Source organism: Alexandromys fortis, unplaced genomic scaffold, assembly GCF_014885135.2.
Source record: "Alexandromys fortis isolate MF-2015 unplaced genomic scaffold, M_Fortis_MF-2015_v1.1 scaffold_82, whole genome shotgun sequence".
Taxonomy (NCBI): Eukaryota; Metazoa; Chordata; class Mammalia; order Rodentia; family Cricetidae; genus Alexandromys; species Alexandromys fortis.
Window position 1 is genome coordinate 3,741,253 of NW_026067963.1, and position 142,907 is coordinate 3,884,159.

General features: G+C 43.8%; 6 protein-coding genes, 1 long non-coding RNA gene and 1 pseudogene across 9 annotated transcripts in view; 2 read left to right on the forward strand and 6 right to left on the reverse strand.

Annotated features, from left to right (window-relative positions):
* Positions 1 to 2,762: 2,762 nt before the first annotated feature.
* LOC126508366 (serine/threonine-protein kinase RIO1-like) lies at positions 2,763 to 6,717 on the reverse strand (annotated as a pseudogene).
* A 1,497-nt stretch (positions 6,718 to 8,214) lies between these two features.
* LOC126508379 (uncharacterized) lies at positions 8,215 to 15,636 on the forward strand. Its single transcript, XR_007593796.1, has 4 exons — positions 8,215 to 8,781; positions 13,716 to 13,840; positions 14,494 to 14,559; positions 14,972 to 15,636. It is a non-coding gene; the product is annotated as an uncharacterized lncRNA (long non-coding RNA).
* Positions 15,637 to 32,010: 16,374 nt separating this feature from the next.
* On the reverse strand, positions 32,011 to 36,072 carry Gpr135 (G protein-coupled receptor 135). Its single transcript, XM_050153579.1, has one exon. It carries the CDS (start codon positions 34,951 to 34,953, stop codon positions 33,580 to 33,582), a length of 1,374 nt encoding a protein of 457 aa, XP_050009536.1. The 5' UTR covers positions 34,954 to 36,072; the 3' UTR covers positions 32,011 to 33,579.
* Positions 36,073 to 36,144: 72 nt separating this feature from the next.
* Positions 36,145 to 37,140, reverse strand: LOC126508372 (ribosome biogenesis protein NSA2 homolog). Its single transcript, XM_050153590.1, has one exon. The coding sequence runs from the start codon at positions 37,061 to 37,063 to the stop codon at positions 36,281 to 36,283; it is 783 nt and encodes a 260-aa protein (XP_050009547.1). The 5' UTR covers positions 37,064 to 37,140; the 3' UTR covers positions 36,145 to 36,280.
* Positions 37,141 to 39,147: 2,007 nt separating this feature from the next.
* Positions 39,148 to 47,154, reverse strand: L3hypdh (trans-L-3-hydroxyproline dehydratase). The gene is made up of 5 exons (XM_050153584.1): positions 46,436 to 47,154; positions 42,875 to 43,044; positions 41,732 to 41,854; positions 41,504 to 41,641; positions 39,148 to 40,422 (listed from the first exon to the last, which is right to left on the reverse strand). Exons 1-5 carry the CDS (start codon positions 46,941 to 46,943, stop codon positions 40,297 to 40,299), a joined length of 1,065 nt encoding a protein of 354 aa, XP_050009541.1. The 5' UTR covers positions 46,944 to 47,154; the 3' UTR covers positions 39,148 to 40,296.
* Positions 47,155 to 47,353: 199 nt separating this feature from the next.
* Positions 47,354 to 64,181, forward strand: Jkamp (JNK1/MAPK8 associated membrane protein). 2 transcript variants are annotated; one of them, XM_050153587.1, is made up of 7 exons: positions 47,354 to 47,715; positions 50,084 to 50,175; positions 50,682 to 50,836; positions 53,363 to 53,569; positions 54,898 to 55,079; positions 60,580 to 60,656; positions 63,352 to 64,181. In XM_050153587.1, exons 1-7 carry the CDS (start codon positions 47,712 to 47,714, stop codon positions 63,568 to 63,570), a joined length of 936 nt encoding a protein of 311 aa, XP_050009544.1. In that variant the 5' UTR covers positions 47,354 to 47,711; the 3' UTR covers positions 63,571 to 64,181. The 2 variants fall into 2 exon arrangements, with proteins under 2 accessions (XP_050009544.1, XP_050009545.1); XM_050153588.1 differs by having other exon boundaries at positions 50,102 to 50,175.
* Positions 64,182 to 71,117: 6,936 nt separating this feature from the next.
* Positions 71,118 to 114,689, reverse strand: Ccdc175 (coiled-coil domain containing 175). The gene is made up of 19 exons (XM_050153577.1): positions 114,530 to 114,689; positions 111,750 to 111,835; positions 110,185 to 110,296; positions 105,614 to 105,749; positions 103,204 to 103,432; positions 101,416 to 101,538; positions 99,794 to 99,903; positions 94,957 to 95,038; positions 90,928 to 91,064; positions 88,554 to 88,664; positions 85,356 to 85,427; positions 84,337 to 84,472; positions 83,575 to 83,706; positions 82,104 to 82,242; positions 78,977 to 79,056; positions 77,110 to 77,262; positions 73,421 to 73,523; positions 72,185 to 72,228; positions 71,118 to 71,545 (listed from the first exon to the last, which is right to left on the reverse strand). The coding sequence occupies exons 1-19, from the start codon at positions 114,687 to 114,689 to the stop codon at positions 71,330 to 71,332; spliced, it is 2,361 nt and encodes a 786-aa protein (XP_050009534.1). The 3' UTR covers positions 71,118 to 71,329.
* A 16,037-nt stretch (positions 114,690 to 130,726) lies between these two features.
* Positions 130,727 to 142,907, reverse strand: part of Rtn1 (reticulon 1) — a 195,956-nt gene continuing 183,775 nt past the window's right edge. For both annotated transcript variants that reach the window (XM_050153575.1, XM_050153576.1), the window contains 5 exons: positions 139,871 to 140,009; positions 138,212 to 138,281; positions 137,526 to 137,572; positions 137,382 to 137,440; positions 130,727 to 131,525 (listed from right to left, as the gene is read on the reverse strand). In XM_050153575.1, coding sequence (XP_050009532.1) covers positions 131,483 to 131,525; positions 137,382 to 137,440; positions 137,526 to 137,572; positions 138,212 to 138,281; positions 139,871 to 140,009 — 358 coding nt within the window. In that variant the 3' untranslated portion in view covers positions 130,727 to 131,482. The remainder of the gene's footprint in view (positions 131,526 to 137,381; positions 137,441 to 137,525; positions 137,573 to 138,211; positions 138,282 to 139,870; positions 140,010 to 142,907) is intronic.

Consider the following 142,907-nt stretch of genomic DNA (forward strand, 5'->3'; position numbering starts at 1 on the left):
TCAAAATAACAAGTGTAAAACGAGCCTATGTGAGAAGGCTCCACTACACAGAGAACACAGCCAAAGCCAAAGGCGTAGTTATCAACGCCTTTGATTCTTACAAAGAAAACTGAGTAAAAGGGAACTAACAGTTTAACTCAAAAATTAGAACACAGGGGTTGGGGAGATGGCTCAGTGATTAAGAACACTTGCTGCTTCCTCACAGGTCTAAGGTTTGGTTCCCAGCTACCCTTAACTCCGGGGCATCCGATGCCATCTTCCAAACTCAGGGGCATCGGGTACACGTGTGGTGTGTATACATACACACCAGCAAAGCATATATATGGAACAGAAGAATACAGCTAAGCAAAAACAATTTAATTAGAAAACAACAAAATAGAAGGAAGAGAAACAAATGCAAGTAATCTAAAGGAATTTCTTACAACTCCATTAATCTGAGGGCAGAGCCTTGCCCTCTCCATATGGCCTTCTGGTAGGATTATTGTCAAAAGTCCTTTGACCCTCGGTCAGAGCTGAGTGTATTCTAACAAAGCTGCATGTTGCTCTACACTAGATGCTCAGCCAGTGCCTTCTGCTGCTTGATGTCTTTTCCCTTTAGATGTGTTATTGAGCATCTTTACCGTCATGTGTGAGGTCAGTTCAGTTTTGTCTAGAGCCCTTTATTTCTCTCTGTGTGTACTGTGCACACACACACTCACTCACTCACTCACTCATCCAAGTAGGTGCACGTGGCCACCAAAGATCAATCATGGTCAATCATGTCAGGTGTCTTCCACAGTCACTTCTTGATCTTGATTTCCTTCAGCCTCACTGAACCCAAGGATTGCCATTTCAGCTAGACAAACAAGGTCTCAGGATCTCCCTAGCTCTTGTAATCCCAGGCACTGAGATTACACCCCTGAGTTTTGTTTTTGTAAGTTTTGTTTCTGTAAGTACTGGGCATTTGAATTTAGGTCTTCATATATACATAGCAAATACTATATCCATTGAGCCATCTCCGTGGTCTAGCCCATCATCTTTTAACTAGAGGAGACTTCAGTCATTATGATAGACATTCTCACTTAAATTCTTGATTTGAGGAAGAGCCTAGTTCATGCCCACTGACTTGCTAATTAGGGTAACTAAGAATCAGAGTCTTAATTTCCCTGTTATACATGACGCTGCAGTAGTCCAAGCTGGACCCGAGAGATCTAGGGCATTCCTTCCATCATTTTGTTTGGTTTGGTTGAAGTATCTTTCATTGTAGCCCAGATTGTCGACAACTCCAGGAGCTCCTGGTAGTTCTCCTTCCTCAGCCTTCCTAGTCTGGGATTACAGACAGGAGCCTCCACTCCTGCCAGACCCTCTGTGTCTTTAGGATGCTCCCAAGGAGGTTTTTGTGCTTCCCTGGAGGTACTGGCATCCTAGTGTGCATGAAGGACTGGGCTGCGAGGGTCTGGCCTGCCTAGAAGTAGCAGCTCCATCCACAGACTTGGAGAAGCAGAGTGGAAGCAGGCGGGGCCTGCTCTTTGTGCCCCAGCTACTGCACCACTTCCTAAACAAACTTCTTATCAGCCTAACACCATTGCCAAATCTCAATTTGGAAGAGGAAAATACTCCAAAATTTTATATAGTATTTCCTAGAGTGATAAACACAGGATTTCCTGCATCCGAATTGATGCCAACAAATGGTATGTTTCTCCAAATCTGGTCCAGCAACAGGTTTTGGGGCCCTGTGCCTTAGGCAAAGAGAAGCTCGCCAATGGAAATCTGCAGCCAATCAAGGGTTTACTCCCAGCTCCCCTGGAGCTGGTCATAGCTCTGTGTTTACATCTTCTTATCCCACTCTGAGAACACAGCCTCAAAGTTTGGGAGTTGCTCCTCTCTTCTGAGAACTCAAGCAGGCACACAACCAAGTGAGGGATAAAAACAAAAAATTGGGATGGGCTGCCTTTGGCTCCTTGATTTCAGGACGACTAGGAAGGGAGGCGTCTGGAAAGTTGACTCTGAGCTTCTCGAGGCTTCTGGTAGGAAAGAGTAAACTTTCAACTCGACAGGAAGGAACTGTGCCCTGCCAAAGGCGGGCCAGGAATCCCCCCTTCGCAGACATAACTCTGCTCACACCAGGATGATCTAGAAGTCAAAACAGAAACAGTTCCGGCCCCACTTCCCATTCCTAATAACGTGCTGGTGATGTACTAGGTGAGTGAAGCCGTCCCCGCCCCCAGACTTCAGTCACCCTTTGTTCTAAAATCTTCTGAGGTGACTTGCTTCCGGGAGCATGTGGCTTCTTAATTCCCAGTCGACATCCTTGGCCCGAAACCAATTTACACCTTAGTCATCACAGTCATTGACCAGGGTCATAGTGACCACCCCAGTTTGGCACAGAACCAAAGCCAGACAGGGTGTAATCAAAATTGGACGGAAATGAGTCTTTTGTGTCGTGTTATGGACAAGAAAATGGCAAAGTAAAAACCTGTCTCCGTCTTCAGAGTGAGCACCAGGAGGCTCTTCCTCCAGCATAGTCTCAGGTGCAGCCAAAGGCAAAAGAAAGCTGAGCACCTTGCATTATAACTGTATCTTTGTAGTCAGGAAATACAGACCCACAGGGCAGGTAAACGTTGGTCATTTACTTCGTTGGTCACTTGGATTCTATTTAGAGTCCAGGGAAATGTGTCTGTTTGACACATTGCCAAGCTTTACTGAATTTATGAAAAAGAATTCATTAAAACATAACCCTATAAATTCCTACAATTGGCACTTGAGAGGAAATTCCCTTTAGAATAATAACATTAGCTCCCATTTATGAAGACCAGGCATCGTTATAAGCATTTCTCATATAAAAATCTATTAAGAACCCAAGGAGATGTTTTTGCTTAAATACGCGAGCAAATGAAGGCTTGAAAAAAGGAAGACATTTAATAATTGTCACACAGAATCCAACCAAGAACTGATGAAAAACTCCATGCTTTTAACAAACACTTAATGAGAAAACAAAACACACACACACACCTACACACAGCACACATGCACACTCTGCCATTTTTCCAGCATTTTTGTTTTCTGTGTTGACGCTGCTATTCCCTTCGAGTGTAACAAAGCTAAAGAGGAGAGGCTACAGCGAGTTCTCTGGGACAAAAGCCACCCTGTGCTTTGTACATGACAATGCTCTAGCAAGGGACAGGACAGCCATGGGACAGTCACAGACTCTGGGTCAGAGGGTCTGCAAAGGTCCTCGTGTCCGCAGATGGCTTTAGCTTCTGGGTGTCCATCTCTGCTTCTCCTGAGAGCTATCTAGATGTCCTGCAGATCGAGGGTAGACACGTGATGCCTCTGGCTGGTAGTGGTAGGGAACACCAGGGCCAGCCCGGAAGGCATTATTATCTGACGACTTCTTTCGTTGTTGCCACATAGACGCCAAGAGCTTCCCAGTTCTGGTTTTCTTTCTGAAACACAGTCTTCAGTTCTCCCAGCAGCTCTGAAAACCAAAATGAAACCGAGTTCTTTCCTGGAAAGAGCCTAGCTGATGGAGACCCCTAACCTGAGGCTCTGTGGGAAGAAACCAGACACGTGAAGCGCCCAGCCTTCACCTCTCATTAAGCACAAAGGGCTTGGTTTGAGCCAAGGATTTTTCTAATTAAGGGAAAATTTGAAATGTCACTAACCCAGTTAAAATCCTTGTGTCTCAAGCTGGGATTGGCCAACCCAGTTCCTAAACCTTTAATTCTTGTCTTCTTCATTTTGCAAAGGAGAAGGCAATTCTTAAGTCCCTTTCATGGTGAGACAATTTGTGCTCCATCAAGAGAAAGTACTGGAAATCAGTGTCACTTCAGTTCACTCCTGTTAACATGCTCTTCTTTCTTCTTTTTTTTTTTTAAAGAAGTAATTTTGTTCTATTCACTGCTACCTCCCAGTACCTAAAATACTTAAATGTTTGATGATCAAATGAACATGACAAATGGCTGAACAAGAAATGGCTGATGAACTGAGGTCTAGCAAGAAAAGGCATGTAAAAGACGAAGTGGGATCATATGACAAGAACAGAGCCGCTGTAAACAGCAACATCACGGCCACATGACTTCTCTTATGAGTAGAACTCGAGGCTAGAGGCCACAGTTTGGTAATCAGTTGATTTCAGACATGTCTTTGGCATGTACAAAGAAAACAAATAACCCCAAGTCTGTTCAAATGCCTTTATGCTCACTTTTATAAGGCCGTGGATGGTCATCACATTTAAATATTTACGATGCTTCTGAAAAACTTTGCAGGAGAAAATATATGAAAAATAAAATGTACAAAGTTCTTTATTAAAATAGTACTTTAATCTATTAGAAGCAGAGCCAGTGGCTAGATCCCGATATTATGGGCTTTTGAGGCAATCACACGGCCACACTGCAGTCGTCCCCAGAGGAAGAGATGGGAGAGACTCGGGTGCAGTCAAGAAGCCATCCTCCAGCTACAGCTTCTACCTGGGGCTTAGAAAGTAGGAATGCCCACAACACGGCTCTTTGTTCTTTTTGCTTTTCTTGGCCTTGGCTGGTTTTTTTCTTTACTTTTTTTTTTCACATGTTGAGGGATTTTCCTTTTCTTCTTCTCTCTCTGGGCTTCCTTGACCATCTTTTTTCTTTCCCTTTTATCAACATCGGGTCAGCATTGTGTTTTTTTTGCACTGGGCATTATCTTCCCTGCTCAGAGCACTGGGAACTTCTAACATCTTCTGAATCCAAACAAGTCTTTTCCTTAACTTCACTTTCTAGGAGTGCAGGGACCTTCTGGACTCCTGACAAATCTTTTTTCAATCCCGTGTCAGTCTGCTAGAGAATATTATCTTGTTGAGTATTCAAAGCCGTGTCTTCTTCCTTCATCCTCATCATTATTCCCACATCTCTCTCATACTTTTTCACTTCATTCAAGGTTCTGGGGATATATGCTTGCTTGAATACCTCTTCATCCACATGACCTTGGCTAGTCTTTTCTTCCTGGTCCTTTGGGATGCTGTTTCCATGGCCATTTCAAGATAAGCATCCATGTTCCCAAGGATGATGGAAGGATCTGTGACAAACTCGAAGAGCTCCGGAGCAGTCGCCACAGCAACAGCATATATATTTGAAAAAGAAACCATTGACATTCGCACAGTCTTTTCTCCAATGCGTGTGGGTGATGATGCTCCACAGACTGGGGGAACATCAGTGATGCACACATCTCCACCACGGTACAGCATGTTGAGTTCACTGAGATCCGCACGGACAAGTCTAGCGTCCTGATACATTTTCCTCATGTACTGAATGACCTGCAGGTACAACTCCTGTGCCTCCCATCCTGACAAATGGACGTTTTTCAAAAGTGGTACAGGCGTGTCATCTTTGCCAATGAAGCCCATGAGAAGAACATGACTTCTTAGCTTGATTGGTTTTGGACACGGTATGTGTGCTGTTGTTAGCCTGGATAAATTCCTCATTTCCTTCTCTGCCCACATCTTCACCCATTTTTCTAGGGTTTCCTTCACAATAGCCATGAGGAAATCTAAATTCTTCAGTTACGTGGCTATTCACTTCAATGGTCTTTTCTAAATAAAGCATGTGTACGTTTACACACACACACACACACACACACACACACACACTCCAATCATGTATTTTTCTTATCTCTTCTGGGCCAAGATTCAACTTTACATTCTCGGGGCACATATTAGGACCTGGAACTCGTGGAATCTGAAAAACATTCATTAAGTACTTAATGATACACCAGTCATGCTAAGTGATGGGAGTTTAAAAATGTATCTGCTATAATCCTCGTTTTTGAAGCCCTCAGTCTTTGGAGGGAGAATCAAGCAGTTTTAAGGGCTGCGCTGGAGACAGCTTTAGGAGTGCGGAGGTGGGAAATGAGTAATTTTGCCTGAGGGAACTGGGGAAGCCTTGAAGACAAGGTGAGCTTGAGACAATGTGTGGGAGGTTACTAGACTAAGAGGGAAATTCTGGCTCAAAGGAATGATACACTCTAAAATCCAGGGGCGGCAACCAAAGCATGGAATCATGGGCTTTGCTGGGGAGAAACTCAGTGGGTCTTATGTGTCTTCTTGGATAACAAGCAAGGTGGGGCAAACTCCTCTGCTGGGCACACCGAGGCCGGGGTTGTGGGTTCTAGTTTCCTAAGACTCTCTGAGCATCTCTGAAACAAGAGGACGATCCCTACAAACCAGAACCTCCCACCCCATTCCTGTGTGTTCACAGAACAAGTGGGGAGCCTAGGTGAGAGCTAGTTCCCCCACATCTTTTTCCAGGCCCAGCTTTCCTCTCTGGAGAGCTGAGTTGAAACCAGAGAGGGAAAGGGAAAAAGGAGTTTAAGCTAATTCCTCACACCAGCTTGGAGAAGGTTTATTGTCATCTTTACACAGAGGTCATTCCGCCCAAGCCGTACCCTGATGGTGCCCTTACACCTTTCTGTGTGGCCTCTCCAGTATCTGTGTGTTTTGGCTGACAATTGCTGGCCTTCCTATTTATAGACTGTTCCTTGTGTTATTCACTTACAGGGTTTCTGTGGCCCAGTGTTCTGTCAGGTCCCAGCTGCTCTGTAGTATGTAGCAGCCATTAACACCACAGATGCTTTTTTTACAGTCTTCATCCTACAGCCTAGCTCAGCGCTCTTTGGTGAGTTTAAAACTGTTAGCTTCAGACACATATATCTGGGAGAGGGGAGGTGAGAATGCTTGCTGTGTCAAAGATCTTTCAAAATTAATACAAATAAATAAAAGTCCCCTATTAGCCAAATGATAAAATACTCATTTTTGCCTTTTCAAGATTCAGAAGAGTGAAGAACTATTGGGAAGAAAGTATTTTCTGATTGATCTAAACCATGCCAATGTTTACTCTTTCATAAAAGCAAACTTGTGGGGGCAGAGGGAAGAGTGGAGGCCCCCCCCCATTGCTTTCTTATAGCCCATTTTAAGATGACCAAAGACTGTTATCCAAATACTGAACTTCCGCTTCCAGACAGAATTTTTAGCATCCTCTGTAACCACTGGCTAGGGCATCTCCCTATTCCGTAATAATCTGCTCTGCCCCTTTGACAGTTTTAGCAAATAATAGCTTCCTGGAGCTCTATTCACATCCCATAGAACTCATTCCTTTCACAGCCTGCAGTTCAGTGGCTTTGAGCATGCTCACCAACCGTGGCTCTCCAGCGGCACAGTCACCCAGCGCTTGGTTCTCGGGAAGCTCATTTACTAGACGGAGCATCTATCACCACAAGATGAGGCGGCAATGGCGTTAGCTCATAACCTAAGGAAGAATCTGTGTTAGTCAGAGGAACATGGCCCATGAAGTATTTCACATTAAAAGCTAAGCTTTAGTAAGAGGCTTTCTAGTTTGTGTCGTCTTAAATCCTTGAATATTACGAAAGAACACTGTGGTTTTCAGGGACACACAGGGACTGTGACACAGCGCATTCCTGCCACTGTTTGCCAGTACTAATATTGTATCTTCCGTCTCTGTAGGACAGTTCGTTTCTTATTCTAGTGATAACTAGAATAAGAGGGACACACTCTGGGTTCAGCAAAGGGGTCGGAGAGAACTGAGACACAGCTACTTTTCTTACAAAGCCCATGACCAGGTGAAGACAAGCCTGGACACCTTTGGCCAATCACTCATGCCAGGAATGTATCTGAAAGTAGCCCTTCAGGGGAAGGGCACAGGACCACCAGGTAGGGACAACAGGAGCTATCCGAAGAAGTGGTATTTGACATGTCTTGACCAATGAGTAAGATTTTGATGTAAGTTACACAGAATGTATACTGTAGAATTTCACAGGAAGGAAAGTATTTGAACCTATAAACCAAGAAGGAAAAAGCCCTAAGTAGTTCAGATTTAAATTTCTTCAATGCTTCTTATAACCATATTTTTTTTTTGGCAACTTAACTGAGTGTTTAAAGATAGTTTTCTTCTTTCTAAAATGGACAAAATACATGCCATCAAATGTTATAAAGACTAACTGGTAATATGTTAATAGATGGTCTTGAGAGTGTCTAACACGGTGCTCAGCAGAAAGCTGGACTCAAAGGATTTGTCTGCCGTGTGGGGATCTAAGGGAAGAAGGTGGAGGTTGGATCCATGGGGCAGAGGCTCTTGATGTGGTCAGGAGGCTGGGATTTTGTTCACAATGTAAGTGGAAGCACAATGTCACCAGAGCTGTGCACGGATGGGAGCACACAAGCTGGCTCCGTGCTCGCAGTCATGGGGGCATCTTGTGAATCTGAGATGAGACAGAACATAAAAAATTAAATAAGGAGTCTCTGCAAAAGGCTTTATGCCAGCCGGCTAGCCAGAGTGTCTACCAACTCCTTACATTTGGAAGACAAAAGGCAAGACGGTAAGTCTATGTCCTTGCAGCTGAGAGAACAGTAATGCCACTAGCCAGGAAGACAGAGTTAGAAGGACAAGAGCGCACCCCGGGATCTTGCCGTATCTTGGAGACACCTGCATGAAGTTGTCAAGCAGACAGAAATGAAGATTGTAGTGTACAAGAGAGGTCCAGGCTGGAGACTCTGCCAAGTCAACTGCCAAGAATGAAGGGTGACAAGATTTCCACAGGAGAGTTGATTGGCCGTGAAGAAGAGAAACAAAAATGTGACCAGTGCGGCGTGTCTAACAAGGCTTGAAACACGGAGATCCATCCGAGTGTGTCAAGGACTGCTGAGACTTCAATTGCTGCGAGCGGGGGGGAAGGAGGGCTGCTGAGGAAAAGGCCACAGGGAGCCTTTTACTAAACCAACAACACAGCTGTGAGTCTCTGATAGTTCCGATACAGGTACTTGAAACGCGCCCGCTGCCAGGTCTTTCGTGGGACTTGACAGTGAAGGACTGAAAGCCAAGCGTTGTTAACAAGAAAAGGGGCTCTCAGATGCTTCTCGTGACTGGGCTGGTTATTCCAACTTCCAACTGCTTTCTGAGCCGGTTTTTATTTTACATTATTTATTCATTCATTCACTCATTCATTTATCATGTGTTCTTTGTACGTGTGTACGTGTGTGTGGGGGGGGTGAGCCCTGCGCACATGTGAAAGTCAGGGGATGACCTGCAGGGAGTCAGTTTTCTTCTACCACGTGGGTCCCAGGAATTGAACTTGGGTCTTCAGGATTGCTGGCAAGTGCCTTTACCCACTGAGCTTCCTCTGCCTCCTCCTGTGTCATTTTAAAACAAATCTTTCATGCGAGAAGGATTAATATCCTTTTCACGTCCAGGATAAGGTAAGTCTAGAGGAGAGATTTGAAATAGTGTTATGATCCATCATAGAAACGCCTTTTCACAGCCAGGAACACAAAAGCAACAATCGATCTCCACCCTAGATATATAGAAATTAATAAGAAAAAAGAGAAAAGAAACATATTTTAGTTGCTCATGAATAATGCAAACATGAGCACCATTTTTATAAACTATATGACAAATTAGAGTAAACAGAATCTATATATAAATTGATTTACAAATGTAATAGCTTTCTTGCTTCCCTTAAGCAATATGCTTTTTAAAAGAATCTCATGTGCCCTGGGGAGTTACATAGGCGTATATATAACAAAGCATGCCTGGTGAGATCTGCAGTTTCGCTCAAATTAATCACTACTTGCCAACATTAAGGGAAAACGGTAATTTGTAGGGCTACAGTGAATACAAAATTTTTAAATTATGTTGTGTCCTAAGGGGAAATTAGCCACATAAAAATGTATTTTCAATAAAATAGATGGGAAAGTACAGGATCCTGGTCCTTAGTAATTTTAACAAGGGAACGATATTTTTTTTGTTATCACTTTCATTATTAGCTTGCACGAGGATGCTTATCAGAGCCAGTCGTGGTCCTAAGAAATTGAAAGGAGGAAAATAATGTTCAAATCAGACCTCCATGATTACATGCCCAGTTCTTTAGAGTTCTCTCGGTTCTGTATCACGCCGCCCGCAAATGAAGTTCCTTGCGTAGAATGAATAAGAACTTAAAGCAGACAGATTCCGAAGCCTTTGCATGATAGGGATCTGTAGAGTAGGTTGGATGGGGAGATGAGCTACAGTGGTTTTGTTGAGAAGGTTCAAGTGAGGGCCCGCTCTCTGTAAGGGGTTTCTTCTCTCTGGCTACAGCATCTTTAAAAACATTTCTCTGAGCAGCTGTAGATCATGGAGAGCGGCAAGCCCAGCCAGCAGTCCCATGATCACAGCAAGCTCCGTGGTTTCTGTGGGAACCCCTTCCCGACAAGCCTCACTTCGTTCTATGAACAGCAGCTCACAAGCTCTTGGGTTAAGCCTGCGTCTACTCACACATGTCCACGCCTTACGGTCGCTAACAGTCTCCTTCCCTAAATGAATCCCACTGTCTGACTTTTTAGTGCCCCATTAAGGGCGGCTGTGTCTTAATGGTAAAACAAACAAAAATCCACACCTCATCACGTGGACAGGGGTAGCCTCAAATGTCTATTCACTGACAGCTCCTCCATGTTCTCTTTTTCGGTCTTTACTTTTGTATTCGCAAATATTAATTGCATTGTGGACCACCAAGGCATTTCCATACATGGATATAATAATGTATTATGACCACCTTTCTTGTTCTCAGTTCTCATGATCTCCTTTCTCTTCCCAACTGATCCCTCTTTGTCTTCTTTATTTTAAGTGACTCAGTGAGTTTTATCAGGGTGGCTTTCCAGGACTATGAACACCTTCCCAGTCTCTTCACTTCTGAATTGAATTCCTCTTCCTTACCAGGGAGGGGTGGGGCCTCAGCCCCCACCCCCACCCTTGCCTTGGTCTGAATGGTCCACCTCTCATTGTGGCTTCATCCGTTTCCTTAGTAACACGGAATGTTTTGAATCTCCCACCAGCTCTCTAGCCCTCTTCCCTGTCAGTATTTGACTGAAGGTCCTCACCCTGCAACAGTCTAACTGGGAGATGGAGCCCCACCGGTTACTTCAACCGAGAGCTTTTATCACTGAGGAATTGTTAACTTGTAAAACATTCATCTGGCAGCGAGAAGGCAAAAGAACCCTCAGGTCAGATCCGTCACAGTGGTTCCTATAGGAAACCGCGCCACCTTTTCTGCCAAGGGAACACAAGAGGAGGGAGGCTTGCGCTGTTAAAGTCAGAACTTGGAAAGAACCCAAACTCCAGTTTCAGAAGGAAAGGACAGGTGACAGAATTAGAGTGGCCAAACGGGGAACCTGGCTCTGTGGATACTTTTGTAATGCTGGTCCCCACAGCTGCACCTCGTGTGCTGGTGAACGGTGAGCTCATGGCTGCGAAGACGGTTCTGTAGTTCGGGGCACTTGCAGGTCTTGCAGAGGACCTGGGTTCAGTTTCCAGCACCTACATTAGGTGCCTCGCAACGACCTGAAACGCCAGTTCTGGGGGGGGGGGGGGGGGGGGGGAGGGAAGGGTGAGCGGAATCTGATACCCTCTTCTGGCCTCTAGAGGCACCTGCACAAATATGGCTTGTACACACACACACACACACACACACACCTAACATACTATGCTGTGGCAGGCTCTTACTATTTTCTTTCTTTAGCTTCCATTGCAAGAGCCTAAGGAGCAACCAACTGACACACGAGAAACCCGGTCTACGAGCCCAGCTCCAGCATCAGAAAACAATCATGGAAAGTGAATTTGGAGCAATAGATAAAAATTGGCCCCAACCCCATAGCCTCAAAGAATACTCAGAAACCTATTTCCTGAGCCCAGGAGTCTCTCTGGAGCCCCAGACTCATTTAACTAGGCCTCTGCTGGAATAGTTATTTGGATGCCCCGCTTTGACATCAAATGCAAGACACTCTAAGTTGCGCTCATCTTTCTCCTCCCCATCCCTAGCCCTACCCCCTTCTTCACTCTTTTCTCCAGATGAGAGAAGGGCACCTCTGCATGTGGATGAAGCCCTCCAGTGTCACCCTGTCTGAACACCCTTGCCCCTTTACATGAAGTCAGCCATCAGCCTTTCTGTACCCATCTCTCCTTACTGGAGTAAGGCATGGTTTTCTACTTACTCTCCCCATCTCTTGTCTTTACTCTTTGCTGTATCCCAGGCTCTAATTTTCTGCAGTGATTCCATGTGCAGACAACATCTTTCTAAAAGATGTTGCTTGCCTCCCAACTTCTGAAAGTCCATTGCTGGCATTCCCTAAGCTTTGAAATCACATTTTCTTTGGCATACGTAGATCTTCAGTCTTAATTCTTACCTCCAATTCTGCCCCATCCCCTTTCCCCATGCAGCCTGAACTCGGTGCCCAGAGCGTGCTAACACCGCTTAGCTTCACCACTTCACGTAATCTCCCTCTCCTCTAGATAGCCACATCTCATTTCCGTTCTGGATTAATCTTCCTACTTCCTGTCTCTAGCCCTTTATCTCCCAACCCCTTTCTGTCCTTCAAGACCGAGCAAGTTTTGACTCCCAGGAACATTCTGTCTCCATCCTTCGCCACCCTCCTCCCACTCCAGACTGTTAATTCCTCACTTACAAGACTCCAGATCCATTTGTGGTGGACATTGGGGTGATGTTGCTGAGGGGGAAAGGGTAGGGGACCTAGAGCCAAACTGTCCATGAGTCCTAGACATTTTACTGTCTGTGAGACCAGCCCACCCCTCACTTCCACATATGCGAAACTAGCCTTACAACACTGTGATGGCTTCCTGACATGGTACCATGGTGACTAAATAATACATGCGAATAAATCTCACGACTGGATTTCACTCGCTGCTTTCAGAGCACCTTCCTCGCTTCTCTCCCTGGCTCTTGGTGAATGTTGACTATGCCACCCCAGAGCACAGACGGACAGTTTTTTAGAACAACACTGCCTTTCTGTTCCTCCACTCTCAGATCTGTTCATTGGGGAAGAGCCAGGACCCGACGAACACTGAAGTTGCCCTTATTCCATAATTCTTTAGAGATAGATTTGAGCCTTGTGTTTTCTTAGGCATGAGGGATGCCTCCCCCCGCCCACCCCCAACCCATTTCCTCCAGGAGAAAGAATGAATGCTTTGCCAGCCCTGGGATGGGGATGTTTTGTCTTGGAGTGGTGTTCAAGTCAGTTTAGTGGGAACTCCATTAACGTTTTCATGGGAAGGATGGAATTGGCCAGCACCCTACTTCTGCCTTCCAGCTTTGCTAGACTTCTGGCTGGGCCCATGGAGAAGAATTCAGTGATGCATGAATTGAAGCAGCCCAGCTTCTTCCCTGTGGGCCAGTCAGCAGTAGCCCGGGCTACACCTTAAGATGAGTGTTCTTCCTACACATGTATTTCTATTTTTGAACCCAAGTTCCAATGGGAGCATAAAACGTGCTACTCCAAAGGAGATGACCCCCTGCTAACTCTTTCTACCACACACAGAGAGAAAAGGAGCCAGCGCAAGTGAATAGAACATCTCCAGAGAGACTTCTGACCACCATGCATGAAGCCCTCCAACCATCACTCTTGAGATAGCCATATCTAGGGACGGTGTGTGTGCAGAAGGAAGACACCGTGCGGATTTCGCTTTTCTTTTCTTTCCACCAGACCTACTGTTGACTTTTCACAGATTTCCCAGCAGAAAAACGAGGGTGGATGATAGCATAGGAGAAGAATGTTCCACTGTGGCCAGTTCATGCTCCTCCAGAGAGTGACTTGCATGCACGTGCAAGGGCGGCTGGGAGTCCCAGTTGGCTCGTGAAGCCAGTGGGAAGGCTTTGTTATTCCCTGGGAGCTAGGGTGCAATGACCTCCATCTTTCTTTCCTCTAGGAGGATATAGCTCACACTGGCTCATGTCCTGTTACACGCTGTCACCTCAGATGGCCTCGCAGCTGAACCACTAAGCAAGTTAGCAACAGCCCTGGCTACACAGTGTCTTACTGGCTCCACCGCCCGTAAGTATATCAAGTCTCTGGCTGTTCTCCACAGTGAGGGAAGCTAGGGAAAGGGTAGTAGAGGTAATGTTTTTTTTTTTTTAACATGATATTTAGCACCATTTTGTAAAGGAAAAAGCAAGTGGGCCTAAATTTGGGGCAAGGGAGCTGAAATATTGATGACCTACAGGGGAACTTTCTTCCCAAGCAATTACAGGATTGACCTATGACTCATGGTCCCTGAGAGGGCTTGTGTATTCAACTTGCAAACTCACAAAACCCAACAGTGTGTAAGAACTCAGCACGTATTTATTGTCACGCTTGTTTCTTGTCTCACGAGTATCTGCTGTTTATACCTAAGATACTGCAACCAGTTCGTGAGCTTGCTTTTTAATGCCTCCAGATTGCTGTGCCCCATGCCTGGCTTATGGCAGGTATGGTGGTTTGAATGAGAATGATTCCCAGAGGCACAATTTAATAACTGGTCCCCAGTTGGTGAAACTGTTTGGGCAGGATAAGGAAGTATTGTTGGTATTGGCTCTATCGACACAGCGTAGTTCTATAGAATCCTGTAAGAGTTGCCTTGTGGGAGGAGGTGTGCCAATGGGGGTGGGCTTTGAGCTTTCAAAGGACTGGCACCATCCCCAGTGTCTCTCTTTGCCTCTTACTTTCAGATCAAAATGTGAGCTCCCACAGCCACGTCTTTGGTCTGTCATCATGGACTCCAACCCCTTGAAACTGTAAGCCAGTTACACACCTTCTTTTATAAGTTGTCTTGGTCATGGTGTTTTATCACAACTATAAATAAGTAATAAAGACAGAGGGGAAAGCAGAAAGATAGTAAGCTATTATTATAGAAGCCTGCTCTGGACTATCAGTGAGAGATATCTGATCTACTTCTAAGTTAGAGAGAGACACAATTTCAGAAATGAAGGGGAATTTATGTTATTTAATTAATATAAAGAAGTAAAGATACATGTACTTAGTTGGCCTTTGAATATAGTTTTGTTGAAATGTATTTGGTGTATTTATTCCTAATTCTAAATATTTTTTGACTAGAGTTGTGAGAAGCCATTTCTTAAAAAATAGTGAATTAGATAAGGCTATTTCACACTTTTCATTTTTAACAAGTGAAAATTTGTTGAATTGAAGTTGTTCAGAAGCCCGTTCTGTAAAATGGAGCCAACGGGACAGCTTCAGTGAAGGTCACAGGACTCTCCCGGCTGTTGTGCCCATAACATCACATCCCTAGAGGTGCCCTGGTGATAACGGTTGAAATAAGCAAAAACCAAGAAGCCATCATCATCAGTTACCACGGAGTTTTAAATCGCAACTACGGTGAAATATTGCTGTACATCAATCAGCATAGCTAAAGTCAAGAACGAGAAACCCAAAACTGCTGGTCCTGGTAAGGACCGGCAGACACCTGAATGCCCAGGTGCTCATGAGGGAACAGGAAACAGTGTGGCCATTCTGAAAAATAGGGTGGCGGTGGTCAGAAACGCCAAACATGAGACTACTGTGTGTGACTCGCTGTGTGTGACTCACAACTGCAGTTTCGAGCATTCTCTCAGGGGATCGACAATTTATGTTCACACAGAGACTTAGGCCTAAATGTGCATATGAACCCCATATAACAGCTCCTAGGTGTCTTTCAACAGAAGAGTGGTTAGGCAAACTTTGGTACGTCCGTGTGACAGAATGTTATTCAGCCATATAAAGAGCCAGTCACTGGCGCATGGAAACAGTCTGGAGGACTCTATAGAATCATGCTGTGTCAATAAAACCAATGCCAAGAGGTCTTATCTGTGTTATGTTATTTGTTTAGCATTCTTTAAAGGACAAAAATTGTAGAAAAAGAAAAAAAAGATTTGCATTCCTGGGGACTGGGAGTGGGGGAGGGAAGTGGCTGTGGCTTTAAGAGAGAAAGCTGGGGGATTATTTTTGGTACCAAAAATATTTTTTATCTTCTGCATATTATTGGCACCATTGTCCTGGTTGTCATATTATACTGTCCTTTCACAAGGTCCTGCAGTTGGGGAAACATCTGTGTGAAGGGCACATGAAAATGCTAGCTAGTTCTTGCAGCTGCATGGAAATCCATGATTTTGAAATAATCTTTAATCATAAGATATTGCTGTCTCTAAATCCCTAAATTCTGGCCTCTCCATGCAACTTTGCTGTGGATGCCACTTGTCCATCATCTACCTTGGCACACTGGAAGGACTTACCATTCTAGAGATAGCCAGGCTGTCCCGTCACGTAGGGAGCAGAGATCAGCACTAGGGGAACCTGGAATGTAAGTCCTTCAAGGGAAAGAAAGCAAGACTTGTTATCTGTCCAAAAGACTGGGCACAGAAACGCTTTCTAGCCTGGTGACCTTTGCTGTGTGTGACCTGAGACCACACTGGGTCATCTTCCACCCCCCACACCTTTATCTTAAGTTCATTTTTCTCAATCTATAGAACCTATCATTATGGAAGGTGTCATGCGTACTTTACAAAGAGAGTCAATATAGTCAGTCATGTCTGATTTTTACTTAGCTCACTTTGTTCCTCCAAGACATTTATATGTGCTTAATTGTACACATGGGAATGAGTTAATTATCACCAGAAACATTTTTCACTGAATTGTGCTGTGCTTACATATGCATAAGATAAACCACTCAGGGTCAGGTTGAACCAACACCTTTTGAACCAAACTGATTCCTTGCCTCCCTCAGATCATCTCTCTGCAGGCTTGTGAAGGTTGCAGAGACACCCCCCATCTCCCCCACCTACCGCACAGCATCAGGAAAATACCAGAGCCAAGCTCACCGTTCTCCAAACTCAACTTCCTTCCAATACAGTCAAAATACTCACTTGATTTGATATCCCAGTCAGCACAGGTTCAGCGCCGGAACAGGCCTGCCGTTCCAGTCCAGGTCATGACTTATCTGAGCTGGATAGACCTTTAGGTGATAGGCAGCAAAACTAAGCAACCGACACAACGCATAGCAACATGGGATTATTGGTTAGTTGGTGGCGTATACCTTCCTTGGTCTGAAAAAGAACTTAGGGCGTTATTTCTAATCATGTCTTGTTCACTGGGGTAAGTTTATTTGAGGCCCCCCATTCTAATTCTGAAGAAACTGGGTAGTAAATGGGATTTTGCATGCTTGACTGAGTTAAATATCTTGAGGCAGGAAGCGGATTCTGGATTTTCCAGATGGACAAGATGAAATCGTGAGAGTGCGTACTCCAGGAAAGAAGGCGGTCATGAGAGAAGGCAAACTAGGAAGAAAAACAGAGGCCGGAATGATTTGACTGTGAGCAAAGGAATGCTGGCTACCAGGAAGCCGGAGGAGGGGTCGAGTAGATTTACGCCAGACACCTTCATGGGTCAGTCCTACTTGTCACCTAGATCTCACTCTTACAGGATCCATTTCAGATTCCTGACTGCATCAACCACATGAGAAGAATCAGTGTGTGTTGCTGTAGTATCTTAAATTATGGTTTGTGGCAACCTGTTACATTAGCAACAGGAAATTAGACTTAGAGCCTAAGATAAACATAAGAAGGAGCTTGAGCATCCTCCCTCTCTGTCTAATTGTATTAGGGGTATTGATCTAAGGGCTGGGGCCATAGCTCAGTTAAAGCACTTGTGTAGCACACACAAAGCCCTGGATTGGATCCCCAGCAGCACAGAAACTAAGCATGATTGCTCAAGCTTGTAACCCCAGCACTAAGTGTGTAGGGGCAGAAGGATTAGAAATTCAAAGTCATTCTTGACTATGTAATAAGTTTGAGGACTCAATAGAGCACACACACACACACACACACACACAGAGAGAGAGAGAGAGAGAGAGAGAGAGAGAGAGAGAGAGAGAGAGAGAGAGAGAGGGAGACGCATGCATACACACAGCGCATGGAGACTTGCCGAGGTAGCACAGTGCCTTGTAGGTATCACTTTTCCATATATAATACATCCAAAATGAGGATAATTTGGCTAACCCTAATTTTCTAAATGTTCAACTGAAAGCTATTTAAAAATAAACCCATTTTTTTTATGACAGGGTATCATCTTCAGAATGTTTTTGTCTTGCCATTCTGAACAGGCAGGTCTCCCCTCTGTAATACCCACTGTCCTCCAGTATGTTTCAAGACTACATCCAGCAATGCTGACAGACTCTCTGCATCTGTTCATCATCCTGGGATAAAGTTCATTTGGATGTAGAAGCTAAAAATGACGCGAATTCAGAAATAGGTCTCTATGTGACAATGACCCAGTTATCCTGTAACCAGTGGCCAGAGGGGGATCCCCAGAGTCCTTCAGATTCAGGGATCGGGGCATTTCTGTTGCCCCGTTTGTCTCTTCCCAGTTCATAAAGTTGACTCTGTGTTGGGTCACATGCAGTGCTTGGGGACACAAAGGGATTTTCAGAACGGCAGAAGAGAAATTGCAGTGTGTGCCATGATTGTAAAAACAATCCTTCTGTTGCTTTGGCCAACTTTGATGTAATGGCTTTTTTTTATGTTATTATACTTTATTTTGTTATGTTTTGTTATCTCTTAGAAGCCTGTTCTTTTTAATGAGAGACAGAAAGGGAGTGGGTCAGGATGGGAGGGGAGGTGGGGAGGAACTGGGAGGAGTAGAGGGAGGGGAAAGAGGATTGCTGGATCTATGGTGTGGGTGTGAGGAAAGAATCTATTCTCAATAAAGGGGGGAAATGACTAGTCATCTGTTGGGGTGATAAGCTGGGCATCGTTTTATTTTGGCACAAGGTGGTATCTGTTTACTTTTTTCTCACAATAGAAAAAGAGAAGCCCCAAAGCAAGGCCTGGGATTTGTCACAAGTAGGAAACCAGTTCCTAGTCTCCGGGATATTTGACCTTTCATCTAAAGAAGAATGTAGGAAGCGCTGCGGTGCCTCCCTGACACCCTTTCCCTCCTCCCTCCTCTCCTTGTAACTTAGGGCTGGGAAGGGGATGAATTCACTCCCAGGTTTGGTGGTGCACTCAGATTCCCCAGGGGCATTGATTAAGGAGGACACATGAACAGCAAGGTGGAATTCCAGACATTTGCTAAATGGTGGGCAGGGAAGACTGTGGCCTGCCTTTCACGGCTACCAGCTAAGACACAAGGCAGTCTGAAGACAAGCCCCTCTATCAGGAAGGAGGAGGAGGGGAGGGAAGGAGAAGGAGGGAGAGGAAGAGGAGAAGGAAGGGGAAACTGCTATAGAACACAGTCCTTAATCAAATAGAATCTGGCATTCATACAACCTTAGCACCAGCCTTTCTTAATCAAAGTTCTACCGGAGGAAGACCCAGGGCCCTAAGTTATACCCTAACTGCAGTGAGTGACTCTCTCATGCATGGTTGGTTCCCTGCACTGCTCTTGGGAGAACCAAAGTCTCTGAAATCGCCTCTGTGCTCCAGGCTTCAGATAAGCCTTGGGTCAACCAGGGCAGCTCAACTTTCCGTTAGATAAACTAACAACTCACCTTTATTGTCTAAACCGTTTTACATTGAGATATCTTCTTCGTGCAGCTGAAAGCGCCCTGACTGATGCACAGACCAGCATTCTTTTGGAGACTGTTTTTTTTCCCCCCTGTACTCCATCAGTTGGAGTATGCAATTTCCTCGACGGGGTGGGAAAATCTGGTGCCGTTGATGCAGACTCCCGCAGGTTATCTGAGGAATCTGTGCTCTGTTGCATTCAAACTATGCTGAGCAATGCTCAAGAGGGTTAGTCCAGCAGAAAGAGTTAGCAGTTATAAACTGACAATAGAGACTGAAAATACATGGAGAAATCCAAGGGAAAAACAGAGACCGCAAAAACGCAGCATGACTCATCATTACCTTATATACCACTAATCACAGGAATGTACAGTGGATTAACATGAAAAATATGCCAAATGTGTTATTAGACTGTGTAACAAAATGTGTAATCACCCAAGGATATGAATTAAAAAATTATACTATTCAAACCCTCTCATGTTAAAAACAGTAGGAAAAAAAAAAAGAAAAATAAAGGAAAAAAAAAGCAGTAGGAAACAAGAGCATTTATACACTGTGGAAAAAGACGCGTGCTGAACACGCAGTGGCTGCCATCAGTGGAGGAACACTGTGGTCATAACCCTGAGGCCATGAACGAGACAGGAACGTCTGCTTTTATTGCTGCTACTTAAAGCCCTGGCAGCAGCAAAGTGCATTTAACTAAAAGAAACTAAATAAGAGGCACCCAGGTCAGAGAGGACAAGCTCAAACTATTTTTGTTTGCAGATGATGTTATACAAGAAATCCAAAAATCCCCCAAAACACCTTTCACACCTTTGGTTCCAGCACTGGGGAGGCGGAGACAGGTGACTCTCTATGAGTTCAAGACTAACCTGGGCTAGATAGAGAGTACCAGGCTAGCAAGGGCTGCATAGTAAGAATCTGTCTTCAAAACAGGCAACAAAACCACCTAAGAAACTCATTGAAGAGCCACTGTTGGGGGATGATGACCTGGAGGATGGCTCAGTGGTCAGGAGGACTTGCTGTTCTTACAGAGGAGAGAAAACTGGCTTTGGTGCTGGCATTCACATGGACCTGATGCCCTGTTCTGTCTTCCCCAGGTACCAGGCGAGAATGAGGCACACAGGCACACATGCCATGCAGACACTCACATAGACAGGTAAAATAAAAACCAGTAAATCATCTTTTTTTTTAAAGAAAAAAAAAAACTATTTAACTAATTAACAGCTTCAGCAAGTTCGCAGGATAAAAGATGAACATAGAAGTTAGTTGTATTGTCACACACTGGCAACAAAAAAAATCAAAAATTAAGGGATAATTCCGTTTACGATAGCATCAAAAAAGAGCAAACTAATAAGGACCAAATATAATGGAAAAAAAAAATCTAAACTTCTCCCTGAACATTGTGAAACATTGTTGAAACCAATGAAGAGACACTTGAAAAAAGGGAAATAAGGTTCACTAAGATAGACTGAAATTGATTGATAGGATCTATTAAAATCTACCCAAATCCCACCGGGATATCTTACAAAAGCTGAAAAGCTAATTTCAGAATCTACTAGGAAATACAAAAGGCCCGGAAAACAATCTTGGGACAGCAGCACCAGAAGTCTTCCATTGCTCTGTTTTAAAACTTACTTTGACATTAGAGTGACCCAGTTTGGTAATGAAAAAAGAATGGACATTTTTCCCTTCTGTAGAATGGAGCTAAGAGATAAACTTACAATCCGTGATCTATTGGTTTCCAGCAATGGCCTCAAAATAATTATATGAGAAAACAACCTCACAACCAGCTGTAACTCCAGTTTTAGGGAGCCCAACTGTCTCCTCTGGACTCTAGGGTCGCCTGAATGCATGTGGTGCATACACAGACAAACAGGAACATACAGTAAAACGCATCTTTAACGAAGAACGCTAAGTCAAACTATCGAAAGGATGAAGTTGAAAAAATAGCCAACCTCAGGATGAAAAAATGTATCTCATGACTACACAATTAATGTAAAAGTTTATAGGAGATAAATTTAGAACATGACAAAGTAAAAGTTTATCATCTTTGATATTTATTTTTATAAAATTCAAATGTTCTGAACAAAAAGTAGATTTTTTTAATTTGGCAAAGCAGATGTTAATCACTTAAAATAAACACAGTCATAAAATTAATTACCAAATATTATTGTTTCCACATATAGCATTTGTTTTCATGAGGTTTGATATTTAACTTAATTACAACATATTTTTGGTAAATTTAGTTACAATATACTTTTACACAGATTTTATAAATATTCATTAGGAAACTCCCTTACGTTATGTTTCCTAGGAAAAAAACATACAGAATCAGATTTCTCTGTACATAGGCGGCTTGTTTTGGAATCAAAGAATAAAAATGAAGAGCGTAAGAAGCTAGTTTTGCTAGCATGACCTGAACTGTGATGATGTTGCTTACAAAGGACCTCAGCTATTCCCACTGGGAGCTGGGATGGCCTTTGTGAGCTGCCCCAGACTACCAGCATGACCTTACACCGACCACTTATTAGGTATGAGTTTCACATGGGAAGTAGACATAAAGAAAGAAATCTATTTCAATGGGTGGTGATTCTTGGAGAGGAATTTGCTTGGCATCATCAATAAGTAATAATTGTGGCAGCCGAGGAAATCAATGTGCTGGTCTTGAAGGGCATGTGTGGACAGTACCCACCAGAGTGTCCCTCTTGTAGTGCTTGATCGGTTTGCTTTGTGTCCACGTCACTCTGTAAGGTCTGGTCGCACTGACCTGTAGTCTCTGTTGTTTAGGGCGCCCAGGCAGGAAGAACAAAGGACAGTATGAGCAACTTAGCAAGGCCTGTCTCGAAAGTTAGAAGTAAAAACTGCCCAGGGGCTATAGAGCAGTGGTAGGGCACTTGCCTAGCATGGCCTTAGGCTCAGTCTCCATTACTGTGAAGCCAGGGACTCACAACCACTTGGATGAAGGCTTCCTCTTGTTGGTGGTCTCTTTACCCAGAGAAACTTGCAAAAGGGATGAAACATGATCCCCATGGTTACAGATGATCTTAAAAGGCTCTAACAGATATTTACCATCTCCTATTGTTAGTGCTCATTCTGGATGTCCCTTGTCCTTGTTGGGACTTCCTCTAGGCTAGGTGGTTTCTCTAGGGGAATGATCTGTTCTTCACTGCTGTGCTCTCCTCAAGGCCAAGAGCTGCACTGCTCCTTCATTGTTGATATTATGTAGGTCAGTGCCAAGAGCTCCCTCAACCACAACGTGGAGCCAACCTCTCCTTCCTTTCCCCCATTGCAGCACCAATCCTGCATCCCGAGATATCTGTTCTTGGTAGAAGAGCAATGCAAAGCACAGGTATGTTCTGACATCGGAGAAGCCAGCACCCAAGAGCCCACATTCTGCCCCCTCCCCTGGCACTGGGGAAGAGGTCTTTAATTATGACTATTGTTGTACTGTTGTATAGTAAACAAACACATTTCTTTCGAACTATACCCTCTACATCTCTTCAGTGCAAGGATAATCAGAACATCAAAACAGAATTATAGCAGTGTGGAGAAGTTGGACAGACGTGGAAGCCATGGCCGGCAAGCACATCCTCGTTCACGTCAGCTATATTATCTCTAGACTCTTTCTCCCAAATCTTAATTTTTGATGGACCAGGAAGGAGGCTGCATCCAGCTCATCTACATAGCAATCTCCCCAGAATTAGGGCGACTATTTCTTCAGCCAGAATGCATCAGGAAAACCTATTTGAGGATCTAAAGCCAGTGTCTATGTCCCAGCTATCCTGGTTGTCACAAATTTTGACTGTCACACCTGCAGTTTGATAATTTAAAAGTAAACAAAGATGATTAGCATTCTTGGCACCAAAGGCGAAGAATTAATCTGGAAACCATTTAGAAATTATTTGACAGCACTGACCTCAAGTTCACCTCTGTTACTGATTTAAATGCTTTGGTACGTATGAGCATTTGATTAAAAAACATAGATTGTCAGCTCATCCACTTCATGTGATATCCAGCATTCAAGGTTTAATTTCAAAGTCTTTTGTCTTACCTCTATCCCAGTCATCAACTTAAAACAAAAACCAGTCTTGACTCCGGCTTTTCCACCTCTACATTTTTAAGGAATTAAAAAAAAAAATAATAAGCTGGTTGAGTAGACTATAGCGAAACAGACAAATAGCTTTTTATCAGCGCGTTAAAACTATGTAGACATGCAGTAATGCAAAAAATATTAGCCCAATTATACAAGCCAAAGAACAAATAAAATTAAATTGGTTTTTGAGATAATGGTGCATTTTAATAGTCTAGCATAGTCTGTGTCTACTTAGTTGGGTTTCTGGAGGGAATTTATGGAGAAGTGGTAACAATAGAGGGACCAAGAAGGCATCTGCAGCCAGGTCGCCTGTGGTCAATGGATGTGGCTTCACTCAACTCTTCTGCTCCTCAAGGCAACGCACTTGTCCATCTATCTCACTGCTTTCCGTAAGCGCCTCGCGCATGGGTTCTGGGCATGCGCATAGGTGCAACTCCAACACGCCGGGCACGGAGGTCAGAGGATCCTGAGTGAGACTTAGGCCAGGGCACTCCACAGTGAGACTGCCTCAAAACTGAGAAGAAACTGGCTGGAGGGCTGTACGTCAAATGTAACTGTTCAGTTTCTAATCGATCATCTGATTCTCCGTGTTCCAGCCAGCGTCTTTCTCCTTACCGCTTATCCTCGGTCTCCCCTCACCCCTTTAATCTCCTCTGGTCTTCCCTCCCATCCTGCTTAGCCCTTCCGTGTTGACCACAGGACACGATCAGAGGCCCGCTTCAGGGACTTTAGCAGCTAAAGAGTTAGCATGTTTCCACACGGTCACGTTTATATTCTTCTTCTATGCCTTTCCACCAAACCCAGGACGCCCTTCACTTGCAGGACTCTGTCCTGGTACACGGGAGTCCTGTGTTACTGAAATGAGGATCTCTAACTGAAAACACCCTCCTCCTGCCCTAGGCCTTACCTGGGTGAGCCCCAAGAACCTGACCTTTCCCAGTTCCCAACACTCTATGTGGCACCTGTGTGCTCAGTGTTAATATAACTGTGAAAGGCTAACTCCCCATTTCCAGAGACGTAGGAGGGCTCTTCTCTTCTAAGAGGCGGGTCTGTATGTGGGCTTCCATAAAGGGGCGGGTCTGTATGTAGGCTTTCATAAAGGGGGGGGGTCTGGATGTAGGCTTTCATAAAGGGGGGGTCTGTATGTAGGCTTTCATAAAGGGGGGTCTGTATGTAGGCTTTCATAAAGGGGGGGTCTGTATGTAGGCTTTCATAAAAGCTCCAGGCAGAAGGGATGGACAAGGTTGTAGGTTCACTACTGTCAATGGACTCAGGTGACCTGAACACTCCTAAAGACCTCATTCTTAGGTGCAAAAGGCAAGATCCACGAGTCTTGGTGAACTCATATCTGCTACTTTCCTCAGTGTCTTTATTAGGGTTTCTATGGAACGTGATGGAACACCATGACCAAAAGCAAGTTGGGGAGGAAAGGGTTAATTCAGTTTATGCCTCTACCTCACGGTGGTTCATCGGTTCATCATCGTCAAATGCAGTCAGATAGGAACTCAGCAGCAGGCCAGAGCCTGGAGACAGGAGCTGATGCAGAGGCCATGGAGTCCAGAAGAGGGCGTTGGACCCTCAAGAGCTGGCGGTATAGGCATGGAGGAGATAGGACAAGCTGTTTGAGTCATTTTCTTACACGATGGGGGACCAGATGACCAAGCTCAGGCCATCAGACTCTGTGGCAGACACCTTGCCGAGCCATCCCACCAGCTCTGAATTATTATTATTATAAATAGTATTAATGATGTCACTTAAAAATAGCCTGCATGTGTTTAATAAAACATTTTAACAAGAAATAAAATTAAATGTTACGATTAAATTTTTTTTCTAATGGCCTGGCGGTGGTGGCGCACGCCTTTAATCCCAGCACTCGGGAGGCAGAGGCAGGCGGATCTCTGCGAATTTATTTTGGCCAGCCTACGGAGTGAGTTCCAGAACAAACCCTGTCTCAGAAAACAAAACAAAATTCTTCTAATAATGCACATTGCTTAAAGCGGTGGTGGCGGGAGGGGGGAGGGTGGCATTCCCCTCTTAATTCTTTGAAGGATTAAGCTTGGCTTCAGTACTATCGGTGTTCCGTTAACATTGTGCGTTAGTGGTGACGTCATGTCCCGTGTGACGTACGGAACTCGTCGGCAACTGAAACGCAGGCCCAAGGTCTCAGATTTAGAAAACGGCATCAGAGTTGTAGCAGGGGAGCTTTCGTCTTGTGAAGCTGTGAAGGTTTGTTGTTGTTGTTGTTGTTGCTTTGTTTTTTGTTTTGTTTTTGTTTTCCAGAGCCTGGAACGGAACATTGGGTGTGGCCTACATTTAATGAGCGCTTCCATTTGGACCTCTGTTTAGGTTATTTCATTTATTTTACTATCTGTGGGTTACATATGACTAAGTTTATCCCACAAAGGAAGTAAATGATACTCAAAAAAAAATTAGTTTGTTCAAGATCACTTAGCCAACCAGCAGATACACACATAGTTAAAAATAAAACAAATCTTTAAAAAATATACCTTGCTATACACGATACGAGAGAAGCTGTTGTCGATAAGGATGTTAAAACATTTAAGGACTATGAAAGCTTAATGCACCCCAAGGTACCAACTTTTACAGACGGTTTTTCAGGTTCCAGCTTTGAAAATTGTTGCGCTTGATAATGGAGCCACCTTGTGGGCAGTTGGCAGTATTTCAGGCATTCAAATTGTAACCATCCTGGCAGGAATAACAAGTTCTAGAAACAAGGGTGCCCTCCCTTTAGCAATAAAACTATTAAAACAACGAACCCCAAGCAGTTGGAATTTTCCCAGGAGCCTCTTGATGGAAGAAGGCAAAGGCTGGGATCCTGGTGCCAGCCGGAAGAGAAGCTCATCTTCCGGAAAAAGGTTTTGCACGGCTCTGCAAACTCGCGAGGCCACCTTGCAGGAAAGACTAGATTTGAGACAGTGATGGGTATGGGCAGGACTAGAGCTTGACCAGGACTGCTTAGCTCTGCAAACTCTTATCTTCTATTTAAACCTAAACCCAGAAATAGACCTAGCGGGTCACTGGTCTGCGCGACTCTTCGTTCTAATTTACCCACGTTAAATAAATCTTTTTTCTGCGTTCACTAGGAACTGTCTGTTTAATTGGCCTATTGAGAACAGGTTGCTGAGCCTAGCTCGTCAGGGTTGCCTGGGTATCTGCTCCGACCGCAGCCGCTCCAGAAATTTTCCCTCCAGGACAGTGTCAAATGCGAGAAGATTTGAAAGGATGGAGACCGGGTTCCCTGTAGAGATCCCAATTCTGTTAGCTTCACGAGTCCCAGGGCATTTGGCTGTTATCCCCTCGCTGAAACACTGGCCACTACAGAGCAGTTAAAACAGCGAGTCTCGGGGCCATGGGTGAACCCGTCTGGTCCACGGATGGTAAGGTCAGTGTGGCAGCAGAGGGTCCTGGTCCGCAAGGAATGGAGAGTGGTACTAAAATGAAGGGAACTCTGCTGCTCTCTGCCCTTTCTCCAGTTTAGGTCCAGCCCAAGTATAAACTAGGAAAGAGAAGCGTCCCTAAGTTCAACTGACAACTCCTAGGTCCACCTGACAAACTCTAACGTAGGAGAGCCAAGAACGCCAACGGCAACACTTCTGCTTTCTCTCCGTGTAGTTCCCCTACCTTTAAAATGATGCTTTTAGCAGGGTTTATGTTTTTATTTCACTCCATGTATTACACGTAACTAATCTGATTACACTGATTACATTTCTTTTCGCTATCGGGGAACCATGCTTGTTTTCACTCCGTTGTTTCCCCCACCTTATAACAATCTTGGTTTTTCCTCTCTCTAGTGTTGCGCTTCTTTCATTTGCTCCTTTCTTGTCTCCTTCCTTTATTCCATTGATTGGCCACTTCATATTTACCGTGTACGACTTTAACCTTCATAGCACACATGACATTATTTTAAGCATTTCTGGCCTAAGGTCATCCGGTGTATAAGAGTTTGATTCAGTAAGCTTTATTTGTGCTTTTTACCTAATTCAGTTTGATGTTGCTGTCACAGCAGTTTGGTTTTTCCTCTAGAAATGTTACCAAGAGTTGAGTCCCGAAGAGCAGACTCTTCACTAAGATCTTCAAATGAGGTGTCCAAACCAATAGATGTGCAAATTGGGGCATGAACGTGTAAGGCCACACGACTCCCCCAATTTCTTGGTGACAGAATCCAGAGATACTAACGTGGGTAAAATGATGGATAAAGAGTTCAGGTTTACTGGCAAAAATGATCTATGATTTTAAAGAAAATACACAAAAGTAGATGAATGAGGTAAGAAAATCAACTCAAGACTTGTAAAAAAAAAAAGGCAGATAACCTAGATGAGAAAGTCAGCCTTTTGGGTGGGAATTAAGCAACAATTACCTGAGATATGTGTGTGTTTGTGTGTGTGTTTGTGTATGTTTGTGTGTGCGTGTGTTTGTGTGTGTTTGTGTATGTTTGTGTGTGTGTTTGTGAAAACAAATGGATATACTGGAAATGAAATCTCCATGTATACTCAATGAATCAAGAAAAAGGTAGAAAGTAGAACCAATGGACTGAACCATAAGAAAGAAAGAACACCAACGATAAGAGGACAACACTGAGAGAAACTATTGCATTAAGGCATTCAAAGGCGAGGATGGAGCATACAACCTCAGCTTTGAAGAATTCTAGGATTTTACCAAGACACAAAACCCAAGAAACCATGAAGTGAGGTAACTAATAAAACAAAGAACAACAAACTAAAGACATAGGAAGTCTATTTGATGGAATTATGAGCAAACTTTAGCCTGTTAAGCTGCACTTGGATCCTCTTCAAGCTCTATAGACTGGCACTGTCTGCTCTCGGATCAGGTCATAAAAGCCAAGCCTAAAAGGCTTGTGGCCTGGTTGGAGGTTTGTCTGAGGGAGAACTGTATTCAACCTTTCTAGAGGTCTAGAATGCTGATATTTGCACTATGGCAGGCAGTTTTTTGGGTTTTTTGTTTGTTTGTTTGTTTGTTTTGGTTCCTTTTGGTTGCTTAGGAGCTTGCCGGCAGGCAGAAACTCTTAAAGGAGCCATATACTTTTTTTTCCTTTCCCATGTTCTCAGGCTCTACATGGAAATACAGCCTCACGTTGGTACACCAAAATGTTGCTGTTTGTTTTTTACTCTTAGTACTATTTGTTCTTTGGGGGAACCTGCCACCCAGCTCCCAAATAAATCATGCACTTGGAGGCTTATTATTACTTATAAATGCCTGGCCTTAGCTTGGCTTGTTTCTTAAAAACTGTTCTTAAATTATCCATGCTACCTTTTGCCTCTGGGCTTTTTCCTTTTATTACTTCTGTATATCTTACTTTCACTCTTACTCTGTGACTGTCTGGGTGGCTGGGTGGCTCAGTGGTTGGGTGACTGGGTGGTTGGATGGCTGGGTGACTGGGTGGTTGGGTGGCTTGGTGGTTGGGTCGTTGGTGGCTGGGTGGCTGGATGACTGGGAGACTGGATGGCTAGGTGACTGCGTGGCTGGGAGGCTGGGTGGCTGGGTGGCTGGGTGGCTGGGTGTCTGGGTGGCTGGGTGGCTGGGTGTCTGGCCCCTGATGTCCTCCTCTCCTTGTTCTCTTGCTCCTTATTCTCCTTCTCCCAGATTTCTTCTTCTATTTATCCTGTCTGCCAGCCCCACCTATCCTTTCTCCTGCCTCACTATTGGCCAATCAGCTCTGTATTAGACCATCAGGTGTTTTAAACAGGCAAAGTAACACAGCTTCACAGAGTTAAACAAATGCAGCATAAACAAAAGCAACACATCTTTACATCGCTAAACAAAGGTTCCAGAGCATAAGCAAATGTGACACGCCTTAAGATAATATCCCACAACAAAATGAATCAGTCAATCAACAAACCCGCAAATTCACTGAATATATAATTCTCAAAAGAAGATATAGACAAATGACCAATAAGTAGATAAAAAATGTTCATAGCCACTGGGAAGGAAAAATTAAAGCTACAATGAGATTTCATCTAACCAGTCAGAACGTCTAGCACAAAGAAGACAAGTGACATTCACTGGGGACTCACGGAACATTGTGTGGACAAGGCTTTCCTCCTCCCCTTAGACCCTCTACACAGTCTCCCCATTCTTTTGTCTTAGGCACTGATATCTAGAAGCACTTTTTACATGGGACCTCAAGTGGACACACCAGGCTGGGACTCAAGCAGGCAACTGTCACTCTTTCCTGTCCTCTGTTACAGCCCCCCCTTTCCTTCTTTCTGTGGGCTCCCTCAGCCCCCCTTTCCCCCCCATATCCATTTCCCTGTCAGCCCCCAATCCTGGAAACATTTTCTAACCGGGACCTCCTGGATCCTGGAAGGGATTCAAGTTGGTGATTCACACTGTCTTTCTTGTTCTCCGTGAATACTCTATTCTCACCCTCAGCCCAACAACAGACTGTTTACAGGAACCCCTCCTCTCTGCCACCCACCAACCTGCAGAAGCATCCCTAGGACAACAGCCCACCACTTTTCTAAGATCACAAGAGAGCAATAGAAAACACGGAACAAAATACCCACTAACCAAAGGCAGGACCAGATGTCAACACCCAGAATCATCTCAGTCACCTCCATCCCAGATGCCTAGGCACCAGCATAAAAACACAAACATTAACACCCAAGACAACACGCCTCTACCATAAGTCAATAGCACAAGATGCCATATTTCTGAAGCACAGAACAGAGACTTTAAAATAGCAGTTATAAATGTTCAAGGATCTTAAAGAGGATATGAATAAATTTCTTAATAACATCTATAAGAACACAAACGAGTGGTAGAGTGATGAAACGTAGGAAACAATCCGAGACATGAAAGTAGAAATAGAATCACTGAAGAAAACCCAAACGGTGATAAAATTGCAAACGAAAAATTTAGGAAGTCGCAAGAAAACCTCAGAGGTGAAGCCGCATCTACAGAGCAAGAGTCACGGAAGAGAGAATCACGGGGGTTTAAGACAAGATTAAATAAATGTCAGATTAAAACAAACAAGCAAAAAACTCGGCACAAAACATCCAGGGAGCTGGGGATACCATGGAAAGAACAAATCTACGATTAATGGGAAAAGAGAAAGGAAAAGAAACCCAGGTTAAAGGCACAAAAAGTATTTTCAAGAAAATCGTAGAAGAAAGCTTCCATGACCTAAAGAAGAAGGTGCCTATAAAGGTCCGAAAAGCATACAGAACACAGAACAGACAGGGACAGAAAATAGGTCCCCCACAATACATAGTAGTCAAAACACTAAATGTAAGAGCAAAGAAAGAATTTTAAAAGATACAAGTGGAAAAGCCTAAGCAACATATAAAAGCAGACATGGGGCTAGAGAAGCAGCTGAGAGTTCTCCATCTAGCTCTGCAGGCTGCAGAAAGACAGACAGGCTAGGCTTAGAATGTCACCCCTAGGGACACACTTCCTTGAACAAGGCCACACTTCCTAATCCTTTCAAATAGTGCCACTCCCTGTGGCCATGTATTCAAACCCCCAAACCCTTTGATTTACAGTGGCGACCCGCAAGCAAGACATGCTGACGTAATGATGGCTTAAAGCTTATGGGAGTAACCAGTCACCATCTAATTGGATTTAAGGCCCTCTCCATGAGGTGGGGCCCATCCCTGACACGGCTTGGATTTCCAACAACCTGAGGCTAGATAAGCCATGGGCCTAGGGGAAAACAAACATTGCTGTTCTGCTAAAGGAACATAGCAATAAGCTGACTCCTAATGACATTCTGCTACGCCCATAGCTCTATGTTGCACTCAACCATCAACAGAGAAGCTTCCTCCTACAGAATATGGGAATTAAAACAAGACCCAGAGCTGGACAGCGTGCAAAGAGTGAGAGACCTTGGAACACTCAGTTCTAAATGGGATGTGTTCATCAACCCCCTCCCCTCAGGGCTCAGGGAACTCTGCAGAAGAGGAGGTGGGGAGATGGAGGACACTGAAGAAACAGAATCTTCCAGACACCACAGAACTGAAGCCCATATAAACTCTCAGAGACTGTGAGAGCAAGCACAGGCCTTGCACAGCTTAAAGTCAGACCTCCGTGTGAAAGTGTGGCGGTGGCCCTGCTGTCTCTGGGAATGCATGGGAGTGTGACACTGACAGCTCTTCCATTAACAAGGCTGCTTGGCAAGGCCCTGTGATGTGGGATTCCTCTCTGTATGCTGTGAATACCATTGGTTAATTAAGAAGCTGTTTTGGCTTGTGATAGGGTGGAGCAGAGCTAGGTGGGGAAAACTGAACTGCATTCTGGGAGAAAGAAGGCAGAGTCAAGAAGAAGTCATGTAGCCTCACCAGAGTCAGATGCCGGAACTTTACCTGGTAAGCCACAGCCTCGTGGTGATACACAGATTAATAGAAATGGGTTAAATTAAGATGTAAGAGTTAGCCAATAAGAAGCTAGAGCTAATGGGCCAAACAGTGATTTTGATTAATACAGTTTCTGTGTGGTTATTTTGGGGCTGAGCCTATAACCTTTGACAGCAGGCTTTAGAAGGGAGGATCTTCCTCATCGTGGCAATAACACACCCAGATAATTTACAAAGTTTTTGGAGAATAAGAAAAATTAAAACAGTCTTTGATCATCAAGACAGAGACCATATATTTCTATCTTTGATTACAAAGTAATGTTGTACATTTGTCTGGCATACAGGCTTACATACTAACAAACATCTTAAAACACTGTACAAGAAAAATAATGCTGGCTAGTTCACAATAAAATCTTCACATAGTGTGCATTTTCATACTTTTAAAAATGATTATTCAGCTAAAGTTGTGGAATACTGAATTAAAGAGAAGCAGGAGAAGGGAAGAAAAAATCAAAGTGACAGTGTGAAAAATTTTGCATCTACAAAGCATAGATTGTGCTTCTGAATTATTGTAAAAGATTGTTTTTGTAAGTTTCTGAAAGTATTTTCAGTTTGCTTGAGGTATCTCTCCAACCTGTGCCTACAGATTTATGTCTCATCTTGCAATTATATCAATTATTGCAATACTATACCAATTATCTTTCTAAAGATGGCTATAATAGTTGCTACTAAAAAAATATCCAAACTTCTAAATAGAAAGTATATCCTTGTAGGACATCCTATGACTATTCCAAGGATGTGGCCATACTTTCCATATTACTTTTAGAATTCCTCTTTGGAATCACAATTGGCAATCAAAGGTGAGTAGGACAGCCAGTGTGTAGAGGACATATGTATGATACATATGTGTGCATGTCCACATCGAGCAGCACTCACCCGATTCAAGCAATCTGACTTCAAATTACATTTTGGGCTCTATCAAAAAAAAACCCACAAACACAGTTATCCCAGTAGACAAAGATTTTTCCAGTATGAAAGTTATTATTATTATTGTTGTTGTTGTTGTTGTTAATGAAAGCATTTGAAGTGGCATCCACACAAGCTATCAAACAGGAACAACAGCTTAGAGTAAGGGCAGAGTCTGGGTTCCCAAGACAGCCGATTTAGGGGCTAAAATGGACTTCATAGGAACATTGGTTTTTATGTGTAATATTGGACTTCTGTTTAAACAACCACATCATATTCATGTGCCCTTTGGACCACTGAATTATATCTAGTAATAAACGACTTTTGCAAAAATCCGGAAGTGGTTCAAAATAGACTCTAAATTTAGAATTTCGCACAAAAATTCCGGGGGAGGGCACCAATCGGTGTAACGTTGTTTTAGCTCTCAGCTCTAAGCACCCAAAGCAGACTCTAGAATCTGGTTTCGTTGAATGCTGGTGAAGTACAGGGGCCTTCAAACAGACCGAGGGTCTTTGCTCATTCCCAAAAAAATCAGTATTTGAATAAATCCTTTCAGTTCAATGGCATCTGTTTCACAGTGTGATTCCTGTAACACGAGCTTTTCAGTAACTGTAAATGTTATTTTTGTTGCTTTTTTTGCACTTACACCTCACAACACCTGGTTGCGAGGTTTAAGATTGTTTGAAATTTTGCATTTCACATTCCTTTTGGCACTTTTGAAGAAAGGGGATTTTTTTTTTGCCCATTCCTGTCTTTTTAGTTTTAAATGTTTGGCTTTATGACATTCACAATTCTCCCTGATCCCCACATCACTAAATGAGAGGGGTGGAAATCTGCTGTTATTACAAGCTGTCCACCTCAACCCTTCTTAGTGGCTACTGTCCCTGGCTTCAGATTTATGCTGTTTGCCGACTGCCATAACTGGATCTGGTGGTCCCTCTCGAAAGAAGAGAACAACTGGGTTTTTGCGAGCCCACATGACCACTTCCCCTCCTGCCCCGCTAGCCGGGTTTGAAGAAGGCATCCTGCTACAAGCCCCCAGCCTGCTGGTACAGCCATTTGGAAGGTGATTGAGGCTTCTGACCTGCAAACCTAGACCTTGGCTGGGCAAAAAAGCATCCATGTTCCTAGTCCTGTAACCCTCCTCACGATTGCGCCCTAGGAGCATGGAAATGTTGGGGTTGCGGATGGCATAGATGACAGGGTTGATAGCCCCATTGGCCCACGTCAGCCAGACAGCCGCCACATTGAGCAAGGAGGGGGCCTGAGTGGCCTGACCCTGCCGAGTCGCTGCCAGAAGCACCAGGAAGCAGTAGGGGCCCCAGCAGCAGATGACGAAGATAATCATGATGAGCACGGTGGTGGCCGTGCGCACCTCGCTGAAGAAGCGCAGCACGCGCGCGTAGGTGGTCATCGGCCGCACGCGCACGTCCGACAAGCGCACGGTCTTGCAGATGTGGTAGCGGCAGAAGCACATCAGCAGGAAGGGCAGCAGGTAGCAGGCCACCACCAACCCCACGCTGTAGATGGCGCCCAGCTGCGCGGGGTCTGGGGAGGTCCGGTAAAGGCAGCGGTGGAAGCTCTGCGGAGCAGGGGGCTCCCGGGGCGCCCGAAGCAGCTCCCAAGGCAGCGAGAAGCCGAGCGCCGCCAGCCAGGCTCCGGCCAGCAACTGCAGAGCGCGTCGCCGGCCCAGCTTATCCCGCGGCGGACGCACGATGGCGCAGTAACGGTCCAGAGAGATGAGCGCCACGCTGAACGTGGACACGATGCCAAAGCACGAACTGAAGAAGCGGCTGGCGGCGCAGAAGCTGCGCCAGGGCCCCGAATCTCCGGGAGGCGCGAACAGGTCTAGGAAGGCGGCGGGTAGACAGAGCAGCGCGGTGAGCAGGTCGGACAGGGACAACGACAGGATGAAAGCGTTGGTGACCGTGCGCAGCTGCCGGTGCTTCACGATCACCCCCATCACCGCGCAGTTGCCCAGGCTAGACAGCAGGAAGATGAGCAGGAGCACGAGCGCCTGGGCGGCCACCGCCGCCCCGTGCCACAGCAGCGGCGCAGGTCCCCGAGACCCCGCCGGCTCCGGCCGGCCCGCATCACTCTGGTTTCCCAGCGTTACCGTGGCGACGGCGCTGAACGACAGCGCGGCCGCGGTGGCCGTGGAAGCCGCCCCGCCCGGATGAGCGCTGCCTGGTAAGGCCACGCTCGCGGGCGGGCGGCCGGGGGGCCGCTCCTGCTCCTCCATGGGGCACCGCGCAGGTCGCCGCTCTGCTCATCCCGCAGCAGGGTGAAGGGCTGAGCGGACCCAAGCGGCCGCCGCGAGGAGTGGGTGGGGCTCGGCCGAAACGGGGCGGTCACCACCCCGCGCTGGTAGAACCTTGACGTGGGTTCCAGGCGTTGCTGAGGGAACCGCCTGTTTACGCAGGAACGCAGGGCGGGACGCCAGCCGGGTACCCCAGAAAACCGGTCCACATCATCTCCTTCCCCAGCCCGAGGCGATCCTGCCAGGGTCTGTGCGTCTGAGGGCTGGTATGGTCTACCTCCAGCACCCTGCCATGCCAGAGACAGTCAGAAAATCCCGCATACGAATGGCAGATTCTACCGAGGTGGTCTAGCTGTTTCCTGTCGGGCGCTGAGGCCCTACAGGGAAGCCTTTGTGAGGGTACTGATGCTGTGGGCATCTCTGGCGTCCACAGGTAAGAAAGGAAAACAGTCCACATCAGGAGTTCTTGAACTTGTGGGGTGGGAGGGGGTATTTCCTGTATGTCTATATTTTAAGCCAGCAACAGAAACACTCAGAGGGCGTGTTACACATGACTAGGTTCCAATCTCAGTTTCCGATAATGGAGTGAGGATCAAGAATTTGTATGGTTGGTGATGATGATGATCCAAGGGTCACACTTTGAAAACTACTGACGTGACAAACTTGTTTCGATAGATTTCTTGCTGACACTCAATATTCTTGCGTCTGGGCTCCTCCCTTAAGCCTGATTCGGAGCAGATACTCTCAAGGACTGGCATCTGGATGTAGGAGGGAAGATGCCATCTACTGTTCAAGGTCCTGGACCTCTGGATGGTAACTGGTTAATGCATGGGGAGAGGGCAGAGAGGCGTAGGTTCCCCCGCTATTACCATTTGGTCTCTAGAATGTGGTGTGTGGTATATTAAGACATGGCCAGCCACAGACACTCTGGCAGATACTGAGTGGGGAGAGACAGAACCAGGAAAGGTCTGGCTGCCCAGCAAGGTTGCCTCTCTAGACCGCGGCTATGACCTTGAGGAGGAAAGGCTTAAATCAATCCTCCAGTTACCTGTGCTCTTTAAAGCAGCTGTTCACAAAATGCGGGTCTGGAGCCAACAACATCAGCACCGCTCAAGAACTTCCAGCAATGCAGAATCTACTGTTCCGATACTTGGGAGGAGATCCAGACTCTAGTGCTTTTTTATTTTTTATTTACAATTTAATAAATACTCCTCGATGACTGCTCATGGGTAGGCACCTTGGTAGTATTCAGCCAGATCACAGTGATGGTGTTTTCCTAATGGTGCGTAGTTTTCAGTAGAAGTCACTATCAAACCAGCAAGACTGCATTTATGCACCCATCGTTCTCAGGATTGTTGGTAACTTGGGCATACTTTCCCCAAATAACCTTGCCTCCTTGTGTTACAAGGCCCAGCTCACTCACGTTCACTTCAATGACTGTCCCTTTGGTGATTACACCCAGAGTTGTATATAATGGGGATGATGGATTCTTTTTCACACCAAGTATTGGCAAGCAAAAGGTAGCTTTCAGTTCAGGATGTGTGACGTGAGCTTTTTTGAAACGCAGACCCATCGGCCTGATAAACCTTTCATATTTAGGTGGTTTTCTTGTAAAACCATCACCAACAAAGCAGACTTTAGTAACCATCCTCTTCCATGCCTTCTTTTTTCTTTTTCCTGTTCGAATTACTTTCAATACTTCTGTTTCTCCTTGGGCACAAACTTTGGGTAGAGGGACTTCCCATTTTCCCGCCTTCTCTTTTCGTTTCTGCTTAATCATGTTGGAAAGCACTTTTGCTCTAGATTGCCCCTCTCTGTCCAGCAGGTAGGCAGGTACTGCTCCTTGTGGGGTCTTTTCATCATTCTTTTGCTTGGTGTTTCTCTTTTCGTGCATCTTAATAGTCTTTTTCATTTGTATTTTCTCAGCATGGCGCTGCTTATGGTAGAGCTTAGCCTTCAGGCCAATCATTTTCTTTGCCTTCTTTGAACGTTCATGGGCCTCCCGACTTTCTTTCTTTCTCTTTTTCTCATGGTAATCCACACGATATCCATAGCGTTTACGGTGTAATTCAATATGCTCATTTTGTGGCATGATGGCAGCTGCGGAACAGCCGTCCGCGACCTCCCGACTGCGAAAACCCTCTTCTCCAGACTCTAGTGCTTTGACAAGCTCTCCGGGAGATGCTAATGCACCCGCAATCTTGAGAAACTCTTAAATAACTAGGTCACTTGCAGGTCTTGGAGTCTGCATTATGGCTGAAGGGTTTCCTTCAGTGTATGCTACAGGAAACTTAGTGCATTGAAAGATTTCTCGCTCTCAGTCTGGGCCAGATCATTCTTTGCTGGTGGGAAGAGAGCCCGCCACAGGGCCCTCAGCAGTATTTCTAGTCTCTGCCCGTTAGGCGCCAGCAGCACGTCTCTCAGCTGCAGCAACTAAAACTATCTGCAGAAATTGCCGCATACCCCTTCAGGGTAAAAGCAACTCCAGCTGACAGTCATTCAATATGAAAATATAGCACCTATAGATGAACTTATTTAGTAAATTCAATCTGCAACCATTAATGCTAGTTCTAGCACAAACGTATAACAAGGAAATAAGTGTTTTTAAAAATGAAGGAATGAAATGCAACGGAGATTAAGTTGCCGGAGTGGCTGATAAAGACTTTGTATACAAAGCTGGACCACTGCGAAGGGGAGAGGAGAGATGGAGAATGCAAACACGAGATTGAGAGGAGAGTGTTGAAGTTGTCGGTGTCTGAATTCTAGGCTACATGCAGTTGGGGTTAGAACGTTGGATGTTAGGTATTACCAGTTTGTTGGAGTCACACTCTCTGGACTGGCTATACCAGAGTGAGCCAACGTGCTTGTCTGGCATCTCCTTACCATACATAAGTGGAATGAAGCAATAGCGTCCTACAGGCGAGGCAGAGAGCTCTACCCTGAGGCAGTGAATGGGGAGTGCACTATCTGCAGACAATTCTAAACCAAGAAGAGAAATAACTAAGCCTCATTGGCTCTGGTACTGCCAGAACTGACGGTTCCTAACTCTGCCACAGCTAAAGTTCTGCACCCTTGATAGCCATGGGACACTAACTGCAGTGTGCTCTTTCGGATAGAGGGTGCATATGTGGTCCATCAAGAAATGTGACTCTAAAAACAATGTATTTGTTCTAGTTAATGAGACATGAGATTAAGAGAGAAAATAGTGATTCTATTTTCATTTCATTAAATGGGGCGAATCACCTGCTCTATGGAAATTTAGTCACCCGAGTTGATGGCAGCACCTCTTTCCCTTCCCTTTGGGGTGACTGATGGTGTTGACTCCAACCTGAACTGCTTGGGGGTGATGGGGAAATAACAGATATTCACTTCCCATTTTTTTCTTTGGGTTAGGTAATCAAGTTACAGACCTCCAAAAATAAGTCAATGAAGGACTGCTGAGTGACGGAGCCACTTACCATGGATTAATCAGTATCTGGTGTGCTCAGACCTGAAGTACTACTACATACCTCATACCTCACAGGTCTACTGTGTCTTCCAAGGGCATCACAGGTAATGTTTCAATAGATGACAGACAATGATCCATTTTATTTTATTCCTGATTATTAAAAGTCAGGGCCTGAATGAACTGGCTGACCTCAAACTTTATAATCTTCTTGGCTCTAGCCCCTAAGGGCTGGGACTACAGGCATGTGTCCCCACACCTGGCTTTCAATCAATATTTTTAAGAGGCTCAAAGGTAAGTATTAACGGGCAATAATGCTAGTAATGAGATTTTTTTTTCACGTTCTAAGTCTAGCAAGCAGCTGATTCTTGAGAGTTGAGCTGATCCAAGGCTTTCTCAGAGGCCTTCAGGAAAGGACAAAGGGAAGATGAGTCCATGTCCTTGTCCAGGGAGTCTTGGTCAAGTCCAGTCTGGGGCTGGAGCCAGGGCCTAGGAGAAGTTGTGTTTCCATTCCTCGGAGCTTGGCTTTTCTCACTGAAGAGACTGGAGTTAACAGTCCCAAGGACTCTTGTGTGCGTGGCCTGTGATACCTCTGAGGTATCCTGTGCTCCCCTTGGGCAACACTGCTTGACTTAGCTTCCTGCTGACTTTGTCCCAGTATAATAGCTTTGTGCTAGCTCTGTGTCCCCCCTCCCCTCCCGCCACCACAAACAGTATACAAGATGGTGTACTTCTTTTTTTTTTTTTTTTTTTGGTTTTTCGAGACAGGGTTTCTCTGTAGCTTTGGAGCCTGTCCTGGAACTCCCTTTGTAGACCAGGCTGGCCTCGAACTCAGAGATCCGCCTGCCTCTGCCTCCCGAGTGCTGGGATTAAAGGCGTGCGCCACCACCGCCCGGCCGATGGTGTACTTCTTAAAGAACTTGTTTGGCAAAAGACATGGCCTGTGCAAGACCCCCCCCCCCCAAGCCTACCTTTTCTATCTTCTTTATCTCTGATCTGGACTTTCCTCGTTAGTACCCCGTCAGTGAAGAACTTACAAGTCAAGTTTCAGCTGATAGGACATGAGATTCATTTCATTGTAAAGGTTCAGAGATTAATTTTCACTTCCCATCTGTATTTCAACAATGTAGCATGAGCTTCTAGAGTCAATACTTAAAACCAATGAATAAACCAAACAAAGGAAAAACAACCATCCAAACACACAACAAACAAAACACCACTCCCTAACCCAAAAGCATCATCCTAGGGATGGCAAAAAAATCTGGTTACCTGTTGGTCTTTGCAGCACAGTCAGTGTCTTTGTGGCACTTGGGTACCACTAGGTGTAGATGATGGGGGCTCGGCAGCAAAGGCAACACCCCAGTAGCCCCTATAACGATGCCTGTCAAAGAAGCTGACTCCAGGTCATCTTTCCAGGATTATTTATGCCAAGTGTTGAGAACCTTGTAATAACCTGCTTCCTCAACATGCTGCTTATGGAGGCCTTAATTTTGCTCAAACTGGAGCATTAAAATAACAGACTCACAAAGTTTATTGCTGTGTGGTCTATGACTGAAGCTATCATCCAAAGAAACTTTAACACAAAGAACTGCCATTTCCACAGCGTAGATCAAGAAACTAGGTTTTAATTTGGCCCTGTATACTAACGGTTGAAACGTTTCTGATTTTTTTGCACTTTGTATGCCCCATCAGTGATATTTAGGCTCAAAAGGTTTGCAAGCAGGGAGAATAATGCCTTGCACTTAGCCTCAGTATACTGTTCTAGAAATTATAAAATTAGCCTGTATGGGTAACTGGATGCTGATTTTCATATAATACAGAGGAAACACCACTCACAGGTAATTGCTTTAGAAGGAAAACCTTAAAGCTCATGGGCAAGGTCACTTGAGAAGAAAGCCATCCCTCAAGGGGTCGTTGTCTTCCACTGTCAGGCTTGCTGTCCCCGTGTAATGGGCTTGTCCTGCAACCTCCACGATGACAGCTTTGAAGTCCCCGCACTTTCCTTCCTGAGAAAGAAGACCAGAGGAGCAAGCTGGGGAAATCCTGCGGCTGTTTGGTGTCCTGAAGGCTGGGCTCTTGGCTCTTACAGCCAGAGAAACCCACGTGTTGTTCCCTCAGCACAGAAAGGTTTTTAAGGGGGTGACAAGGTCAGATTGTGTTTTAGTTAACTGGAAAGAGGGGGCACATGGGAGAGGGACTAGAAACCCAGAAGCCTGCTAAGCGGGACCTTTTGTATTCAGAAACAAATCCTGAAAAACAGCTGCGTTAGGGTAGATGGCTTCCTACGTTAAAGGACTCTCCATGAGTACGTTCATCCACTGACATAGATTCATCATTCTGTAACAGGTTTCATTTGCTACCGAGCAGATTCACTGTTAGCACATATGCATTTGAGTTCATTACAAAAATTCTATTTCCACAACTCGCATCTTTTATGTGCTACTCTTTGAATTACAATACTTCCATAGAATAAGTCAAAAACCAAAAAGGCTCAACTCTAATGCAGTACTTCTTAAATCTTCTGGTCTCAAGAGCCCTTTACAACCTTAATATTTGAGGACCTCCACAAGCTCTTCTTTAAGCATGGCATACTCTCAGTACTTACTGGGAATTAAAGGTATTTGTTCACTGCTTCAATTGAAGACAAACTGATTACCAAGCAATGAATGCACAGAAATGAATACGCACTTTTTGTAAATAACTGTTGCCAAAAAGTTTTAAACGAGAAAAGTGGCGCCATTTTTCAATCTTGCAAGGCCCACTCCTGTCTGTCTCAATAGGAACAGCTGGGTTCTCACCTGCTTCTGTATTCAGTCATTCACATGTTTGGGCTATCACTCAGAGTGTAGCCTGCCTGCTTCTGAGAGAGCGAGGGCAAAGCTAACCATGTCTTAGTATATCATGATGAACAAACATAGTCTTGACTCATAGAAAGCACAGTGGGTCAAACCCGAGGTGCCAACACTACACTTTGAGAATTGAAGGTTGGACAGAAGTTTTTACAGGCTGGCTTTCAAGTCTAGGAATTCATCCGGCACCCAGCTCCACCCCTTCTGTCTCCCAACAAGAAGCCAGAGTTACACTGACCCTCACAGCACACCCCGTGAACACGGAGCCAGTTGCGCTGCTTTGGAAGGTTCTGGTCTGGTCCAGCTGCAGAAGGCCCTTATGATACTGCAGAGCAATTCGAGCTGTCACTCCCGAGCCCGTGGGGCTTCTGTCGACCTGTTTCAGAACCATAAGGACAGGAATTGAGTGTTCTCTACCCAGTGGTTCTAGGGTTCAAGTCTAACAGTTGAAGCCCCTGGTCCCCACCTGTTCATCTGCAAACACGCAGATGTTGGTGGTGGGCTCCTCGCTGTATGCATCTTTTCCATCTGTTAAAATAGTTCCATACAGAAAACCAAGGTCTTCACTCTCAGGATGCTTGATTTTAAACTGCAATAAAATGACCATATGTGAAATGTTTGATTCAAATTTTGCCTTTGAAATAATGTCAATGACAGACTTAATTTTCTCAATATGTATCATTTTTGAGAATCACCTAAATAAATGCTTGATATTACGTTACTCTCCAGACACAGTTTTATTTGCAGTTACGATTCTCATGTTGAGTTCCTGCTGAGGAAACTCTTCTGTATCTAACCTCAACTAGGCACCTATTTTATATGCATGCCCAGCACAGACCCTCTGTGGAGAGCTTAATTCATGATGGGTTGATCCACAGGCTGGCTATGCCTGAGTTAAAACCATGCCAAGGAAGGGGAGAATGTGGGAAAATCTAACAGAGTAAATCTTTTTTAAAGGATAGTTAAAAGAATTCAGAGGCTACTTGTAAGTAAGAAACAATTGGAGTTAGAGGGAAAAACAGAACAGAACACAATTAGTTCTAGGGGATCTGATGCCCTTTTCTGGCTTCTTGGGTGTATGGGTTCATTGTAAAACCAGCTAGTGTTCTTAACGCCTCAGCCATCTCTCCAGCCCAGTGCTACATATTTTCATTTTTCTACCTTTCATATTTTTTTCAAACTAAAGCCTTGTTAAGTGGGCCCATAACATGATCAATGCAAGCATATTAAATACCATCATGCTACTTATTCTGACCACTAATTAGATTGTCATGTAATTTTCAAATATTGTAATGTTCTTTCATCTATGAGTCCTGACTCTAGGTCGATTGGCAGAATTATGCTAGAAATGAAAGAATATACTCTTGAGTTGCTTACCGCCTAAACTGATGTGATTTTAGAGTAGAAAACCCAAACCCCCAGCAGTCAGGTCATGAGTGCTCCCAGTGTCAACGCTAGGATTCACAAGGGTCACGCGAGGGGCCTCTAGCCAGTACGCTCGTCTTAGTATGACTACAGAGGCAGGTGCATACTTTCCTTATGGATGTGATCATTGTATTTATCTAAGCACTGAGGGAGCCTTTGTCATCAAGGTAGCACGGGGACTCACCTGAGCTTTCACTGCTTCTGTCACCATGCTTGCTGCCTCCACAAGGTCCCTCGTCTTTGCAGAACACACATCAAGTCCTAATTTTTCTGCACTAACAAATGCATAAAATGCCCCACCGTACGCGATGTCCAGCACCACCTTTCCATGCCCAGGAACGTCCACTGTGAGATCTGAAAGAGGGGTTTACAGGTATGTTTGTTAGGGAAAAATGAATCACAGGAGAAATGCTCACAATAGAAAGAAATGAAACCTAAATCCATTTTCAAAATAAGTGTTGGGCAAATGAGACGGGGAAACTCTGGGACAGCCACCCGTGAACACCACAAAGAGTACACACTAGTAGAGAAGGCTTCAAATGGGATTTGAACATTATTCACAAACTGGCCATCTTCAGCTGTACTGCCAAAAGGGAAGTTTTAGAGAAGACTTCTCTAAATGTCCCATAACAGCAGCATTGGGCTTGCAGGTATGCACCACCATGCCTGGCTGCCTGCCACTTTTCTTCTTAAATAACTAAACTGCTGGCATTGGAAATTGAGAGACCATGAGCACGTTCCATGTGCCAGACACACTGCCTCCACTATTTCAGCGCTGAGAGACAGGTTCTGCGATTTAGGACGCTCCCATAATTCTGAGAAGCCCACTAAAGAAGTGGCAGAGCTTGGAGTCAAATGCAGAAGGCCCTGACTCTCACATCGCAGCCCGTTCCCCTGAAATATGTAACCTGTATTTAGAACTCCATCCCAAATCTAGCATCTTTCCTTTTGTCTACGCAAGCTCATCACTAGGATTTTACATTGATTTCCCTCGGGTTACACCTAGGGCATACCTACCAGAAGAATATCTACCACATGGGCACCTAAGAATCAGGCTGAATAAAACAGCCCTTTCTTCCCAAGTTGACTTAGACAAGAAAGACAAAATCTCAAATGCAGCACATTTGATGGATATACGAGCTTTCCAAGAAAATCGAAATGGGGTGAATTGCAAAAATGTTGAGGATGGAAGGATGAACCTGCCAGGCTTGGGTCTGGCTCCTGGTTCTGCTCCTTGGCACAGCTTTGCTGTTCTTGCACAGAAAGAGGAACTTGTACGTCCCCTACCAGAGCTGCTTTGAAAATCCGTGCAGTAATACACAGAGAGTACCCAGCACGGGCTAGTGGGTTTGGTGAATGCTAAGGTGGAAGTCAAAGTTTAATTTCCAATAGGAATGGCATTCTCAAGAGGCTTCAATTGCCAATCAGCACATTCTCCAAATTTCATTTGCTTAGCTATCGTTCAACTCCTATTCATTTACAGCCTGCTGTGGTAGACCCCTGGGATAAAGTGAACAAAACAAACGTAATTTATCACATGGGCTGCAGTGAACTCTGTAACCCTCCCCCGTGGGTATGGTTGCACCTTTGTTTCAGAGATGGTGACGTTCCTGAACATGGTCGCTGAGATAGGAAAGGGCAGATAAAGGCTCTCCAACACCATCCTCCTGCCTTTTATGTGCTGCTGGGGATGCAAGGTTCCCTGTTCCTAAGGCTTCAGTGTGAGCACTCAAGCCCACTGACTTCTGTGGCTGTCACACAGGGATGCTGGTGGGAACTCTGGTATCTAAAGGTTTGGCTAGCCCTCCCCTTACTAACCAGGGACTAATATGAACGCTGCTGCCTCCAGCTGTTAGGTCTCACAGAGTGGACTCTAACCTGCTGCTTGAATTGCTTAGGGAGAAATTAGGTGGCCAACTAGTTCAACGGCTGTTTTTCTTTTTTCTTTTCTTTTCTTTTTTTTTTTAAAAAAAACTAAACTAAAATCATAAATGGTCTCCCTCAAGCGCCAGCCTGGTTGTGATACTCATTCTCCCGAAGGGCATCGAATTCCACAGAGCCATTTATCCCCACGGGTGTTTGCCTACTGAGGTTACCCTAAGCCTGTTCTGCTACAGTGTCCTTCACACCCGGGCTGATCCGGAGTCTAATTATCCGGGGAGGATCAAGAGCAGCTTTCCTAAGAATGCTTTGCATTGCTCGGAGACTGGGGAGAAAAGCAGTGTTATGTAACCTCATTCCTGGATTGACCAAATTAGCTCCCAGCTCACTTCCAGTCACATATTAGACATCTGCACTGAAAAACTCCATCCTGCAAAGTGTGTCCGACTTTCCACTGTGGCAAAGTTCATGCTAGAGAGCTACGCATCCCAGAGACAATAAGAAACACGTAAGTCGTTAAAAACAAACAATTCCATGTTTTCAGTAACTTTCCTTTTTCTGTTGGACCACATTCATAGCTATCCTGGGAACAGGGGCCCTACGAGTGGCAGGCTGCGGCTCTCTCCAGCTGTTGCGACCCTTTAAGACAGTTCCTCATGTTGTGGTGACCCTCAACCATAAAATTATTTCTGTTGCTACTCTGTAACTGTGATGTTGCTACCGTTATGAATCGTGAAGCAAATAACGGTGTATTCTGAGGCTCTTAAGAGACCCCTGTGAAAGGACCAGGCAACCCCAAGGGGGGCTGTGACCCACAGGTTGAGAACCACTTGTGCTAGAAGGACACCTGGGATAAAAGATAAAAAGCCAGCTGCCAGGTGATTCTGAAGAGGGTTGTTCCTCTGCAGATGACCTGCTTGCAGAGATAGCAAAGACCTATTCTCGGGAACCCAGAAATCCTCTTCATGTTTTTGTGCACCCAGGAAACAACAAGCCCACTATCTTGAAGTCTCTGTTTCTTGATGAGTATTTTTTCAGATGTTTAAAAAAATTCTACCAGCATTCAGGAGGCAGAGGCAAGCAGATCTCTGTGCAATGGAGGCCAGCCCCAATATTGAAGTTGTTAATAGAAGTTAGTCTATTATATAGAATAGTGTCATTCAAGCCAGGGCTACAGAATGAGATCCTATCTCAAAACAGAACCGTCCACATGTTAAAAAAACAAAATTCTAAGAAGGTTTTATGTGCTCCTTTTTAACCCTGTGGAAATGAATGAAGGTACAGACTCAGGCAGGGATCTGAGGGGTTGTCAACTTGTGGATTTAGGCAAGAGCAGCAAATATCTGTCCCTGCAAATATAGTTCTTCCCCAAAGCCAAAGGGTCTCACCCTGTGGCTCATGCTGGCCTAGAATGACATTCTCCCTGCAGAGGGAAGGCACTTAATAGCCGGGGAAAGACAGGTCATGTTAAGTAACTTATTAGGAGACATGTGTTTACCGAGCATATTCGAAGCTAGACTGGAACTCACTGACCTCTGCTCTTAACTCCATTCTACTGTGAAATCTCTACGGGTGCCTGCCTGCCAAGTGTGGAGTCGGGATGTTGTGTAAAGACAGCACAGACTTCTTCACCACTCCACTCCAAGCTCCCCCAGGCTTTGCCTGGACGGTTAGGCAAGATAACTAAATTGCACCCACCAAGACGCCAAGACGTGTGTTTGCAGTAACTTGGAATTACCTTTTTATGAATTGCTAAAGCAAGCAGGGTGGGGTTAGTTGCGCAGGTTTATTCAGCAAAGAGCAGTGGTTAGATTTCTTCGGAGTGTGTCCCAGAACATCAGGCCTAGAGGGTCTCACCCTTTACCTGCGGCCAGGACGAAGGCCGGGACGCTGTGGAAGCGCACAGGGCCGCTACTGCGGCCACCTTCACATGCCACGAAGGCGGTCACGAGCCCGCACGGGCAGTGGATGTTGACCTGGGCCTCCCGGGCGCCGTCTGGGGGAGCAGGCACCAGTCCGAAGTCAATGGCGAAGCGGCCCAGGGCCAGCACCGCGTGGCCGCACATAGAGCTGTAGCCTTCGTTATGCAGGAACAAGACGCCCAGGTGCGCGTCGGGCAGCTCGCTCGGCACCAGGACCGCTCCGTACATGTCCCGGTGGCCGCGGGGCTCGAACACCAGCCGCTGTCGCACGTAGTCGAGGTGATCACGCATGTAGCGACGCTTGGCCAGCAACGTGGGCCCGGACACCTCCGGACACCCGGCGTGCAAGATGCGCAAGGGCTCGCCGCCCGTGTGCATATCCACTACCGACAGTGGGGGTGTCCTCGGGTCGTGTGGAGGCAGCCGGGCCACTGACAGCGCCGCCTCCATTGTCTGCGTCCGGGATTGCGGTTCAGCACAGCAGTGCTCTCTCCAAGCTGGGGATAAATGTCAAACGCCACGGGAGAACGCGCAAGGCCGGTGGCAACCGCAGGGCCAGGCGTCGGAGCAGACACCACCGGGCGACAAGCCTGGAAAATTAGACTGGGCGCGCCCACCGGGTTCGGAGAGGGACACACGGCGGGGGCGGGGCCTCGGAGACTAGACACGCGGCGGGGGCCGGGCCTAGAAACTAGTTCGCACATGGGGGTGGAGATCCATAGGCTTGGCCACACCCAGGGGCGGGGCCTTGGAGACTTTAATCACACGGCGGGGGCGGGGCTACTAAGCCTTATCTAGGAAACGGGGGCGGGACCTCTGGGTCCCGTCTAGGAATCGCTCGAGGCGGTGTAGACTTGACTCGGTTGGAGGCCGGACCTCGGTGCCGGCCCTTGCCCAGACGAGGCCCGAGGAGTCTGAACCCGGAAAGGGTGGAGCCTCTGAGCGCAGACCCGGAAGGGACGGAGACGCTTCCGAGCCTAGACTAGGAAACCGGGTTCCTGGGATCGTAGGCCGGATAGTCCACCAAGTGTATTTCAGCCTAGCGGAGACGGCGCTGCTGGGGCGGGTCTGGGAACCTAATGTAGCCGGGGCGGGGTTCCACCGCGATCGCCAGGCTAGCGGGAGGCGGAGCGGCGGGGAGCGCTGTGGCCCGGATGTTCGGGTGCTGCGTTCGGACCGGCTGATCCCCGGGCTTCTCTGGAGAACCTAGTGTGGCCAATGGGTAAGTGGTCGCTTAGGCTGCGGGGGGCCGGGGAGATTTCTGTCTTCGTGCCTGCTGCTTTTCCTCTTCATTGCCCCGGGCTTGCCTCCGGCCGACAGCTCTCGCGGGGCGGGCACCCTTGTCCTTTACTGCCCTGGGCTCCAGCTCTGACTTCTCCCGGAGTTCTGACTTCTGCTCCGGAATGGCTGGAGATGACCGCGGGGCGGTGTGCAGGAGAAAGGGCTGAGGCTTTGTTGTGTTCTTCCTACGTTCTTTCATTCATTCCTTTGTTTCTTGTCCAGGAAAGCGTTCCTAATGGTTGACTGGAGAATTAGAAGTGCGGGTGTTAGTGCAGGGCAGGAAAGCAGAAGCAGATTGACACACAACTTACTATTTCAACCTCAAATGTAAATTTTGTTTGTTTCTTCTTGTTTTTCGAGACAGGGTTTTTCTGTGTAACCCTGGATATTCTGGAACTCGCTGTGTAGATCAGGCTGGCCTCGAACGCAGAGATCCACCTGCCTCTGCCTCCCGAGTGCTGGGTTTAAAGGCGTGCGCCACTACACTTGGCATCAAATGTAAATCCATTAGAGTCTTTCACAAGGGCCAGAATTTTGCAGAAAAAAACAAGGTCAACATTTTTGCCATGGTTCACCAACGGCTATAAAACGTAATTGTACAGATTTTTTTTTTTTTTTTGGAAAGTCAGCTTTGCTTTTGTTTGTTGCACTGATTTTCAGGCCTTGGTTTTGGGATCTTTTAGATGCAAAGCCCATCAGTGCCTTAACTTTCTTCCCAGAAAACCTGAAACAATTCATCTCATGTATTTAGTTCATTATAATTCAATTGCTGTGACAAAACGAACAAAAAACGTCAAGGGACTGGCTGGAAAGCTGGCTCAGCGCATAAGAGCACTTGTTGCTCTTTCTGAGGACCAGGCTTTGATTCCCAGTACCTGCACAGCATCTCAGGATCTTCTGTAACTCCAGTTTCTGAGGATCCCATATCCTTTTCTGACCTCCAGGTCTTTTGTCCTCCAGAGACACCAGGCAGGTACATGGCACACAGACATAAATTCAGGCAAAACTCACAACACGTAAAAACGTAATACTATCATAATAAAAGTCTTTTTTAAAAAAATATTCTAAAATAAAGAAGTATGGGTTAAAAAAGATGTCAAGTACTTGATAAAAGTGAAAATATCAAACGTGAGACATTTTAGACTGTGTTTAAATAATCAAACATGAGGCACTCTAGACTGTGTTTTTCTTTTTGGTTTTCCTCGAAAATGCAAGGACAAAAAAATCAAGTCTACAGGAATTTGAAAGGAGAAAGGACCTTGTAACCATAGTCACATTGTGGATGCATGAAAAGTTTGAGGAAATTATAGTTCAGTGATAATAATAGTGTGTAAACTCACATGTAGGCCACCATTGGTTTGGACTTATTTGTATATGGCAGATTCTTAGAGAAGGCAGCCACACTGTCTCGAACCTCTGAGGACCTTCAGGGCCCTTGAGCAGATAGTCTACATATATGGTTATTGGGCAGTGAGGAGAATCAGGCATCACTGGTTCAAAAGACACCTTCAGTCATTTGTCCCAGGTGAAGTCCAGGGTGATTTGGAGGTCCTCAGGGTTTTGCTTTAGAAAGAGCTGTTTTTAATTTTCCTCATGTCTTTAAGAAATTGCAAGGCAGTGATTCTCAGGTAGTTGGTTAGAAGCTCAGTTCCAGCCTTGGTGAAAATGACCCCTGCCCTCAGCAGAAATGATAAAAGCTAGGATAATGCTTCTATATGGAGGTGAATTGATTTCTTTTAAAGACTATGCTCTATTCTAAGATTTTCTCCTTCAAACTTTTGTTACATGTTCTATTATGAACAAAGAATGTCTCTGTGTGTGTCCAATGCCCCAACTGGACAAAATGACAATTAAAAAACATATAGTTTTTAAATTGTGTGATATGTATGGCACTGGGGTATGCCTGCCAGAGTGCACACACGGAGAATGACAACATTCTGCCGTCCTCTCCATCTACCCTGAGCTCCACAAATCAACCTCCCCAGGTAGTTCAGGCTTGTGAGCAATGAAATTCCAAAGTCTGGTCTTAGGGACAGCTTCCTGGAGCTGATGGGAAGGTTCAGGGTTAGGTGCCTGGGGCTAGAACCTGCTGTGCAGGCTGGTGTAGGAGGCTCAGAGTGAACAATAGGATGCCGAGGTAATTTCCTGTAGTGTCACAGCGTGAAAGAACTTAAAAGTAAATGCATCAAGCCTTGTCTAGTACATTTTTAAAGTGAGGTTGAGATACTTCTGCCAATTCAGCAGTTACCAGGTTTTTATTACTTATAACCACAAAGGATGTTACTCTACTGGCATTTGTTTTTAAAAAGCTGTCGATATCCAACCAGCATGCCTTGGACTCTATTGTGGGAAGACCCTACTATTTAAAAACGGATCCAGTGAAATCTATGGAGAATGTGGGGTAAGTTCTATGTTAATATTATCTTATTTTAAGGTCTATTTACTTTGGAAACTTTTTGCATGAAGAACTTTTTGTTTTAAATATAGTCACAAATGTATAAGAATGTGGTATTAATAAAAGCCTTGTTTATATCTACATGTTGATAACTGTATTTACATCTTTTTTGATAGTCACAGATATTAAAAAATAGTTTATAATGTCTACTTACTATTTAATGATTTATCAAAGTGTTTTGTACAGTAAATTGACATGACAACCCCAGAAGACTTCTGCAATAACTTTTATATGATGTTACAAGGTTTTTCATTGAGTATTAGCTGTTTTAGCAATTAAGTAGAAGTCTTCACTGAGTGTTTTGCAGACATCACAGATGATGTGGATTTCTTGAAGTATTTTCTTTAAAAGCTATCCATATATACTAAACTTTTTAAACTAAAATGGGATTCCCTTATAGAATGATCCCAAAATACTACTTGTGTATAAAGCAATGCGTTAACATATTGTAGGTGTGTCCAAGAGGCCAGAGGACCAATGCGCAGAAGTACTGTCAGCCTTGCACAGAGACCCCCGAGCTTTATGACTGGCTCTATCTTGGATTTATGGCGATGCTTCCTCTGGTCCTACATTGGTTCTTCATTGAATGGTACTCGGGGAAAAAGAGGTGAGCACATTCTGATTGTACCTGGATGGACTAGTGTTGGAATAAAGATCACTTATTGTGATGCTGAGTGCGCAATCTTCTGCTAACCTATACCCCCAGCCTGACTCTCAGTCAGAAGAATAATTACCCTTTACTTGTTTCAAAGGGACAACCTTTTTTTTCTGAAATGAGAAAGAAATGGTAGGGCATATCTTAGTAGGTGTTAATGAGACTCTGTTAGAGAATATTATTTCTTAAAGATGATACTGAGTTTCTGCAGGAGTTGGCTAAGATCACAAGCTGTTACTGTTTTAGAACAAATACTTTATAACTTAATTTAATGTTAATGGCCTAGTATAATTATGAGAGCTGACTAGTGCACTGTTAGTGCATTTGTTGAGCAGTGTATTTTATGTTTGGAAGATCAAAGGGAGAGAGAGAAGTAGAGAGGACAAATGGGCACGTGATGACAATATAAATCCATTTTAGGGATGTAGTGAGATTCTCTGTTGCTAACATCTGGAGTCACAAAGAATGGGGAGAGAAATTATGCCTAATAGGACCTAAAAGACTTAAGAAATGCTAAAACAGTTTGGTAGAAAAAAGATGGAGGAATAGCAATGTGATCTGAAGTGGCCAGTGAGGGTTCTAAAGGAAGGGGAGTTAGTGATGAAAGTGGGGGGCAGCATGCAGAGGTTCTTGACAAGCTTCTGCCTGGTTCTTCTACAGGGAATGGGGAGGGGGATGGGAGCACATTCTTCTTTAGGTGTCAGTTTTTATTCCTCTACTCTTGTGAGTTTTTCCTGCTGTGGTCTTTTCACCTCTCCAAACTCTTCGCTGCCTGGTGTTATGGAGGCAGAAGGGAGTGTGGTGTGGCTGAGAAACGAGAGCTGAGAGTGGGCTGGATCTGGAGGCCTGGGACAGGGAAGTCTTAGGATGGGGAAGTCTTAGGACAATTCACAAAACTGGGGCCTAGTTCCAGAGCGGATGATAAAGAATACATGATTTTCTGCACAGATGACGTGTGTCTTGAGGGAGAGGATGGAGCCTGCCCCTATGTGTGCAAAGGAACTTGAAGCAGTCTAGCATGGCCGAGGAGTCTAAGGGGCTGTGGAAAGGGGCATCCTTCTCTGAAGGGCAGGAGGGATCCTGAAGTACTACAGTCTCCCATCAGGTGTAGTGACACAGATCAGTAAATCTTCCCCTGTGACTGTGCGTGCATCCAAGAGCACACACACCAACAGCTGCAAGGTACACAGAGAAAACAGATCTGTGGACCACCATCGTGTATGTGCTCCTTCGTGGACCGAAATACTACGCAGTGCATGAGTTTTAGAATCCACCTTTATTTTTGTAGATCATATGGCTGACTATAGATGGACTGAAACATGATGAAAAGATTCCTGTCATTGGGAATTAGGTGTGGTTTTTACTTTAAAAACATGAATTATATAAAAAGCCTACAAAAACCAGATCATATAGTATGTCCTTGTCTAGCCTTGTGCTTTCAGTATTTTTATGTCTGTAAAGTAATCCAGTTCTGCTAATTCAGAGCTCTAGTAACCCTCATGAATTAGTTGAAATCTGGAAAATACAAGATATGAAGTGATCTCTGAGGAGTCTTCTCTTTCAACAAGTAAAAAGGGACTAGAGAGATAGCTCAGTGGTTAAGAGCACTTGTTACTCTTGCAGAGGACCCAGGTTTGGTATTCAGTGTCCACAGCACCAGTGGCTTGTAACCATCTATAGCTCCCGTCCCAGGGTATCTGACCCCCTCATCCATAATACCAATACCAGTGGCTCCGACACCCTCTTCTGACAACTACAGGACCAGACACTCACTAATAAGTGCATACATGCATATGCATAGGTTATTTATGAAATTAATCAGCTAGTTAATTAGCTAGGTACTTAACAATTAGATATTAACTGACTAATTAGCTAAATAGTAATTATTCAATTAATTAATAATCTAGTTAATTAGTGTTTTAGACAGGATCTTACTCTGTAGTCCAGGACAATGTATAACTTACTCTGTAGCCCAGGCTGGTCCCAAATTTGTGATACTCCCAAGTGCTGAGATTGCTGCCATGAGCCATTGCCCCCTGCTAGACTAGAAATACACTGCTTGCCTCCATGGAAACTGGAAGTGGCGCATCGTGATGCAGACCTGGTGGCTGCTGAGCTTGCCCTCTGCTTCATAGATGGCACCTTCTTTCTGTGTCCTCACATGGTAGAAGGGACAGAGAAAGTTCTTCTGACTTCTTCAAAAAAAAATTCTAATCTCTTTTCTGAGGATTCCACAACCCTGACCTACTGACACTATCACACAGAGAGTGTATTTCAGCATAAGAATTTTAGAGTGGACAGACCTTCAGACCATAACAACAGGTTGTCTGAGGTGCTGGCATGTGTGGCTTGGCTTGTCTGATCTTTGGAGAGTGTAGCTTCCAGATCGTAGCTGAGACATTTAGACCCCGAATCCTGAGCTGTGCGCCCGCTCGACTGAAGCCTGACTGTGCTGGGCTTGTGCCCCTGTCTCTCCAGCTCCAGCGCTCTTTTTCAGCATGTCACTGCACTGTTTGAGTGCAGTGTGGCAGCCATCATCACCTTGCTCGTGAGTGACCCAGTGGGCGTCCTTTACATCCGTTCCTGCCGAGTACTGATGCTGTCCGATTGGTACACGATGCTCTACAACCCGAGTCCAGATTACGTGACCACAGTGCACTGCACCCACGAAGCAGTCTACCCGCTGTGAGTATTTCTCCCAAGACCACTGAGAAAGAACGGTTATAGATTCCATTGATTGTGACAGGTAGATCATTGTAAGCTTCTGGGTATGGGAAGAGATAATAGAAATTGTTTTCTTCTCTGAAGGCATACAGTGAATAACAGGAACAAACATTATTTTTGTTTTTAAAGCATAGTCTCACTATATATGGACTAGACTGTCCTCATCTCATTATTCTGCTTCAGCCTCTTGAGGACTGAGATTCCAGATATGTACTGCCATGCTCAGAGAGAGAAAGTTTGACAATAAGCCCATCACCTAAACTGTATTGTCAGCCCAGAACATCTTAGAGAAGGGGAAGTGTTTTGACATAAAAAAACAATACATGCACACATAGAATTCTAGGAATATGTTCTTTGTGTTTCATAGAGGTTTGTTTTGTGCTGATAAAGTTAATGGCACGTTCCAGAATCCTCTCTAGGTGATTTAAGTTGTCACTGCTTTCTCTTGTGTTGTTTTTGTTAGTACTTAAATCAGATGAAGTGTTAATACACATACCAGGACACGTGCACACATAACAGTAATGAACTTTAGTAAAGATTTATGTGTGTGTGGATGCATGCCATGTGTGTGGTGCCATCAAGCTAGAGATGAGGTTACATTTGGTTGTAAGCTGCCTGACCTGGGTGCTAGAACCGAACTTGGATCTTTCTACCGTTTTAACTGCTAGCTGTCTCTAGTACAGGTAAGTTTTCAAAGTCAAATTCTAATCAAATCCATAAGTCAAACTACTTACCTGAATTATGAAAAGTTATTGTCTTTTTTGTTCATATTAAACTTTCACTACTTATTCTTTTAATTGACATATCCAATCATACTGATTGAGATACCTTATTCACATGCATCTGTAGATGAAAGTTGGTCTAAAGTATATAAACATTTTTAAAGTTATTATTTAAGATGTATTACCTTATTTTATGTGTATAGGTATTTGGCTTGCATATATGTCTGTATCATATGTGTGCAGTGCCTGCTAAGGCTGGAAAAGGAGGTCAGAGTACAGAGGATTGTGAGCTGCCTTAGGAGTGCTGGGAAATGAACCCAAGTTCTCTGCAGAATCAGCAAATACTCTTAAATGCTGAGCCATCTCTCCAACACCATTTTTAGGATTATTGAGATATTTTCAAATAAATAAACCATGTATGTATTTGCTTGTGCCCCCTATCGCCAGTCTCAGTATCTTAATGGGTAGACTTACAGTGTTTTTAAGCCTTCTTTTAAGAACTTTGATCTAAGAGCGTCAAGGGTAGAAGTATATTGGACAGATCTTGAGACGTCCCTCATTTTGCAGGTACACCATCGTGTTTGTTTATTATGCATTCTGTTTGATGCTGATGATGCTTCTCCGGCCTCTGCTGGTGAAGAAGATCGCCTGCGGACTAGGGAAGTCGGAGCGGTTCAAAAGCATCTATGCCGCTCTTTACTTCTTCCCCATTCTGACCGTGCTGCAGGCCGTGGGCGGAGGCCTCTTGTGTAAGTTTGATGAGTGAAAAACCAGTCTTCTCCTAACTAAAGTTCACAGGCTTTCTCTAAAGTCGTCCTTTAACCTTTGAAGGCAAGCCTTAGTGTAGATTTTTGCTGAAACATGGTGTTATTAAAAACAGAGTGGACTAGAGTTTCTCAACAGAATGAGGCTGAAGGTTGTAACTAAAGGGTAAGATTTAAAAATTCTAGGATGAAAGTTTAAAAAGTAGCTTTTTATGTACAGTAGATGAAATTTTATATTGGCAAGAAGTATTATGTACTGTTGTCTTAGATTTTTAATTTCCTTTATAAAAATCTTTCCTATAAAGTTAAAAGGAAGTCTGTGTGTAAAACATTCATTTAGCAACTCTTAAGGTTGGACTGTATCTCAGAAGGACAAGGGGTAAGTCATTTAACGGTGACTTACATAGTACTAGGAGATAGAGTAGACACTTTCCAGATAGCCAAGGAAACATTGGCAAGGGTGGGGGGCAGAGTGGGGGTACCTTTGAGTACATTTTCATTTTCCATAAACAGTGCATGTTGAGTATGTTTTTTTCTAAGAAGTCTTCCCAAAAGCCAAGGACAAGCCTCTTGGCCCAGAAACAGGGATAGGGATTATACAGCTTGATAATGTAATTTGGTCCAAGGTGAAAGTGAAACTGGAAGAGGAAGTTGGTGGCTACAGGCCCTCCTCACGGTGTAGCTCACAGGTCATCTGTTTCACTTTCAGTGTCTGACAACACAGGCGCCAGCCAGCTCCTAGTGGTCCCTGTTAGTGTGACCCACTGCAGTGTTTGCCTGCTGGGCCAGACAGCTGTTCTCGCTCTAGGCCCTGGGATCTAGAGTATTAGGACTTTATTAGTTTTTATTGCTGTGATAAAACACCATGACCAAGGCAAATTACAGAATAAAGAGTTTATCTGGGCTCAAGGTTCCTGAGGGTTAAGGGCTCATTGAGGCAGGGAATTGTGGCAGCAAGTGGCAGATATGGCAGCAAGAGCAGCCGAGAGCTCACTTCTAAAAGTGCCAGCAGGAAGCAGAGTGAAGCAGAAATGGCTTGAGTCTTTAAACTCTCAAAAGTCAGCCTCCAGTGGCACACTTCCTCCAACAAGGACACGCCCCTTAAGCCTCCCAGGTGGGACCACCAACTGGAGCAAGTATTCAGCCATAAACCAGTGGAGTATGTTCTCACCCAAGCCACCGTGGAACCTTACAGGGATTGAGGCAGAAGAGTGATGTTACCAGACTTCCATTTTAGAATCTTCAGGATGTGTGAGGAAGCACACCATGAAGAAGGGGAGGGAGAGACACTGCTTTTCAGGCAAATAACTACCATCTTGTTTCTTCTGTAATTAATACTTTCTATTACAATAAGGAAATTTTCCTGTAGAATCCCTTCATGCTTCTGATCCTTGGACAAGATTCACTAGAGAAGCCCAATAGACCTTTCCAAGTGGGACAGCAATAAAGAGCTGACAATTGCTGTCGTCAGCCCTCAGCACACTTTGGCCCTGGTGGACTCAGGCGTTGGCGTGATCAAGGCTGAGCTTATTGATAATTTGGGAACTACTGCTAAGTCTGACCAAAATATTCATGGAAGCTCTCCGTGAAGGAGCAGTTTGGTGTTGGACTTTATCTGCCTATCTTGGGGCAAGGAAGCGTTTGTAGTCACAAAGCACATTGATGGTGGAGCAGCGTGCATGGGAGTTTTGTGCTGGTGGAACCTTCACTGACTGTGTAGACCTGGGTGAATGCACTGAGGACCACAGTGATCCATCCCAAAGAAGACAGACCAACAGAACACTTAGAGAAGGTCATGAGACAGCGCTCACTGTTAACCAGTTACCCTGTCACCCTCTATGGGAGGAGGAGGAAGAGAAGGATTGGAGTGATGATGAGGAAGAGAACAGAGGAAGACAAAGGTAGTGAAGAGAAGTATAAGACTGGAGGTCAGGTGAAGATGACACCACGGTGAGGATAAGAAAAAGAATTGAAGGGAATTAAGGATGCATGCATTCATCAGGAAAAGCTGAGCACAACTGTGCCCATTTAGAACAGAGATTGTGGTGACCCCTCTTGGGGAATGTGGCAAATTCTGTAAGTGCTTTTCCAGTGCCTGGCAAGGCCTCCCAGCAGTCAAGCACGTCTCTGTAGTCAGGATGGCATTCTGCGTGTTGCTATTGGTCCCTTGGCAAGCTTTGGACCTCTTTAAGAATGAGAAATGTGGTAACATTGAATTCTGGGTTCACCATGTGCTTATGTGATGATGTGCTGTGATGAGTTGGTGCCCACATAGCTTGGTTACATCTGTGTCATTGTTGGCTGAACATCTTCCAAGATGCTCCAATAGAGCAAAATCTTGAAAATCTCCACAAAAGCATGTGCGCATTGTGCGGAAGTGCCTTGATGTGGGAGTGTCATATATCAATCTGTTGATTTCATTGGTTAAGTTATAATAAACCAGCTGCTTGGCCTCATGGCTTGGAACATAGATGGGAGGAGTAAACAGAATAGAATTCTGGGCGGAAGAGGAAGTGAGGTCAGACTCTGCTCGGATCCCGGAGACAGAGCCAACAGCTCGGGAGCAGAGACGCCATGCTCAACTCTCCCAGGATGGACAGAGGCTAGAATCTTCCCGGTAAGCGCACCTTGGGGTGCTTACACGCATTATTAGAAATGGGCTAGTCCAGGTGCGAGAATTAGCCTGTAAGGGCTAGAGTTCATGGGCCAAGCAGTTCTTAAATGAATACAGTTTGTGTGTTGTTATTTCGGGCATAAGCTAGCCAAGCGGCCGGGGTGTTGGGGATGCAGCCCCGCCGCCGCTCTTATTTCAACAGTGCCTCGAGCTCATCTCTGAGCTGCCAGAAAACAAAGAACCATCAGTGATTCTGTGAGGCATCCTAAGAACCTAAATCCTGGAATCCATGAGGAGCCCACTAAGTGATGCCTCTCTGAGCTAGCTGCTGAGCTGTCTGCCACCCATGTCAGTCTGGAGAACACGTCTCTGTCAGCACGCATCTTGCAAGAAGGAAACCGAAGTCTGTATACTCCAGTGAGAGCAAAGAGAAGCTGGCCAACTCTGCTCTTGAGAACACAAAGTGGATGTTTAAGTGACGCCTCATTGGCCAGTACTGGAGGCAGCAGCTTGAGGAGATGGGAGGAGGCTGGTCTCATGACCAAGTAGCATCAGGAGCTACCAGAGGAGAGGGGAAGGAGGAGGAGGGAGGAAGGCGGAGTTTGAGAACATCTCCACACTCATGGAAGATGTCTTGGGTAAAAAGGTTGAGGAGGTGATTGTCTCTGCCAGACGTTTGTCTTCATCTTGATTTATTAACAGGGACCTTCAGGTCGATGTGGAACAGATCAGGGCCCAGGCACTTTGAGACAGCTCTGTAGTGGGCTGTTTGACAGCCAAAGGGTGCCTGGAGATCAGCCCCAACCACCTTATTGTGTAGACCCCATAGAAGGCTGAGCCTCACAAGGTGATCAAGGATCTGGGGCACTGCCATTAGAACTCTTCTGGCTTCTTGCTTGGGCTCCCCAGACATTCTCCAGCCAAACCCATCCCCTGATCATGGATGTCTAGTCACTCACAAAGATGCGGTGACAGTGGAGGAGCCCAGTGTTGCTGTTCCTGATAGTGTCCCCTGCTTGAGTATGATAAGGATGCTTCATTTTCCCCTCTATGTAGTTTTCTTACTGCTCCCGCAGAAGTTTTGGGTGGCCCTGGCCCACCCCGCTTCCTCTGCTAATGTCTAGTGTTCTTTTTCTTTTGTCCTTTGTGTCGAAGGCAGGAAAATCACCTTCCTCACCTAAGAGTGGGGTTGGATGTTGTATATTGTTTTTGTTTTGTCCTGAAATTAAAATGTGCAAATTAAATCAAATTAAAAGTAACTAACTTTTGGTGCTGTGTTGAAGCTCTTAGGAGCTGGAAGAAAGAGGGAAGCTGTGGAAATAAGGAAATGATTGGGAATGTTAAGGAGATAGCCAGATAGTATTGTTCTTAAATCACAGCTATTGTAAGTTATTTTATAAAATAGTATGTAAAGTATGACAGATCCATTGGAGGAACATTAGACTGAAAATTTTGCTAACAAGCCTTCACTCTTATTTGGAGGATCAAACAGTTCTTATTTGTTTTGCAGGATTCTGCATTAGTCACAGAGGGTGCATACCAAATTCATGAGCATAGTACTTGGGGAAGCTTCTGGTAGCTGGTAGCATAGCACACTGGGGATCTATGGCCTTGGGGAGGAAAGGGCTGGGAATCCTTAGGAGGTTCTTTAGCCAGTATTTCAGTGTGATCTCCCTCTGACCCATCAGGGAGAACATGCTGATTCCCAGGCCCTAGCCCAGGTCCAGGTGCATAAGATCTCAGGTTGCTTTACATCCTAGCCTGTAAGAACCGCTCTTAAGCCTGTGTCTGGCCCAGTAGTACCCATGTGTCCCTAGAAGTTGGAATTTTCTTATGAGATCATAACCGCATATAGTTACCATTGTTATCTATGTGTACTTTGAGTGAGGTTTTTTTTGTAGTTGTTGCTGTTTTGTTTTGTAGTGGCTGTTCGAGGGCACAATCCCTAACATAAAAAGTTATAGATGTTATGAACTCGATTCTAAACTAAATTGATAATTGAGGCTTCTGGCCACTACATCCAAAATTACGTTTGTTCTAGATGTGCATTGTAGAATAATTGGAAGCTTTGTAAATTAAAGTTATTTTAAAATAATTGTATAGAAATAATTCCGGGCATTTTTTTTTCTCAATTTGTCTATTTTGTGTTCTTTTAACTTAGACATAGTAGAAAAAGGGAAGCATGCTCTGTAAGGAAAGTGTTTGCTTAGGATGTTATTGCTGTATTGTATCTGAAATAGAAATTAACAGAATTTTGCTAGGAAGACAACCAAAAGGTTGGATGACAAATAAACTTTTCTAAAGACAATGACAGCCGGGTTACTCTTATGAACAGTCTTCCCAACCAAGAATTCCTTCTTGGCCCGTGAAGCAGGAAACTTGAGTGTTCTATTATCTTGTTTGGCACCTAGCTCCTCGTAGCATTCTCTACACAAGGGAGAGAACTTGATTCTTTTCAATTAATCTTTCAGCTGGATCAAATCTCTTAGCTTCTCATAGGTGTGGGATCGATTTACATTTTTAAGAGTTTGAGAAAAATTTAAAAAACAAATTTGTTATACTGTTAAAATTATATGACACTCATATTTTGTTGTTTATGAAATTTTATTGGGACAGAGGCATAGCTGCCCAATTACGTGTGTCCCATGCTGTTTGCATGACACATTTGTCGAGTCGGGGAGTTGAGATGGAGATTGTGTGGCCTAGAAGGCCAAAAATATTTGTAATTCACAAAGAATTGGCTGTCAGTCCCGTCTCAGGATGATAGGACTCAAGTCTCTGAAGTGGCTGAGAAGGAATTCACAAGGGCTGTGTTTTAGCTGCTGGTTTCATTTGTCAGTTTCTAATGCAGTATCCGTGTTTGTTTTTTAGATTATGCCTTCCCGTACATTATATTAGTGCTGTCTTTGGTTACTCTGGCCGTGTACATGTCTGCTTCTGAAATAGAGGTAGGAAATTGCTTTTCCTTTGCTACGGTTTTAGGTTTACTTTTTCTTTTGAATAAAAATTGACAATTGAAAGGAACAGTGCATATGATACAGTAAGTACATAGGAGATGGTAAGATACAGCAGTTGATTCATTGGTTCTTGGCTAATTAATGTCACTTTCTACCTCTTTCGATAATTTTATGGAAGGTTATGTGGGCGGCATTGTATCTTTTCTTGGGAAGTTAGGGGAGTAGTCAGCGCTCCTATCAAACAAGATGACGAAAAGTCATCTTACAGAATTTACCCATGTAGCGGACATGCAATTATCGATCGACATATTAAAGTTCACTGATACTGCTTTGAAAGACACACAGAAATACTTCACTGCACACAGAACTGATTCTAAATTACCGTTTACTAGAGATGTCCGTGATTATTCATTCCGTACCAGCTGCATCTCCCTCTCAGTTTCGCCTTTGGTTTGGATGTTTTTGCCCTACAATATGTTTTGTTGATTACATCGGTACTAGCACTTTAGTTCTGATTGGCTCTTTGTGATAAGCCTTTTGTAATTTTTTAATATTTCCGCGAAACGCCACTAATAATGAGTGCCTTAGTTACGGTTACTATTGCTGCGATGAAACACCATGACCTGGGCAGCTTGGAGAGGAAAGGGTTTATTTGGCTTTTGCTTCCACATAACTGTTTATCATAGAAAGAAATCAGGACAGGAGCTCAAACAGGGCAAGAACCTGGTGGCAGAAGCTGATGCAGAGAGGCCATGGAGGGGTGCTAGTTCCTGCCTTGCTCCCCATGCTTGCACAGCCTGCTTTCTTATAGAACCGAGGGCCACCAGCCCAGGCATGGCACCACCCTCCATGGGCTGGGTTCACCTGCAGCAGTTACCAATTAAGAAAATGCCCTACAGCTGGGTCTTATGAAGGTGTCTTCTCAACCGAGGCTCCCTCTTTTCAGATGCTTCTAGCTTGTGTCAAGTTGACATAAAACTAGCCAGAACAAACGAGGAACCTTCTTTTTTAAATGTTTTAAAAAGTTTTACATTGTATATATTGTCTTAATTTTGTTATAAATTTAAATTATTTCATTAAAACCTTTTATTTATTTAGTTGTGTGCATGTGTGTGTGCTCATAAGCCTAAGTGTACACGTGAGGGGTGGTTTACGTCTCTTCTTTCCTGTGGGTCCTGGGTATCAAACTCAGGTTGTCAGGCTTGGTGGCAACTGCCTTTATCTACTGAGCTATCTTGTTCCTGATTATGTTTTGAATTCAGAATATTTTTGGCCCCAAACAAGTATTTTGATTCATTGATGGGTAGGCATTGTTGTAAAGTAGAACAGCCTACCGTCACATTTTTAAATATGTTATTTCTTTAAGGACTAAGGTATTATCCGTTTACAGTATGAGCAATAAAAGAGAAAAAATAATATATTTGACATTCTAACTAGGACAGACATATTCATAAAACTTTTAATCAAAGTGGGCAGTTTTGTACATCTCTTCTGTAATTTTCTTTCCAATTATGTGGCTTTTAGATTCTGTTTATCTTAAGACAGCACAATCGCACAATTCCCATTAAGTACCTTCACAGGCTGATTACAAAGCTCTATCTGGAGCAGACCTCCCAAGTTCATAGACCCTTCATGCTGTGCTGTGGGTCTACTGCTCACAGCATTAACGTGTGTTTTAGGACACTAGGGAAAACAAGGTAACTCTTTTGAGAGATGGTTGTTGATGCCTCTTTTCCTAACACACTGCTGACAGTGTGAGGTGAGGCCATACCTGGAACTCATAGTGGCCTCAGGTAGGGGCGATAATGGAGGAACTGAAGGGGACCATTTGATGGTGATTGTTCAGCTCGCCCGGTTTGTAGACAAGCCTCATTGCTCCTTTCTAATCTCTAATCAGCATTGCAAACGACCTAATTAGAGAAGACGGGAAATTAATTTTGGCTTTTCATCATCCAGGAAAAGATCAAGGTGTATGCTGGAGTATTTGAATAAAATCTGCATATTTACGGATGAGCAATGCTCTTTCAGATTGGCTGCTCACTCCTTTGGTTCTCTGTCTCCAAGTGTCTGCTCTGAGGATGTTTGCATCTTCAGTTAGCTCTGTTCTCTCAGGAACTGAATCCAGAGAATGACACTCCAGGTCTAGATGAGCCCATGAGCCGTTTAACTGAAAGAAAAAGTTGAAGGGTAGCCCACTGAAAATTCCTTCACTGTGATTATTAGCACATTTCAATGTTACTTCTGTATTGATTTGATCCTTTGAGTTTCTCTACATCCTCACACGGCACTGAATTTGAAAAGAGAATCAGGTGATTAGTGAGTCTTTCTGCTGTCTTGAGTGTACTCAGTTGGCAGATACTGGAAATGTTAGCATCATGAAGATGAGGTTTATGAAGATGCAGTGGACCTGGATGTAGGGAGCATACACTGTAGACTTCCTCTTCTAGTTCGTGTGTTTCTGAGGAAGCTCATGTTCCCCAAGTGATTAGTGATGTAAATGAGAAAGGACCAAGACATGTGGCTAAGTGTGGCTGTTGAGGGCCTTTGTGGTGGCTACACTGGGTGATTGGGGCAGCTCTTGAGGTCTATTTAGCTCAAGCAGTCAGAGTCCTTGGCCATGACTGGGTGAAGACAGTGGTCTTGCGGAGTTTTGCTAACCTGTGTTTCTCTTCTTTCTCTTACATAGAGCTGCTATGATCTCCTGGTCAGGAAGAAAAGACTCATTGTTCTCTTCAGCCACTGGCTGCTGCATGCCTACGGGATTGTCTCCATCTCCAGAGCGGACAGGCTGGAACATGACCTACCGCTTTTGGCTTTGGTACCGACACCAGCCCTGTTTTACCTGTTCACTGCAAAATTTACCGAACCATCACGGATACTCTCAGAAGGGGCCAATGGACACTGAGTATATAATGCCAACAAACAAACAAAACCCCTAAAAAGTATTCTTAATTTAAAAAAATGTAAAGAAGAAATTAAAATGTATTAATAGCATTCTGTCCTACATGGGAACAAGATTGTCTGGACATCTTAATGCTTGTTTTTTACCCTTTGATTTAATGGACCTTGTGATTGGACTCAGAGATCGCACAGCATCATGGTACTGTGCTATACATACGTTATCTGTCACACTGGAAGCCTGGGCAGCCATGTTTCTGTGCGCCTGTGCTATTGGGTGTCTCCCAGCTGTTTGTGAAAACCCAGCATCAAGTATATTCGGAACTCCTTCGCTGCAGCATCCTTACTCCTGCCTGTGAGCTCGGCCTTTGACTTTCTCCGCTAAGGGATTACAAAGACAGACGTACTCATGGAGAGTGAGGGCAACTACAGAAGCAAAGCGTGGTTTTTGTCAATATCTATTTATTTTCACCAGTACAGTATTTTAGTAATATTGCAAAAATAAAGCCTAATTTATATATGAGCTTTCTGTTCATAGACAGACAGTTTGGTTGTGGACGTGTTCAAATTATTGTTCCTGTAAAGAAGAAAACAATAAAGCATTTAACTGTAAAATAACTCAGTGTTCTGACAATTGAGTCTTTTTTCCAACAGCGATTATGGAAGTAATTAAAAATTTTTAAATATTAAGATTAATGCCTCATTTGTTTGCTGGATAAATACGCATACTCCCCTCCTTTCATCTTATTTCTTCAAATGCATTTCTGAGTCAGGATCTTATAACCAGAAGTATCTGAGATGGAATGAGCTCCAGGAACACCTAGCCGGTTCCCCTGTGGCTGGGTTTTGGATAGATAAGCTGTCACGTTCATCCTCTGAAGACTTGGAGAGACTTGTGTCACAGCCATGGGAACAGACTAGAGATGTTAACACTTGAGCCATGTGTATTCATTTGTAGTGTTTGGGGTTATTCACCGGATCTGCTCCATAGCAACCTTGGAGACTTAGTTAATGCTGCAGAATACAAACTCGGTGCACTCACCCAGTGGTCTCTGGTGCACTCACCCAGTGGTCTCTGCACTCACCCAGTGGTCTCTGTGCACTCACCCAGTGGTCTCTGGTGCACTCACCCAGTGGTCTCTGCACTCACCCAGTGGTCTCTGCACTCACCCAGTGGTCTCTGGTGCACTCACCCAGTGGTCTCTGTGCACTCACCCAGTGGTCTCTGCACTCACCCAGTGGTCTCTGCACTCACCCACTGGTCTCTGCACTCACCCACTGGTCTCTGCACTCACCCAGTGGTCTCTGGGATTCTCCAGGTTGTTTCCTTATTTGTTGCTCCTGGTTAGGGCGTTTCTCCTAAGGTGAATGGAGCAAGGAAAGTGGACCTTTTTGCCAGCCTTTTGCTTCTTTTCTGTAAGAAAAAACATTTAAGTTCTATTTGTGTTTTACACAAGTTTTGTGTTTAGTAATGTCCACCAAAGTCCTGACTTGTTCCAAGAACCCTCAAGTGGCTAATTACATAGTCTGTACCTGAGAGGCCATGTGTCTAATTGCCCATGGCGAGCCACTGGGCCCTTTGTGCTGTTTGTAACAGTTACCTTCCTGTATACCATTCTAGCAAAACAATATGTGTAAAAGGAGGATTCATAAAAAAATTATAATTCCCCAAGGGCAGATACTTAAGATCTGCATTTTACAATCTGCTTTCATAGAAACAGGCTTATCAATATCATAGCCACTTTGGTCGCTCATGTTTAGTAAATAGTTTGATAAAATGTGTCTATAGCCAGGCCGTGGTGGCACTTGCCTTTAATCCCAGCTCTCGGAAGGCAGAGGCAGGCAGATCTCTGTGAGTTCAAGGTCAGCCTGGTCTACAAGAGCTAGTTCTAGGACAGACTCCAAAGCTACAGCAAAGCCATGTCTTAAAAATCTTTAAAAAAAAGAAAGAAAGAAAGAAAGAAAGAAAGAAAGAAGGAAGGAAAGAAAGAAAGAAAGAAAGAAAGAAAGAAAGAAAGAAAGAAAGAGAAAGAAAAGGTGTCTAATTTAAAAATGTGCAAAATAGCCCTTAGCTCAGCTTTGGTCTTGACTGAAGTCCTTGGGATACACTGTAGTTTTTGCTGTTGTGGGCTAGAGTAATTATTTTGCTAATCAGACAAGAATAATTTGAAAGGCATTTTTTTCTTAATTTGGGTTTAATGATGAGCTTAACAACATTTACCTAAAACTATCAGTTTCTAAGACTTGGCTACTCAGTGGAGATTTAAAAACCAACAGGCCTAACCTGGGCACTTATGTCTCATGTTGAACTAGTCTGGGATGTTGCCTCCACAGTCTTACCAGCAAAAAGCATTTGTCTTCTTGGTGACAGCCATTCTGAATGAATCTCAAAGTAGCTTTATTTTGCATTTCCTTGGAGGCAAAGGCTATTGAGGACTTTCAAAAACACTTATTGACCCTTTGTATTTCTTTTGAGAACTATCTGTTCAGTTATAATTCCAAATCCCTTGAACATTATACACAGTAATTTAGGTTACACGAGTGTTTTTTTTATTGATCAAATCATATATTCCTTGCAGAAGACTTTTTTAGATTACCTAATGTTTTAAAGACTTAAAAAAAACAACTCTTACAATTGTCAGTTTTCTTTTCATTTTTGTGATGAAAAAAATTACTCAATATTATTGTGCACATTTTGAGCATTTAATTCTGAAAAATAAATTGCTTTTAATTTTATAGTTGCAGCAGAATTGACATCTAAGAGAGAAAAACAAAGTCATTTGCTGAATGATTTGAAAGGGTTCCAAATCACCCCAGGTTACATAACAAGACTATCTCAGAAAGGTCAACCAAACCAAACCAAGCCAAGAAGTTCTCTTGGAAAAACAAAGTTCAGATTAGGAAGACCTTCATTCAGACCAGTGGTTCTCAAACATTCCACAAGGAGGTTTGAGATTCACCAAGAAGACAAATGCTTTTTGCTGGCAAGACTGTGGAGAAAGGGGAGTTCCCATCTACTGTTGGCTGGAGTGAAACTGGCTCAGCCACGATGAAAACCAGTGTGGAGGTTTCTCGAGAAAATAGAACTAGAGCTACCATATGACTCGGCTGTACTGTTCCACGTCCTTCCACAGAAATATGCGCTCCTCTGCGTGCATTGCTAACGCATCGCAATAGCAAGGAAAATGGAATCTGCCTAGATGCTTATCTACAGATGATAATAAAATGTGGTACGCGTGTACAGCTCAATTTTATTCTACCATAAAGGAAAAAGAATTATGAAACTTGTAGGAAAATGAGTGACAGTGGAAATATTAAATCAGGTTATAGGCTCAGAAAGTCGAATTAGCTCTTGTACACAGATCCCAAGCTTTTAACTTTTATGAGTGTGAATTTAATGTGGGGCTGAGTTTTACACTCAGGCTGGCAGGACATTAGAAAGGGGTCCATGCGGGGCAGGGCAGGGGGGCTGCAAGAGAGGGAGCTGGGAGGGTAATAGAACTCACGTCATAGGAAGGCGGAAATGATTACATGGTACGGTGGGGAGGGGCGAGCAGGGGAGAAGGGTCCAAGTGGGGGCGGGTCGTGCAGGTGGGAAAGAGGAGCAGATGGGTAGGGAGGTTTAGCCAAAACTAGTTCCTGTACATGGAAAAGCCATGCAGTCGCCCGTTTGAGTGCTGATTAAGAAGAAAAATGAAGGACTGTGAGTACTTTTAAATTTGATTTGTTTTCATTCTGACTTGAAAATAACGAAAAGAAATTCTTTAAAAAATTGTAATCACTCCGTGGTGTGTGTGTGTGTGTGTGTGTGTGTGTGTGTGTGTGTGTGTGTGTGTTGGGGGCAGTAGGTAGAGCACATGGATCACAAAACATGTGGAGTTGAGGGGACAACATGGAGGAGTACACCCGTCTCAGGAATCAAACTCAGGGTGTTAGGCTTGGTGGCAAAAAACTGTCACCCACTGAACCATCTCTTTGGCCCAAAACGTTTTTTTAATAATTTAAAAGTGACCTGTACTGTTAGTGTTTGGTTCGGATATATCGCATTACGTTTTTGCTTATAAAACAGAAAAGGTAAGAAGCTAGCTGATCACAGGGCTCAGGTGAATTCTGGCATCTAGCATTCTGAGATACAACTCGCTCCTCTTTCCAGTTAGTGTCCACCCCGCCGCCCACAGTCCCGCCACTTGGGGTCCTTTGCCAGCTCACATCTATCTGCGCCTGTCCCTGACGTTCCTGTGTGCTTTCAGCACCCGATAAGAGAACTTAACCTCCGTGATTTCTTCACTAGGAGAGCTCCGTTAATTTTAACAGTCTCTTCTCTTATCCCGGGGGTACTCGGTAGAATAAAGAAGCTAGTGTAATGGGTGTGGAGCAGGGCAGTACCTGAAGGGTTGTAATGACATATTATGTCCAGGAGTGGGCAGCAGAGGGCTGCTTTCCTGGAAGGGGTTCAGGGATTCTGGAGAACCGCAGGCAATTCAGAAGGTGGAGACTGTGGGTGGCTGTGTGATGGTGGAGTAATTCAAAGGCCAAACGGTATTCACTTCCCCGAGACGGTGGGAGATTCTAGAGACTCGACGAACGCTCAACCTGTGCTTGATATTTTATAACCTCTGTTTGTTGTCTTTAATATTTCACGACTGGGGAATGCGAGGAAGGGGGTGAAGCAGCAGGACCCCATCTGGCTTCAAAACTCACATTTTACTCCGGGCCCTGGAAGCTGAGATAGATAGGCAGCGCTATGCAAGATGGCGATCTGCATCCAGATCTCAACTCAGCTTCGAACCTCCGGCTCCCGGTTCCCTAACCCAGCTGCCTCTTAGACAAATCAACACTTCCTATGGCCCACTTTTGGCATATGCAGGAATTAATATACGTTTCAAGGATTCCAGATTCTCTTCCTACTGTATCAGCAGTGGGCAACTTGCAGCCTAATAGGTAATTCTACAAAAGCAGGCAAAACCGCAACAGAAACTTCAGGGCTGGCAGTGCCAATAATACTATCTGGCCCTTGGCAGAGAAGGAGCTGCCGAGCACTGTACTGGAATGTGAATTCCATTTGAGCAGGGACTGTTGTATTCACCGCAGTAACTGAGGTATCTTAGAGCTTGACACAGGCTAGGCAGTTAGGAAATACTTGACTGCATCATTTCATTGGCTCTAAATAGCACAGCTCACTTTTTTGTTCCTGTTTTGTTTTAAGGGTTTACTTGTTTTTACTTTATGTGCATGAGTGTTTGCCTGCATGCGAGTGTGTGCACCACACATTTCCTTCTGCCCAAGGAAGACATTGGATTCCCCTGGAACTGGAATTATAGACGGCAGGGAGCTGCCATGTGGGTGCTGGGAACCAAGATGTGGATCAGCTGCGAGAGCAGCCTGTGCTTTTAGTGACGAAGATGTTTCTGCAGCCTCAAGCGCCCAGCTCTAAATTACAGGTTTGTCTCTCGATAGTCTACTGACTTTGGGAAACTCTCTGTAATGACTGGATTCTTCCATGTATCCTTTTCATTTGAGGTGAAAATACAATGTTCATTTTATTTCATTGTAGATGTCTACTGTTGTGTGGTCTAGAAACAAAATCAGTCTTCGTTTCCCTCAACCTGTGTGAGCTCAGGCTTTGTCAGAAGAGCCTTTCATGGGACTAGACAGGAGCCTGGCTAGTCCTAAATGTTTTCTCTATAGAGTCAGGTAGTAGATGTTCTAGTCTTGGAGAGTCACATGGCCCGTGGCGGAGGTACTCTGTCGTTTATAGCATGGAACCACAGGCTATGTAATATACGAATGAACATGGCTATAATACACTCCACTTCTCGCCAGTCTGTAAGCTTTCCCCAAGGATTCTAATGACAGGCAGAAAGACTTTTGGCTGTAGTTGTTTTTTTTTTTTTTTTTTTTTTGAGACAGGGTCTCACTATGTGGCTTTGGCTGTCCTAGAATTCACTCTGTAGACCAGACTTCCTGCCTCTGCCTCCTGAGTGATGGGATTAAAGGCCTGCACCACTATACCCTGCTTAGACCTTTTGACCCCAGGATATGGAGACCAGTGGTCCCCAGCTTATTTTACCTCTACCTTGAATCCTAAGCTAAATCACATATTAGCAATTTATATTTCTCTATATGTTGATAGTCAAAAGCACAAATGTTAAAGGATGGCAACACCAAATATCAGCAGAATATTTAATATTTGCTTCCTAAATGGGAACTGATGTTTGGAGACCACCAGCTGCTTTACTACCTATGATCCAAGGACTAGAAACCACGGTCTAGAACCCGCGTTATAGCCACATTTTAGCACTTAGCTTTCGGCTATATCTGAATAAGTGCCCCGATGGAGTCAGGAGACAAGTGAGTCCCTGCTCTGAACTCTATGACACTTAGGAACAAGTGAGCTCTTGAACTCTGCTTTGTCTCCGGTGATGGATGTGGTTGTGCCTCGTCAGGGAAATGCACAGAGTAGTCAGGTGGCCGGGGACCACAGACATGTGCACAGTGCATTCCGCCAAGCCCCCGGGTCTGCTTTCAGCGGTGGAGAGGGCTGACCCACGATGTCCCAGCTATTCAGACTTTACTTACCCAGCCAAGCCTCCAGAAAACAGGTTGTGCCCACTATTGGAATGCTTTTTAGCCCTGGCTCTTTCCCCTGCTTTACTTTTATCCCACTTCATCCTCTACACTGATCTTTACACACAATCTGATGGTTACTCATTGATATTCAACCCAATGATCTCAGAAACTGCACCCATGCTAGGCGGTGTTCCTCTCATTCCATCCCTGCATCTGTCCTCATCATCCCGTCCCCTCATAGCTGTTCCCCACGGTCCCTTCTGCTCAAGTGACTTCTTCATGACTTCTTCACTGGGAGTTCTGGGCTGAATCCATGCAAGAGTTCCCTCTATTTCTCACGACATCCCTATTTTGAGCAGAGTTTGGGTGCCAATCTAACGTGACACAGTCACAGGGATTGAGGGTGAAGTAGACAGCTGGGCTGTAAGCCCATGAAGCAAGGTCAGAGGTCATGCTACACGTCTGCATCTCAGAAATACTCAGAAGACATCCCTCGATATATTTTTTTTTCAGAGAATTGCTATTTTAGCACCAAATTCATCTGAGGAAGGCGAGATGAAATTAGATTCAATTTTTTTCTGTTCAAGAATGTAGGGAGTTTGTTTAGTATTATTATAAAATTCAGTTAATTTTGTATGCTTGAATGTTTTGCTTGTATGTACTTCTACTGTGTAAAGGCCTGGTAGCCACGGAGCTTAGAAGAGGGCGGGCAGCAAATCCCCTGGAGCTAGGATGGTTGTGAGTCATCCGGTCGGGCAGGGAATTGAACCCTGGTCCTCTGCAAGAGCAAGGAGTGCGTTAAACCACTGAGCCATCACTCCAGCCCCAGAATGCAAGAATTAAAAGCCTTTTAAACAATGTTTCTGAGTTGGGTGTGGGGACTCATGCCTATAATTCCAGCCCTCAGGAAGTTCGGGCAGGAAGACCCTTCACAGTCACACTAGACTCCACAGTAAAATCCTGTCTCAATAATGGATTATCTAAGGTTTCGATTTTTATAATGAAGAAGAAGATTTGAGATGAGTTCGCTTGAAAACTATCCTAAGCAAAAGAAAGAACTGAGAGAGGATTCTAACAACCTCAACCCAAGGTGAGTACCTGTGTTTGGTGGGATGCTCAACACCAGTGAGCACAGTCCTTCCCCGCCTTTTGGTGACCAGTCTCTGAGGAGCCCCTTATTTTGATGTCACTAGCTACTACAAGGTAGCAGGAAGTTCTACGTTACCTAATTTGTCGGAGTACTGATTAGGACGAAGTTCAGACGGTGATTCCTCCAGCATAAGAAGACGCAGCCGTTCGATGCTGCCCAGCAGCCAGGCACTAATGGCCTCGATCCTCTTATCCCTGTATTGTAGCTTCTCTATTAAAGTCTTAATTTCTTGAAAGGTGTCTGCTCCAGTGTTCACCAGTTCCTTAAAGGAATGGCATTTGGGGACGGGTGTGAATATAATTACAACAAGACAACATTCTGAGTGGTTTCTTTCCAAAATGATGTTATGTATGAAAGATTGGTATTAGTCACACGAAGTGACTTTTAGAACCATGCAGAGGCTATATTCAAAGCAGCCTGCCTGACTCGTCCCCTGCATAGAGGAGGAGGGGAAGAGAGGCGCTGAACACCTGGTAAATACAGAGTGAGTCAGAGCTGTCAGCACAGGCTCACAACACAGATGTATCGTATGTAAACTTGCAAAGGCAAAGACCGAATGAGAACAGAAGGAAAGGAAAGGAGGAGGGAGGGAAGGAGGGAGGGAGGCAGGGGAGGAGAGACTGATCGTGGTGGCTGACTGGTAGTGTAAGAAGATGACTTTTGAAAGGATTAAGATTTCATAGTGACATTTAACACAATGGATGTGATGCTGACCCTACCCTGTCAACCTCCCATAGTCTCACAATTCTGTCCACATGTGCATGAGTACATACCAGTACATGCACATGTGAACATGCACACATGCACACATACACAAAGATGAACACACACACACACATTTAATGGCAGGTGAACTCCTTTGGAAACGCGATACCCAGAACAATTCAAGATGAACGCTCACCTGAATATTGATCTGAAATTGTGCCAAGAAATCTGAATAGTGTTCTGAAAGATATAAAACACGATGGTTGCAAAAACAATCAACATTTTAATAATTAAAATATTTTTATCTATATGTTTCTACTTCCAGAATGATGGGGGGTGAAAGCCACACCAGTGGCTCAGACCACTTCCAGCTGCCTGTGGGTCAAGATGTAAGGACTCTCAGCTCCTTCTCCAGCACCCTGCCCGCCTGAACACCGCCATGCTTCCTGCCATGATGATAATGGTCTAAACCTCGGAGCTGTAAGGAGCCACCCCAATTAAATGTTTTCTTGTATAAGAGTTGCCATGGCATCCATGTCTCTTCACCAGAAATGATGCATAGCCGTTACTGCTGCAGTGCACCAGCGGGGGCCGCTGTGGTTCCTGACAGCGTGTGGCTTGTTCATTGTGGTTGTTTTGAGACCACAATAGTTTAAAACTCCAGTCCAGGCTGCCATGAAACTTACTGTGTAGCCTCGGCTGGTCTTTAACTCGCATCAATTCCTGTTTCAGCCTAAGTGTTGGATTACAGATGTGAGTTCTCCCACCATACATGTGCACATCTGGCTTTATGAAGGAATTTTTAAAATACACTTTGCAGAGGCAAAGAGGCCAAGAGCAGAGGGGTGCATACTACGTCATCTCTTTAACAATTTGTTAATTGTTAGTGTTAGAAGGCAGGTTGGTGGCGTCCAGAGCCTGGTGGAAGATCAGCTGGAAGGGACAGGTGACAGCAGCCACTTTTGTAACTGAAATAAACAGCGGGCAGAAAGGACTTAAGGAAGGAGGCTGTTTAGGCCTATGGTTTCAGAGGACTCCATTCACTGTGGCACAGTGGAGCAGCAGGCGGTGCTGATGGGGCTGTGTGGTGGAGATTCCATGTTTCTTGGTAGCCCGGGGAACAAAGGATGCAGGCCAGACTCAGGGACGGTTATAACCTTTAAAGGCCTGTTCCTGAAGATGTGCTTCCATCAGCCAGGCCTCACCCCCTAGAGGCCCCACAACCTTCTGCATGGCTCTACAAACTTATAACAGGAGCCGGGGAAAGGACATTTCATATTTAAACTGTGTCACGAACTCGGTTTACACTTTGCTGTGGAGGCAAGGGCAGCCAGGGCTCATCTATTCCTCAAAATCCTCGAATTTTTAAATGGATGCAAATGAATAAAAAACCGATTTAAGTAAGAGCAAAGCTGAGTGGGGCGCGACTTACTGTGCTGAGCTATCAGTTCCCAAGACAGGTTCCCTGACTCCTGCACGGTTGTTTGCTGCCTTTCTATGTATATCTTGGTTTGTTTCTTCAGGTAGGCAAGATGCTAAGAACGAAAGGCACACAACAGCTATCAGCGCCTGCCCACCGCACAGAGTACAACATTCATGCAGTCATTCACCAAACATGTGTTGATGCTTCACAATGCCACCGACCGTTCCACCGTGTCTCCCTCCATTCACAGGAGAAGACAAAAGGTCCTGCTTTCTTTTCTTTTTTTTTTTTTTTGGTTTTTCAAGACAGGGTTTCTCTGTAGCTTTGGAGCCTGTTCTGGAACTAGCTCTGTAGACCAGGCTGGTCTCGAACTCACAGAGATCCGCCTGCCTCTGCCTCCCGAGTGCTGGGATTAAAAGCGTGCGCCACCATCGACCGGCTCAAGGTCCTGCTTTCTTACTGGTTCAGCAACCAAAGAAATAAACATGGTGCTCCAATAAGGCTGGACAAAGGAAGACGTTAAAAGACCTTCTGCCCCAATTCTTCATATCCACAAGAAAAATGTTCCTTGTGCAAAATAGAGCAATAGAAATTCTCGTCCTTTTAGTAAACGTTAGATATTTTCTCTATAGGAGGAGAAAATAGCAGGATGCTTCAGGATAAAAGTCCTCTCAAGTTTGGGTCAAAGACTTGCTGCCCGATCCTGGGTTGAGTATCTGCGGGCTACTGAGAACCAAAGTTTTTCAGAGTACAAAATCTTTCTGAGAAGCATTAGCCCTTCAGCTGTTTTCGCTTTACCAGATGAAGCATGTGATTGTGGGGATAACTCTCGCCGTTTACCAGACAGACATAAATCACACAGAGCCGTGTGTGAGATCTCCATAACGTCATCTGGCTAGTCAGTGGCCAGGTTACTTCCCTTACCAGGCTCTACTGAAAGAATGTGTTTTTATTCTTCTCTATAGGTTAACAATTCTTGTAACAAAGAAAGAAAGAAACAAAAATCAGAGTGTTTTCTCTTCTAAAAGGTACATAATGAGCCTGACGGTGGTGGCGCACGCCTTTAATCTTAGCACTCGGGAGGCAGAGGCAGGTGGATCTCTGTGAGTTCAGTATCAGCCTGGTCTACAAGAGCTAGTTCCAGGACAGGAACCAAAGCTACAGAGAAACCCTGTCTCAAAAAAAACCAAAACCAAACAAACAACAAAAAAGTACGGTACATAATGTACTACCCGACTTCTGAAGTTGTTATGTGCACTAAATAGGATCAAGTCTCAAACTCTTGGGACATTGATGCAGACCCTGACTTGGAGGTTATTACAGTTGAGTGGGGGCAATGTTTACAAAGAAGCAACATTCACCCTGTGAGACACTTGATGTAGGATGTCCTTCTAAACGTTCAACTGCAGACACTAAGGACAGTGTCCCCAGTGAGTGACAGACTCTAACTCACATCTTTCAAACAAAGGAATAGTATATAAAATTTTTTATAACTGTCTGTAACATTATGAAATATAGAAATTATGTAATATTCATGTACTATAAAAAGGCTGTTGGAATCAATAGTTCTGAGCACTAAAATCTGAATTTAATAGATTTAATTATTAAACATACCATTCTAAAATTAAAATGAGTAAATCTTAAGTATAAACAGGCAAGCCTCACTCTTTTGAGATATAAGCCCGAAAATTAGTGGTAATAAATTAAGATTATAACTTTAGGGGTTAAATGAACAGACTTATTTGCTCTTGAATTATCAGTTGATATGGTACAGACAACTTAATTTTTTAGCTAGGCAGGGAAAACTAGAAGACGAATTTTACAAGTGAAGATATCTGTGTGCCCAACAACACACATACGGGTGTTTCTTTAGTTGTCAAAGGGACTCAGATCTGAGGAACACCAGGCACACACCCACCAGAATAGCTCAGCTGCACAAAGACAGTTGGGTGAGTATGAGGACATTTTTCTGAGAATAGTTCTTGATGCCAAAGAGACTAACCCTTTCTTTGGCCTAGGCACCGTGTCAATAATATGCCTTGAGACTGTTTATAATTATGTTCTCAACCAGCTGGCCTATTGTGTGCTCAGCCTGTCTGAGTTTAGCCTGCATGTAAAAGAGAACAATGCAACCAACTTCACACGCAATCAGCTTTTACAACTCAAGGTAAATTCATAGCTTTGAGCTTAAGTTTTGAACTCTTCCATGCCCTTGACCTAGAATAATGTGTGTGTGTGTGTGTGTGTGTGTGTGTGTGTGTGTGTGGTGATAACTGTTTTCTGAAAGCAGCTAATAGGTTAAAGGGAGCCTTAAACTAAACAAATATCCCATATATGTTGGAACACATGGATATAGGTTGATAACATCTCCTTGAGGTTTTGAATGCTATTCTGGGTCAGTTAAGCGACTGTTCCTCTTATAAAATTTTGATAAGATTTCTGTAAAGAATTCCTTCATCTCTTTCCCATACTGTGCTTTCTGTGCTGTTTAATAAATATAGAGCTTTTTGTAAAGGCCAGACACAGTCACAGAGCAGACAGAAACACAATAGACAGGCACTGGGGATTTACCAGGTGTACACAATAGACTTGCTAGAAACAGCCTTCAGACAGTTGGAAGACGTGAGGAGAAAAGCGGAGATTCCAAAATTGGGCTTGCGCTTGGTCAAACTAATCTAAGAGGAAGTCTGTGTTCGTTTCTTAGTGTGACGTGGACACAGTGTGAGTGTCAGGGATCTCACTCATTGCTGGTGGGAGGGGCATTCAGTGCCTTGCCCTTTGGGAGCCTGGCACTCTGCAGGACTGCAGAAGATTCATCTCCTGATGACTTTGCAGTTTTAGTTAGGATCTATACCCAACAGAACTATGCCTGTCTATCAAAATAATATTACTTGAATGGGCTTAGGAACAGGGCTGGTAACAGCCCAAAGAAATTCTCCAAACCCCCAATAATAGTACTGTTGAAATAAATACTAGTCATATGGAGGAATACTATGCAGAATGAAGAGGAATGAGTTATACTCAGTGAGGATGAACCTCAGAGGTAGGAGACTGAGCAAAACTGTGTATGCAGCACTGTCCTTTGCTGTGGGACAATGGTCTTTTATCCTGTCACTTGTATTATTTTTAATAAAATGCTGATTGGCCAATAGCCAGGCAGGAAGTATAGGCAGGGCAACAGCGACCAGGCAGGAAGAGGAGGCGGGGCCATGAGAATGCTGGGAAGAGGGAAGTTTCAGTCTGTAGTTGTCACCCAGACAGAGAGGAAGCCAGACACAGAGCAAGCAAGATGTGACTGCCTCGCCAAAAAAGGTACCAAGCCATGTGGCTAACACAGACAAGAATTATGGGCTAATATAAGTTATAAGAGTTAACAAGAAGCCTGAGATACTAGGCCATTCAGTTTATAACTAATGTAGACCTCTGTGTGATTCTTTGGGATTGAATGACTGCAGTACAGGGCAGGACAGAAACCTCACTCAACAGTTCTTCACATGTAATGGTTGAATCCAGGCAAAACCAATCTCTGCTGTTAGAAGTTGGTGGTATTCTTGTGGGGAGAGGTGGGAATGACTGGGAGGGGGTGGAAGACTGCACCCTTCTAAAGTTTGTTACGTGTGTTATTCTTGTCTTTTCTCATGTGAGTACCGCTGGTCCAGGCAATCAATCTAGGGAGAGTGAAGTGCTGTTGAACTTACTTCTCTTAATTTTTTGTTTTCCAGGATGAGAAGGGTTGCCTTCTGGTCATTTACATAGACTTCGTTTTCTAAGTTCTTTAGAATTTCAAAATGCTCTTTGGTTTTTTTACTTTCGATATCTCGTAAATGTTTTAATTCTGTCTTCAAACTGTCCTGCCCAAACATAAAAGACATCATTATCTCCCAGGGGTCAAAGGGCAGGGCACCAGCATTAGTCTACCTCGGTCACCTGGTTCTGCACTCATCCCTGAGCCGTCCAGTTGACTGTGGCAATCTTTTAGCAAAAGCTGCTTCCTAAAAACTTGTTTCTGGATTCTGGTAAGGTCATGCGTGAACCTGAAGTACCCTAGATGCTAACAAAAGGTCACAGAATAGGACATGTTTGAAACCCGGCCAAAGTGGGGAGCCGGGAGAAGGATGCACTGACATTTTAAAGGAAGACAGAATGTTCTAGAAGGAGGTGATATTTATTCTATGAATACTTATTTACCTGTTTATTTTTCTGCTGTTCGTTTGCTTTTGAGACAAGGTGTCAAGTATCCCAGGCTGGCTTCAGGACTCGCTGTGCAGCCCAGGATAACCCTGAACTGCGAATGTCTCTATGCGGTTCTTAATTATTATAGCATCATAAACCTCATGGTCTTTATCCGTCATGTTACTCACCAGGAGCATCTTCTTAGAAAAAAGTGTGTGTGTGAGTGTGTGTATGCATGTGTGTGTGTGTGTGTGCATGTGTGTGCGTGTACATTACACTTGCTTGTAATGTTCTTGTCCATATTTCTTCTTACCCACAGCATATCAAAAATCATGCATGATATCCAGATATTCAAAGAATAGGATAATTTCATGTTCAATTGACCAACTCCACATAAAAAATTATAATGAAACTATGGACTATGTATTTTGAAAGAGAGTAAACATTTCTTTGCTCCTGTTCTATGTCCCACGATCTCTGCGTATTCGGCCTCAAAGAGTGCAGTCTGATCCCCATCCTATAACTGAGAACACTGAAGTCTCCTCACGGGTCCATATTTTTTTCTCTCATTATATTTGAGCTGGTTCCAGGTGCCCCCACCTTGTTAATCATGTGTTAATCTGATGGAATTGAGAACTGTAATACAGAAGATGTGTGAAGCTCATTTCTGGCCATTTCTTTGAGGGCGTTTCAGAGATGATTAGATCATGACAAAATTAGTGCACTGAGGGGTTCAAATCTTGTACAGAGTATTTGCAGGCCTGGGTGGAGGAAATGGATTTCTGGGCCTGCGCTTTTGTAGCTTGTTCCCATTCCCTTCTTCCTAATACTCTTCTCTGCCCCCTGGTGGCCATGAGGTGAAAAGCTTTTCTCAGCCAAGACCTTTGTGCTGAAAGCTCAGAAACAAGAGGAGCCAGACTCTCAGGGACCTCTGAGATCAAATAAACCTTCCCTCCCTTAAGTTGGTTTTCTCAGGTATATATCACAGCAGTGCAAAACTTCCCTCCATATGTATATATTGAATACAATTTTAAACACTGACGTTGGTAGAATAACTTAAATAAGTCAGTTTCAGACAAACTAAGTTACTGGTGAGTGCAAATGATACTAAATACTCACCAGTGTTTCAAATTAAAGAAGGAGGAGAAGGCGGGGCCTTTGGGTGGTAGCATCCTTTTTATCCCGGCACTCTGGAGCCTAGGGCAGGAGATTCACTAGTTTAAGTTGAAGACTGCCTACACAGGAAAACCCTTCTCAGAAAACCAGGGCCCGAGGATGTAGTTCCGGCGGTACAGAACTTGTCTAGCATCCAAAGGCCTGGAATTCAGTCCCTGACTCTGCAAACAGCACAACACAGAAAGCCAAGACAGACGAACCACAGCCATTATTTACCGTGTTGTCCATGTATCGGATGATATCTTTCCTAAGGCGGAAAATGTAGTTGCTCAATAAATACTCCTCTTGCTTCTTCGCTGTTTAAAGAGAGGGAGAGAGAGAAAATAAATGTCCGCGAAGTAATTTGGTTTAAAAAAAAATATCTCAGTGTAAGAATGCACAGGCTTAACAATCACACTGTGGTAAACTCTAAGCAGAAGAGACAGCAGCTCTGCAGTGCATTTACCCCTGGGTCTGGTTCTTTGGGATCCACCCGTGATCTGTCAGTTTCTTTTGGTTTGGTTTATTTACATATGTGTGAGAGAAACAGAGGTGCACACATGTATGTGCTCAAAGGTGTGTGGAGGCATCGGGGCTGAGTTTCTGGGGTTCGAGGGACTCTTGGCTTATTTCATAGGCACTGTGACCTGAACTCCAATCCTCATGACTGCGTACCAAGTGTCCTTAACCGCTGAGCCATCTCTCTAGTCCCTCAACCACATTTTATAAATAATCCCAGGGGGAGGGGAGAGGCAGGGAGGGGAGCAGAGAAAAGTGTAGAGCTCAATAAAAATCAATAAAAAATAATCCCTTTAGTTGTGCCTTCTGCTTAGCTCAATTTTCTTAAATTATATGCTAAGAAGGCTGTGATTCTTTTCAGACATTCTATCTACTTCTTAGCACAACGTCGGGAAATTTGGTGTCTTAATTCTTGTCTACATATTCTCTATCCCTACCCACACCTAGGTTTCTTCCCTTCAACCTCCCCATAAAGTTATGGTTTTTTTGTGTCAACAAAGTTTCGCTCTTTAGGTCATCGCAACAGTGTAAGGAAGGGACTAGTCAGTAGTGAGCCAAATGTCACGATGCTTCATGTCAGTGGCATGAATGGGCACCAAAATCTGCACCACAGTCGCAAGGCATGTTTAATCACTGCCCAGCTACTTTACAGGAAGGCGTCCATCCACTCTCAGTATCTGTGTTGGGGTTTGAATAGTTCGGTTTCCTCAGTGGAATAATCATCTGGTCTCCCCGTCGGTGGAGCAATGTAGTATGGGGAAATCAATCTTTTTTCTTTTTTAAATTTAGACCTATTTTTTTTTTAAATTTTGTGTACGTCTGTGTATGTGTTTGTATTCACTGCAACCAGAAGGCATTGGTTCCCTCTGGAGCTGGAATTACAGGCCATTGTCTGTCACCTGATGTAAAGTCATGCGACGTGGGTGCTGAGAATCAAACCTGGGACCTTTTGGAGAGTAATCCACGCTCTTAAACATGGCGTCAGTTCTCCAGCCTGGGCAAATCTCAGAAGGCAAGTTCAGGGGAGGAATTTCAGTCGCTGTGGTGTGTTATGTCTAGCCCTACTTGATAAAGATAAAACTCCTTCACCACTTTTCCATGACTTGGTATCTTCCCGATGACTTTTTATGGAAATCAGCTTTTTACCCTAAAATGGGCTCACCTGGCTGGCTACACTCCTCTAACCAGGCAGGGGGATGGGATACCGCCACAACACAACCTGCCATCTGCCCTCAGCCATAGTAGGTGCTCCAAGTTGGGAACCCCTTGTCCCATTTCTTTGCCCGCATTAAGGGAAAGTAGTTCCTCAGCTACAACTCAGAGGAAGGACTTCACCTGGGGACCCAACTGCTGCGTTAGCTACCCTTTCTATGGCTGTATCTCCACAGCCCTGAGATACTGCAATACCTACAATCTGCCTTCTAGAGAGAGAGCTTTGGGGCTTTATGATGTCCTCTTCCATGGGCTCTTCTGCTCATATTCCCTTTCTACTGTCACCTCTACCCGGTCACTCTTTCCCCAAATCTGGTGACGCTTATTATCCGACAGCAGGTAAGCAGAAGGTCAACAGATGTGGGCTATCTCCTCGCTCGTGCCTCCTTTCTTGTGAAACTGCAACTTTGCAGGCATGCTTTTCCACACGCTGGTGTCAGGCTTCGGGAGGGCGCTGAGACGGATGCACGTGTTAGGCACTGTGTTTCACTATCCCCCTCGCCCCGTGTGGGAACTGCGCCTGTGCGGGTCCATCTTGTCTAGGCAGGCACCGTGCGCTTCAACCTTCCATTCCTTCTTCCTTGCTGCTGTCTTCTCCTTCCCGTCTTTCCTTTGTAAGAGATTCAGAGCGTGTGAAGGGTTGCCTATCCTTCTCTTCACAGTGTTTTCTTCACTCTCTGCTTTGTACTAAGAGGAGAACTGGACGGACGGGGGAGAATGAAGTTTCTCTAAACCCAGTTAAAGCATCAAGTGAAAGCCTACGTGAATTGATCAGATGAAAATCTGACAAGAAATAGAAAATCAACTCCGATGGAAGACAGAGGGACTGGCCAGGCTCTTACTGTTATATCTATGTAGTCTTGTCATTTTAAATTCTTGGAAGTAATTGCTATTCATTTTGAAGTATTTATTTCCTTCAGTTTATCTTACTGACACGGGCTGTGCTGACCCCCATCTTTACAGTCATCTGCTAGCTGCTCACTCCCACTGCTCCCCCAGAAGATTATTATTTTAGCGTTCCCATCCCAGTCCTTCTTTTAGTTTGGGATCTGGCCTTCTGATTCCCATGGCTCTTTCATCATTTAGAATGCACGACATCTGGAAAAGGCAGCTGCTTAAAGACCTGTGCAGAGTACCTGGACAATGCCCCCCACTTCCGGAGGAAGGCAAGAGTCAAACACTCTGGGCCTTAGGTGCAGGGTTAGGTGACCAAACCTAATTTTTGTGGTGGAAACAATTGTTTTTATTTGAACACACACGGCTACATGCACACATTGTGTTAATATGTTATGCTGTGTGATGGAAGGCAAAAGATACATACTTACAGACATGGGTCATATCTCTGAAAGTTTCAGGTATGATAAGTCTTAAGGATAGGTTGGTGGGGGGGCATTCTACTTGGAGGAAGGAGAGAGAGGAGGAAAGAAGGGGAGAAGGGAAGGGGGAGGGGGGACTGGCTGGGAGGAAGAACTTGGTGTGGAAAGAGGAAGTGGTTGATGAAGCAAACTAGAAAGTGGATTTAATGGGATGGGCAAGCTAGATGCGCTTCTCCTTGGGTGTGTGGTGGATTCTCACCTCTGTGATGCTGGCGGAGCAGAGGGGAGAGGGGTTGTCAGCAAAGCTTCATACACACCTGAAATATCACTGTGGAGGGACTTGAGGTTCCTGTTCTTTTCTTTGTATTCCTCCTCTGCTACCTGAAGGTAGGGGATGGTGTCCTCTAGCTCTTCCTCCTTTTCTTTGCTAATCTGCACTTCTCTAATAATTAGATCCTTTAAAGAAAGTCAAGTCAGTTGAGGAAAGTGAGTTGGACCAGTTGCACAGCTTGGAGTAAAAGGGGAGGGGAGGACAGAGAGAGGTAGCTGGCACACACACTCTGTGGTTGATAGCTAGGTGCTGCCCTAAACAGCCGCCCTGGAGGTTTATCATTCAATCTACAAAGATGCTGTCAGTTCAGAGTCTCTGCTGCTGTGTTCCTTTCCTACCTTCTACGCAACCAAAACGTATTTCTTCAACTTGGTCTCCTGTGTATTCACCACATGCAAATGGAAAGCTAATTAACACACCTGTGCTGGTTTGAATGAAAAAAAATGTCCCCCATAGTCTTGGGCATTTGAGTCCTTGCTCCCAGGTGTGTGAGGCTTAGGAAGTGTATCACTGGGGCAGGCTTGGAGTTCTTAATACCTTGCTCTCTCTGCCTCCAGCTTGTGGTTGAGATATCGGCTCTCAGCTCCCTGCTCTGGCCACCATGTATGTCACTTGCAGCCATTGTCTCCCACCAAGAATGGACTCTTTGCCCTCTGGAACTGTCAGCTAAAAAAATCTTTCTTCTCTAAGTTACCATGGTCACGGCATTTTATCACAGCAACAGAAAACTAAGTAACACAATGTCCAGCACACAGTGAATTCAAAGCAAGACAGACATCAGCAGGGTGTATAGAGCCTCGCCAACAATTAGAAGTATGCACATTAAAGCTCGGATGAAACTTACACGTGCTTGGCAATCATTATACGCCAAGACTTCTGACCCAAATTATCAAAATCCATTGATTTTGCTTCTACCCCGAACTTCAGTCTCTTTAGCTGTTCTTCCAGTGGCGGCTTTCAAGATACCTGCCCTTACTTAATATTATCATTCGGAAAATGTGTATTTGTGTGTGCGTGGTGGTGGTGGGGCTGTCTGCAATCTACGGCATCTAGAAGCCTCGATGCGTTTGAAGTCTGTCCTCTCCACTTTCTCCAATATCCATTCCTTGATTTACCCCTGGTTGGCTTTTGGGAATTTGTAAGGAGTTCTGAGATGTACTCCTCAGCACTCTCCCCATCTCCCGCTGGCTTCCGTCACAACTCTACCCTTCCCAACAATGTTCCTTGCTTGCTGCTTGGCAAAATTTGCTTTATTTTGTTTGAGTGAAAAAGTAACTGTCCTATTTCTGTTTATTTTTCAGAAAAAGAAGAAAGATGCAGAGAAGACTTTTGACCCTGCCTTTGTTCATACTGGAAGATTTATTTTACCTCCACATGCTCAAGATCACACGTAATATCACTCCCGTTTCCCTCACGGAATCCTCCAAAGTTATGCTTAGATGCAAAATAAAAATTACCTCATATTTGCTTAATTCTTTCATTAACTTTTTTTCTTTTTTGACAAATTCCTTTTCTTCTTCTACTAATTTCAGTTTAAGTTTCTCGATTTCTTTCACAAAGTTACGGATCTCCTCTTCTCTTTGTTTTGTCTAATCAGAGGGAAATGAGATTTGTCATTCCTCGCGTCACGGTTAGCTTTACATTGCTAAACTGCCTGGTAAACTCTTTTCCTTTAGAAGTTTAGTCTTCCACCAAACGGTATCTACAGGACACAGAGCGTGGGAGGGTTGGGGAGTGGTGGCTGTACAAAGGGTAAACACAGGAGTATTACAGGGCGCGTGGGAGGTGAGGATCTGCTCCCACGCCTCAAAGGTACACCTTAGAGAGCACTGCTCCTTCATTTGTTATATCTCCCTTGGGCCAGCTTGCCCCAAGCTGCTGCACCTCACCACGGTTGATGACCTGAGTTTCATTTCTGGGACCCATGTGGTAGAAGGGGAGAGCCAGTTCCTTGGAGTTTTCCTCTGACCTCCACTTGAGCATATGCTCATACATAATAGATAGATATCATAAAACAAAAAAGATCTAAACATTCCTAGGTAACATACACCAAGTAGTCAGACTTCTAAAGATAGGAAAACAATACTTCCACTAACCATACACTCAGGAGAAAAGAAAATACTTTTCAGTAAAATAAGGTTTATTTGACTATTGAGAGGATGTTAATGATTTCTAAGGTGGGGAACAACAATAATTCTAAACACTTTGGATTTCCTTACCTCTTTAAGCAATTCAGTTCGCCTCTCTTCTGATTCCTCAATTTTAGCGATGATCTTTCGCATGGCCACCTTTATCTTAAGCAGCCAGCGTGCGTGCCTTTTTCGCGTGCAGACTATTTTCCACTGAGCAATGACACTAGACATCAGAACAAAGCAGAATTGCCGTCATATGGGCACAGCAGCTTACACAAAACCCAAAGCAAAACAAGTCCGACTATCATTTTACCACATTGATGGGTGAGAAGGCAGGATGCTGTCTACCTCAGCACCACCCGTCACTGGGCTGCTCTCCTCTTTCAGGTTGAGAATGGAGGCTCCAGGGAAGGCGTGGGCAGAAATAGTAATGGGATTACCCAAAGCACCCAAAACACCAATAAGAAACATTCAAATTTTAGGTTCTCAAAACAAACAAACAAAATAAAAAACAAAAACAAAACCTATATTTTTTGAGACTGGTAAAAATGTACAACTTGAGCTTTATAAATTAAAATATCAACAACAACAATACTAATAAAATATCCCTAAGTGATAGTGGGTGCTTATTAGGTACATTTGATCTACATACTTTTGAGGGATCGTCTCTTTGACATTCACAACAAATTCGTAAGGAGGGGGCCACCATCATTACCAACTCAAGGAGTAGGGATGAGAAGAGGTTAACTGAACCAAGCTTAGAACTAAAAGACAGAGTAGCCCATGTGAAAGTCTGTGATCTTAATTATTGTCCCCCATGTCACCCTTTCTGCAATTTGACCCAGAAGTCTGGCTGGACAGCAGACATTACGTCAATATTGGCAGTCACAGTCTTTGGTGATTTCCCTTGACTGAGATGGAAAATTCTGGTTATTTTCAATGCAAAACAAAACACAATCTAACAAACACATCTGGACTTGAGTGAATTTATATATAATTTAATTTAGGACAGTAATTCTCTTGGTCTGTAGATAACACATACTACTGATTATAACACACACACACATACACACATACACACATACACACACCCTAAATCACATTACCTCCTCTGGAGTTCTTTTTCTAGATTATCGCACAAGATTTTTACTTGTTTCCGATACACTTCCTTTGTTGCTCTAAAAACAATAAATATACATTGGATTTTGTATTTGTAGTTTGTCAAACACATATGAAAGTCTTAACATATTTATTATAATAAGTATGGCTAATTGTAAAACAACTGCAATTTTATTGGCCTTCTTACAGAAGGGCACTTGAAGTGCTCCTGCAAGCCTTGGCTTGAATATCCAAGAATGGAGAAGCGAGTCTAGGAGAGCATTTAAGGCAGGTCTCTGGAGGCTATTGGTTAATAGGGAGGAATGTGGATGGCCAGAATGGAGGTGTGATCTTACCAAGGAAAGGGTGTGAACATTCGTAAAGATACGGAAGAAAGCACAGAAAGTCAGAACCCTGCCACAGCACAGGCTAGGGGGCTTGCTGACCAGGGACTGTGAAGGGAACTCAACACTGGGCTATGGGAGGGGTCAAGATCAACAGACTGTTGAGTAACCCTGCATTCTACACAGCTCTGAGTTTGTACAATACAGAACACAGAAAGGCAAGACACATTCTTGAACTAAGAGCAGCTCTTAAGCGTGTGCCTTTTCTCCTGGTAGGCTGGAAGGAAATGCAAAGATTCCAACCCCGGGAGCAGAAGGCTTTGTTTCCTTCCCTCCCAGCACAGCTTCATACACAGAAACAAAGTCAAATACCACCTAGGTAAAATGTGACTTTGTGTCTTTTCAAAGACAGAAAAACTCATAAATGAAACATACACTTGAAATATTGTTGCATGCATTTTTGAAGGTCAGAAATACAAATTAAAGAATTCAAAATGGAATTAAGTCAACCAGGAACAACCACACCTCTGTCTCATATTCTGTTTGAAATGATCTAGTAGCCTATTTTATTTTTTATTTTATTTTATTTTTATTTATTAAAGACAGTAGCCTATTTTAGATCTCTAAGGTTCTTCACAATCTTACCTCTCCTTTTTGAGTTTGTTGATTTATATATGGGCATAACATGTTCCAAAAATGACCTGAGCCAATTTAAAATAAGGTAAAAATAACACAGAATTACCAAAGTCAATAACAACATTGAGCTACACATTTGATTCTGAGCTTCTTGGTGACCACAGCAAGAACCAAACAATAACTGATCAAAAGGGCTGGGTGTGAGGTGGCACCTTCCTTTAATCCTATCACTCGAGAGGCAGAGGCAGATGGATTTCTGTGAGTCCAAGGACAGCTTGGTCTACATAGTAAGTTTGGGATAGCCATGGCTATATAGTGAGATCCGGTCTCAAAAAAAAATCTATAACGAATAATAAATTTGCATTATTTATTCAAAAAGTAAAATCTGAATGAGCCCAATTCTGCTTTCCTGCTCCTTCATAGGAGAAGGTCATAGTTTTCCTTCTGAAGCTAGCACAATGAAAAACAGATGTTTAAGTGGTTGCTTACCTATGCAGAGACAATCATGCAAAGAACCCTAACTTCATGTTTGTGCTGGCTGGCTAGTTTTATGTCAACTTGACACAAGCTAAAGTCATCTGAAAGGAGGAAACCAAAGTTGAGAAAATGCCTCCATAAGATGAGGCTGTAGGCAAACCTGTGGGGCATTTTCTTAACTGGTGGTCTATGTGGGAGGGCCCAGCGCCTTGTGAGTGGGGACACCTCTGGGCTGGTGGCCCTGGGTTCTTTAAGAAAGCAGGCTGAGCAAACCATAGAGAATAAGCCTATAAGCATTACTCCTCTATGCCTCTGCATCAGCTCCTGCCTCTAGGCTCCTGCCTTGCTTGAGTTCTTACCCTGACTTCCTTAGATGAGGAACAGGATGTGGAAGGGCAAGACAAGCAAACCCTTTCCTCCCCAGGTTGCTTTGGTCATGGTGTTTTATCCCTTATCTAATACAATGTCACACCCCAGAGCTCCTCTGCTATGTGCGGTTTCCACCACCACATGTCCTGGTTGTGTAAGCTGGCCTTGTCACTGCCTTGTATTCAAATAACGTGCTCTTTTGTGCCGGGTTTGTGCTCATTCTTGTTCCTTCGATCTCACTGCTGTGGTTGAGCACTATAGGAATTAAGTGTGCAAAGCGTGAATACTTTGATTCTTACCTAGCTCTAGAGAAAATACTTTCATTTTTTCCCCAGTTAGTGTACTGTTGGGGTTTAGGGTTGGCATGACCTTTTTCTGGCTTCTTTAGGGATTTTTTTTTTTTTAATGAAAGGACTTTGAACTTGGTCAAAAGATTTTTTGTGTCTATTAGGATGATTATGTGATTTCTGTTCCTGAGTCTGTCTATGCGTTCTTAGGATGAAACAACTCCGTCAAGAAGTATCATTTCTTTTATATGTTTTGGTGAATTTGGTTTGCAAGTATTTTGTTGAAAATTTTTGCATTCAAGCACATAAAGAAAATTATAATTTGGTACTTTATAACTTTATAACTGTCTGACAGTTTTTGTTGTTATGCCTGGGCTATTGGAGGTCTATTCAGAAAGTTGTTATTTATGCCTTTATCTTAAAATGTTTTTCTTTTTCTTGTAGCTATCTCAAAGCCTTGGGTCTCACTCAGTCTTTGATTTCTGCTTTGTTGGCGCTGATGGGGCCAGAGATTGAACCGAGAGCTTGAGTATGGAGATATCTGTGTTGAGCCGTGCTCCCGTCTTTACATAGGTAAAATTTTCAGCGGAAGATCATGTTATAGAGTAATAAAATCCAATTTGAAATATGCACAATAGATACACATGTCTTTATATTAATATGCATACAAAGTATGTGCAGCAAACTATTAATAATTATTTCTGTAGAGAGATTAGGGTAATATGTTTCCATGAATGACACATTTTTACCTTTAAAAATTAAATTTGAAACTGAGTATTACTTTATTGGGAGAAATGCAAGTGCCTCAGAATGGCAGAAACGACGGATAACGATGAGGAGTGTTGAGATAATGGACAGGCGCATACTTGTCCCGGCCCTAAATCTGGTCCACCCCTTTGTCACTCTGCTTCTGGAGCACCTGTCTACCCCTGTAGTAAAATATTCGTTGACCATGACCTTTTTGAATGTGAAACAGAGAGAGCTAATTAGAAACTTACTTCCCTGTCATACACTACACGTCCATACAGACTTACGATTCCAGCTTAAAGAAATAAAGACAGGAAGAGTAAAGATGGCAAAGGCACAAACATACTCGTAAAGGTTCTGCAGGGTTTCAAATCCTTCTTCCATGTTTTTGATGTCGACTTTTCTCTGTGCTAGGACGTTTTCTTTCTGATTAATGAGCGCGATCAGTTTCTGATTTCTAGCATGGAAAAAAAAGAGAGGGCCATTTTACTCAATGTTGGGGTGATTACCCAGAGAAGCTGGAGGTTTGAATGCAGAGGTTTAGACACCATAGGCAAAAAAAAAAAAAAATTCTCTTTATTTACCAATACAAAAATTTGCATATATAAATCCTTTTTAAAGGAAGTAAGGGCTGGAGAGATGGCTCAGTGGTTAAGAGCTCTTCCTCTTGCAGGGGACCAGCTGGTTTTGATTCTCAGCATCCAGATGACAGCTCACATCCATCTATAACTCCAGTTCCCTCTTCTGACCTCCCTGTGCACCAGGCACACATGCAGTGCACAAGTAAGTGTACATGCAATAAAAACATCCGTGCACATAAAATAAGTAAATCTTTAAAAAAAATTAAAAGGAGCTTGGGAAGCTTAGATTATGAATAATTTACCAAATAAACCAATGGAAACAAACAAGTCTCTGTTCAAGCAGTGGATTAATATAAATTTACACATAGAACTTTCATAAACTTGACAATTCTCAAGTCACCAAAAGAACACTAACTGCCATATTAACACAAGACGGCAGGGGTAGTTGCACCTCTTTGTTAGACCAACTCTGAGGTCAGGCTGAACATCTCAACTACAATAGGACCTTGGGCAAGAAACCTTCCCTGTGGATAAGTCTCCATTTCAGTATCTCAAAATTAGGGCTACAATACCTGTCTCATTGGTAGAATGAATTAGTTCACTGCTGACAGGCCAATGAGACTTCTTATGGTTGATATTTTTTTTGTGCTGATATATAGCAGAGAAAATGAAGCTAAGAGAAATTCACAGTTTTATTTAAATGATGTTGATAAGAACTTCTCTAGAAGAGAAAGCATCCCATCTAAGTGACTCACCTTCAAAACCTCATGTGATGCCAAAAGCAAAGTAACCTATGCTCTCTAAGTTCCATGTTTCTATGTTTAAGGATTTGATGATGTTTGGGCACATAGTCATGGGACTTTTCGGAAAGGATTTAGTGTGGATGAGGTGTTGGGGTGGGGTCCTCATGATGAGATCAGTGCCACTCTCTATGTAAAGAGAGAAAAAGAGGAGGGGAGAGGGAGGGAGGGAGGGAGGGAAAGAGAGAGAGAGAGAGAGAGAGAGAGAGAGAGAGAGAGAGAGAGAGGTATTTGTAAGTCACAAAGAGGGTCCTCACTTCCTCACTAGAACCTAAGCATGTTTGTGTTGGCAGTGTCGTCAAGTCCCAGCTTAGGCCAACCAGTTGATGGCATTGTGTTATGGAGATTGAACTGAAGACAAAAGGCCACAATGACAGCAGATTTTTAGTGCTGTGGTCATTTGCCATCAGCACAATTTAGAATTCTAGATGATGACTCTAATAGTTATCTGGGGACAGTTTGCACTCGCGGAGTCGTAACCGCTGGTATTCTGTGCAATCAGATGAGGCCCTTTGGTTGCAGAAAATATATAGTTTAAGGTACCAGAACGAGCATAAGTTCAACCTCACATAAATGGCCCTGGGTGTGCACAGCAGCTATATTTCATGGACTGCAACTCTGGTTGTACCAGTGGGCTTTCTTTTCTTACAAAATTTCACTTTTCAAGACACCACTGTGTGGTATTCCTACAGAAGGCATCAGTGAACACTAGCAGCTGCACAGCAGTAGATGAAGTCCTAGGCACCCAGGAAGAATTAGATGGAATGCCTTTTCTGGTGTCTCTGTAGACCAACAAGACCAGAGGTTTGCATCCTGTTGTTATAGGACAGTGTTGAGTCAAAGGGTTGGAAGTAGACAAGTTGGGGGTGGAAAAGAAGAGAAGACATTCGGAGAGGCAGGTCAAAGCAAGCGGTGGAGCAGAGAGGAAGGAATGGAATGCAGAAATGAAATATTTGGGAGGTAAAATTACCAAACTTTGGGGACCAAATGGAGTTCAATAGGTAGTAAACAGGAAATGAGTCTTTTCTGAAGTCACGGGAGGTAATCAAACTCCTACCTGAGAAAGGGAAGGCACTCTCTGCCAAGTCTCACACAGTAATTATTGTTTCCTGGGTCTGATTTACAAGTGTTACTAACGCACTTAATTTTGATGGATTTAATCTGATCTAGAAAAGCATTTCTCAGCACTGTAGAGGCAGATTAGAAGTATGCCAACTGATTATCAAATAAAGAGTATCTTGTTGTCAACAGTGTTGACAACGAAGATGAGCTTAGATGGGCCATCACGTGGACAGCAAGGCAGACAGCCATAGCGGTGGCAAGCAGGGGAGAGACGTACTCATCATAGACCTTCTGTTTCTGGAGGTACGCTTTATCTTCCTCCTCCGTGACCATCTTATACTGTCTGAGGCGTGAGTGCAGAGTCTCTCGGAGTTCCATGTTCTCCATTTCAGCTTTGTGCAGTTTTTCCCCCACCTGGAAAAAAGGGAGCGAGAAAGAGATAGGATGAAAGGAACTGACTTGATAGATAGTAGTCTTTGGGTGAACAGTGCCAACAGTACAGCAAATGCTGCGCATAACACAGCAGATCTCGCACAGAGGGCAAGCAGCTTAATTCTACAGCAAATCTGTGACTGTATGCTTTGGAGCTTTTTCTGGGAACTTTGACAAGAAAATAAAAGCTGTAAACATTGACATGAAGCCATAGAATGATAATCTATGCTGAGAGGGAATATTACAGACAATCTTGGATCATGAAACAATTTTGTGTCCCTTTCCAAGAATATGAGGTGTAATAGGGCAAAGGAAGTGTTGACCCATAGAAGCCCCCACTCAACGATTCGCTGTCCATGCTTGCTCCATGGTAAATAGAACTGGATCTTCTGTATCCTCCAACCCCTCAGCAAAGTGTGAGCACCATGAAGTTCTTCCTTCAACCCAATACCGATGGGAGATGTTTGAGAAATAAGAAATCCCAGAAGATTCTAAAAGGCAAACTTTGCATTTTCTATGTACAAATGGAATTCACATGGATGAAGTGAAGTAATATACATACATACACATATATATGTATATATACACAAATATATATGTAAGGTATTGTAAATTGTAGAGATGCAGAATATGGGAGGATAGGCATTAGAATAAAAGAATACTGATGATATTTGATAGAAGAGATTTTGAATTTGACAGAAGTGTTTGAGCCCAATTCCTTGACAGATCCAGAAAAATGACTGTAGTGCTAAGTGAGGACAGACAAAGCCGCCCGTGTCCATTGATGCCCTTCAGGAGGGAAGAGCTTGTAGCTGGAAGTCTATATTGAGATGCTTGAAGTGAGAGAAGAAAGTTCGTTTAGTAAGAATGGTGGGTAGTTCAAAATGACTCTCTGGCTGGGAGCCATGGAATAATACAATGAGATCAGTCATCCTGTGAGTGTTCAATAGCTAATAATATCGTGAGGTAGAAGTCAACCTTGTTCTAGGAGAAGGCAAGAACGTGGCGTGAGATGGCTGTCATAGAAAATTTCTGCCCTTAGGCATTCACCAATATGGAAAGTGCCGTATGGAGATTTAGTTTTTTTGGATACCCAGGGGACAAAAGCCAATGCAGAGAGAAAATCCAGACATCTGTCACTGTAGGCTGAGATGCCGAAGGCTTTTTCCCAGGGAAAGTTGAGGTGGATTAAGGTAACTGGAACTGTAACGCTCCCCATGTCTGACATGAAGTCAAAGATGATCTTGTCCCGAGGACATCATCATCATCCTAGGTATCGAACTGTGCTCTAAACATTTTAATTGCACAATAGCCAGCATACAGTTTCCCACCAAGAAGAGAGGGAGAAATAATAGACCACAGATCCACGAAAGCATCTGCTATTAGAGTTACCAAACACTAAACTACACAACTACTGCTTATTTTGCTCAAAGAAGTATGGCTGCTCGACAGCTGGGGCTGGGCACCGGAAATGGGAGAGTGAGACAGCAGATTTGAAAAGGTACCAAATATTTAGTAACTGAGAAATCTAACAGCGCAATTAAAAGCAGGAGCGAGAGTGTTCTCTCTGGAACGCTGCAGTGGGAGAAGAGTGCAGGAAACGGAAAAGCAGGGAAGACAAACGGAAGGTGGATGCACGGGCATCAGCGATAGCATCCACAGCTAGAGTCAGATACGACAGCGGTACAGTCGCGTGGAACGTGTGCCAGCAGAACTTAGGAGACACAGAAACTCAGTGAACAAGCCAGCTGAAAGGAAATGGCATCAAACAAGTGAACGGACAAAGCCAAAGACAAAAATCTGAGTGAGGATTAATCAAAAGAAAAGATTGGCTACATCAGTGAAACTGAATAGTTAAAAATCAACAACCAGCCAACCAACCAAACAATCAAACAAGGAAGATTTGATACAAAGGAGATATAGGCAATCTTCATAGACTAGAAGCTTCCATACTGTAAAGATATGAAATCCTTCTCAAGCCTTAAGACAAGCCCCATAAAATTCAAATGGGCTTCCTAACAGACCATATTAGAAATCCAAAAGCCTAGAACTAGCTAAAATTGTCCTCTTTCGGCTGTGAAGACTTACCTTAAGCGTACTAAAAATTACTATTGTTACAAAATAGTTCGAATGAGCAGAACAAAAAGTTTATAATCTGAGCATATATGTATGATATGACTCCCACTTGACTTCCAGCAATAGCTCAAAAGCCATATCGTAGATGAAAGGACTGTTGTGGTCAATTGGGAAAACTTGACCTTGATCTCACAGCATAGACACATACACAAATTCCAGATGGTTTGTAGACTTAAATGTGAAAGGTCTAGAAAATAATGGCAGAGAATATTCTCGTGATATAGGCTACAAAACAAAATTAACCAAAAAATAAAAAGATATACTGTTATCATTAAAATTAATGAATTATATTCATCAGAAATTATATATATAATGCACAGTTATTTGATGTTCTGTATATGGCATTTTATAACAAACAGGCTAGATTAGTAATGTATCGAAAGGCCAAAGAAATGCTTGCCATAACACTATTCACAATAGCCAAGGTACACAGTCAACCCTAAGTGTCTCTCAAAGGAAAGCTAGTGACAGCTGGCATTCATTAAAACACTATTCGGCCTTTATGCAGGAGAAAATCCTGTTGTTGATAAAAACATGAATGGGGCGATGTGTTAAGCAAAATAATATAGACATAGTAAATATTGCATGGTCACATTTACATATGGAATATAAAAATATTGACTATATAGAAGCAAGAATTAAAAAATGTGGCAACCAGGACCTAATATAAGTGGCGAAAGACCTGGGAGACATTGAAAGGGGAGACCCCTCCCACATTCTCTAAACATTTTTGCAGGCGCTTATGGAGTAATCAGTGTGGTTAGATTTGCTTCTGGAACTCGCCGAAAGGGTAGATTTTATACCTTTGCTGATTTGGAGCAAGACAGAAAGAGAAGCTATAAGAAGAGGATACTTCTGCTAAGGGTGAACTGTAGGACTCGTGAGAATATGGACCAGAGACATTTCTGCTTCAGTGCCAATAGTTAGAAACATCTCAGCCATTTGTGCGTATGCATAAATGAATAGACCCTATGATCTATACTGCTCTACAGTATAACACTTGCCATTCAATAACATATTGTGAGCAATGCTAATTAATACTCAACTAATTCCCTTCTGTTAGATCTAATTCGAATTTCCCACTCTTCAATTTTTACTACCCCACTGAATGCTTCATCGAATATCTCATGGCTAAATTTTGATTTCTATTCATGGTTACTTATTTTTTTCAATTTCTTTTGAATTAAGTTTAGAAAATGTCTAGATTGACTTTTTCCATAAGGGTAAATTTGGTGTAAATTTTTAAAAATCAAAATAAAAGCAAAACTTGGGGGAAAATGTAATAGAAAAAGAAAAATAGATTAAAAAGAAGCAAAATAAAATGTCTAGAGCGTTCTCCTGGTGATAAATCCAACTCAAATACTTTTTTTTCTTTTTTTTCAAATACTTTTAAATAACGTTAATGTTATTAAACGTAGAATGATTGTCAAGCTTTACAGATACCATATAACAGCATGATTGTTGTATTTCCCTAAGGAATATTCATGTCCATTAAACATAATTATTCCTGATATAAAACTATCAAATGAAAAGTAAGCAAACTGGATCTGATTCATTTCACACGGACAATCTTTGTTGTTAGAACTTGGGTAGGAGCTAAGCTGAATTAGTTGCTATGAATTTTCATAGTGTTCTATGAAAATCCTACTTTTGAAATGTTCACCATTTATTGGACACTTAATACATTAACTAAAAAGTAAGAATGTAATTGTCAGCTAAGTCATTTCTGCCGCCCTACCTGCTGTATCTTATTCAAGTACCCAGTCTTCTTCAAAGTAGATGTACCATCCAGGACTTCCCTGTGAGACTGAAAAAATGACCTTATGAACACAGAAAAGAAAACCCATGAATGTTAGAACATGTTTTCCCACAAAGCCACACTTACTTATGACATCTTAAATTTTTTGGCCCCATCCATGTAAAACCTATTTTTTTATTTATTACTCTATGTTTTTACTCTGCTGAATTAATGAATGAATGTACCATTTGCTTATTCATGTATTTGAGAAGAAATTATTGAACACTTGCAATGTGCAAGATTTGTTCTCGGTACTAGGGACTCAAAATAATTCAAATCCTTACTCTTATGGAAATCAAATCTAGTGAGTGGTCAGAATAAAATGACATACAAAAATTAAACTGTATTTCAGGTAGTGTTAAATGTTCCAAGGAATGCAAACTAGGGTAAGGCTATTAAGGCCCTGAGAACAAGAATGCTCAAGTGGTTTAGGATGATCTCTACAGGGCTGACCCACGAGAGGGAGCCAACCGCATACAGATCTAAAAGGCTTTAGGAAGGATAAAACCCCGATATTAGAGCTAGACTGGTATTGTTAAGATGGAAGGATGACCTGTCCTGAGGGGGGGGGCATGGTGTTTAGATCATGTGGGGTTCGAAAGGTCAGGCAAAATTTCATGTTTGAGTCTGAAGGGAACCAGGAAGGAATGCAGAGGAGCAACCATGAATTACCCGTGCTTTGTAAAGAGGACTCATGTCTTTGTGGAAAAAGACAAAAATGGAGGAAGAACCACGCTGGAAGTGATAACCACAGTCTAATCAGGCAGGGGTGATAGTCACAAGTGGCTCTACATAGGTGTATTCAGGTGTCATAGTTTGAATAGGAATAACCCCCGTAGACACATATATTTGAGTGCTTGGTTGTTAGGGAGTAGCACTACTCAACATGGATTAAGAGGTGTGGCCTTATTAGGGGAAGTGTGTCACTGGGGGTGGGCTTTGGGGTTTCAAATGCTCAAGCCAGGCCCGATGTCTTTCTCTTCCTGCTGCCTATGGATCCAGATTAGAACTCTCAAGCTACTTCTCCAGGACTGTGTCTGACCTCATGGTGCTGTGCTTTCCACGATGACGACAATGGACTAGACCTCTGAACTGTAAGCAATCCTCAGTTAAATGCTTTACTTTATGAGAATGGCTGTGGTCATGGCGTCTCTTCACAGCTACAGAACATCCACTCAGCCAACAGGATAGAGTTTGGAGGTATGGAAGAAGAGGAGGTTTGTTTAGCACTGAAGTTGTGTTGTAGGCAGTAGTGAGGAAGGCCCGAATTCCAGGTGACTTCTAGGCTTTTGGCATGAGAAACAAAGCACCTGGTTGGGTCACATTCAATGATACAGACAACTTCAGGAAGAGTTGTTTCAGACTTGAGGGAGGGGGCAGATCAAGAGCTCTGTTTAGGATATTCTCCAAATGAGCTTTAATTGGCAATTTGACCCAGCCTGAAGTCACCTGAGAAGAAGCCTCAACCAAGGAATTGCTTAGAGCAGATTGGCTTGTGAGCTTGTCTGTGGGAGGTTGTTTTACGTATTAATTGATGTGGGAGAACCCAGCCCACCATGGCAGCACCATCACTAAGTAAGTGATCCTGGGCTGTATGAAAAAGAGCTATCCAGAGAGCAGACTTTTCCCTGTTCCCTGTTGTACTTCTTTGGTTGTGAGTGTGTTCTCTGGGTGGAGGTAATAGTGTTTGGAACAGCAGGCAGTCCAGACTTCAGGCTCCTGCTGTGACTTCCTCAATGACGGACTGTGACCTGGAAGTGTAAAATGATATAAAGCCTTTCTTCCCTGTCTTAGCTTAGTCAGTGTTCCATCTGTGAAGGGAAACCATGACCATGGCAACTCTTATGAAGGAAAACATTTCATGGGAGCTTGCGTTCAGTGTCAGAGGTGTGGTCCCATCATCATGGTGGGGAGCATGATGGTATGTAGGCAGACACAGTGCTGGAGGAGTAGCTGAGACTTTTACATTGGGATCTGCAGGCAGCAGGAAGAGAGAGACCCTGGGCTTAGAATGGGCTTTTAGAAAACTCAAAACCCACCCCCGACTGACACACTTCCTCCAACAAGGCCACACCTCCAAATCAAATAGCATCACTGTGTAGTGACCAAGTATTCAAATATATGAGTCTATGGGGGCCATTCTTGTTTAAACCACCACACTTCCCAAAGTTTCTTCTAGTTGCTGTGATTTCTCACAGGAACGGGAAGGGAACTGAGCCAGGCAGGTTATATGTGACAAACCCAGCCGAGACCTGCCCAGGTAGAGAAGCTGAGCAGTTAGCAGACTGCAGTGAGAGCCCGGGGAAGAGATCAGGGCTGGCTGGCTGCATTTAGATGTCTTCAGAGTATAGAAATTATTTAAAACTAAGAAACAGGATAAAGTCACAATCGAGAGCATGAACAGAGGTCAGTGAAGAACTGAGAACGACACAGTTCCTAACCAGAATGCAGCTGAGGAAAGCTGAGAGGAGAGGTCCTCTCCAGCAATGAGTGTGCCAATTGGTTGTCTCTTGTCAAAACTGTAATCCCTAAAAACACACATACAAGTAGGATTCTATGGACTAGATCTTATTCTATGGACTAGATTTTATTAGGTATATGCATATATTTACATAGACACATACATATATGCACACAATAACAATTAGTGAAAAAAGGCTATAAATTTTTGTCTTATTTGTTTTTCCAGACAGGGTTTCTCTATAGCTTTGGAGACTGTCCTGGAACTTACTCTATAAATCAGGCTGGCCTCAAACTCACAGGGATCTGCCTGCCTCTGCCTCCCAAGTGCTGGGATTAAAGACGTGTATCACCACTGCCCAGCTTGGTCATGAATTTTAAGAAGAGGTGGCAGAGATTTATGGAAGGGTGTAGAGGAAGAAAAGGAAAGAGGGAAATGTAATTACATTATAATCTCAAAAATAAAAAGGAAATAATCCATATCTTCTACGTTTTTGACAGTTTGTTTTCCTTAGAAGAACTAATGAATTGAAACTATTGTATCACTGGTTTCCCCCTAAGCTTTAATTATAGTATTAACTGAACTTTCCTGTTTTAAACATTTTATATCTAATATAAAGATTTGTTCTCATCAATGCAACCATGATGGGAAATTAGAACTGTATTCTACTCGTCTTGTTTTAGACGATGCAATTTTAATGACAAAGCATTAAAATACATGTATAAATGATTCTATCTTAAAGTTAATTGTCTTTCAGGAATCTGCTAGAACCATATTTTATCTCCCTATATGTCAGTGAAACACTGGGGTGGCCATTGGAAGCCACATTGCAAGATCCCAGACTGGTCCAGGAAGCAATGTTGTACCACATACATTCTGATGGGAACAGAGTCTGCCGGTCAGTTGTGACTGATATGCTAGACTTGTCACAGGCCATTTCAGAAGTTTTGGCATGGCCATACATTTTCATGCCCTCACCAAGGAGAGAGAACTGGGTACAGGCAAAGACAGAAGGATGAAACACTATAGTGATATTTTATTTTTGTTTTATAAATAGAGCTTGCCAGAAGACCCAAAGGTGAAAGTAAGCCACCAGAGGCCAGGCAGTGGTATCACACACCTTTAATCCCAGGGTTTGGGAGACAGAAGCAGATGGATCTCTCTGTGTTCAAGGCCACCCTGGACTACCCAGGATCGTTGCAATCCAGGTGGTGGCGGCTCACACCTTTCATCCCAGAACTAGGGTCACACTCCTTTAATCCCAGCACTAGAGAGGAGCGTAAGGTGGGATGAGACAGGAAATCTTACTCTTTCAGTCTGAGAATCTTTTAGAAGGAAGAGCTCTCTAGTGGCTTGGCTGCTTTGCTCTTCCGATCTTCAGATTGAACTCCAGTTTCTGTCTCTGGGTTTTTATTATTCGCACTACACAACATTTTCTTCAAAGGAAGCAGACTGTGATCTTTTAGATGAATGGAAGACTTTCTTCAGGTTCTGAATACAGTTCCTCATGTAAGAATGATTTTTTTTTTTTTTTGCCCAAGGCTTCCCTGTGTTTTCTCAGTAAAGGATGCAAGACTCCTCGACTAAGTGTAAGGCACATGTTAACATGTAGCTGGGCGTGTTACAGTCTCATGCTGTGCCCCATCAATGCCCTTCCCGTATTCCTGTTTTGTTAGTTTAGACTGAGGAACTGAAGTAAGGATAATGCATTCCAAAGAGTTCCTTTCTTTGGCAAGTGTCTGCATCACCTGCAATCCCCACCTCCCCACACCACAGATCATCTGAAATCTGACTAAGTGGGGTGGTGAGCCTACAAAGCAATTGCATGGATTTGGATAAACCAAATATAGTTCCCATTTAATATTAGCGATGTTTCTGAGCATGAACGTGTCTTATTAGTTGTTACCCTTGAACCTTGACTGGTCTTCCAAAGATGCCTGACTTAAAGACTCTGTCTCCCGGGTATGAGGAGACTGTAGAGTCTTTAAGGGACAGGGTCCATTACAGGTGAAAGGTCACTGCACAGATCCTTGATTGGGACTGCGGGCCATAGTCTCTATTTTCCATCTTTTCTGCTTCCTATGTTCTAAGTGTGCTCTCTGCGTCCCGCATTATTCTCACATTTTACAGTCTATACATGGCATGGGACAGAGAGGCCGCATGAGCACCGTCTGTAACCTCTACAACTGTGGACCAAAGGACGCTTTTCTCTTCATAGATGGCTTACACCAGGTGTTTTGTTAAGGTGATAAAAACAAACAAGCAAACAACTCGGCATCCCGCAGGGCCCCGGGAAAAATAAAGTGTCTCACTTACAGCTTCTCCTCCAGACTTGTGCAAACTCTCTTCATGTCTTCTACCTTTCTCTCCCATATGCTTAATGATTCCTGCAGCCGGGACATCCCTAAATTGTGGTCACTAAGCATCTAGTGAAAAGTCAACAAAAATATGACAGCCAGTCATCAGCGCATGACTCACAAGTGCAGTTCAGGTTCTCTGAGGAGTTTGTGCATCATCCAAGCAAGGTTTATGATAGGGCCCCCCTTTAGTAAAAAAAAAAAAAAATCATTTTTATGATCCTTTTAAAATTCAATTTGGCAAAAGAAAAAGGCAATTCTGAAACAACCAGAAAACACAAAATTTGTTGAAGTAGATAACTAAAAACAGTAGTGAGAAAATGCATGTGTGTGTATGTGTGTGTATGTGTGTGTATGTGTGTGTATGTGTGTGTGTGTGTACATATCCCCTCCAATAAATTCATCTCTATCCAAGATGAAACAGAATGAGCCATTTTTTAGGTGACTGATGTGTTATCACTTTGGGGAGAGATGCTAATTTAGTAACTTCCTAGAAAGTTACCCAACAGGCTGAAAGATATTCAAAGAGGCTTCTCTCTCTAGAGTACCACACAACTGACTATAGGAGCATAGCTCCAGAGTCAACAGACGTTCTAGAAGAGCCATCAAAGTGAGAACCCTGATCAGTTCACCGGGGTTTGGCCTACTGTTCAGTGCCCAAGTCCACATTTTCCAGTTTGGGTTTCATGAATCTTACATGCCAGCCAAACTGATGGACCTAATATTCATTGTCTCTAGCCCTCAGCCACACCTGCCTGAAGAATCACATTCCATTCTTTTTCTGCCAATGTTTCCAGTGTGGCCTGGCCAGAGAAGTGTCTAAATCGAAGATTCCATGGGCCTGCTAGTCTGTACTTTCCTGTGGCCTCAGTCTATGCTTTGGGAATCGCCACAAAAACCCACTGTACCAGGCAGTATTATACATTAGTGGTTCCAGCTTTAAGTTCAGGTGGAAATGACGTGGTTCGGGGCTGGCAGGGGGTGCAGCAGGTTCTGGGTTGAGATTATTACAGCTGCCAAACTTGGAGTGCTTCCTCCTACTTTAGGAGGCTCAAAGTGGAGGTCTGAGCTTGGCCACAGAGAGGACACAGTGCTGAGCGGGGTGACTTTCTTCAGCCTAGTCTGACCTCTGCGTGTTGGGCATCTAAAGGCAGATAATGGTCTCTTCAAACATATACATGTGAGAGGAGGGTTTTCTTTTTACCAGGGCTGCAAAAATTAGATACCATAATGGACATAGCATCATTAAGGTTGGCATGTGCGCCTCACGTAACATATGATGGAACCATGGACGCATTTCTGGCAGAAAAGTGTGCTGTTTCCCTGTGACAGCTGCGCTGTGTGGTTTTGCATGTGCTCTCCAATACGCTACAGACCCAGTCACTCAACTAATGGTGGCAAAAGAATAGCAGGGGTTAATACATATTTAGCTAGTTCTACATGCAGTTTTAAAGAAAGCATCAGGAACTGTTAACTTGCCATCGGTATCCTCTCAGGCCAACAGAAGATGAATTAAATAAACTTAAAAAAAAAACAGGTATGCTTAGATTGAGCTAAAGGAAGGTGTTTGTTTTTTCTTACCACTGTGCTGGTAGTAACCGTTTGCTTCATTCTTATTATTCTGTTTTGCAACCTGGTCAATTCTTTCTTCTTACTGTACGTCTCTTTTCTCCTGGCTTCACAGCTTTGCTTAAACTCTTTCATCTACAGCGACAACAGCAAGCCAATTACAGAGCTGATTAACACACCAGAGCTGAGAAAGGTCTTTCCGTTTGTCAACCCAATTCATGCTTCATTTAAAAGCACCATTTTTCCATTTAGGTAAATTATCAATTTAAAAGAAAATGAAATAAAATAACCAGGGTTTGCTTATTCCCTAGTGTAAAGACAAGCCCGTGAATCTTACTGGTCAAACTTTAGTTACACATGGTTGACCTGGTACACTTATAGGAGCTGTATGGCAATGACCACTGGTGAGGAAGGATAAAAGCATCTTGCCACTGTAGGGACTTGCCGCAACATCACAGCCGTGGGTACCACACTACTGTGCATTAAGCAGATAAGGGGAATGAAGGGAGCAATGACTTCTCTAGAAACCCCAGTTCACACTACCTTAAAAAAGAAAAAGTCAACTAAAGGTGGAGGATGTGAAGTCCCTAGAGAGAGGGCAATCTATAATCTTGGACAGTTCTTTTGTTTTTTTTTTTTTTTTTTTTTTTCCCAAATCAAACATCTGGTCACATGTCATACTCTAGGGAAATGAGTGACGCTTATTAAAATCAAACCTGATTGTCAGCAAACTGAATGATCAAGAACGAGGTAATACTGAGCAGAGAGGCGTAAGAAAGCGTACTGAGTGACACTTATGGAAGCTTATGCCCTTTTTTCAGTGTTATCTACTTTGAATGAATGTGACCCCAAGCAGTATCACTTTGAATGAATGTGACCCCAAGCAGTATCTATGCACCAGAGTATGCATACACATGAGTGAAACTTGTTGATAGATACATTTTGTTGAAACTTAGGAAAAAACCCACAAAACTCAAAAAGTAATGTAGTAAATTAACCTTCCTTCTTCCCTTCCGATTTCATGTTGCATCGTTTAAGCTCAAGTGTGACTTCCTGTGTGAAGGTGGAAACAGGCAGCCCAGGGTGAAAATGGAGGAAGTCCCCAAGCTTCCGCCCATTCCCACTTTGGGAAGGACACAGCCAAAGCACTGCAGAAGCTCCCACCTTAGGTGCAGCTCCTTTATAGAAAGGAAGAATGGAGACGGCTCTACCTTTTCCAGTGCAACCAAGGCACAGTGAGAAGTAAAAGAACCCTAAGCAGCTGGGCAGTGACCTCGCTAAACACAGCACAGCCCATCAGCACCTGGGCAGAAGAGGCAGGTGGTGGCCACCTCCGTGTCTGACCTCATACTACAGTTTGACTTTTGCGCACTGGGGTCTGGTAACCCATCTGAAGGCTACTCCTGTCTCAGGCTGCTGCAGCTGGAATAGCAGGCATTGAAGGTATTCTGCCCGACTCCTGCGTTCTGTGTATACAGAAGTGGAACTAGATAAAATGGTGGCAAGTCCCTCATCTCTACGTAGGCATGGGACCACTACAGAGAATTCTGGCCTGTATTCTGTTCTATGAACTGAATGTGCACAACTGTGAATGTCTCTTCCTGGAGGCCCCCCAAAGAAGCAAGAAAGCAAGTAAATACAACCACGAGCTTCTCACCCCACTGCTGGGTAGTAGTTTCCAGAAGACAATCACAGTGTACCTTACCAGCTAGCCCGCAGGACAGATAAACAGAAAATCCCATCGCCTACCTTAGACTCAAGACAACTCTAAATTCAAAAAGAATAAGCCCTATCCGTTACCTGGGCAGCTAACCCATTTTTCTTCTCAAAATACTCCACTTTATGCCTTTCCATTAACTCATTTGTCTCCCGCAGACATTGCTTTTGCAGTGAAGTCTCTTCTCTCTCAAAGTTTATCCTGGTGTAGGTGTTGTTTATGTAAATGGTAGCTGTGGCTTTCTCTTCCAGGGTTTGGTTGAGCATCAGGACAAACTTGGCATGCTGCTTTGCCAGCTCTGCTTGCTTTACCCTGGAAGGAGAGAATGACCCACTGTAGACAAGGCTGGCGTTCAGGGAAGGAAGGAATGTGGATAATCCGATGCCAATCTTACCTTCTAACTGCTCTTGTGCTTTAAATTTAAACTTGATTGGCATATAAGGAAACAGAACAAGTTTGCCACTTTTTTAGTCGCTGCTAAAACGTCAGTCCCCCGGCTCCACCTGACCCTACCCATCTCCATGTGCCAGGATATTAGAGGATATTTTGGCCTTAAGAATAAGATGATTCAAAAGTCATTTTGAATGAGTGAATGGAATCTGGCTGTGAGTGCTTGGAGTCAGGCCATTCAGTCAAAGAAACATGCATTCTGTTGTATGTCTATTTGCCCTGGTGGAGTGGGCCCAAGAGAAATCTAGCCTTCCTCTGGACAGAACCTATGGGGAGGTGAGGCTGCAACCAACTCTACTGCTCAGACGACAGTTGAGACCTGATTCTCCTCTTGTCTCCCAGATCTGAGCACAAAATGTGTCATGTGTCTCACAGATGCACTGGGGACCACCTCTCCCTGAGGAAGACCTGAATTCTGGGAGGAAACATCTGGCACAGAGACAGCGAAGAAGAGGTTGAAAGAAGGAATAATTAATGTCCTTTCTCTGTTTCACTCTTAAAGAAAAAAGCTCTTGCAATATAAAGTCCTTTCCTAACATTTAGTGTCCAGGTTAGAGAATTTTGGTGGGGGGAAGGGTACTTGAAACCTCAGGAAATTTATTGGTCAGAGGCCAAACATCACAAAAGATAAATAAAAACAGCCTGCGTGGGAGATGTGGTGACAAAGTGAATCAGTGGGTGTTCTGTGGGTTGAGCATGGGAAAGCTAGAGAGGGAATCAGTCCAAGGATGGCAGCTCTTCAGGGAAGAAACCAAATCAACCAAAAAACTATCTGTGGTGCTGCTGGCGGTGGTGCTTTGAGAAACAGGCACACACAGGCAGGATGCAGGCCTATGGAAAACACATCCCAAAGCCTCCATAGTGAGAGGACCTGAACAATACATCTTCCTTTGAAAAGTAGAAGAGCAGGCGGTGATTGTAGCTTTATAGTCCTGTCTCATCAATCCACCAACCTCTATTTGGACCTTCTCTTTCCCTCAAGATTTATCTCCAGCAGAGTGTTTCCCATCGTGATGGAACTGCAGGATGAGCGTTACCTGGAAGCTATTAGAAATACTGATCTTTATCCCCACCCTGCTACCAGCTAGGCCTACCAAATCCCAGAAGTCTCTGTGTTAACAAGCCCCCTCAGGATCCTGATCCTTACTCAAATCCCAAAACCATGGGAGCAGAAAGGGGTGACGTCGCTTGGTGTATATGGCTGCATGTTTTATTTCTGGTTGTTGGTTTAGAAGTAGTCTGGTTTATAGCTATCTCTGGAAATGGTGGCTAGCACAGTCCATGCTTAAAATGCTTTGTGAATCCTTAGTAGGAGCTAGACTAATTAGTATTCCTCAATATGTAATTATGAGCCTCATTTATAACATATCTCCCAGGGCAAGTGTTCTGAGGACCTAGTTTGGAAAGCAAGCCCGTGGGCTTTGAGATCATACCCGTCCCTGTGCACCAACTTCTATGCTATAATGGGGTCCCTTGAACATTTCTTAATATGGAATGCCAGCATGCTGATAGTTATGTTTGAGCCTTGCAAATTTGCTCACAGTGATGAGTTATTCTTCAAACCTTTTTATTGTTTTCTCCTTTTAGAATATATCTTCCTCTTATGGGCTAGGTTGGGTCAGGAGTTCTGAATCCTGTTTTACAGAAAATGAGACCCATGGGATGAAGTGTTGGCTCAAGGCAACAGCTCAGGAATAAAGAAAGGGTGCCGGGAGATCCCATTATAGGCAGTTACATACATGGTCTCATTAACTCTGTGTAAACCCTCGAACTAACTTCACCTGTCAGTAGATTATAGGCAAGATTGAAGACCTTTAAGGAACTGAACTGGATGAAGCAGAATTGGATTGATATACACTTGTATTTCCAACAAGAGGGATTGCCTTGGAGCAGGGCGGGGTTGCAAAATTAATTCTGTAAGAGCAGAAACTGAAAACACTGTAAGCTTCGACCTTGGGAGGTGCCTCGGAAGGAAGCATCTAGTTCATCTAGTTCGCCAACGAGCATTCCAGTCTCTCGAACACTGACAGGAGAAATACCTACCCCAGAGCTTCATTCACTTCCTCCAGATCAAGGATTTCCTTCTTTAGACACTCTACTTTGTTATCCATCCTTCCTATCTTGATTCTCATTTGATTTAGCTCGAAAATGTTGAGTCTGCGAGCATCTCTGACACATTCTTAAAAGCAAGTGAAAAAAAAAAACGACCGTCATTCCAGGGCGAGCCACAGTGATGCTTTTCCTACCCTAAGAGAACTGTCTTTCACTGAAATAGTCCCTTCATCATGATTCTGCACCAGACCCTCTATACTTAGCCATCTGGACCATCTCAGTCGGGTGTAGCCAGCTTCTGTGCTCTGAAAAGTTTCACAGGGCAGAGTCTGACAGCAACTGACTCCCACTAGCCCCGCACTATTAGCTCCTACCAAGGACATCCTGCTGACTGTCCGTGACCATGCATGTGTGGTCAGAAGTCCAGGAGGAGGGACAGACATGGAAACATGGGTGAAAGGAAGCAGGGCATGAGTGCTGCTTTCCTCCTTCCCAACCGTGGATGCTACTGAGAAGGAGCTTTATTGGAGCAAGCATGCTCTCATTACTAATTGCGGCTAGTTGCAGCTGATGTTGTAATGCACTCCATGTTGTCTCTCCCTTCTCTGCTGTCTTGGTTCTGTATCCCACCCTCCTCTTCAGATTATGTACCCTAAAACTATAATGGTATGAAAGCCATTACCTCAAGACTCTCTTTTTGTGAGAACCCAGTGCAATTATGGGAGTCTTTAGAGTAGTGGTTCTCAACCTGTGGGTCACGACCCCTACCAGGGTGGCTTATCAGATATTTACATCACAATTCATAACGGTAGCAGATATACAGTTATAAATCAACAATGAAAATAACTTATGGTTTGAGGCTCACCACAACCTGAGGAGCTATATTAAAGGGTCACAGCTCCAGGAAGGTTGAGAATCCTTTAGAGGATTATCCAGCATGTTGACCAAGAATGTCAACACACTTCTACACGACGACTTCCCCAGCAACTAGCTACTGCCCCCCCTATCTTTTTTTCTAGGTCACTAATTAACGTCTCCAACTTTGTGTCTCAGATACACATCTTTATCACTAGGGAATCCTATTCATGTGCAGGCTCTGCTGCCAAACAGCATGTCTGGGAGGTGTCTGGAGATTCTGACCATTCTAACAAGTCTGCCCTTGGTGCTCCTGATACCGACAGAAAGCCAATTAAACTTTCCCAGTTACGCATACGGCCTGTATCAAGGACCCTACAGGCTAATGTGATGTGCAGCTTGCCCGCTGACATATTTTTTTTTTCTGCTTATAGAAACGTAACCCGATCTGGAAAATAAAGAAAAACAACCGAAGAAAATAAACCAGAGACATTTTTCTAAGTCTCCCTCGGGTGGAGATTCGGAGTAGTCTGTTTCTTTTTTTCCTGTGTGCAGGCGTCATTGCGCTTTCCTTCTCGGCTGATGCAACGCTGAGCATACTGCTTGGTTATGTAACCTACAGTACCAGTTAGGACACAACTGGAGGTCAGAACTCTCAGAAATCCAACAGCAAAAGTTTCTTTAAGAGTGCTACGAACTAGCCAGGCAGTGGTACTTGTCTTTGGACAAATAAATACATAAATGAATAAAATTGCTACTAGCTACAACCAAAGATGAAAGCGTGGGAAGTGGGGAAGTGGCGGCTTCAGCTTTCCCCACTTACTAGAAAAAGCTGTGCTCTATGGGATGGCAAAGAGATGCATGCAACTTTCCGGAAACCTCTCCGGAGTGCTAGAGGACTTCACACAGACGGAGCTGCTCAAGGAAATCAAGGGAAGCCCTCCTCCACTCAGTTGTGTCTCTGTTTGGCACTACCATGAAGCTGCTCAAAAGGGTTCTTTCTGGGTGTTGGGGATGCGTTGGGTATTGAAGGCTACGGGTCCTTGTAGGGCTGAGGTTTGCCACTATCACATACAGTGGAGGGGTCTGCCAAGCTGAACACTGGAACCGAAACACAAAACCTCTTCCTTCTCTCTCACACTTCCCAGTGTCCTCTGCTGCCAAAGCTGAGAAGCAGTCTGTTAGCAAGGGATGGGGGAGGGGATGTTGGCTAGGCTTTTTTTTTTTTTTTTTTTTTTTCAACTTGACACAAGCTAGAGTTATCCAAAAGAATGGAACCTCAATTTGAAATATGCCTCCATAAGATCCAGCTATAGGGAATTTNTTTTTTTTTTTTTTTTTTTTTTTCAACTTGACACAAGCTAGAGTTATCCAAAAGAAGGGAACCTTGAGTGAGAAAATGACTCCATAAGATCCAAATGTAGGGCATTTTCTAATTAGTGATTGACCGAGGAGGGCCCAGCTCATTGTGGGTGGTGACATCTCTGGGCTGGTGGTCCTGGATTCTATGAGAAAACAGGCTGAGCAAGTCATGGTGGGCAAACCAGTAAGCAACAGCTCTCCACGATCTCTGAATCAGCTCCTGTCTCTAGGTTCCTGCCCTGCTTGAGTTCCTGCCCTCACTGCTTTTAATGAGAAAGACCTGTAAGGTTCAGCTCCCTTATTGTCAATCAGACATTAAAATAGGGCTTGAGAACTGAGAGTCGGTTAGTGGATAATTGGCACATCTATCTTTAAAATAGATGTTTCATGCCAAGTGGATGGCCCATGCCTATAATCTCAGCCCTAGGGAAAGTAGAACCTGAACTGAATGAAACCCTGTTTTCAAACTAACAAATACAGTCAAAGCTAAAAATCAAAATATAAACAAACAAAATATTTTCTTATTTAAATTGATCTTTCAAGGTGGGCTTCTTGGGAAACAGATTCTAAGGTTTGAGTGTAGAAAATGTGTTAATATTTTTAGGAGTATCTCCGGTGGGGTGAAGGTGGCAAGACTACAGAGGGGAAGTCAAACTGTGAAGACAGTTGAGTTGGTCTATGCTGACATAAGGGAGCCATACTGGCTGGTCACTGAACAATCTCTGGCCCAGGGAGGGGGTGTCACATGTGTGTGGGGGAGTGCTCTCTTTGCTCCAGGTGATTATTAGAGAGGAATTCAGTCATGAGTCTTGACTGATTTTTCTTGCAGCTGGAAAAATAAAGTTGGATCCTGGCCTGACACCACAAATTTAACTAAATGATTCCGAGAGATAAATGTAAGAGCTAATAGTTTAAATTTTTTAGGGACTGGAAATACATCTTGTCAATGAGATGTTTCTCTAGCATGTGTGGGAGACCATGGGTCCAGTGCAACAAAATACGAATCAAAACATTTAAGAGATACTCTCAGAGGAAAAGATGGGTTAAGGTCAGTTTTTAAAACTCCATTTATTTCTTTTTATTTATGTGTATGTGAGTAAGCCTGTGTGAGTTTCTGGGAACTTTGTAAATGCGTGGTGCCATGGAGGCCAGAAGAGGGCGTCAGAGGCTCTGGAACTGAAGCTGTGGATGGTAGTGAGCTGCCATGTGGGAGCTAGGAACCGAACCCAGGTCCTCTGCAAGAGCAGCAAGTGATCTTAATTACTGAGCCATCTTTCCAGGCTCAGTTAAAATCTTTATGTCATCAGATTTGGGAATGATTTTTTTTTGATACAACACCCAAAGCATAGCCAACCAAAGAAAAAATAGACAAGTTAGACCAGCAGATTATAACCTTATATCAATGCTCACCATCAACGGAGGTTAAAGGCGAGCTCTGGAGTAGGAGCGGGTATTTGCAAATGTTATTTCTAGTAAGAGGTTAACATTGAGAGTAATAAAAACTCCACAACCCAACAATGACAACTATAACCACTATAAGGACAAAGGGCCTGGGCAAACAACAAGCACAGGAAAAGACATTCAAAGTCACGAATCGTTGGGAAAAATTCAAATTAAAACCACAATGAGAGTCTAATTAATGCGGGATAGAATAGGTCTCACTAAAACAAACAAAAGCATAAAAGAGCAAGTGTTGGCAAGGATGGGGAGGAAATGAAGCCCTGTGCATTGCTGGTGGCTACACACGATGGCTGGCTTGTAACAGCTGCATGTGGAGTTACCATGCAATCCCCTGATTCCATTTCTTGATACAGAGCCAAGAGAGTTAAAAGCAGAGCTCACCTGTGCAGTCGGACACAGGTCATAAACATCATTATTCACAACAGCCAAAAGTCAAAGGAAGCTCACAAAACATAAGCAAAGCCTGGTGGGTACATACCAGGGAATGTGGTTCAACCTAAAAAGGAAGGATATCCCAACACGTGCTCCCATCCATTAAGTGAAGTAAGCCGATCACAACAAGACTACTCACGTCAAGTACTTAGAGTCACCAGCTCCATAGAAACAAAATGAGGACACCCACGGTGCCTAACTTATGTGGGTAGCTATCTATCAGAAATGGACTGAGCCATCTCTTAGTCAATTTAGCAGCAAAATTATGTAAATTAAATTTCTATAGAGTATATTGTGCCACTTAAAAATAAAATGGGGACTTGCTGCCGATTACAATATTCACACCAGGTAATCTTCCTATGGGTGCTTATATAAGCACAACTATTAAACCTTTTTTTCCAAAGCCCTTGGGGTTCTCTTTGCCTGTGATTGACACTGACGGCCAGAAGTACCTTCCAGCTCCCTGTTGATGCTGTTGGGCACAGTCTCCAGCAGAAAATAGAGTCTGCTCAGCTCTATACTTTCAATTTCCAGAAGCTCGACTGTCTCTTTTCTCATTTCTTCCTGAAAAAAAAAACTGCATTGTTAAAAAAATAATGCATCAAAATAATGTCTATTTCCTAAGAAAGGGTCTGTCTGTTTGCGGGGTTGAAAGGCCATTTCCACCAGACCTCTCCCGCTGCTGGTTTTATGTGGCAGATGACGACTTACAAGCAGATTTTAATCCGCCACTGTCGAGTTATCTTTTAGTTTTTGCTGGTTTTCTTTTACTCAGAACGCTTTCCTTCTGGGCACCTGTTTCTTAAATCCAGCTCCAATTCATTTAAATGGAAAGAGTCCAGCAAGAAGGGAAAAACTAAGGCCACTCACTAAAAATCAAATTTCCCTATAAATACTCATGTGGGAATAAAGAGAGCAATGCTTTTCCCCTTTAAAATATATGTATGTATCCATGTACATGTGTACACCATGTATCGTGTATACCATGTATATATATCTGGTGCCAGTGGAGGTCAAAAAAGAGCCCTGGATCCTGGAACTGGAGTCACGTACTACAATGTGGGTGCTGGGAACCAACCCTGGGTGCTCTTAACTGCTGAGCGTCTCTCCAGCCCCCAGACTTTTTCATATCTATAAGTCTAAACAGTCTTGAGAATGATGATTCATTTGCTTGCTTTAGGTACAAATGTATTTAAAGGAGGAGAAACACTCAAAGATCATCTTTTACGTAGATAAAGACATAGCTATTTTGTAACCCGAGAAACTTCTGTCACATTTACTAACTGAAAGTCAGATTGTATAATTGCATACTCTAGCACGTGTAGTAGAGGGGCCTGCCGGCCTGCACACTGGAACCTAAGAAGAAATTCTTCCTTTTGATCATAATTTCCCAGAGCTCAGTGTCACGTCGGCTGTAGGGGAAAGGGTATGGTGGGTGGTGGTGTGTTAGCTAGTTTTATGTCAACTTGGTACAAGCTAGAGTTATCTGAAAGGAGGAAACCTCAGTTGAGAAAATGCCTTCATAAGATCAGGCTGAAGGACATTTTCTTACTAGTGTATTGTTTCTGCAAAAAATAGAATTCAATGCGGGTATCACCTGTACTCTGAAAGTAAGAGAATTAATTGTGAATATTTAAAGGTAGTGGAGTTGATGGTGGCTTTTATTTTTATTTTTACTTCTGCTGATTTATTTTGTAAATTTTCTAGGAAGAACATGTATTACATTCATAGATATTGGTTATTTTTTAAAATAGAGGGATTTATGTCTGCTACTTGAAAGATGTGAAGACTCAGGTATTAAGTGGAAGGGGACTAGATTCCTTAATTAGGCACAGTGAAAATCTTGACTTCTATACAAACCATATTTAATAATTTATACTAATTAAATATTAATATTTAATATTTAAATATATCTCTGTTCACATATTTATGCACCTTGAGTAGAGTCACACATAAATTAAGGGTTAATGAAGGTATAAGTGAAAGTCTGAAAAATATCTTAAAGATAATACAGTACCAGTTTTTTGACAGCAACAATAATGTTCTTAAGGAAGGTTTTAACTTCTTCATTGCAAGTGAAATAGTCACCTTGCAGAGATTTTTCTGGAAAACAAAAGATTAGGATATTAAGATATCTTAAGGGATTTGTTCCAATCCTACTTGATTCAGTCTTTATGATCTGGTTCAAATGCTGAACCTTATGCTATTTGAATGTCTATTGAACATTATGAATTTCCTTTGAATATGTTTCCTATTGCATAGTATCCTAACTTAGATATATGTTTTATTATCTTTAAGGAAAATCGCCCACTAAATTCATCTTTGTAGATATATCTTATGACAGGAAGAGATTTCAAATAGATGAGATATCAATAAGCATTTACAAATGAGAAAAAGATCAGGTTCTGTAATACAGGTTTAAAGGGTTTCATATCACGCACACACACATACATATGTGTATATATATAAAGCAAAATTATGTTGTGTCAGAAGTACACACCAAATCACTTTAGTGATTACACACCCTCATGTCACGTACTTCTGTACAAAACTGCAAACTGCAGATGAGATTCCACATCTGTCACTGGGGAGGTGTGACAGTGTTTCCATTCCCCCTTTGTTCACTGGTATACTCAAAGAGCTTTCCTTTTCCCACAGCCTCGGCAAATAGGGAGCTCTAAGAAGAGAACACAAGTAGTCATTTTCCTCTCTCGGTAGAGTGAACTGTAGCATCTGCCCTCAGTTCCAGGGAAGCTGGACTCTCCTGCAGAACTCCACGCCATATAGTCAGATGTGTTAAAGAGGCAAGAGTGCACTACAGTCCTTTCTTTGGTCTTCATGGAGTAAGTGACCACATACCTGTTATTGCTTTAGAATATTCTGGAGACTTATACACTTTCTAACTAAACTCAGAGCAAGAAATATTTACGTTACTTTAGATAAAGTTTATTTATAGAAAATTTTAGTTGTTGCTCAGACTGGTCTCCAGCTTGCTGTGTAGCCCGGGACGACCCCGACCTTCCGATCTTGTTGTCTTCACCCTCACAGGTGCTGGGATTCCCACACCCAGGTATAAGAAGTGTTAATCAAGTTTCTTCCTAAGAAAAAGATCCTGGGATGCCGTGACAGGCTGTCTTCCTGACATGGCCACTGCACCTCCAAGCTCACTGCAGCTATGATCCCCTATACAAGACCTGCACAAGGTGGAGTCAGTAAGGTCAGTCAGTATTTTCTACGTGTAACTCTAGTTGAGCTCAGTGGGAGGAGGAGAAGTAGCAAAGAGGCAGAGAGGAAGTTTGGTGTAGGAGGAGTGGGCGAGAGGAAGGAGGGACGGCTATGCTCGAGATTCTATGTAAGTGTGTACACAATTATCAAGGAAAAAACAGAAAATTTCTCGAGTCTCCAGACATTATTAGCAGATGAAAAGTATTTGTGCATGATTAATAGGGTTGAATGGACACTCTGATCTAGAGATTAGCACAAGGAGAACTCAAGGTTCAAGTTCTAACAATGACCTTTGGCTACACGGGGGCAATTGGTATCATTGATTATTATTTTTTTTTGTGTGTGTGGAAATACCTCTGCTTTTCCATGGAGAAGTGGAAAATTAAACTCAGTCCTCTAAGAAGGTGAAAGGGAAATCACTTAAACTGCAAGCCATCACAGAAATGCTTGTTCTGAAGCAGTTCAATGGCCATAGTCAAACAATTAGATGGTTTGCTCTTAACGCCTTTTGCTCCCAACTAGAAATGCCTTTTGGGGACTAACATATTGATAATTCTAACTGAATAAGCATCTTATTAGTTACTTTTGAATGGCTGTGGTCAAAATGCCTAATGGAAACAGCTTAGGGAAGGAGTTTTTAATTTTTGCTCAGGGTTTAGAGGACTCCAGTCCATTATGGTGGGGAAGGCACCGCAGATCACTGCAGCCAGTGTGTAGGAAAGCTGTTCCTTGGAAGCAGAGGGCAAGCAGCAACCCGGGGCTTGTTAAGACCTTCAAAGTCCACTCCAAGCCCGGTGGTGGTGTTGTTGGTGGCGGCGCATGCCTTTAATGCCAGCACTTGGGAGGCAGAGGCAGGAAGATCTCTGTGAATTCGGGGCCAGCCTGGTCTACAAGTGCTAGTTCCAGCACAGGCTCCAAAGCCACAGAGAAACCTGGTATCGACAAAACAAAAAACAAAACAAAGAAGCAAAACAAAACAAAACCAAAAAACGAAGGCCACTCCCATCCTGCTCAGTGACAGACTTCTCTCCGCTGAACCCCGCCCTCTAAAGCGTTCCCAGCCTCCTACAAACAGCCCCACTAGCCAAGAAACAAGTGTCCGTATTATGATCCCGTGATAGACAGATCAGAGCCAAAGCGTGCCACGTGTGTTAGCCTGTCACACACACAAGATCATTTTTGATCCAAGTCTCCCAAACACTGTCTTTTATCTAATTTTCCTTCTTAAGCATTCCTTCTTCTACGCGTCTTTAAAGTCTCCAGTTTCCCACGGTAAAGGGTGGGGGTGGGGTGGAGAGAAAAACGCAGGAAAGAAAGGAGAGAGGAGCGGGCTGAAGTGGAAATCAGATACTCTGGTCCAGGTGGATGGCTGGGGACACCCAATGGTGTCCTAGGAAGAATTCATCCTTCACCCTACAGCGCTTGAGCAGGTGCGCTGAACACTTAATCCCTCCTGGTATCTCAACTGTTGTGGTTTCAGGAGAAGAACGCCTGCCCAGGCTCCTGTCAAGCGCCAAGCGGGCCACCATCTCCTAGGAGGACATGACTCCTGGTGTCTCTAGAACTTCTCACCCACAACTAAGAGCTGCTCTAACGCGGCGGCCGCTACGGACGAGCCCAGAGTGGCGGGGAAGCTGCATATCTCCAGGGAGAGGCTGGTGGCGACGGAGGCCGGCTGCTTTACTTTCTTGCTGATAAACCCCTTGTCCGGGGTCCAGGAGCGCAGGGCCATCTTGCTGGGATTAGAGCCGGCGAAGTCAGAGGAACACGGTTGCCAGGGGCAACGATGACGCTAACGTCTCCGGGCGCCCCCTTGTGGCCCCCACCGGTGGTAGGCATCTCCTTTGGTTCTCTACCACCAGAGCCTAAGTGATTCTGGTTAAATGACTGATTCTTCAGCTTTTGGCCGTGTTACATTTCTGACACTTTCCTTACACACTGCATCTGGGAACAACAAGAACCACGTTTGAACGCCTCGGGCCTCTCCATTTAGTAGCACTCTTAACCTACTCGGTGACTTCATGTGGCAGTCTTTTTATTCGGAGGAGGAAACTGAGGCATGGGTGATTAAGTGAATTTCCGAGGCCACAGGAAGACAACACTGGGCCCATTGAATACTGCACTAGGTTTTTACCCTCCCAGGACTGTTTTATGAACACATTTTGCCTTGAACCATAGTTCTTTTTATCCTTATGTGAACTATTTGATGACAGGGACACGTGACTGATCAGGCGCGGTGTTGAGTGTGGTCAGCTCTGCCTGTCTAGAGACAAGCAAGATGGTTTAAGCGCCCTTCCTAAGGTTTCTTTGCAGGTGTTGGAACTGAAGTCGTACTGACTGTAATCTTTAGCTGTCAACTATGTGGTGCTTTATGTTTCGGATCCTGTTCTGAATACGTTCCCTCCAGGGACCCATTTAACCATTGTTAGCCTTTGGAGTGGGTATCTGGACCCACTTTCTAGGGGAGGACCCTGGGTCTGCCTTCTGCCATCATGTTACCACATCCAGAGAAGGCCTCTAGCCGAATCACTTCGAGAATCTAGATATTCTTCATCCAGGAGAGTCTTATCCTGACTCTGGGCACTGTCTTGGGTCCTCTCCTTTTGCTAGATTTAGTCTAATTATATTTAGATCAGTTCTTGCCTCTGTATTATTCCCTCTTTGATGGATACAAGAAGGCCGGTTTCCCAAACTCTCTTGTGATCTTGGCTTTCTGGGTAAGTTCAACCAATAGGAGACGCTAGGCAGAGGTTAGGAGGCGGGAAAGCCATTCTGTTTCTGTTTAGAGGGAGAGTGTTTCCAGGCTTGAAGGACCTCAGGTGGGCAGGTTTGGAACCTGAGAGCTTGAAGGGGATGATTGCAGAACTCCAGCAGTTTCCTGATGCTCAGTAGAAAATATGGGGACCTGAGTACCACACAGGGTCGTGGTGGTGGGCGTGTGAGGACCACACAGGGTCGTGGTGGTGGGCATGTGAGTACCACACAGGGTCGTGGTGGTAACTCCACCATTTCAAAGGAACTTTCAAGTTTTTTAAAATATTTATTTATTATGTATACAATATTCTGTCTGTGTATATGCCTGCAGGCCAGAAGAGGGCACCAGACCTCATTACAGATGGTTGTGAGCCACCATGTGGTTGCTGGGAATTGAACTCAGGACCTCTGGAAGAGCAGGCAATGCTCTTAACCTCTGAGCCATCTCTCCAGCCCCGGAACTTTCAATTTTGAACTAGAAATCTGGACAAACAACATGAAACGTGTCCTAGAAACACAACAAAAGTTTTTTTTTACCCACATTACTATTCAAATAAAAATAGTGCACTCATCTTTACATTGTATAATTGAGGATCAAAAGAATAATAATTTAAAGAGTTGGTACTGAGAATGTGAATTTCTATACCTTAACAGGAGAACAACTTAGAACATTGTATGAGGAGTCAGCATATAACACATAACATATCATAGAATGGTTCTGTGTGCGTGCATGTGTGTGTGTGCTTGTGTGTGCGAGCGAGTGCTCAATCCTTTGTATAGTTTTCAAAGGTCAGTGTTGGGTGTTTTCCTCAGGAGCTCTCCGTTTTACATTTTGAGGCAGGGTCCCTCACTGAAGGTGGAACTAGCCCATTTGACTAGACTAGCTAGCCAGCAAGCCACAGAGAAAGTCCTGCCTCCCCGCTTTCCCAGTTCCGGGAACTTAGGGAAACACTGCTATGCCAAGCTTTTACGTGAACACTGGGAACATAAACTTGGGGCTTTGTGCTATGTGGTAAGGATTATATCAACTGAGCCTTCTCTTCAGCCCAAATAATGGTTCTTAAAGAAACCAACCACGACTGTGTTCAAGGACATACTATGAACTTGCTAGTTGCCATTTTATTTTATTAAAAATTTTTAGTTAGTATACAAAATGTGACATTTTCACACACATCATTATGCATACATGATAATATAGGTATAAAGTTCTATTTTAAGCAATAAAAATTGTATATAGTCCACTGTGTATGTGTGCACTGGGATCATTTTTAAGCAACCTTCGGGACATCCATGCAGTGGGACAACCTAAGAAGTGAGTCATTAAGTGGTTTAGGGCGTGGCTCCTGTCTGATGAATTTAAATAAGCTCTACCACCTACACGTGGAGTGTATCTTCGGACTGGTGGCCTCTATTCATGTCACTCATGGCTCGAAAGGAGTGGAAGCAATAATAGCTCTTAATTTATAGGATTGTTGGAAAGACTATCCAAACTATTACTAATCCTTATGAAATGCCAAAAATTATATGGTTAATCAATACTGTAAATATTAGAAGGAATGCTATCAATTTGCATGCACATACCTACAGAAACACTTGAGAGAGGCGGGCATGTTCATTGTTTTCATCATAACGATCATCTCAGTGTTTATGGCAGAACTGACCTCACTGGAGCTTTGGCTCACTGTAGCTTACTGTACATCACTTATCCCTGGCTAAAACTCTAAACTCTGTATGTTGGTATTTCTTGATGATACTGTGTCTGTCTCAGCACGGTCTTATAAAACAGTTCTAAGTGCACGAGATGCTCCAGAGACACAATGCATTAGTCAACTGATTTAAAAGGAAGAGGGGCTGATTTCATTCCTAGATTTGGGCCCATGGTTGATTGACTGTTGACATGTAGTCTGCAGTAAGACAGAGAACCAGAGGGTGGTTCCAGGATCTTTTTCAAGGGTACACCTCAGTGACCTAACTTCCTTTTGCTGAGCTCTACCTGTTAAGGGTTCCAGCATCTCTAGTAGCATCATAGGCTGAAGACCAAGATTTCAGAATGTGTGACATTTCAGATCCGGGATGTAGTGCCTCAATATCCTTCCCCTCATATGTTAGAATCCAGTAAGCGAGGTGCATGGAGCTACGGATGACGTGATAGGAAAAAGAACCATTTGGGGTTTCGGAAGTTGTAAAGCAAAGAAATACTTCTTTTCATGAAAATTTCATTTTATTTATTTATTTATTTATTTATTTATTTATTTATTTATTTATGATTTCTGTCTCTTCCCCACTGCCGCCTCCCCTTTCCCTCCCCCTCCCCCNTGTCCTTGGCTTCTCATCAGCCCTCATTGTTCGCCATGATCAGAGAGTCCGGTTTTATCCCATGCTTTTTCAGTCACAGTCCAGCTGGCCTTGGTGAGCTCCCAATAGATCAGCCCCATTGTCTTAGTGGGTGGGTGCACCCCTCGTGGGAGGACACACTTCTTAAGCCTCTACAAACACCAACCAACTGTGTACCAAGTATTAAAAATGCTTCAAAATTTTGAGGAGCATTACATTCAAATCATTACAGCATATAAGTACATTATCCTTATAATATCAAATTAACATTATTATTTGTAAAACATTTTAATTTTTACACTTCAAATAGTTTAAGCTCTGCAATAAGACTACATATTGCTTTAACATAAAATCCTAACAATTACATTGTTCATTTAGTCTTCAACAAAATTTATTTTCAGAATCAGTCAGTCATAATAATATACATACAGTTGGATACATTCAAAATATTTATTTCATAGTCTAATCCTGGATCAAAATATGTTATAGATATTGCAATAGCAACTTAGCTGTAATACTTTATGCCAACAGTGCAATGGAAGTACCATATAAACTTTATTCCACTTTCATAAGAATGGAAGTTAAAAAAGACATCACTTTTTTTTGTGTTGTATTCTCAGTTAACAAATTTTCATGTAGTAACTGAGCACCACCAAAAAAAAAAAAATAGCATTGCTTAACATGGAAATCTATCACATTGTTATCATGGCAACCATAATTGAAATTTGCCTGAATGTGTGAAACAGATGTTTGGAATCTGACCTCTTGAACTTCATTCCAGTATAATAACCTTATATGTCAAGATAGGTGACTTTTAGTCTGAAATTCATGCAAATTTAAAATTTTAAGGTATTCATATCATTCTAATTCATAAAGGATATGCTGTTAAATGTTTCATGTAAGAACCTGACTGTCATCTTGTAAAAGTACAGGTTAATGTGAAGAGTGATTCCTTTTGTTAAATTTTTTAACAGAATATTCAAAATATTCTATTTGAATACAATTTGTATCATTTTAGGTTCATTGAATTATTCAAATGCATTCATTTATTCTTGATTAGAGATTCAAGTTCACAAGATTATATTTTACTTTATGACATGTAATATTAATAATTTATCATCTCACACTCCTGTTTCTTTTAGGAAAGCAGCAGGAAACATTCAGCAAAAGTAATTCTCAAAATCACAGAGATACTAATTCCAGGTACCACACCATGACAAGAAGAACAATGTTGGTGAATTTGAAAAGGGCCATTAATATTCTGAATATTGCAGCTGTAGGAAGAAATACAATTATAGAAATTTATAATGCATTGTTTTCTTAAGAATTATGTCAATAATTGTATTTAATCAAATAACTTTTATCTACAGTTTATCTTAATATTCTCAAATGGTTTCCCAATATTACTCTGTCTTTCCAACATGTTAACATGTCTATACTCTGATTATTTAGTTGAAGCATTAAATGGAAAGAGGCACACTTCCTACATTTAGACTAGTAAATATCCACTGGAAAATTGTAAATGAAATAATTAAAATGAATTTCATAAATAAAATAGAGTGTCAACCAGTCCTATATGACAAACATTTCCCAATGTCTTACCAAAATTTTGTTAAAATGCAATGTGGCATTTTATTGTAGTTTAATGAGTAAAGCTTAAGTGAGATCAGAAAAGCAAAGTAACCCCATGTTGGGTGCCATATAAATCACAATTAATAAAAACCCAAAGAAGGATACTGAGGTTCAACATAAATATCAGAAAAGCAAGGTAGTTCGCCACTGGCTTTTACATCAACTTTAGTCCAAAAATTGTGACCCTGCCTCAAAAAAATCTGAGAATGAGACTGAAACTGAGAACTGTCTCCTCCCATTTTTTAATACTCTAGTTCTGGGATTGAGATCATGAAACACTACTGCCTGGTTTCTGTGGCAAGCTAGTCTGGCTACTGGGATTAAAGTTGTGTGTCATTATTGCCTTGTCTGTAAGGCTACCAAATTTGACTATTTTACTTTTCTGATCTTCAGGCAAGGTTTATTTATTAAAAGACACAAGAAATGCCACTGCATTGTAACTACATTATATAAGTAAACAGTTAACAAGCTTCTATATGTTAGAAGGAATACTTCATTAAAGAATGAAAAAGATTTAACATTTAGTTGCTGTTAAAAGAAAATATAATATTTCATGAATCTGAAGAAATTTGCCTTATGGCTACATATAAAAGGATAAAATAAGCCGGGTGAAACAATGTGATTACTTTATTGAAGGAAGCATAAAAATGAAAGAATGGTATGACGATGTGACATTATAGCTGCTTTGAAATAGTGTTATACTCTAGTGATGATAATTTTATAACTATTGTTAAACTTAGTCTTGGTTTTCTGCTTCTATAGCAAAACACCACAAGCTAAGTGATTTAAAACAAGTGAAAATTTGTTTTGTCATAGTTTAAAGGCTGAAAACTCCAAAATAAAGGGGATATCACCTTGTAAGGACCTTATAATTGTATGATCCCAAGGGAAAATAGATGAGAGAATGAAAGAAATATAAATTCAAAAATCTTTCATTTTCTGCATTCCAAAATTCAAACCATTATACTATTCAAAACTTATTAATATTTTTACTTTCTAACACTGTGGTATTGGAGAGTATGGGTCCTTAAAAACAGATAAAGACGCAAATGCTTTAGGGGACCTAAATTCAAATCATAACAACCTCTTTAGTAGTTATTTTAATGCTAATGTTGAGAACTTAGTCACTGACTACTATATTTTAAATGTGTCCCGTAGTACTCTCAAATCAAATTATCAAAAAAATATACATGCTGGTAAGCTAATTTTCCTCCACTGAATCTACTATACAATGTACAGCTTTTTTAATTATTTATTTATTTATTAAAGATTTCTGCCTCCTCCCCGCCACCGCCTCCCATTTCCCTCCCCCTCCCCCAATCAAGTCCCCCTCCCTTGTCAGCTCGAAGAGCAATCAGGGTTCCCTGCCCTTTGGGAAGTCCAAGGACCACCCACCTCTATCCAGGACTAGTAAGGTGAGCATCTAAACTGCCTAGGCTCCCACAAAGCCAGTACGTGCAGTAGGATCAAAAACCCATTGCCATTGTTCTTGAGGTCTCTGTAGTCCTCATTGTCTGCTATGTTCAGCGAGACTGGTTTTAACCCAGGCTTTTTCAGACCCAGGCCAGCTGGCCTTGGTGAGTTCCCGATAGAAGAAAATTTCATTTTTAACTTACTTTCTGTCTATATGCTCAAACCAATTCAAGTGTGTCCTTAATTATTGATCTTTATGTAATATGCTAAATTGATATTTCTGAGCAACTTAAGAGGTGATTTAGCAGAAAAAAAACCTCAGGGATCTTTCTATAATCCTACAATAAATGTTTGTTAAATTAAAGTTAGAACCTTAAATTAAAAGACTACTAAACAAGGGTCTGGGGGCATAGCTCAAGTAGCAAACTACTTGTGGCAAAAGTGTAAGGATTTGTGTTCAACTCCTAGAACCCAGGTATAGAGCCCATCATGGTGGTGCAGCAGAGAAAAGGAGATCCTGCTGAGCCTAACCAGTATGCCACAGGTCCCCAAAACAAGGTAAATGCCTCCTGAGGATTGGCACCCAAAGTTGTTCTTTGGTTTCCACACGCTACACACACACACACACACACACACACGCACGCACGCACACACACACAAACACACACGCACTCGCTCATGCACATGGAGCAAACTGAGTCTCTGCCACCCTCACTCCCAACCCTGCAAGTCTAGCACACTGTCCTATGCCCAATCAGGGTTTAGTTGACACAGTGTTCCTGTCTTTCTGTCCTACCACCTTCAGCATGCTGTCTCATCACCTGCAGGCCTACCCCCTTCATGGCCATCTATGGTTGCTGCAGCCCCAGAGGTCCTGCAATTGTACAAAGCAGGGAAGTAGAAAATTCTCACACGTGAAAGTCCGTTACTTTCTTCCAGGAAGGAATCTGCCCAGCGTTTCACATATTTCCTTGTGGCCCGTGTTCAGAATGGAATAACAAGACCACCCAGAAGAAAAGTTAGAACAGTGAGGGTTTACATTGTCAGGAGTCGAGAGGCTTCAGGCAAGCTGGGAGCCAGGAGATCTCTACCTAAGTCAACCAAATTCACATATAATCTCAAGGTCAGCACCAAGCTAGCTGTGACTTCATGTTTCCCTCGGGACTGAGAAGGAATCAAAAAAGTTTCTCAGGCTGAACAGGAAGGGCGTTTGTGTCTAGTGTATCTCCCAAATGTAAGCCTTCCAGTTGACTTCATGCTGGCAAGTCTGTACGATGTTTTTATAATAGAATATTCATGCTCCCAGAATTTCTAGTGGCTTCTAAGGTGCCGTGATTGATTTGATGTAAAATCTAAAAGAAAACCTATCTGGGGGAGGAAGGAGGTCAGCAAGAGCTGGGGCAGGGGACTGGGGGTGGACACAAGTTAGACTGGAGTATAGCAATACACAAGCATGAAAATGCTATGATTTTCTTAATTGTAAACAATTAAGAAATGTTAAAATGAAAACAAGCTAATTAATTAGAACAAGTTAAAGAAAGAAGCGCCTATCTTCAGTTCCCAGTTACAGTGACTCTGGCATGTGGTTATTTGTGGCAAAATGGCAGCGAAGGCATGTGCCCTATGTGATACCAGATTGTTGGCAGGGAGGCAGACAGATGGAAGTATCCTGATAGAGGGATGCCAAGGGAGAAAAGCCAGGTACCCGGTACCCCTCGGGAAGGACAGGCTGTGTCAGCCAGAGTTCAGAACAACACTCAGCTCAGAGGCTCCCTTCAGTTTTCTCTCTTGACTGCTTGCTTTCAGTAACCAAATGGACTTGGGACAACTCTTGACCACATCATTGCTAATGGCTTTAAGTAATTTGCCTCTTTTGTCTTCATTCTTCACACGCGAAGTGGAAATTTGTATCCTGGGATTGCGGACAGAAAGCAGAATGGAGATGTTCTAACCACAGAACACTTTCAAAGGATTTCCCACCTCAAGCAGTTCTCGTCTTTGCCGTGCGAGGGGAAAATAAGCGCTCTTTCTGAAAAGCCAATGCAACTGTACTTTCCACCAGGCCTTGATTTGTTAGTCAAACCCCAGTGACGATTATGTGAGCCACCAGCTGCAATAGCACAAACGGGAAACTGGCTTTATTTTCATGCCATTTCTCCTGGGTGCTGGTGACGGCCTGCAAGGGTGAGAGGGAATCTCAGTGCAGGAAAGGCCCTCTGCTATCACACACTGGCCTGGCCGGCCGCACAGGACACCAGGCTCATTCCCACACTCCCTGGGTGTCTGCAAGATTGGGCAGTATGTCCAGCATAGAGCATTTGTATGCCGAGAAAGACCAGGGATGGGAACTTGAAGGAGGTCAGAGGGAACCCTAGAGGAGTCAGGAAGAATTAAAATATGGGGAAGAGGAGAAAGAAAAGGTGGGCACCTGGGGATGTCAACTGTCGCCCCTGGGGTCCCTCTTCCCTAGAGCCTTCCCCAATTCCAGTGACGGAGAAGTGAGCAATTGGGCTTTCCCTAAAAGTTCAGTTCTGACACATACGGTCACAAGCAGTGGGTTTACTGTACACAAAATATCCTAGCTGGCCCTCCAAGTAGACACATGAGTAGATTTGGTTTCTGTTCTTGAGAAAGCAGCCCTGAGGTGGGGAAAGGAGCCACACCTGCTGCTCTTGCCAGCAGAGTACTTCACCTCCTCCCAAAACAGCCACTTCCATGGCTGCATCACAGCTCTGTGGGGTACTTATTATCATTCTTTTTGGAAAAAGAAAATTACATTAAAATTAGCATGGCTAATGAGGGAGGAAGTGGGATTCCCAGCCAGAGCTGCATGAGGCTCACTATACACGCACTGGGAAGGGCCTTCCTTGAGTTCAAACCAAGAGGGTGAGTTTCCTGTGGCAGTCAGAGCTGAGGTAGCTGCCTCCGTGGGGAAAGCGGAAGCCGCTCCGCACCTGCAGTGCGGCAGAGGTAACACTTTCATGGTCGAATAAAGCGTCAGTTACAGGGGTTAGGACTTTGGTACACTTACCCAGTGACCAGAGATTAAACTGGGCCGGAAGCAGCCAGTGCTCCAGGAGCAACAATCCCTCACCTTTTCACTCTCCAAAGTCGCTCGGGAGCCAGGCGGCATCCCATCTGAGAGAGGTAAGCAATGGTATTTTAAACAGTCTCTTACCAGCTTCACAAACATATCCAACACACAGATTCTTTAAGTGTAAAGGATTCTCCGTTTTCTTTATTTCTTATTTCCTCTTAATTCTTATTCTTAAAATGGGTACCAGATTAGATTTTTCATACAAAGGTGACTCAGCAAAGAATAAAGTAAACTTCCCACTTGACTTTAAAAATCTCTTCTTAAAATTTACAAAATGCCAGGAAACACAGGATGACCTCCATATGTGAATGCAATTGTCTGTTTCTGGAGCTCCCTTGGGAGAGTGGAAACACAAACAATCCTGGCTCCCACTCCTTCCCACCCCCAGGAGCCTTCTTCCTCAGTCAGGTCCCTGTTCACAATGTCAGCCATGGTGTCCTCTGCTTAAGTCTGTGCCTCACCTCCCCTTCCTTACCACATGCTGTGGTTTGGATATGGCTTGACCTCTAGGGATTTCCCCAACAGAGGTTTGGCTTCTGTGTAGTGGAAATGAAGTGGCCAGTCTTTTAGTAAGAGGGACCCTTGGCAAGGTGGCAAGACAGGTCCTCCCCTCCTTCCTGGCGATGAGATGTTCCCCTCTTGTGCTTCTGCTGTGGTAGGGACATGTGCCATGATGTGACAGTCGAGAACACCTGCCCTCAACGTGACTGCCGCTGTGCTGTGTGGACTCTGGGCATCCAAATCTTGGCAAGACAGACCTCTGTCGCCGTAAATACCCAGCCTTGGGTATTTCATTCTAGCAATGAAAAGTAGGCAAGCACAGACATCTTTTTAAAAGAGTGGTCTACATCGTGGCTAGGGTGCATCCCTTTACCTTGAACCTAAATTGCCTCCTCTTCATCTTCATTGTGTGTGTGCACACGGGTACAGAGGTCAGGGGTTAACACTGGGTATCTTCCCATTTGCTTCTGTCCTTATTTTTTAAGATAGGGTTCTCACTGAACCTGGAGCTTGTCAGTTCAGCTAGTCTCGGTTGGCTGGCAAGCCTCGGGGAACCTCCTGCCTATCTCCCCTGCACTGCGATTACAAGTGTGTGTCATTAGCCTGGCTTTTCCACACAGGTGACCAGGATCAAACTTGATGTAATAGATGCTCGTATTGGTTCTCTAGAAGGACAGAACCAGTAAAATGAATATATACATGTATGTGTGTATAAAACTTCTTACATCAGTTTATGTGGAAAGAGTAACAACAGTTGGATCACACCGAAGAGTTTGAGAAACCCGTGGTTGCTCAGTTTAGGAGGTTAGGTTCTGCCACAGTCCCAATCTGGTGCAGAAACCTGGAGGTTTCCAAGAGAGCCACCAATCCTCGGTCGATGATGGAAACCCAGAAATGCTGGTTCTAGGGAAGCAGCAGCAATAGCATAACCATTATCACCACCACCACCATCATCACCATCATCATCACATCATCCACCGCCGCCACCACCACCATCACCACCATCACCACCACCACCATCATTACCATCATCATCATCTTTATCTTCTTCAGCAGCAGCAGCAGCAGCTCCACCATCAGTGGTAGTAGCAGTAGTAGGTACAGCTGAGACAAGGAGTCCAGACAAGGAAAGGGCGTGTAACCTTCCTTCTGCCCTGTTCTTTTCTCTTTGGGCTGCAGCCAGAAGGTGCTGTCCACACCTGGAGCGGGCCTTCCCCAATTATTTATGGCAATCACAACAGCTCCACAGTGGAGGCTTCCTGGCTGGGTGACTCTAATTTGTGGCAAGCTGATGTTAAACTAGTCATCACAACGCTTAACATATTGTTGAAGAGACGATAGAAAATTTCATATATGTGTAATTTTTTTAAGACATAGAGTTCAAAAGCTGCAGTTTGGGTTTTATTAGAAAGGGGAAAACACATGCAAAAAAAAGTTCTCTCTTCAGGATGGACCACGCTAATTTCATTTCTAAGCCAGTGTCCCAGTTAGGCTTCCTATGCTGTGATGAAACTCCATGACCAAAACAATTTGGGGAGTGAAGGTTTATTAGGCTCATAGTTCCACATCATAGTCCAGTACTGAAGGAATTCAGGACAAGAACTCAAATGGGGCGGGAACCAGGAGGCAAGAGCTGATGCAGAGGCCATGGGGGGGTGCTGTTCCTGGCTTGATTCCCACGGCTTGCTCAGCCTGCTTTTCCTATGGAACCCAGGACCACTAGAAACACCCACAATGGGCTGGGTCCTCCCCCCCATAAATCCATAACTAAGAAAATGCCCTACAACTGCATCTTAAGGAGATATTTTCTCAATTGAGGATCCCTGATCTCAGATGACTTTAGCTTGTGTCAAATTGACATAAACTATATAGCATAGAAAATATGGAGGTGAAAAGTGATGGGTCACAATTGCAATCAGCCCTTGGGAGGCTGAGGCAGGAAGACTGTGAATTTGAGGCCAGCTTGGGCTAACAGAGTAAAGCCCAGTCTCCAAAAACATCACTATAGCCATTAGTTAAAAACAAAACAAAACAAAAAAAAACCTCACTAAGTCGGTAGTTAAAAGCTGCCATTCTAAAGACCCAATGGACTTCTCGGCATCATCTTAAACTGCAGATAAAATTTGAGTCTGTGAGTTAATTGTTACACCAAAATTATTACTTCATGAGCATTTGGACCTCTTCGCCTGATTTCAGGTTATGAGAATGAACCCTCCGCTCTGTGGGATAATGGGTATCTAGCATTAATGAATGACGTCACCATGATCTCCCTGCTCCGGTTTCTTTTTCTGTTGCTGTGTGGATGTGTGTTCTAGACCAGGAGGACCGAGCATATAAAATTAAGCCATTACATAAAACTTCTTAAGATTTGCACTTTCCCGTCTCTGTTCACAGCAGGATTGTTATATAACACCCACATTCAACCCTCTTTGGCTGGGAAGGTCCAAATGGAAAAACTGCTTGGAAAAAAACCCTGCAGTTAAACCCTTAGACTCTCTGATGCTCTTCCAATAAATGCCCACCGAATGTTCATATATGCTAGTGGGTTTCTCCCGCAGCAGTCAGAGTCTTGCTGAGGAAACACGGTTCCTCACCTGAAGAGACTGGAGGGGAGGGGAGGGAGAAATGGTTTCGTGCACAGAACCCACCCTACAAATCAGGACAGCCCTCTGAGGACTTGTTTTAGCTTTGACCAGCTGTGCAAACACTGTGCTTCAGTTTCCCCATATCATGAAAGTAAAATAGGCCCGGGAATCTTGCAGGATTTTGAAATTTTATTTAGAGATGTTTATAAAGAGTGCACTCTACACGGTGCCTGGCTGGATTTTCATCTCAATAGCCTCAAAATCACCTTCCTGACTCACGAACGAGGCATGCAGCTTGGATAATAATTTAGATGTACCCTGTAGAACACCTGATTTATAGATTAAGGAATAAAATTAAAATATCGCCGAGAGAGAGAGAGAGAGAGAGAGAGAGAGAGAGAGAGAAAAAAAAAAAAAAAAAGGTAGAGACATTTTAATCAAGAAAAACTGTAAGAAAGACCAGGAGGAAATACTTGTTCAGGGACATTCTTCCCAGTGACAGGCTTAAGTTGGGAAGTCAGATGGGCTAGCTTAAATAGCCTACCATAATGTGCAAAAACCATAATGTGCATATACCAGAATGAACACGTTGTCATCACGGAGAGCTGCATGTTTTGTTGGGCACGTGTTCCATGCCATTACATACAATGGGTGTTCTTTCCTACTCAGAGAAGCGTGAAGAGCACAGCCTGTATTATAAAGAACAGAAAGTCAGACAAGATAAATTTGTCCTGGGGATATTATCTGGTGGCAAATTTTCCTGTAACTTTAGGTCACTTGGGCGTAGACATTGGACAGAATGTTCATTGTAGAGTTTCTGGGACATCTGATGAATGCCACATGAGAAAATGCCTACCTCCCAGTGGCTTCCCTCTGGAGGCTTCATGTGCCCTGGTAATTTGTCCTTCGGGGAACCCACATGCCAAGGCTTCGTGTTTGCCTCTGATGTGTTTCAAAAACAAGAGAACGGCAAACCAGAAGCCCTGACAAGGTTGCACTCAGGAGAGGAGGGAAGGAAACATCACCAAATTCAGCTGAACCATCTAAACTTTCATTTTCTAAGTAATCTCTTGAGTATAGCGCCCCAAAAGGTTCTCATGACAGTTGGGAGAATGGGCAAAGGTACACCTTGCTGAGCTTTCCCCCTAACCTGCCGGGTGAGGTTCCTGCTCCCTCCTCTGAAGAGGAGCACCGTTTGGCAGTGGGTGGGCAGAAATCATAGCCAGCTTTACTCTAGCTGTGGCCAAGGAAGAACATCAGTAATAAAAATGACCAAGTGATCTTTATTCAAATGATGTGTTTCTCAGTTGCCTTACAGCTTACGGATGGGATACGGGTGTGACTGAATATTCTGCCCTCCCCATTTAAATACGAACTGTATCACATCCCACCACCTTTACTGTTGGGATGATCCATGAGACAGGCCACACCCATCCACTTAGCTCCTCCAAGAGGCAGTCAAGGCTTTCTATGGTTCACAGCCAGAATGGAGAATTGTCTCGTTTACAGAATTGTTTCATTTGCTCTGGGTTCCCTGGTGGGTCTCTTTTCCGTCGTCTTCTTACCTGTCTGCTGGCTCTCCACACTATCTCTACCTCCTCCAGTATCTTCTTGGCTAATGTTTCCTGTATATTGCAGCCCGTGGAGTGCCCAAAGTCCCACCTAATCTTAAGTCACTTCTCTGAGCCTGTCTTTCCCCTCAGGCACCTCCTCCACCTCTGCCACCAATTGGGATCCCTAATTAGATCCTCCCGTTAAGGTGGGAAGGAATTCTAGACCAACTGGAGAAACGAAACAGGTGATACTGATGGCCAGTTCTGCCCAAGAAAAACACCTCTAAGAAACCACGTTCTCAAGGGCTTGAGATTGGAAGCCTACAGAAAGACTCAATCCTTTTATTTATGAATGTATATTCAGTTTTTCTCTTTGAGTATTGGAGATTGAAGGCAGGTCCTCACACAGGTAAACACAGGTTCTGTGACTGAACCATACAAGCTTAGCCCCAAACCCTTCTCTTCTGTTATCACTCAATGTTAAAAAATAAACAGGCACCAATTTAAGCTTATTATCTTCCCTCCCGAAGGCAGTTCTTCTGGGCTCTTCATCTGGAAAATGGTATATTCTCTTGCTCAGCTGGTCTTAGAAAGTTCTGGGGTTAGGGTAAGGCCAGCGTCTTGCCTAGGGTGTGAAATATAAGCAGGCAGCCATTCTTCATCAAGTCTATCACCAACGTCAGTCAAACCACTTTCTGTATTACCTCTAAGTTGCACCCCTACACCCTGGGTGATCGACATGGTAGTTAGCTAGGAGATAGGAACGCTGAGCCCCTCCTTTCCTTTGTTACCATGGCTCCATTGGTACCTGTGTGTGTTAGAACTGGGTAACAGCGATCTCCTATATTCTTCTAATCTCCATTGTCTGGTGTCACCATTGTGTTCGCATGACTCAGACTTAAAGCCTCAAGTCCCAAACCCTTCATTACTTTGGCATCGGCATTCCCACAAGCACCTCCCACCCAGCCTGGCTTTACTGCGCACTGTTTTCTGCACAGGCCATGCTCGGTCTCATCTCAATTCCTCTTGGATGTCCTTCCTTCATTCTGGTGACGCTCGAAACGCAGCCATGCAGTTCTGCTTCCCTGAGCATCGCTCTCTGGGCTGGAGCTTGCATGCGTGGCAGCTCTCACTTCACACCATCCTTGGTCTAGTTAGCAGTCACACAGAGGCACTGTCCTTTTGTCCCCAACCCTGAGATGCCAGCTTCATGACATCAAGCAGCTTGTGTGGGTTTTATGCCACTTTGCTAACTAAATACTTCTTAGTCCCAACTGTGATGCTGAAGGACAGCTTTTCACACACCATATCGCCTTGCTTCCTCCCGCTGGTACTCCCTTCAATCGCTGCTGTCGCATCTCTTCCTCTTTGACTTCTGATTCCAACTAGGAAGGGGGGACTGCCGAGCATCTAGGACTAGGAGCACACTTGCCTAGCAGTAACTCTGGGTTCCGCCTCAGTACCCCATAAGCCAGACATGGTGCCATACACCTGCCATCTGAGCACTTGGTAGATAGGGGCCAGAGGATCAGGAGGTCTTCTTATAAGAAATTGAGACCAACCTGGGCTACGTGAAACCCTGTCCCCTCTCCCCCAAAAGTGCCAACGAATCTCTACAAGACGCTGAGTTTGGAAAACTTAGCACAATGGGAGGGTGACTGTGGCCTTTGACGTCGCGCTGTGTACCCAGCAGGGTCTCATGGTGATTGCTTTAACTAGCACAACAAAGCTGTAGCCCCAGCTGGGGCTTGAACCCTGTAGTTCTGGAGCTGGGAGCGAGTGGAACACTTGACCTCAGCCCTCCTGGCTCATCGTCAAGTAATGTCCTCTTCCTGTCTTTTCCGGCGTTTGCGTTTTCCAGCAAGATCACCACAAGACAGGGAGAAATGTCTACATTTAGTCACATTTATTGATGCATTCAGTATCAAGTACATAAGTGCAAATATCCAGAGTCCATGACGAAGTCCACTAGGAACTACAGAGAAAGTAATACAAATCGTAATAAAGTCGACATGCTGGCACCTCTCAGTAACCATGCATGTAAATCAGCACAGCACAGCCATCCCATACAAGAAAAGTACTGTGTGTTCATTTTGGATTTATTCTTAATTTAATCATTTTACGAGATACAAAACTGATTACCATATGTACGGTCAACTGCTTTATATTATTATTTTTTATGTTGTGTGTGTTGGAAAAATGCTAAAACATTGGCCTACGGTTCTATATAGTGTTATTAAAGATGAATCCAACCAGCAACCCAAGGACATGATAAGCGATTGCCACTATTGTATCAGCGCACTTGGCAAGAAAGGCCTAGTCACAGGGACGGTAGAAGCTACGGAAGCATTGCAGAGAGAACATCAAGGAAGGAAGGAAGGACGTGGGCTCGCAGCATCATGCACTTTTCTTTTTTTAGCAACACAAAATTAAAAACCACATCTAACACACTTTTCTCTATACTTCAGTGCTCGACACAAGGGATTCAAATCTCCTAAGAGTACAGGAAGAGCCTGAAAACGCCTGTCGGAAAGGTTGCCGCTAAGATTATGATACTGGGAAAGGGGACACAATCAATCTGCAGTCACGAGTAAGAAGAGAGCTGTTACCACTTCAGACACCCCCTTTCGCGTCCAGCTTCTCCTGGGATAGCCGTCTACTCGGTGTGCCTCTTGGCGCCAGGGATTTTAGCCTGGATCCTAAAAGGGCAAAAACCAAAGGGTTACATTGCAAACGGTATACATGACATCATTTTATGTATTCATTATTGTGGCTTTACTAGCTGAGTCACCAAATAATAAGGTTATTCTAGAAAAACATAGTGTTATATGCGGGTCTCTAGAAATACTTATGAAACAATAAAAAGGAAGTGAAAATTGGATGGTGCCCAGACAAGGGAACTGCATTCTTTAGCACAGCTTTTTAGTAGATGGGACTTCGTTCATGAGAAGTTGTGAGTCTTGTGTAGAGACAGAAGACTTCCTTAGGGGACTGGTGGTGACGAGAAGCTGTGATAGAGTCACCACGGGTCACTCAATCGTGGGCACTTCTGGAAGAGGAGGATGTAATGACTATACCAGGAAGACGAGAGTGAACTGAGGTGGTTTCTGGCAATGGATTCTCTAACTACATGTGACGAAATACTCAGAAGTGGAGTCAAGCCTGGGTCTTCATCCTAACTATTGCTGCTCATTCATTGAGTGAACCTTCTTCACAGTTCCGAGAGCCATCTTTGTGTGTGTGTGTGTCTGTCTGTCTGTTTGCAGTGCATACATATGTATGTGGAGACAAGGGCCCAATTTCTGGTGACATTCTCCAGTTGAGTTCCACTTCGCTTTCTAAGACAGGACTGTCACTGGCCCGAGGCCTGCAGATTAAGCTGAACTGGGTGGTGAATCCCAGGGCTCTGCCTGGCTTCTGCATCACCAGCACTGGATTAGAGATGCTCACTACCGTGCCTGATTTCTTAAATGTAGGTTTTTACTCTTGAGTAGCAAATAATTAACTGACTGAGCTATTTCCCTTGAAAATTACCTTTAACATGCTCATCATGAGTTATTGCAAGGCAATAAAACTCTGTAAGGCAGCCATGGTATCTGTTAGCATTTTAGGATGGCATCGCTCTGGAAGGTTTTTGTTTATTAATCTTATGAGTTTGTTTATTAGTCTTATGAGGTCAGCTTGCAGACTAGAACTGTCATCTTCTCTGCACTAGGCAACCTTCAACGTTCTTGTTCCACAGAGGAACAAGGTAATTTTCGGGGCGTTTTCCTTCTCATCAGTGTGGAAGAAGGTGAAACAGGCAAGGAGACAAGAAGGTTCAGATGGTGATAAACGTTATAAAACAATGCAAGACAATGTGGTAGGAAATGCGGGGGGAGCTGTGGTGAAGCGGGTGGAGCCCATGTTAGAAGTATTGAGCTGAGAAACAGATGCCCCAAACCAGGCAGGAGCCAACAGGCCGAGAGCTGGAGGTTTCAGGCAGAAAATGCAGCAAGTACAGAGGCCCAGAAGGAGCTTAGATATGGAGATGGCAGGTCCAAAAAGCAAGCAGTAATGGTGCTAGAATTCAGGGGCTAGGACGATATATAGATTCTGTTCTAGATAATGGGAAGTCATGAATGGCAGGGGGAGGATGCCACCTGATTCATATTTTTAAAAGAATCCTGATGGTCACCGTGTGGAAGAGAAAAGGGCAGATGAGGATGGAAGCAATAATGCGGACGGGGAAAGCTGCAGAGGTACAGGTGCCGGGGGTAACGGCCGGGATCAAGCGGTAGACATGAAACAGGCGGGTCGACAGTCTGAGGTTTAGTTTGGAGATGGCACCGGAAGGATCTGTGGATAGACTGAACGCTGTGTGGGCAGAGCACAAAGGGAGAAGAAGGTAGACTGCTTGGCTTATGGTATGAGCAATGATGACCATGCTAATGGCATCTATCAAGATGGCGAGGACAGAAGCCAACCAGACTCTGAGGTCCAGCTCAAAACATTTGGCCATGTGAATCTTAAATGTCTATGGGACGTGTAAGAGGAAAACATCTAATAGCAGATGGATAGGAGTGAGTCTCAGCACAGGAGGTCTGGGATGAAGACACAGTACAGAGCCTGTACTGGTTGGTTTTGTGTCAACCTGATACGAACTAGAATCCTCAGGGAAGAAGGAGCCTCAACTGAGAAAAATGCCTCCATGAGATTCAGCTATAAGGTATTTTTTTCAATTAGTGATCAACGAGGGAAGGCTCAGCCTGCTGTGGGTGGTGCCATCTCTGGGCTGATGGTCCTGGGTTCTCTAAGAAAGCAGACTCACCAAGCCAGTAAGCAGCACCCCTCCATGGCCTCAGCATCAGTTCCTGTCCCTGGGTCCTGCCCGGTTTGAATTCCTATCCTGACTTCCTTCAGTGATGAACAGCAATGCTGAAGTGTAAGCTGAATAAACCTTTCCTCCCCAACTTGCTTTTTGGTCATGGTGTTTTGCCACAGCAAGAGAAACCCTAACTAAGACAGAGCCCTAGATTTGGAGATAGCTTTTGAAGCTAAAGGACCAGATGAGCAGTGGGTGGGAAGAGGAGGAGCTGAGGAAAACTTAAGCAACAGTGGTCAACTGATTTCTGCTTGGAGATGTAAATGACTCTCAGAGAAATCAGTGCTCCATAAGGCACTGATATTCTTGCTAAAGAGCTTTAATTATTGCTACTCTCTCTCCTCCTGTTTCACAGGAATCCAAAGAGCTGGAATTTCCACTCATTTTTAGGAAAGAAGGAAGGAAGGGAGGGAGGGAGAGAAGGAGGGAGGGAGGGAGAAACCCAACCATTCCTTCACAGAGCCAGACCTCCAGATTCTTGAAGATGGCTACCGTATCCTTTCAAGGGTAATCACATGAGTGAGTGATGTTGGTCTCCACTGGTCATCATTGCCAGATTGCCAACACCTTGGTACCCGGCACATCGTTGTGGCATTACTCCAGTGTGTCAGTGCATCTTTTAACAATGGCCAATTCACCACATACATAGCGGTGTGGCTACTCAAGAGGCTGAGGCAGAGGCAGAGGCAGAGGGTTGTACGTTCAAGTCCAGCCCTTGCAATTTAGATAGAGTCTTTCTCAAAATCAAAAGTAGAAAGAGGAGTGGGGCGGGAGCTCAGAGATAGAGCTGACATGAGTGAGGCCTGGGGTCTAAACTTGCACCCATTTTTTAAAAGAGATGCCTCAGCACAGCACTGACCCATGCTTGACTAGGATGAGGAATCAATCCCCACCCCCCCATTTCTGCACCGGCACCCACCCTGTTCTCTGTTTGTGAAGGAGGCTTTGGGGGGAAATCCAAACATGGGACTTTACTTCTCTTGTTTGTTTATTTTTCTGACTTAGTTTAGCATTGAAACTTAGTCAAGATCTCCGGGTTTATTTTGAATCTTGAGCTAGCCCTCCTCCGAATTTGCCTTTACTCCAAGCTTCATGCCACCTAGAGTGTTGGCATACACCTTTGATTTATCACTCCACGGTTGTGAGAAGTAATAAGACTGAAGGTGATAGAATCTCGTATCACATTGCTTTATCCCAGGCAGATATGTGATAGTTAGTGAACATCCTTTGCACTACAATTTACAGCCCCCTATAGGTCAGGTGGGTTACAGCCCCGATAGGGTCAGATGGGTTATAGCCCCTATAGAGTAAGGTGGATTACAGCCTCTATAGGTCAGGCGGGTCACAGTCCCTATAGAGTCAGGCTGGTTACAGTCCCTATAGAGTCAGGTGGGTTGCAGTCTAGGCGGCTATAAACGCCTGCAGGTTTGTGTCCAAGATCTCTGGGTGTTATCTAATAAACCCATGACTGGAACGCCCTGCGTACTGAAACTGAGTATGAGGTGTCCTAGTTTTCGACTGAGAACAAATGTCCATTTTCAAGGAAAATGTAGGCTCTCAGAATGTTGCCGCTAAATGGAGAAAGGCTATGGATTCCTCTAACCATGGTTGTTCCGATTTCACAAAGTCAATTTTCTTGTGTCCTGATGTAAAAGAAAATGGAGACGTATAGTAAAGATGACAACACCTTATCCACTATCTTGGGAGACATGTTGTTTTCGTAGCTTTGATTTCAACTATAATTTAACAATTATACTTTATATATTTGTATATACATTACATTTAATTTCTGTCATTTTACTTTCCCTTGTTTTAGCTCTCCGGTGTCCAGTCAATCAGTGTGAACAGTGACAGCCTCTGGGTTGACAGCCACGTTTCTGGTCTCACCACTCCAATTCTCTCACTAGATTGTGATTTCCACACATTGCAATCCCCAGACACCAGCCCGCTACTTAGAGGCACCGAAGGCCGCTTTGTGTCGGATTGAGATCAGAGTGTAGTGTCTTTCTCCTTGTCACCCTCTGGATGAACGCTTATCCACAGGGCCCAGGCCGAATGGCATCCATTACCCACTCTCAGGAAGAACTACTATTTCCTTACTGTTCTGACATTAGAATTTCACACAGTTCTCTTAGTGCTTATCTATCTCATAATTATTTCTTTATAATTTCATTTGTACCGAGAGCCTGAGAGCTTCTGTCCAGTTGGAATCAATCATCTTCACGTTTTCTATGTCACCTCAGCAAAACAAGTAACATTCTCTTTAGAACTAAGTATCCAACTCCCACCCACAAAAAAAAAAAAAAAAAAAAAAAAAAAAAAAAAACCAGATGTGATTTCCTCAAAACTTCTAGTTCCAGTTTCCAAATTCCCACTCTGGCTTTCTGGCGCTAGATGTTCTAGCATAGCTCTAGCTTCCCAAGCATTGCTGGGGAACTTCACTAAAATGTAAATTACAGTTCATCAAGTCCAGAAATTTTAATGCTATAGGCTTCGGAGTCTCCACCTCTGAACCGATTCTAGGCTAAGAGCCGCCACTTTGCATACTATGACATTCTGTCACTTCTTCACAGAAAGCACCGGGGGCTTCCTTCTTTAGCTGTTGATTTTCACTGAGCTGGCTATGCAGCTTCTGTGGGTTCCAGGCGATGTTTTCAGGCATCGTGCATCGTGCTGAGAATTGCTACGCCTACAAACTGAGCATGGGACCCGGCAGAGATCTGCATGGCTTTAAGGGGAAGAGTAGAAACAGGGCACAGTGAAAGTCAAACTATCCTATGCATCAAGAGAAAAATGGCAGCTGCTGGCCTGAGATACAGGGCAGGAAGACGTAGAAGGAAATTACAAATAGCCTAAGTCTAGCCATTGCCTAAGACCAGACACATGATTATTTGATTACTAAATGGAGTTGATACTGACAAACTCCAGTCCTTTATGACACAAATCTGTAGCTGAAGGAAAGTTCAAATTTTACTTAAATTTTTTTTGACTAACAATGAAACACAATTATCATTCTAGAAGACAATAAACCTAAAATCACAAAGGTTTTTAGGGAAATCACTAAGCCAACTGACCATGTTAGCTGTGGACGCGTAAGCCTGGTACCTTTATCTCTAAAATGTCTTATAGGCAGCTCCATAAAGCAGGGTCTGTTGAGGCAGAAGGCTAAAAAATCAGTGGTGTGACCCAAATACAAACTTGTGGTGTTCAAAAAGTGTAACAAAAATATTCAGGAAACAAACTATTCATGCATTCTAAAGTTTTAAAAGTAATTTACTGGTTTAAAATTAGTAGTGTGCACTGTTCAGGAGACCGAAGTGTTCATTAAGTGTGTTCAGTGTGACCATTCATTTAACCTTCTCTGAATCAGACTTCCCTCCTTCTCCCCACTGTCTTGTTCTTGAACATGGGCCAGCCCTTGGGGAGAAGCTTAGTTTTACTAACTTGTTAAAATATTCTCATTATGTATGGTACCTGAAATAAAAACCATTGACAGTTTTATTTAATTGAGGGTTTGAAAATTATACTCATTTCTGAAATAATATAATTGAGATGAGAATGAATGAATGACTCAAAGGAATAGAATATAACAACCTATTATTTTGCTTTCTCTAAATTACATCTAGCGAATCCACGCCCGTGCCTGCTTCAGACCGTAATTCCTTTTGGCAAACTCCACCATGGAACTTACTTTGCCACGACAGTGTTTATGTGAGTCCTCACAAGTCCCAGATATTGGTCAATCTGTGCCTATAGAGAGAAGAAAGTCGTGAGCACACCCGAAGACTGTGAGGCCAAAATGTCACACGAATGTCTGACTCCACGTACAACTCACCTGGTGCTTAACATACACCACGGGTAGAGTAAACATTGAAACCACAGCTGGGTAAAAACAAAACAAATACACCATTAGAACTCTGAAACTAGTAACAGGAACAAGCTTATAGACACATTTTTCATACTCATGAAACTGTAGCATTCTTGGGGAAAAAAAAAAGAGCACCGTAGATAAAAGATGGTAGATCAATGCGTAAGAAAAATAAACGGCAGAGCCCCCTGTAGATATATCATTATTCCTAGAACAAGGGTGCAATGTGCCCTTTCAAGATGACAATTGATTCACCCATAGTTGCCACTGTAGATGTATGTATACTAGAAGGCAATTTAGTGATATGGCTGGGGGCTGGGGGAAAGCACAATTAAAAATCCATTATTAGCCTGATGATGGTGGCACACACTTTTAATCCCAGCACTCGGGAGGCAGAGGCAGGAGAATCACTGAGTTCAAGGCCAGCCTGGTCTATACAGTGAATTTCAGGAAAGCTGGGGCTACTCAGAGAAGCCCTGTCTGGAAAAACAAAACAACAAAATTCTATCGTTGACTGAACTACAGTACAAAGGGAGATGCTCTCCATTTGGGGGGTGTCTGATGTTATTCCTAGCAATCTACCAAGAAGCTGAAAGCTGACAGCCACGGGAGCAGCGTGTCTGCAGGGGTGGGGGGGCTCAGGAAGCACTTACCCATAAGCAGCAGGGTCAGGCCATTGAAGAGCGCGCCAACGTAAGTCAGGAGCCACATGAGGACTGCAAACTTAAGCATAAAGGCTTGTCAGAGCCCACCACCATCCCTCCCAGGTGGAATCCACATCTTTGCTGAGTTGGGATCTTAACTGATAGTTAGCATTTCAGGTTTTCTTCCTAACGACTAGAATGAGAGGGTAACAGGAAATGGATTTCTGGGACATGATTTTGGCAGGAAATGAAAGTATAGTGAGGTGTTCAAAGCTCACCATCCTGGTTTCTTGGAGACCCTGGACCATGCTGCTGTAAGATTCCAGGGACCCAGTGAAATCATAGGCTAAGCTAAGCATTTGGCACACTGTAGCTCTTAGCCTGTATTTATAAGGCCCCAGGAGTTAAGAAGTGTTTTTTTTTAAACATTTTTAAATAGTCAGTTTAAATAGTAAAAGTATTCAATGATCTGTGAATTTATATGAAATTTAATTTTTCAGTGTCCATCAATAAAGTTTTATTGGTGCACCGTCACAGCCCTTCATTGCTGGATTGTCTTTTGCAGCTTTTGTGCTGCGATGCTGAAGTTGGGTAGGGATAATAGGGCCTGAAGCACCGGATACTTTTTGACCTTTACAGAGGAGGTTTGCTGACCTCTGCTCTGGCCCACTACTGTTACATTAGTCAGCAACCGTCATCACCTGACATATCTCTAAGTATTTGCAGTCAGTTCCTACTCAGGGAATGCACCTGGAAGGTCAAGCCCTCATCTCCCACTGCTCCCTCTGACTCGGCAAGCCTTGGCACGTGACCCCAACGACAGTGTGTAAAAGCACTCTTTACAGACAGAACGTTCACGACCACCTCCCCTTCTGCCCCCTACTCTGCTCAAGGGTTTGCTGAGTTTTGTCTCAATGACTTGGGTTTTATCAGGAAGTCACGGGGAGATCCAAGCAGCCTGTCCAAAGAAACCCACTAGATTAGTTGTTCTCAACCTATGGGTTGCACCCCCAAAGACCATGGGTAAACACAGATATTTACAACCCATAACAGCAGGGAAATTACAGTTATCAAGTAGAAAGGGAAATAAATATATGGTTGGGGGGGTCACCACAACATGAGGAACTGTATTAAAGGGTCACATCACAGCCTTAGGAAGACTGAGAACCACTGTGAAACCGCCTGAAATAAAGCCCCCCCCCCCACCCGTTGTGTGGTCTTGCAGATCCTACCCATGCTCCGTGCTGGGCATGGGTCTTCCCTGCAGATGCTCAACCTGAGGAGTTGCCGAAGACTTCCTATAAGCATCCTCCAGAGCACACATGTCCTCCACACACCTAAAAGTAGCTAATTAGGAGATGGGCTGAGATCTTGGTTTAAGAATCTATATCCTCCCTCGTAAAATGTCTAGAACTGTGTGACCTGGGTTGATCCTAGTTCTTCAGAATATTACTGGGTAACCCCGGTAAATATCAAAATGTTTCTAAGCCACAGTTTTGTCATCTGTGAAATGAGAGGACCAGCTTGGATGAGTTTCACGGCACCACACAACTGGAGGCTCTCGGATTCTAGACTAATTAGTGCTTGTTTGGTAGGCTCTGAATTGTAGCTGCCTATTGTATTCTTCCTTTGGGGAGACTGTAAGGCAAGGAGCAGAAGCAGTCATACTTTTAAGGAATCCACCAGATCCTGGACGAGGAAAAGCCTTCGTAACTCCTTGAGCGTGCTGTTCACATACAGTTGCAGGCAGTCCGTGTACTTCTGGATCTGCTCCTGGGACAGGGTGATCTCCAGCTCCAGGTAGGCCCTGTCAACAAACCATCCCAGGGGAATGCCATTAGAGGGTTGAACACTGGCTGCTGCACACCAGGGCCGAGAAAGTGCTCGTCACACTGGGAGGCTTATGGCTGGGTCACCTCCACAAGGCTGCTGCTGGCTGTGGGACACCACACACACTGGATTCCTTAACACTGGGAGTACAGAATATCTAACTCTCTGGGGCTTTGTGACTCTATCCACAAAACTCAGCATTAAAGAATGAGCTCATAACTCAGAGAACCACGAAGAACCAAGGAAGACCGAGGAGCTGTCCGCTCCTTTACTGGTTTCTTCACACATGACGACAAAGGGATGAGCATCTTTCTTAGATTCTGGAGCTATCTGGAAACCCTAGTTCCCGAACTGCTCCTTGACAAACTTCTAAGAATTCCTCTTTTAATTCTGAAACTGACTTCCAGGTTTCTCTAGAGAGCAATGGTAACTTCAGTAGCCTGGACCATAGTAAACGCTCACTAGTCCCAGTGAATGATGTTCTTAGTAATGAGATTATTTTTTCCCATTTGTTTAGGTGGTCAGACTTAACTCAGGGATGGTAAACAAAATAAAATATAGAATACATTCATATAATATGCATAAGCTTCCTCTGCTTGATCACACTCCCCCACTGAGCTCTGGCTCCCCTTCCCTTCTTCCAATTCCTCTGTCTGAAGACAGCTGTGGACTGCCTGCCTAGCCTAGAGTTCTTTTTTTTTCCCGCGATCTTCCCATTTCTTTTTTTTAAATTTATTTATTTATTAAAGATTTCTGTCTCTTCCCCATCGCCGCCTCCCCTTTCCCTCCCCCTCCCCCAATCAAGTCCCCCTCCCTCGTCAGCCTAAAGAGCAATCAGGGTTCCCTGCCCTGTGGGAAGTCCAAGGACCACCCACCTCCATCCAGGTCTAGTAAGGTGAGCATCCACGAAACTGCCTAGGCTCCCACGAAACCAATAGGTACAGTAGGATCAAAAACCCATTGCCATTGTTCTTGAGGTCTCAGTAGTCCTCATTGTCCACTATGTTCAGCGAGACCTGTTTTAACCCATAGCCTAGAGTTCTTAAAGGCATGAGATGATCAGAGATGGAGAACTAATCAGGCTTTGTTTTGAGTTGTAGGGAGTGTTATGGACTAAAGACTCACTGTACTCCTCTAGAGCGCCATATTGAAACCCCCACTCTTAATGTTGGAAAGTGATTATTGAAGTGGGCGGAACCCTTCTAGCTAAGATTGGGGCCTTTAAGAGCCCCTAAATCCTCTTTATTGGAGCCCCGAAGAACTCTTCATTCTCTTGATGCCTTGTGAGGATCCAATGAAAAGATAGCAGTCTATAATCAACCACAGGGCACTTTGGGGACAGATTTTACACAATTGGGAGAAATGCATTGTTTATTATTTACTCCAACAAGTTTATGGTATATGGTGATAGCAACCTTAACTGACTTTTTCAGGTTTTATTTAAATGATGGCTTTTCTCCCCCTGGAGAAAATACAAAAGTACTGATTTGTCCAGTGTGCTATGATTAAAATACACTGAGTCGGGCGTTCCGTTTGCTGATGTGAGTGACTAGCCTGAAGGAGTTTTAAACTTTAAATTTGCCTCCACAAGGACAATAGAGTAGCCAAGCTGTGCATAGTTAGACTATTGCTCCTGTAACTGGGTATCAGAAGAAAGAAGCCAAATGGGACCTAGGTCCCCATATTTCAGCCTTGCGAATGAGCATGGCAGCTCTAGAAACAACCAAGTTTTAGAACAGTGGATAGGGAAGAATTCTGGATGGCTAAGGACAGAGGCTGGGACAGGAGAAGGATAAAGATGAGGACTTTAGCCACATGCCAGGGCCACTCAAATCTGGGCTGTGTGTGTCCTGCTAGAAACAAAGACAAGCCATTTCTACACTCTGCACCCGTGGATATGGGGGCATATAGAAGCAAGCTTAGTCCTGATGGCCCAGGGATTCAGCGTTTAAAAGCCATGAGGTACCACGAGTATGCATACTGCCACGGTGTTTGCATTGAGGTAAGAACCAAGATGCTGAGCCTTCAGGCTCCCGGCCCCTAAACTGAGCATCATTTTCTTTGCTGGGGTTTTGGTCTAGTTGACAGGTGAGGCACAGTAAGGGTGTATGCAGAGGCGGCACTGGTGAACTCTGGAGATTGGTCCAGAGCCACACTGCAGCATCCTCTTCCTCTCTCATCCAGGCCTCAGCACTGTCCCTGAATTATGTGAAATAAGGATGCATACAGTGGAGTCCAGGGCCAGCGAGAAGGGGTGTGTGACTCTCACCCTGAGTTCTGTGGGCAACCAGGCTCACCATTTGAAGTTGGGATTGAGTAGTTAACTATAATGGAGTTGGCTGGATACCACTGGCCGGGCTATCATTGCTCTCTGCCATTCTTTGTACATCTACACAGTTCAGAGATTGCTCTACAAAAGGTGGGGAGGAGCGGCTGAAAAGACGCCTCAGCAGTTAAGAGTGCTTATTGCTGTTCCAGAGGATCAGAGTTCAGTTCCAGCATCCACAACCACCTGGAACTCCAGTTCCAGGGGATCCATGCCTCTGGTCTCTTTGGGTACCTGCAGGCATGGTGTACACACACACACACACACACACACACACACACACACACACAGACACACACACACTTAATTAAAGATAAAATATTTTAAATACATAAAGCTAAACATTTTTTCCAGTATTTATTCTTACCCAATTTTCCCTGCATACAGATGCAGGGAGGGCATGAGGTAAGAACGTTCATGAACCTTAAACCACTCAGAAGGTTGGGCCTTTAAATAAAAATCCCAACATCCTGTCCTCATTCTACAGTATTAACTGGTCACCTGACCTTGAATGTGTCGCTTTATTTCTTAGAATCTCAGTATTTCCAT

What these genes read in the sequence shown, in the direction of transcription:
- Ccdc175 (XM_050153577.1), bottom strand. Translation starts at nt 114,689, where the DNA reads ATGGCCCTGCGCTCCTGGACCCCGGACAAGGGGTTTATCAGCAAGAAA. An exon ending in AAAATGGGTTAGCTGCCCAG is followed by an intron (nt 101,539 to 103,203) that starts GTAACGGATAGG and finishes TTGTCGCTGTAG; the next exon opens with ATGAAAGAGTTTAAGCAAAG. An exon ending in AATTTCAGATCAATATTCAG is followed by an intron (nt 71,546 to 72,184) that starts GTGAGCGTTCAT and finishes CATTCCTTTAAG; the next exon opens with GAACTGGTGAACACTGGAGC.
- Jkamp (XM_050153587.1), top strand. An exon ending in CACGAAGCAGTCTACCCGCT is followed by an intron (nt 53,570 to 54,897) that starts GTGAGTATTTCT and finishes CTCATTTTGCAG; the next exon opens with GTACACCATCGTGTTTGTTT. An exon ending in TGTCTGCTTCTGAAATAGAG is followed by an intron (nt 60,657 to 63,351) that starts GTAGGAAATTGC and finishes TCTCTTACATAG; the next exon opens with AGCTGCTATGATCTCCTGGT.
- LOC126508372 (XM_050153590.1), bottom strand. Translation starts at nt 37,063, where the DNA reads ATGCCACAAAATGAGCATATTGAATTACACCGTAAACGCTATGGATAT.
- Gpr135 (XM_050153579.1), bottom strand. Translation starts at nt 34,953, where the DNA reads ATGGAGGAGCAGGAGCGGCCCCCCGGCCGCCCGCCCGCGAGCGTGGCC.
- L3hypdh (XM_050153584.1), bottom strand. Translation starts at nt 46,943, where the DNA reads ATGGAGGCGGCGCTGTCAGTGGCCCGGCTGCCTCCACACGACCCGAGG. An exon ending in GGCCTTCGTCCTGGCCGCAG is followed by an intron (nt 43,045 to 46,435) that starts GTAAAGGGTGAG and finishes CCCCTCTTTCAG; the next exon opens with ATCTCACAGTGGACGTTCCT. An exon ending in GCGTGTTTGCAGATGAACAG is followed by an intron (nt 41,642 to 41,731) that starts GTGGGGACCAGG and finishes GTTCTGAAACAG; the next exon opens with GTCGACAGAAGCCCCACGGG.